At 35.2% G+C, this 139853-nt stretch overlaps 1 protein-coding gene, 1 long non-coding RNA gene, 1 other non-coding gene and 1 pseudogene across 4 annotated transcripts; 2 read left to right on the top strand and 2 right to left on the bottom strand.

Moving 5' to 3' along the window:
- Positions 1-21971: 21971 nt before the first annotated feature.
- Positions 21972-94742, top strand: LOC140038432 (serine carboxypeptidase-like 26; annotated as a pseudogene).
- On the top strand, positions 58076-58182 carry LOC113738297 (small nucleolar RNA R71). Its single transcript, XR_003460083.1, has one exon. It is a non-coding gene; the product is annotated as a small nucleolar RNA R71 (small nucleolar RNA).
- Positions 94743-122200: 27458 nt separating the features above from the next.
- On the bottom strand, positions 122201-125505 carry LOC113736606 (norfluorocurarine oxidase-like). 2 transcript variants are annotated; one of them, XM_027263664.2, is made up of 2 exons: positions 124545-125505; positions 122201-122850 (listed from the first exon to the last, which is right to left on the bottom strand). In XM_027263664.2, the coding sequence occupies exons 1-2, from the start codon at positions 125463-125465 to the stop codon at positions 122326-122328; spliced, it is 1446 nt and encodes a 481-aa protein (XP_027119465.1). In that variant the 5' UTR covers positions 125466-125505; the 3' UTR covers positions 122201-122325. The 2 variants fall into 2 exon arrangements, with proteins under 2 accessions (XP_027119465.1, XP_027119464.1); XM_027263663.2 differs by having other exon boundaries at positions 122201-122937; positions 124545-125502.
- A 1363-nt stretch (positions 125506-126868) lies between these two features.
- On the bottom strand, positions 126869-131352 carry LOC113736285 (uncharacterized). The gene is made up of 3 exons (XR_003459673.2): positions 130692-131352; positions 127973-128028; positions 126869-127360 (listed from the first exon to the last, which is right to left on the bottom strand). It is a non-coding gene; the product is annotated as an uncharacterized lncRNA (long non-coding RNA).
- Between the last annotated feature and the right edge of the window lie 8501 nt (positions 131353-139853).

Genomic DNA, 139853 nt, shown 5'->3' on the forward strand with positions numbered 1-139853 from the left:
ACCAACAACAGGCTTTTTATCAAACAACAGCTCATACGAAATTTTGTTCAAAATTGGTCTTAAAAGAACTCTGTTCATGGTATAGCAGGCAGTGTTTATAGCTTCACCCCAAAAGTACTTTGGTAAATTGCATTCACTAAGCATGGTTCTAGCAGTCTCTTGAAGAGTTATATTTTTCCTTTCAACCACTCCATTTTGCTGGGGAACTCTAGCAATAGAAAACTCATGTGTAATGCCATTGTTGTTACAAAATTCTAGAAAGCCACAAAAATGAAATTATGTGCCGTTGTCACTTCGGATTTTTATGATTTTCAAACCAATCAAATTCTGAACCTTAGCAAACAGAGAAACAAAGTTTTTGAAAGTATCATCTTTATGTGCAAGAAACATCACCCAAGTGTATCTAGAATAGTCATCAACAACAACAAAATAAAATCTTTTGCCACTTAGGCTTGTGGTTTGAGTAGGACCAAAAAGATCAAGATGTAAGAGTTCTAAGGATTTTGTAGTAGAAACACATTTCTTGGGTTTAAAAGATACCTTGACTTGTTTTCCAAATTGGCAAGCATCACAAATACGGTCTTTACTAAAGTTGAGTTTTGGAAGCCCTCTAACCAGTTCCTTTTTGAAAATCTCTTTTAGCAAATCCATATTGAAATGACAAAGCCTTCTGTGCCACAATCAGGGATCCTCATTTGCTACTTTGAAACAACTAAGGCTAGAAGAATCAACTTTTTCAAGAATAACTACATAAATGTCATTAACTCTTTTTCCTTTGAAAATAATGTTGAATTTTGAGCCAAGAACAAGGCATTCATGTTTTTTAAATAACACAAACAGGTTCTTATCACATAATTGACTAACACTTAGCAAGTTATAACTCAAGTTGTCAACTAAAAGGACATTATGAACAAAAGTTTGACCATTCTTACCAACATCACTAATTCCAACAGTTTTGGCTTTATTATCATCTCCAAAAGTTACCTTTCCACTTACTTTTGGCTTGAGCTTCATGAACTGTGATGCATCACCGGTCATATGTTTTGAGCATCCACTATCTATGAACCATTTTGATTCTTTAACAATGTTTACCAAGTTTGCCTACACAAAAGTCCACAAGATAATATTTGGTACCCATTACTTTTTGGGTCATTGAGAGTTAGCATTATTTCTAACCATCCACATGCATCTCATATCATTTCTCATATTTTTCTTAACATGACAGTTGCTATTCATGTGACCAAATTAACAACAAAAGCTGCACACAGTTAATGGATCATTCAAACGAACAGGTTTAACAAAACTGACTTGACTTCTCCTATAGATGGTAAAATCATTTGCATGATAATTTAACTTATTCTGATGAGTGCTAAAGTGAGATTTTTTAACATTTCTTTGAAAGTAATTCTGTTTCTGATGTTGAAGCCACTGGCCAAGATCATTCATTCTTCTTTTCAAACAATTTTGTTCATTTTTGAGTATGTCACAGAAATTTATTTTTCTGTCGAGTTTAGCATGCAAATCTAATTCAATTCTTTTCAGATTCTCATTTTCATTTTTCAAGTGTTTGTTTTGTCGATAAAGATTTGCATTGTCTTGAATTAAAAAGCTGATCTTCTGTTTTAGTTCCTTGTTTCTGACATAGGATTCTTTCAAACTGTTGTGCATTTTTTCTAAAAACGAATTAACATCATCATCAAATTCACTGTCATTATCAGTTAGAGAGTTACACGTAATTATCTCTTCATCACCAATGGCCATGAAGGTCACTTGGGCAGATTCATCTTCTTCTTCGACTTCATCTTCTGAATTGCAGTCATTCCAGGTGATCTGAAAATTGTTGAACCTTGGTTTTCGTTCAACCTTGCTCTCCTTCTTCCTTTTTATTGGACACTCATTTGCATAGTATCCAGGTTGGCCGCATTCAAAGCACTTATCAGTTTGCTTTTTGTTAAACTCTAGTTTTCCTTTATTTCTCAAGTTGTTGGACTGATTCGGGAAGGAATTGCTTGGACCACTTTTTCTAAATCTCCTCTTGTTGAGTATTCTTTTGAAGCCTCTTGTGATGAGTGCAATGTCATTGTCATCACCTTCCCTGTCTTCTCTATTCAGGGAGGCTGTATCATCTTCATCTTGTGAAGCTTTCAAAGCAATACTCCTCCTTATTTTTGTGTTTTCTTCTTCCTGCACCTTGGATTTGAGTTTCAGCTCATAAGAGCTTAGAGAGTTAATAAGAGATTCAATAGGTAGGATATTTAGATCTTTAGCTTTCTCTATGGCAGTCACTTTACTCTCCCAATCCTTTGATAAGGCATTCAGAATTTTTCTGTTTTTCTTACCTAGAGAGTAGTTCTTCTCAAACACTTCTAAATTCTTGATAAGATCATTGAATCTGCAGTACATCTTGTCAATATTTTCATGAGATTCCATCATAAATGATTCATACTTAGTGACCAGGATGGATTTCTTTTGTTCTCTCACATTCTCGCTTCCTTCATGAATTTCTCTAAGTTTATCCCAAATTTCTTTTGCAGATCTGCAGCCTTTGACTCTAATGGACTCATTTGAATTTAGAGCACTATATAATACATTCATAGTCTTGACATTTAGAGTAAGATGAGTTCTATTTTCAGCAGTCAACTCACTTCTTATTTTTGGTTTCGGCCTATGAGTATTATCATCAATAATAGAAGCATCATATGGACCCTCATTAACAATAAACCATAACTCAATATCAATAGATTGTAAGAAAATGATCATCCTCTCCTTCCAACTCACATAGTTTGACCCATTGAATATTGGAGGTCTAGTGACAGATTGTCCCTCAAAGAACATGGCATTGTTGGTTGTCATTTTTACTCCCAAGCCGATTGAATTTAATCTCTAGGAGACCAAACTCTAATACCAATTGTAAGAATCGAAGACAACCTAAGAGGGGGTGAATTAGGTTATCTAAAAACTACCCAAGATATGAGTTATTTTTTCTAGAACTTGCTTTCTTTTCTAAAGGACCTCACAAGGAAACAATTAATGGATTAGCACAAGTGATTGTGAGTAGAAGAAATAAGCAATATATATTGCAAGACAGTAAGTGAAGGGATAGAATGGCAGACCAAGTTTCAAACTTGACTTAAGTTTGAATATCACTTTATATACCAAGTTTCTTCAAGTTGATCAACTTACAACCAATCTCTTGTGTACAAAGGAAGGATCACTTTCTCCTTGCCTCAAGTCTCACTCGATCAAGCAAGGAAGTTTTACAATCACTCGAATAACCCTCACAAAGCTACACTGTTGAAAAAACTGAATCACACTTGAAAAGCTAAATGAAGATTACACAACTAAGAGTACGAATCTTCTTTTTGGAGTATTCTTACACTTGAATCACTCAAGATTTGATGTAGACTTAATGTGTAAAAGTTATTTTGAAGCAGTTGACTATTCTCTATTTATAGGAGACCAAAAAATTCTTCAATTAATGCTGTCAACGGATATAAGGCAGTTGAAAAGTCAACTAGCCGTTGATGGTGTCGGACGTCCGGTACTCCGATTTTCTGCGTCCGAACGAAGACAATGAGTTCAAGACATTTTCTTGAGATTCTTAGGACATCCGGTCCTTCCACAATATACGTCCGAAGGTAAAATGTAAACTTGCAAATCCTTCTTCATTTCTTTCGGACGTCCGGTGCTCTCAATGTATTGCGTCCGAAGTACCGCAACGTTTGTCGGACGTCCGGTAGTGAGGTATTGTGTGTCTGATCGAGGTTAGTGATCATAGAAGATTTGGCTTATTATCTTCGGACGTCCGAGTGTGAGTTCTTCATGCGTCCGAAGTTACTCAATGGTTGTCGGCCGTCCGATATGGTCCTTTTGTGCCTCCGACAACTATTTTAGCAATTTGTCAATCTTTGATCCTGTTTTGGCTTCAAGTCTTTGACCTTGTTTTTGTTCCAATTCCTGAAACAATCTCTTCAAAGAATATTAGTAACATCCAATTATTTTGTAATCATCAAAAGTTATGGACTGAGATATAAAAACTAGCAGGTGCATTTTATACCGTTAGAAAGCCCTCAGAGTCTAGATTCATATGCCACAAACGGTACTTGATTTTGACTCCTATACGAAAAATTATGGCCTGTTGAGTGCGCACTGGACGGCAGCACTGATCAGAAATTTCCAGGTTTGCTTTCCTCTTTTTAACTCAACTTTAACTCAACCAAATGAAATGCTTTTGGGGAGATAATTTACACACATATACACCAACATGTAACAAGCATTTTGGCATCAATATAACCACAAAATTCGAAATTAAAATGAGGGAATTGAACCAGCAAAAATCGGAAAGTTCTTGCACCATTTTCTCTTCAAATTTTCTATCCAAATCTTCATACCAAAACCAAATAAATCACCAAAACAACAACCAAATAAACAATAAATCTTCAAGGCCACTACTTAAGAATCCACCTCAAGACATCTACATAAAATCAAGGTACATGGAACCCATCAATAACCCAAGGTTAACTAGTTAAAACTAACTAAAACTAACCATAAGTTGGAAGAAAAATGAGGGTTTTGGAGAGTTATCTTTCCTCCAAGAGTAGTAGGCCAAACCACAAGAAGTCAAGCTCTACACCACCAAGAATCTCTCCTCCTTCAAGCCTCCTACTAAGCTTGATGATGATCCAAGAGAATGGGCTAGATTGGAGGAAGTTTTTGGGAGCAAAATAAAGAAAATGCTAGCTGAAATTTTGGCTAAAAATGGAGAGGGGATGGCCTGCCAAGGGGAGGGAAGAAGAGAGGGTTGATGAGCCTTTTGGGTGATGTGACTTGATGAAAAGGATGAAGTGACATAAAGCTATCTTTGGTGCAAAAATCAACAAATGAATAGTGGCCCATTAGTGCTCCAAATTGAGTTTAATTCAACTCACTCACCTCTAATCGCTCAATTAACTTTTCTTAATTTACCATTGATCACCCTTAATTCTCCAAGACCACTGCACTTTCGGACCGAACATTGCCTTGAAAAACGTGTTTCACTAATTCTCACTAGTCGAGCCGCAGTAAAATTAACTTTAAAAACAAATGTGCTAAAATATAAATTGGGGCAATGTACCATGCAAATGTAATTAAAATGAATGAAATAAATTAATTGAAGCAAATGAATAATAAATAATTAGATAAGCTAGTAAAATAAAATAAAATAAGTAAAATAAAATTCAGGTCCTCACAGTGAGTTCTGATAAGAGTTAGGCAGGCGGTTCGCTAAATCTTAGGGGGAGATGTAGTCGTCACAATGTGCATAACTACAAACACGTTAGTAAAATCTTGTATTTATGCGTAATAATTTTGTATAAAACAACTGTTTGTTACGATATTCAACTTGTTGACAAATTATACCAAAAGTTCGTTTTCAATTGATGTACAAAAAATAATGCCATAAATATAATTGATATGCCATTCCAGTGTAATTTATTTAGCTTAGTATGCTTATTATTTCTTATATGTATATTACATGTGTTAAAATTTATCATATGGTCAAGAACTAAAAAAATTCTTTGAAATTATATAATTTATAAGTTATGCCTATTTGATGAGGAAAAAATATAATAGAATATACGTAAAAGAAAAAGTGTACATCCAATAATTGAAGTTAGGAAAAACGCAAAAGTACATGTAGATAAATTAATGTAGTCTAATCTAAAAATTTTTAATGAAAATTTGAAACATCCGCCCATTTGATGTTGGCTCTATAACTTAAAATTTTGAGTCCAAACACTTAGAAAACACATGCTTTATACTTCCCTCATTCTTTCTACATACTAAGTTCGATTCTCACTACTTTACATTTCTACTTCCTCGTCCTCTCTACAGAAAACCGGATCCTCCCTTCTATGGCAACTATCTACCTACTACCTCTTCTCAGCTACAAACGAAGGGAACATACATTCATCATTTCCTAAAGCCATAAAAGGGTGGATTTCACAAAAGGGGTGAGTACAATAAAGTGAATTCTAATGTCAAATTGAACAGTCGAGAAGCATAAATGCCTTTGAAAATGTATGGTTTCTCTTTCTCATGATAGAGTAAAAGTTCTTTTCCCTTTTGTTTTTGTTCAGTTTCTTTCCTACGTTTGCCTTTGATTTAGTTAGGTTCCATTGTAAGTGTATTATCTTTTTGTGTTTGCATGGGCTAAATGTAATATGATGGAGCAGGTTAATGGGAAATCTGAGGAGCAAGAGATTAGCATTTGAATTTAATAGGATGAAGGCAGCTGCGATATTTTGGAATTTAAGGTAAATTGCATACGTATCTAGCTATGCTTAATTGCTATCAAAGTGGTTGTTCCATAAATTAGGTGATTGTATCTATGAATTAGTGTGCAATTAAAGGTTCATTGGAAGATAGAAATGGCAAGAAAACCATGAGTAAAGAAGTTACAGGGTTGTTTACTTAATATAGCGGGCAATGTATAAATGAATTTATACACTGTTTGATTGATGATATGACTCCAAAATTGGTTAACAGGGCTAATGTTTAATAAGCACGTAGCTAAGTGAAGATTGACAATCTTTTTATTTGCAAAGTTTAAAGCAAGTTTTCCCAATCCTAATTGATGTAACGTTTTTGCAGTCTAAGCCTGGAGCATTTGGGCAGAAGTGCACTCTAACTCCATGAATCCAAAAGGAAGTAATTCTTCTCAATTAACTTATACATTTATTAGAAGCAACTAGTCAAAAAAAAATTTTTTTTTTTGATGAATCCTTATACTATATAAGAACGAGTTTAGGATTAGATTTCAACCGCAGGGGTGAGGCTATTTTGGGAATGTGAGAGTGTTTGAAGAGTAATTGGAACATTGAGTACAAGTCATTATAGCTTTAATTTCACTATAATTACTTATATAACCTTTCAGACATTTAAGATTAGGGGCAGGTTTGGTATGTTACAATGTTTGGTGCCAAGTTGAGTATCAAGTACAACTGAATAAAGCTTGTGTTTTGATAGAATTACATAAAAGTCCTTTTAATCATTTATTATACTAACATCCAAGCCTTCCAATTTCCTGAAACCTTTCTCATCCGTTAAGGAATTAATTGGATGTTTACATAATTGGATTTTAATTACAATTAATTAACTTAATTATTATCTGAACAATCATTATCATTTTTATGTCCCCATGTTTAGCCGATACCCTTTCTTCTTTTTCGGTTTCACCTCTTTGGTTTTATTATGGCTATTAAATATTTGGTGAAATGCATAGCTTTTCCTTTAAATTGATAAGAACGAGTTTAGGATTAGATTTCAACCGTAGGGGTGAGGCTATTTTGGGAATGTGAGAGTGTTTGAAGAGTAATTGGAACATTGAGTACAAGTCATTATAGCTTTAATTTCACTATAATTACTTATATAACCTTTCAGACATTTAAGATTAGGGGCAGGTTTGGTATGTTACAATGTTTGGTGCCAAGTTGAGTATCAAGTACAACTGAATAAAGCTTGTGTTTTGATAGAATTACATAAAAGTCCTTTTAATCATTTATTATACTAACATCCAAGCCTTCCAATTTCCTGAAACCTTTCTCATCCGTTAAGGAATTAATTGGATGTTTACATAATTGGATTTTAATTACAATTAATTAACTTAATCATTATCATTTTTATGTCCCCATGTTTAGCCGATACCCTTTCTTCTTTTTCGGTTTCACCTCTTTGGTTTTATTATGGCTATTAAATATTTGGTGAAATGCATAGCTTTTCCTTTAAATTGAGGTGAGTTCTTTGGGTTTGTCTTCTTCGATTGTAGTTTTTTTTTTTTTTCTGATGATTGGTTTATTCAAGAACTCCATATAGTTTGCCTTTTGATACTTCTAATTCCAAAAACTGATTAATTGTATTGTTTTCTTTAGTAGATCCCAGAGATTCTGTCTCTGGTCAAAGTACAATTTGAGATAATGTTGTCACTTTCTAAAATAATTAGAAAAACAATTTTATCATCTTCTCTTCCTCGGCCAAGGTATTATCTCTTTATTTAAGTTAAATAACCTTATTTCTCATGAACTTTCTCCTATTGTTCTTGACTCCAGGAATCTGTTGACTACATTCCAACAGTTATGGTTCAAGTAGTTATTTTTCATGTAATATGATTTGGAATTCAGCTTGTGTTTATTTTAATTGAGAATTTTATGATTGTAAAATTTATTAACTTAGAATTTTTTACTTCATTGAAACTAAAAAAGAAAATTAATCATGCTACATAGTACTAAGATGTCATTTGCACTCTATTTGCTTTCCATGTTATGATATCGTTCTTGTATTATACTGTTTATATAGTTTCAAATACAAAAAATTTGCTTTTTTATGCTATCTAAAAGAATTTGTAGTGGAACTTGATAAGTTTAAATGCTTTAGCTACAGCACCATTTTGATTGCATTGTATTAATTCATTTACTCATAATTGTATGTTGTACAATGATAAATATGTTTCTTGATTTAATTGAAGCAACTATTATCCATAGTTCAAACGAGTCAATTAAGTAGAGATGTTATATTAGATACTTATACAAGTAAACATTGGAAAATATCATTAAGCAGTTCCTACCTATAGTTTGCAATTCGAATTCATATCAGAAATTTCTTCTGATTTTAGTTACCATTTTCTACAATTTCAAATTTAGAAAATATTATTTGCACCAATTTTTTTATAATCAAGATAGTTTCAATTCAGATCTTTAACAATTATGCAGATTTGAACTTATTTATGAGATTATAAAGAAATGCCCCTAGCAAAAAACACCAAATCTGAATAGTTTCTACAAAACTTTGAAAAAGACCATTTAAGTTTCTTATCTATCTATCATTTTTGGGCATTATTATCTCTATAAGAAACATGTGATTAAGTCGTATTATGCCCACCAAATTATATAAATAGTTAGTCAAAAATAAAATTATTTTAGATTAGATTGGACGCAAAGTGATTGATGGATAAACTTGACTTGATAATTCAGGTTGAGCTTAAGTCGATGGAGAAATCAGAAGCATTGCTTGAGGGATTTTTCACGAACATATATAGATTCGAGAGATGAAGGGTCCAATTGATACTTTAAAATGTTTTATCATCTTGGATAAGTTTTAGGAGAGACTTTTTGATACTTTTCAATTACACTTCAAACATTCTTACATTTTCAAACTACCCTTATCTTTGCAGTTGAAATTCAAACATAACCTTTGATCACAACGGATTCTTATATAGTATAACGATAAGGATGTCTCATTGCACATTATTTTTATTGACTCACTATGTAACTTATGATTTTTCTATTAAAATCACATGATAAAATCATCGTACTTCAGGTCCTATACCACAAAATATTAAACAATAATTATTAATTATCTTAAATCACAAGTACCAAATTCTCGCGCGTCGCGCGGGCCGTCCCTCCCTAGTTATACTCTAAGATCAACTTGACTGAAATGGGACTTCGACAGCAACTTATTCATTATAATTGAGGATTGTGTAAATTCTAGACTAAAGAAACTGTTGAACTTCATATTAAATGTATGTTTAAGGTTGTTCGCTATCATATACGCTTGATTAGATACCTTACTCTTTGTGTTTGTAATTAAAAAAATTGATGGTGGCAGGATATTATTGTTATTTTTACTAAGTCTATTATCTTTGATTAATCTTTATTGTCCATACAACATTATAGACTCTACATTTGGACAGATTGTGCTTGTTGAATAACATGCTACCTGCTAATATTTTCAGTTTTTGAGTGAAATTTAGTGTATAAAACATATCATAATTGACTTGTGCTCAAATTGATTAAACTCCCTCGTGAATCTTACTTGATTTGAATTTTGAAAAGATTCTTCTAATTTATTTGTTTTGTTGGCATGAGACTTCAATTAATCATTTTTACTATTTGGAATTCTTGTGAATAAGCATGCATCTTGGTGTCTGAAAGATAATATTTTCCAATTCACTTTTGTTACTTTTTAAGAAAACGGTTCTTAAACTTTGGATACACTTAGAATTTAGTGCAATGGGAAAATTCAAAATTTTCTACTTGGCCGGTCCGAATACAACTAGAATTAAGTGAGACGTAAATATTTGGGACAAAATTTCAAAAAACTTAGCAGCTTGTTTACTTTTAGCTAGATGTAATCCGATCTATATTCTAATTCATATATCACTTTTTTATAATTGCAGTACTATGGTATTAATGATCATGAAGAGATGAAATAAAGATCAGCTTTTTGTCCATGAACACGATGCAGATGGCTTTTGGTTTGAAGACATAGTTAATTTTGCCCATGCTTTTGTATAGAAATCTATGTAGTCTTTATTTTGGATGGGTTAGCTACAATTGTGGATAGTTAACAAATATGTACTTCAACTAATATTGGGGACTTAAATATTTTGGATGATGTTTATTTTAATGAATTTGAAAATATGTCTATGGCTATACATGTTTTAATAGTTGATTGTGTGTTGAATATCATTGATTTTTATGTTAGTCAAAGCTATAAGGCTGTTGTGGTTGTTTGCAATTGTGCTGGAAATGGTTAGCTCAAAACAATATACGTGATTAGCCTATTAAATAAAGTTTATTGACAACATAATGTTGTCACTATCCAAAAGTTCACTGAGTGACAATAGTTTTAGTCATTAAATGAATAGGAAATCACTGATGACTCAAAGTCGTTACTAGATAACTTAATTCTGTGACGATATTTGTAGTAACTATGACCAAAAAAAAAGTCAAGGAGTGACAACATTAGTCAATGCAGAATGTAAGCTTGTTAGTGCTGACTTTGAAGTCTTCATTACAATACGATATTCTGTGATGACCTTCTAAAGTCGCCACATGGACACAATTTGTGAAATAGAACTAGTGACAACTTTGTAATAGTAAGGAAAAGTTGTCACTATTTTATTCTGTGACAACTTATGATTTTTAGTGACAAAATTCTTTTATCACTAAAGGCTCATTTTCTTGTAGAACTTTAATATCTATCTCAAGTGGAAAATCCTAAAACTGATGATTACTATAATTATAAAAGACTACTAGAGTATGCTTGGAGACATGCAGTAAAATCAGATCAAGAATATAGAAAAGCTAAAAAAGTATGTTACTTTAAACTCCATGATTGGACATCAAAGTGCAGCAGAGCAATGAGTGAAGTGTTTAAGAGATAAAATGAAATTAACATCTGCAACATTTATGCTCCTGCTTGTCTACTCAACAGCACCTCTTCTTTTGCCGATGGTATTAGCTGTGACTATGAGCATTCTCTTTCTCAAGTGATTCCATATTTTCTATCAATTAACTGCATTTCCGTAACCTCATACATATGATGCATCTTAATGCACGTCATACTTGAAGTTTTTGGGATATATTATTATCAAGGACGAAGTATGAGAAGGATAAAATTTGTCCTAGGGAGTTATGACCCGTGCTATTCCAAATATGTTGAAGAGCATTTTAGTAGAATAGACATTCAAACTGCATTTCATGCCAACAATGGAGAAGGGAAATCCACATTGAAATGGGGAGTCTACAGGTAAATTACTACTACTTAAACATTAGTCCTTAGGTTTCCAAGAAGTGTATTAGGTTCACTATTAATTGTCTTTACATGTTCACTCATAGAAATAATAACAAATTGACTGATGATACCTAATCATGTTTTCATTTTTATGACTCTATGTCAGTGATTCTGTGTTCAGGACATACAATGATCATGTCCTGTCTATCCTACCTATATATAGGAAACTCAAAAAAGGGTAGTCTCAAAATTTGGATTTATAGGTACCTAATCTTGCCTTTTATTTACTTGTGTTCTTAAGTTTTATGGCATTTGTAATTTGCCAGTCATTAGTCCAATACATCTACATCAAAGAAAGAACTAAGGTTGTCAAAAATACGATCATGTAACAAAAAGCAATCAGCATTCATATAGGTATAGTCAAGGTTCAGAATAAGTTTCTCATATAGGTATAGAATATCCAGCCAATTTGGCTGAACATGGTGTATTTTTTCTATTGAAACCAACGTGATGAAATAATTATGTTTTACAAAGTTTACTAATATAGCAACCTACTCATGTAAGATGGTTGTCAACGTCATAATTCTGTACTTAATTGGAGCAATGGCATACAAATTGAGAAGCACCCGCGGTCTTTATCAATTAAAGGATTCTTACTAGAGCAAAGATTCTTTCTTTTATTCTAGCTAGTTTAAAGCATGAATAAGGAATTGAATTGTATCTAACTGACGTTGTTATAATTGTACCTGTTCTTCATTAGTGCATGTTGCCGATTCATTCAACTAACTAAGGTTGTTTCTATACAATGCATGCAGGTTGGAGGGAGGATAGTGGAGTATGAAAGATTGACACTTGTGACTGTAAGAGGTGCAGGTCATCTAGTACCTCTCAACAAGCCAAGCAAAGCGTTGGCTCTCACCCATTCTTTCTTGTCTAGCAAAAATCTCCCTATTCATTGCTGAATTACAGATGAAGTCTACCAAAATTTTCTTTATTTTGCAATATGCACCTTTGTTCAAACATATAAAAAATAAGCACCCCTACGATGGAGAATCCAAAGCATTAATCTTTACAAATACACCCCCTTCAAATCTGATATCCTGCATTCCCAAGCTCAAAGAAATAGTAGTATGAATTTGTTCTTGAACCCCAAGTCTTGCATGATCTACAAATGCAAACGTATTCCATTGCTGTCACTTTTTTTCCTATTGTTCCTCTAAATTATTCCTGCATGTTGGCTACCAAAGCTTTAATGTTAAAGGAAAGAAAAACAAAAACAAAACAAAGTAGAATTTGGGCTATAATTAATACATCTTTAATTGGAAAGAAGGTGTAAATCCCATTGAATTGCAATAGCACATAAGAGATAGTAAACCGAAATCATTAATTGAGTTCACATTCAAAAGTTCCAAAAGAAAGAAACTTACTTGCTTCCTTGCTTGGAAAATGAAAAATTAAATGATAGTCCACACAAGTCAACTTGAAAAACAGATATTCTCATTTTATTCTACTCAATTAAATCTTTATTTAGCTACACCAAATATCACTCCCATCTAGTAAGGAGTAGAAGTTTTTCAATGGACTTATGTTGGTTGATCAATAGAAAGATTTTTAGTGTAATTTTACCACATATTTCAATTCAAGTTTGAATTATTTCTTGATTTATGAGGTACATATTTTAATTTCCTCATAAAAAATAAGCTTATAAGTGTTAGGAGTGAATAATCTTAACACCATATACCTTGCTATTTAGCAAGTACAACACCTATCAAGTAACCTCACAATTTTCTATGCACTACACTATGCAACTTTAGCCGTTAACACTGTAATGCACTAGGCACTCATAGACCTTTTTTTGAAAAAAGTTTCTTGTGTACCAGTGAAGTTCTAAAAACCATATCTTTGTCCCTTTTTCTTTTCTTTGGATAAGTGAGATTTTAAAACCACTTGATCTACCATTGTCTGTGAGAAATGTCTTAATTGGATTACAAATGTTTTGCTACAAAACATGAAATTTATTTGCCAAGAAAGATTCCTTTTCTAGCTTTCTTGTCTTAATTTGCTAGCTTTTTTTACTAAAACATTAGATATTATGTAGCATCATGTGCTTTAGAAAGAGTGATTTTTTTCTCCGTTATTTTAACCTTTTTCGCCTTCTTCTAAGTAGTGACACTATTAGAGTTAAATAGGACAATTACCATCGAGTAAGTGTGTATAAGAGAGATAAGAAAAGTCCAAACTTGCTTACCCATGAGAGTTTACTTGTTAAAATGGGCCATTTTAACAATTTTTTCGACACTCATAATGTCAGATGGATACATAACTAAGAAGGTGGCATGGCATTATTAACGGGGAGTTTCTTTTTTGCTCCAACTATATGTTGGATAAATGCATTGGGAAATAGGAACAAGGCCTGAAATTCCTATTAACTCTGTGATCTTCATCTTGATTAAGTAAGAGTACTATTAAATTGTAATCTTTATTACACTACATAGTTCATAGTTTAATAGTGAGTTCTCTCTCTCTCTCTCTCTCTCTCTTTCTCTCTCTCTCTCTCTAGAAGTGGAAGGAAGCAATCCTCCAAGGCCAAAGCTTTCTCTGTATTTTTGCTTTTCCCTCGTGAATCATCTACTAGTAAATTAAAATGAAATGACCACCACAAATGCTCCAACATTTTCACAAGGCGGATAGGGTGGAGGTCTACAAAAGAGATTACTCCTACCACAAAGACCGAGTTTTCATTTGGTTTCCAACGATAGTGCTCTAGCGATCCTCCACCAAGACCACTGACCGCCCAAAGAACCACATCTATATGGAGTTTGAGACCCTTAGAACGATAGCAACTGCAGTCCAAGATGAGGATAAGGATGATGATCATCATCATGATAGGACCCCCCTGCTGAGAGAATTTGTAGATGATAAGTGACTAATTTACGTAGTAATTGTATGACATTTTATATTATTTTTAGTCACTTTAGTTATATTATTGGTAGAATATGAATCATTTTGGCTATAATTGGTGAAAAATGCTTTTAAGTGATTAAATGAGGTTTTTATCACTTTTTACTTGGATTTTGTGTATTTTGACAGTTTTGACACATTTTCGTATTTCGGCTATAACTTGAGTTACAATGATCGGATTGGGATGATTCTTGAACCCATTTGAAGATAAGAGATAGATCTACAACTTTGGTGAAGACATCTAAATCCAGTTTGAAGGTTTTCCAGGTCAAAATGCCGAATTACAATAGAAAATTTCTACTGGTCGAAGCTGGAACAGGGCAATGAGCAGGCAAGGGTATTTCAGTCATATCTCAGCCTACACAGATCCAAATGAGGTGATTCTTGATGCATTAGAAAGATAACTCAAAAGGCTACAACTTTCGTGTTTTAGACATGAGCTGGTTCAGCCTCTAACATCAAGAAACGATTGGTTGAAGTTGGGCAAAAAACAGAGCAAGTGATCCACACTCGGATCCACTATTCATCCGAACCCTCGGTTGTTTCTGGGTTAGTGGATCCGAGCTCGGATCCATACGGATCCGAGGTACTGTAGCAGCTCGGATCACAGGTCAGAAAAGGCTGCTCTGTACGCGTAAAACTCAATTTTACCTCCACCAACTCACATTGGATGCTATACATGTGAGAAACATTCTCAGCTGTAAAAGGGAGATGTAATCCTCATTTCTTGACCACCTTTCATCATTAAATAGCCAAATGCATTGCAAAAATAGGAGAATGGGGAGTTCATAGCAGAAAAAATTGAGAGAGACATACGGGAGAAGCTTGGAGTGCAGAGATGTAGCTCTTGCATTTTCTGAGTAGTAGCAGTAGGTTAGTATAGAGTAGAGTGTTATCCATTGTTGTTTATTAGCTAGATGAAGAAGAAGATGGAGGATGAAGAAGGCAAGGAGATGAACTCATGTGACAAGGGTTACATTCCTTCCAAACTCTTTATCTTTTGTATTTGATTCCAAGTTTGGTTAATATACAAGTTTTGGATTTTGTGTTCAATATGTGTGTTTAAAGTTTAAGCCTTGGGTTTGGTTGAACTTTCTATGATTGTTAGTGTTTATTATTTGGTTATTTGATTGCTATGATTTGAGCAAGTTATTCAGCACTTTGGCTCTTTAAATCATGATTAATCTGGTACCATTAATTGTGATTATCTAAGGTGTTGTTTCTGCAATGAAAATTGAGATTTAACACTAGTTCAAGAAGTGCTAAACATAGGGAGTACACTCACGAAAGTAGAGGTGCATCTATGTGGTTTTTAGTGATTCATTTCATGTAATTTCATTGAAGAAATGAACTTGTAGCTAATTTCATAACCATGAGAATAGGTATGGATTAGTTATAAGTATAATTGATTCACTACGAAAGTAGGATTCAAATGCATAAGGAAATTACACCATAATTAGCTTAGATGTAGTACTCAATGATCCAAATATAGCACTTGCATGAGTAGTTAGGGATACCACAACCTAAGGAGCTTTCATTTGTTATTTTCTTGTATAATTTCAGTAGGTTTTAATTTGTTATAATTCATTGATAGTCTAAATAATAGAGAAGCTTTAGTAGTACCGGTAATTGCAATCTTCCTTGTGGGATCGACCCTTAATACCCTATACTCGCTCACGATTCGTATACTTGCGATAAATCGCGTGTGGGGTATTTAGGAGTTTATAAATGTAAAACTTGATTAGGATGAGCTTAATTGTATATGTATACTCCGCGCACGTCAAGTTTTTGGCGCCGTTGCCGGGGAAGATTTGGCAATATCGGCGTGAAGAGCAACTTTATTAGTTTAGACATTTTATTAGTTATAGTGTGAATGTTATTTTCTGTTATTTTAGTGTTTTTATGTGTATGTGTTTTATAACTTATTCTTCTTACTAATCTTGCTCTTAAGTTGTTTAAAAGCAATTTTAGGTGATGAGAAGGGTAGGTCAATTTGGAGGACAATGCTTGAGAAATGGAAGATTGGTAATGGATGGTTACCAAGTGCAAAGCTCCTTTAATAGAGGTAACCAAGAATTTACTGAATGTATGTCTTTTGAAGATGGTTTAAGGTGCTTAAAGGCAAAATTTGATGTAATTAAGTTACAAGTTCAAATGGACACCATGATGCATGAAATTGAGCAGAGGAGGAATGTTAATGTTTTTAATTCTTATCATGTGATTTGTGACTTGTGTGGAGGTTATCATGCTACTAATACATGTATGCAAGCACAAAATGTGGATTATTATGATGAATTAGAGCATTACAATCCTTGTTTTGATCAATATAGTGCTAATTGGAGCAATTCTCCTGCTTATGGTTGGGATAATCAATGTACTTATAGTAATTCTTCATATTTTTACGATTACCAACCTGAATGTGTCCAATATAAATCAAAACCATCTTGGGAGTTGGCAATAGAGAAGTTAGCTAATACACCTCTACCTTGGGAGTTAGAAAATGAACCATTAGCTAATGATTCTAATGCATCTTGGGAGCTAGCTGTAGAAAATTTTTCTAATCAATTTGATTTAGCCATAGAAAAGCTAGCAAATGCAACCTCCGACCGTTTTGATAGGATTGAGGAAAGGTTAGATGAATTAGCTTCTCACTTTGGTCGAATACATGAGCAATTGAATGCATTGTGTGAAGTTATTTCCTCTAATAATGTGCAAAATGATCCTAGCATGAATGATGGGAATATTGTATGTGAAAATGGGTTGCATTTTGATGAAAATGATGAATTTCAATTGTGTTTCAATGAGCAAATGTCCATTTCACATGATAATATCTTTGGAACTAACTTTGAACCTCAAGAGGTAAGTTTTAATGACTCATTTTTCAACCCTCTTGAGGAGTGTATAAAAAGTACAGGTTTTAAAGATATTCCTGCCAAAGATACTTTCATGACATTTCCTTTGGTAAGTTCTCAAGTGGTGCATATTCAAGGTAATATCTATGAAACACTTGGAATATGTAAGTCACTTCCATCTCTCATATCATTAGATCATGTGGCTTTTTCTATTAAGTCACCTTACAATGATCCACCAAGGCATAAAATGGTGGATTATTCGTTAACAAAACCTCCTTGAAAAATGAGGTGAAATAGTCAAGCTATTGACTATAAATAAAAGCGCTTATTGGGAGGCAACCCAATGTTTTGGTTATTTATGTTATTTTGGTGCGATTTTATGTTTAAAGTATGTGTTTGAGTCATTTCGTTATTTTTCATTTATAGGTATTGGAAATGAAAGCAAAAGTGACCAAATGAGGTGAAAAAGGCGAAGTTTGATCAAGGAACTCAACCCCTCGATTTGAGTAATTGTTGTTTTTGATTCGTTACAAGGGGTTAAAATGCATGTTTTGATCATTTTACATGTGCATGCATTGAGTATATTAGCAAACAAATGATCTATGATGCATTTTGGGAAATTGGGGTATTATTTGTAAATTTTCAAAAGTTGAATTTCTGCTAAAATTCGCAGCAGAAAACGCGTTTCTCAAGAAAACGCGCCTCTGAGTCGCGTGTTCACAGAATCGCGTTTTCGATTCTGCACCTGCAGAACAGAAAACGCGCCTTAAAAACGCGACTTGAAGTCGTGTTTTGATGGAAGTCGCGTTTTGTTGCCTGGATCAAAGATGAAAAACGCGCCATTGATAACGCGACTTAAAGTCGCGTTTTCTCACAGAACCGCGTTTTCAGTACTGCAACTTTTGGGAAGAAACGCGCCTACAAAACGCGATCTTAAGGCGCGTTTCTACTCACGTTTTCTGAGCATTTTTTTTTTAAAAAAAAATGCAGCTTCCTTGATTCTCTTTTTCTTCTTTTCCTCATATATTTTCTTGTACCTTGAGTTGCTTATTGTGTATTTTTTTATAGGTACATCACCAAAACAAGGGCTTGAAGTTACGGATCGCCGTTTTGATGTCTTGAGCCTTTGTTATCACTTTTGTTTCTCATTTTCCATTTTTAGGTTTATATCACTAATGGTTACCAAATGGAACTCATGAAGCGATGATGACAAGCGAACAACGTACCTTGAAGCTTCATATTCAATCACATCATAGGGGAGTATTACTTTCTTTATCTTGATTTTCCTTTTTACACATTGAGGACAATGTGCATGTTAAGTGTGGGGGGAGAATTGAGATTATATATATTGTATGTGATTGACTTATTAGTTGCAAATGTTGGACTTGTGTTAAAATTCAAAATTTTTCTACAATCTTGTCCAAAATTGCAAACTTGCCTCAACAATTTTTAAATTTTTTCGATTTTATCCAAGGGGTAACAAGTTCCATAACATTAGTAGTTCAAATTCCTTCTACATTTGAGATAAATATATGTGGTTTAAGCACTTTTTTTTTTCTCATTTAACTTGGAAATGACTATTATGTGATTATAATTTTTGCATTTGTAGGAAAGTATATCTTTTAAAGTGGAGAAAATTATGCCTATATATTTTTTTGCATATTTGATGAAATTTCTTCTCTTTATTGGATTTTATAAGTTAAGTGATAAATATGGTCAATAATTGCAATACTCTTCTCATGATTATGCTTTCGAGGGAATGTTATTATCTTTACTTTAAAAAAAAAATGAAAAAAAAAATGAAGAAACAAAAGAAAAAGACAAAAATAGAATAAGATTTGTTCTACTCCAATGATTCTTGTACTTAGTAACCGGGTGTCTTCATCTAAAAATGTCGACTTTCGCGTAAAACGGTACTTTAATTAAGAGTATGCAAAGCAACTTGAGTATGTGAAGTGTTGAGTAACCGGTGATCTTCATCTAAAAATGTCGATCCTCGCGTAAAAAGATACCTTCACAACTTAAGTAATATTTAGCTATATTATATAAATAAATCCCTCTTTAAAGTTAAATAAGAAGATGATCATGGGTTTAGAAAGCATATTATTGGCCATATGAGTTACTTGCGTATGAAATTGGTTAAAGATGAGAAATTGACTTGAATTTGTTATAATGGTGGTATAATTGGCTCTCCTTTACTTGATATTATGAGTACTTGAACTTGATTGAAGAATTGCATAATGGTTATTTACTTTGTTTTGAGGAAATGAAGTTGAAATGCTACATATGTTTATTTTCAAATTTTGATCATTGTTGGTTTGTATTTCTAATTGCTTGAGGACAAGCAATGATTTAAGTGTGGGGGAGTTTGATAAGTGACTAATTTACGTAGTAATTGTATGACATTTTATATTATTTTTAGTCACTTTAGTTATATTATTGGTAGAATATGAATCATTTTGGCTATAATTGGTGAAAAATGCTTTTAAGTGATTAAATGAGGTTTTTATCACTTTTTACTTGGATTTTGTGTATTTTGACAGTTTTGACACATTTTCATATTTCGGCTATAACTTGAGTTACAATGATCGGATTGGGATGATTCTTGAACCCATTTGAAGATAAGAGATAGATCTACAACTTTGGTGAAGACATCTAAATCCAGTTTGAAGGTTTTCCAGGTCAAAATGCCGAATTACAATAGAAAATTTCTACTGGTCGAAGCTGGAACAGGGCAATGAGCAGGCAAGGGTATTTCAGTCATATCTCAGCCTACACAGATCCAAATGAGGTGATTCTTGATGCATTAGAAAGATAACTCAAAAGGCTACAACTTTCGTGTTTTAGACATGAGCTGGTTCAGCCTCTAACATCAAGAAAAGATTGGTTGAATTTGGGCAAAAAACAGAGCAAGTGATCCACACTCGGATCCACTATTCATCCGAACCCTCGGTTGTTTCTGGGTTAGTGGATCCGAGCTCGGATCCATACGGATCCGAGGTACTGTAGCAGCTCGGATCACAGGTCAGAAAAGGCTGCTCTGTACGCGTAAAACTCAATTTCACCTCCACCAACTCACATTGGATGCTAGACATGTGAGAAACATTCCCAGCTGTAAAAGGGAGATGTAATCCTCATTTCTTGACCACCTTTCATCATTAAATAGCCAAATGCATTGCAAAAATAGGAGAATGGGGAGTTCATAGCAGAAAAAATTGAGAGAGACATACGGGAGAAGCTTGGAGTGCAGAGATGTAGCTCTTGCATTTTCTGAGTAGTAGCAGTAGGTTAGTATAGAGTAGAGTGTTATCCATTGTTGTTTATTAGCTAGATGAAGAAGAAGATGGAGGATGAAGAAGGCAAGGAGATGAACTCATGTGACAAGGGTTACATTCCTTCCAAACTCTTTATCTTTTGTATTTGATTCCAAGTTTGGTTAATATACAAGTTTTGGATTTTGTGTTCAATATGTGTGTTTAAAGTTTAAGCCTTGGGTTTGGTTGAACTTTCTATGATTGTTAGTGTTTATTATTTGGTTATTTGATTGCTATGATTTGAGCAAGTTATTCAGCACTTTGGCTCTTTAAATCATGATTAATCTGGTACCATTAATTGTGATTATCTAAGGTGTTGTTTCTGCAATGAAAATTGAGATTTAACACTAGTTCAAGAAGTGCTAAACATAGGGAGTACACTCACGAAAGTAGAGGTGCATCTATGTGGTTTTTAGTGATTCATTTCATGTAATTTCATTGAAGAAATGAACTTGTAGCTAATTTCATAACCATGAGAATAGGTATGGATTAGTTATAAGTATAATTGATTCACTACGAAAGTAGGATTCAAATGCATAAGGAAATTACACCATAATTAGCTTAGATGTAGTACTCAATGATCCAAATATAGCACTTGCATGAGTAGTTAGGGATACCACAACCTAAGGAGCTTTCATTTGTTATTTTCTTGTATAATTTCAGTAGGTTTTAATTTGTTATAATTCATTGATAGTCTAAATAATAGAGAAGCTTTAGTAGTACCGGTAATTGCAATCTTCCTTGTGGGATCGACCCTTAATACCCTATACTCGCTCACGATTCGTATACTTGCGATAAATCGCGTGTGGGGTATTTAGGAGTTTATAAATGTAAAACTTGATTAGGATGAGCTTAATTGTATATGTATACTCCGCGCATGTCAGTAGACCTTGGTGATGTCAGGCTAGTGCCACCCAAGGAGTTGCATAGCTTGGAGACTTGAAACTCAGGATAAAATGTAGTGGAAACATAGAGGACAAGAAGTTCAACAAGGAGATGATGGTAGAGGTCAAGAGTGATGAACAAGGGTACCATGGTTCTTGGTACACTACAGTCGTTACCTGCCCCTTTACGAATGACAAGTTTTTGGTTGAATATCAAACGCTAAGAACAGCTGATGACTCTGAACCCCTTAGAGATGTGATAAAAGTTCTTACAACAGGCTTTGTCCATCTCGTGTTCAAAAGCTTAACAGTTATGAATTGCTTGAAGAAGTTGATGCATGGTGTAATGATGGATGGTAGGTTGTAAACTTCAAGTATGTAGTTTATTTCTAACCTCAAATGAGGAAATGGAATTTGGTCATTACGATTTGCAGCCTCCTCAAGAATGGATTGGGGGAAAATGGATCACTGCTTTCAGGGTATGGATTTAAATGCTCTTACCTAGTAATTCTTTTGCAAGCACATATTAGTCCAGTGAATCATTTTTGAAATCTCTAGTGTCCTCAATTGGACCCACAGTGGTGTTGTAAAGATATTTATGATTGTGAAGATATTTATGAATTCTTTTCAATCTATGCTACCTATGAATATTACTTGAAATACAGAAGAAGTCCAAGTTGCTAAAGTCCAAGCTTGGAAAGTTGAGGGGACAAATTGGTGGAGTAGCATTGGTTTCGTGTTTTTGCAATGGGATGAAGATAGAGGTAAAAATTGATGTTGTAGATTACATGGGTTCTGGGTATCCTGCAACTATTGTTAAACCCACAGGAAATGGAAAGTATTTAGTAGAATATCAAACTCTGAAAACTAATGATGAAACTAAACTTCTCAAAGAAGAAGCTGATGCTTTCTACAAAAGGCCATGCCCCCCAATTGTTCGGCAAACAAAGCGATTCAAACCTGTGCTTTAAAACTCGGGACCGGACCAGGAACCGACCAAGTATCCGGTCCGAGTTATGCTAAAAAATCGGGCAAGTAAAAACCCGGTCAAATCCGGTCAAGAACTGGGTTTGACCTGGAAAAAACCGGATTTTCCGGTTCAATCAGCATTTTTAAAAAAAAAACTCAAACTTTTTCAATATTATATTTTGACCCCTAATTGTTAAAAATTATTAATATACCTCAAATATTTCATACTTTATCAATGTTTTCTTAAAGTTTGGTGTTATTTTTCAATTAAGTCCATAATTTTAATTCTAAACTTGTTAATACTCATTAAATAATATAAATTGCTACTTGATTGTTCTAATTTCTTTGTATTTTTTTGTTAAATATATTTGAAACATCAAATATATATGAATATGCCTTTATTAATATTAACATGTTATTAGGTATTTTACATATAATATTTTAATTTTAAATAATTTTTATATATGACGTCATCCGGTTCAACCCCTATCGAACCCGGTTGAACCCATTGACCCCTGAGCCCTGAGCTTGACCGAGTCGATACCCTGTCCAGTTCTGAAAACATAGATTCAAACCACTTGAAGATGTTGATGTTTGGTACAATGAAGGGTAGTGGGTTGGTTAAATCTATAAAGTGGTCCACGGTTTAAAGTACAACGTTTATTGTGAGACCACAAATGAAGTCATGGAGTTTCAACATTCTGATTTGAGGCCTCATCAAGATTGGATTAATCAAAAATGGATTTGGCCTATGAGGGTATGAATCTCCGTGCTAAGTCTCTATGCTGTATTATTTTTCTCAAATGCACATAAAATGGCTTAGGAAGTTACCAATACAAATTTATTAGCCCGTATCATTATCAGATGAAGCACGAGGCCACGAACTATTTTGCCTTCTGCACCTTAGAGTAACAATCAGGATGAGACGTCAATAGTTTTGTAATTGCAACAACTTTTTTGTTTGCATTGATCACTTATCCGAGGATTTTCTTGTGTGTTTACAAACCAATTACTCTCTAGTAATACATATTATTTTCTTATGGAGATTTAATAGTAAGTATTATAATGACATTTGATAAGTGACTAATTTACGTAATAATTGTATGACATTTTATTTTCAAATTTTGATCATTGTTGGTTTGTATTTCTAATTGCTTGAGGACAAGCAATGATTTAAGTGTGGGGGAGTTTGATAAGTGACTAATTTACGTAGTAATTGTATGACATTTTATATTATTTTTAGTCACTTTAGTTATATTATTGGTAGAATATGAATCATTTTGGCTATAATTGGTGAAAAATGCTTTTAAGTGATTAAATGAGGTTTTTATCACTTTTTACTTGGATTTTGTGTATTTTGACAGTTTTGACACATTTTCATATTTCGGCTATAACTTGAGTTACAATGATCGGATTGGGATGATTCTTGAACCCATTTGAAGATAAGAGATAGATCTACAACTTTGGTGAAGACATCTAAATCCAGTTTGAAGGTTTTCCAGGTCAAAATGCCGAATTACAATAGCAAATTTCTACTGGTCGAAGCTGGAACATGGCAATGAGCAGGCAAGGGTATTTCAGTCATATCTCAGCCTACACAGATCCAAATGAGGTGATTCTTGATGCATTAGAAAGATAACTCAAAAGGCTACAACTTTCGTGTTTTAGACATGAGCTGGTTCAGCCTCTAACATCAAGAAAAGATTGGTTGAAGTTGGGCCAAAAACAGAGCAAGTGATCCACACTCGGATCCACTATTCATCCGAACCCTCGGTTGTTTCTGGGTTAGTGGAACCGAGCTCGGATCCATACGGATCCGAGGTACTGTAGCAGCTCGGATCACTGGTCAGAAAAGGCTGCTCTGTACGCGTAAAACTCAATTTCACCTCCACCAACTCACATTGGATGCTAGACATGTGAGAAACATTCCCAGCTGTAAAAGGGAGATGTAATCCTCATTTCTTGACCACCTTTCATCATAAAAGAGCCAAATTCATTGCAAAAAGGAGATTGGGAGTTCATAGCAGAAAATAGAGAGAGACATACGGGAGAAGCTGGAAGTTGCAGAAATGTAGCTCTTTCATCTCCCTAGTGTTAGTTTAGCTTAGTATAGAGTAGTGTAGCTTTTCCATTCTTGTTTATTATCTAGATTAGGATGAAGATGGAGGATGAAGAAGGCAAGGAAGAAAGCTCATGTGACAAGGGTTGTATTCCTTCCAAACTCTTTATCTTTTGTATTTGATTCCAAGTTTAGTTAATATACAAGTTCTGGATTTTGTGTTCATTATGTGTTTCTAAAGTTTATACCTTGGGTTTGGTTGAACTTTCTATAATTGTTAGTGTTTATTATTTGGTTATTTGACTGCTATGATTTGAGCAAGTTATTTAGCACTTTAGCTCTTGAAATCATGATTAATCTGGTACCATTAATTGTGATTATCTAAGGTGTTGTTTCTGCAATGAAAATTGAGATTTAACACTAGTTCAAGAAGTGCTAAACATAGGGAGTACACTCACGAAAGTAGAGGTGCACTTATGTGGTTTTTAGTGATTCATTTCATGTAATTTCATTGAAAAAATGAACTTGTAGCTAATTTCATAACCATGAAAATAGGTATGGATTAGTTATGAGTATAATTGATTCACTACGAAAGTAGGATTCAAATGCATAGGGAAATTACACCATAATTAGCCTAGATGTAGTACTCAATGATCCAAATATAGCACTTGCATGAGTAGTTAGGGATACCACAACCTAAGGAGCTTTTATTTGTTATTTTGTATAATTTCAGTAGGTTAAATTTGTTATAATTTATTGATAGTCTAAATAATAGAGAAGCTTTAGTAATACCGGTAATTGTTCACTCTTCCTTGTGGGATCGACCCGATATATACCCTAAACTACTAGTTGATCTGTATACTTGCAGTGAACGGGTGTAATTCGGTATTTTTTAGCTTGCACGTATGTAAAATACCCGTCAACATTAACCAATTGGTACTCTCTAATACTATAGTTGGTAGGAAAATTATTGTTACATATGTCATTTCACCTAATTTGTCTTCTTGTCATAACTGCATGTGAATTGAATTGATTACTATACTAGTTAGTCACAAGAATCAACTCTACACATGCATATTATAACCTACATAATAGTTAATCAAAGAATGTAACCACAAATTAATTTAAATTGATTATCTTGTTCCTTCTATTCATGCTTAACAAATGTGATCATTCCATTTTCTTTAATTCATATGGAAAGATTTTAAATACATTTGGTATCATGAACATTTTCAAACCTGTTTTCCTAAAAATCATTTTCTTGTCATATTACTTAGGTAGATGAACCTAGCCATACTATTAATCACTAATCATAAGATTCAATGAATATAGTCAGTCCATTTTCTTTAATTCATATGGTGAGATTCAAAATACATTTAGTATCATGAATATTTTAAATTCCGTTTCAATAACATTACCAATTACCAACTCAAACATTACCCTTTCAATTAAGCACTATTTTCAATCGAACATTACCCTTTCAATCAAGCATTATTTTCTCCAAAAATTATACCACCAAAATTAAACATAGGGTCTATATACTCCAAACACGAAACTAAACCATATTTCTTTCTCTGACAAATTAGCAAACCACATAAGTGAGCTCTCGAGAGAGAGAGTGAAAAGGAAGGATGGCTGACTACGACATAAATCCGTCAACCAAGTAAGAAGTTCAATTTTACCATCTTAAGTTCTTTATAATCAAGTTTTATACATTCACAATTAACTTCGACCCTTAGTATGATTTTACAAATGAATCTAGTCTGGCAGTAATAGGTTATAAACTTATATATTCTAAATTTTATTAAAAACATCATAGATCAACAATACACATTTGTTTCTTTTCTTTTGACATGCTATTATATTAATCATTGCCGGTTGAGAGCATGTCGAGCAATATAAACTTAATCAATAATAAAGGATGCGCTGATTCATTATAATTCTCTGGGACCTTTACAAGATACATTAGTTGGGTTCATGTTGCATGATTAGCAGATTCTCGAGATAGCTCATGCTAATGGTAATTCATGTGAATGTATACATCTATGGTAAATGATTTAATTGGTCTGTGACTAGTCTAAAAAATAATATAGGAAGGAAGGAACATGACATTGATTAGTCTTGTGCATGAGCAACTGGTTGAATGGAAACAATCCACATTGAATCTTTACCTAACATATATGAATCTAATATTGAAGGGAAACAAAAGAATGTGTTAGGCGTTCACAATCTCTTATTGTATCTATTTTTTGGTCCAAGAAATAAGTAAAATTGCAATCATTGCCAAATTAAATTTTCCCATGCAAATTAATACGAATCTTAAACTAGGATGTCTGTCTTCAAGCATGATCAATCTTAATTATGCTGAAAGAATTTGAGGATTAATAATTTGAGATTTATATGTTATATCAATGTGGAAAGAAGGGTTTTTCTTGATATAATTTATATGCTTATGTGAATATATATTTGCAAATATATATGTCAATTAACTTTTTATGCACTGACAGTGTAGTGATTTTTTACTTTAACAGCCTTGGATGTATCCCACATTGCATAATTTGAATTCATATTATATGGTGTGATCTAAACTACTTGTGCAAAAAAATCTTTACACTAACAACATACTTGGTCCAACAAGGGCGGCAAGTTTCACCCCATGACTTTAACATTTTTATGCATAGGGTGAGTACGTTTACGAATTTATTGAAACTGATGGTGATTGAGATTAGTAGAGTCGGACTACTATTAGAAATGTCAAATAGTGATTGAATAGATATTGTTTTCGAATTATTCATGCAGTAATGAGCATGTATGGCTTAGTAGACAAGTTATTTGTCATTTTATTATCTTTGCTATGGTGTTTGAAATAAGATCCACACTAGAGTATTTACTATTTCCGCAAATACTCTCAAAATTATCACAAATGGAGATGGTCTAGACTTCAACAAGTACTCCTGGAATAAAGGTTTTCTTTCTGCATTTTTTCTTTTATTCATGCAATCCTTTCTAAACAAACTATGTAACATACACTTTAGCCCCCATCATTACCACTAAAAAGTAAAAAGTCTATGTCGCGCCCCATTTTTTAATGAAAAAATAACGTGATTATAAAAAGGGATTTTTGATTAATTTTTGTTTGAAAAAATTAGTTTTTTAATTAGAAAATGAATAAAGAAATGAATTTGGAATTAATTTTGATTGAAAAATAATTTTTGATTTTTAGAAAAATGAATAAAGAAAAATGGGTCTAAATAGGACTTAAAAATGCGATGATTTTGACCCAAAATAATAGTTTAAAAAGGGTTTTAATGAAAAATAGGAGTCGCCACTTGGTATTGAGTTAAGGTGTACCAAGTCATCTAAAAATGAATTTTTAAAGAAAAAATAGAGAAAAACCTTTTTAAATGACTCCAAGTCTGCGAAATCAAAAAAAAAAAGATCGGGAGTCACATTTGAAGAAAGGGAAGGCAAGGATAAATCCAAGACACCCTCTCAACCTAACCAAGGCTAGTTGCGTGATTTAGTCAAAAAATTTTCTTATTTTAACCTAAAAATTTATCACATTTGAATGTCACTATATGGATGCGAACTTGGGCCTAGTGGTTATCGGAAGGGTCAATATGTCTCTTCAAAACTCGATTGGCGCTAATTGCATTAATTGCGATGTCCAAAAGTGATTATTTGAAGAGGTCACAAAATTGCAAAGAATGAGACTCGACGAAAAGAAAAGAAAATAATAATTATACAAATATACATGACCTAAAGAAATGCATCATAATGGGTGCGGGGAACTAAGATTCGTGACTAGATTTTTCCTTTAATAGAGGGAATACGAGAGTGCTAAGGTTATAAAAGCCACACTCGTCCATATCCCATATTCAAGGAGTATTTCTCCTATCTAATCATGCAAATGACCTAACCTAGTTCTAATTTTCTTAAATGAAATGCGAATCTAATGTCATGTTTCACACATAGGGATAAGAAATATATATATATATATATATATATATATGGGAAATATGGGGTAAGGGATATGTACATATAAGGAAAATATAGGATAAGGGATATACATATAAGGAAAATATAGGATAAGGGATATACATATAAGGGAAATATCATGCAAAATGATAAAAACTCTAAAAAAGTAGAAAACATGCATGAAAATGTAGTGATTGTCACACACATATGATCTAGCACGTGAATGGTCCCTAAGGGTCTAGCGTTGGACTAGCTCATGTCTATAAGTTTTCACTAGCATTGGACTAGCGAGAAATCAGAGCAAAGGGCCGCAAATAGCGTTGAACTAGTGTGGAATCGGAAAAAGGTGACACAACTAGCGTTGGACTAGTGTGATGGCGTCATGCATTTATTACAATCAAATAAATCATATAAAACATAATAAAGCGAATAAACACATAAGTCACATAAAACACATAGCATATAATTATGGTATCTAGATGCAAGACCCTAAGAAAGCGAATAACACGTAACACATAAACATGCAAAACACATAAAGCAAATAAAGTCCTAATTATTACATTTGGGGGCCCTAACTACAATCTAAAGGGGTAAAGGATGAAATAAAATAATAACTTAACTATTACAATTTTGGCATTTAATTGCCTTCCAAATAATTACAAATTAAATTAAAATAAATATACAAAATCAAAACAAATAAAATGACTAAATAAATAAATGAAAATAAAATAAAACATTCAAAAATCATGCAATTACACACATAAAATCACATAAGATCACATAGGATCAAATAAAATAAAATAAAAATAAAGGATAGAATATACCTCCCTTGAATTGGTGACATAATGAAATGAAGTTTCTCTTATTTACCCTCCAAAATAATAAAAAGGTCAAGGCATCACTTTAATTAACAAATAATCACAAGAAAATGAATATAAACACGAAATTGAATCAATCAAATCATTCAAATAAAAATAAACAACCCATATTCAACAAATTTAAACAAACAAGGACCCAATTGAAAAAATTAAAGAAATTTGAGAGGTCAACTTATTATTATTACTAATATTAAGGGTCTAGAATTAAAATAAAGTAAAATTAATGGCTTAAGATGAAGTCTACCAAAACAAAACTAAAATTCACAAAAATAAATGAAAAACCATTTGTTACAATTAAACAACAAAAAATACCCAAAATTTCACTAAAATCCAAATCAAAACTATAAATCTATCAAAAATTATTAAACCTCCAAATTTCATCCTAAAATTCACTATAAATCTATCCAAAAATCACATTAAATCATATCAAAGAAAATTAACATGTTAAAGGGACAAAATTGATTGATGTTTCTGATTTCTAGGTCATAGTAGAATAAGGGGAAAATTGTGGGGCTGAAATGCAATTTTTGGAAATTTTTGCATGCATCTTACGAATAAAAAGAGTTTCTGCAACTTTTCTTATGCTTTTAAACCTCAGCAACCTCATGCGGCGAGAAAAAACCAAGTTCTCATTACATTTCATAAACTCATCATCAAGACACCGTGTTATGCACACAAGAGAGAGGAAAATCTGGAATGAGGAAAAAGCTAGCAATTCTAGGTTCATTCAAGAAAAACTTTCCACCAGTTTCTGGGTTTTCATGCCGCACGGATGGAATCAAGATCCCAGCGAGTGTCAAACTTTCAAGCCAAGACAACCCATTGCACGAACCCAAATCATATTCTTTACATCCCCCAAGAGTTCTTAGACGCAGATTACACACACAAACATGGACCAAAAGTACAACTTTTTAGTTTATCAACTATACAGACTTCATATACACGAAGTGAGATGATTACATATGCGGATTACTAAACACAAGAGGTGTTCATGGCTTCTAAATTGGATTCACAGTTTCGGATACTCGTTAAATGAACAAAGGAGCCGACACCAAGCCTATCAATAGCGCAACAACATCACAAAGTATAATCAGTCATTGTCAACCACAGTCATGATCATTCATTCGAAAAAATGCAGCCTAGACGAAGCTTTTTCTGCTGCAAATTTTCTGCTGTGAACTTGCGGTTCATCCCACACATGCATTTTCATACAAAAACTCAAACAAAACCCATTATTTCATCAATCTAAAACCGACAAAATTCCAACCCATTTTAATTGACAAGAATCTAACTATGGTGCACAGTTCTGGAAAGCCGAACAGAGAAGATATGGATGAAGAAAACCGCAAAAGAAACTGACTTTAACTTTTGAAAACAAAAGACCGGACCTGGGGATCAACAAGAATCAACAACTGTGTGGCCATGACATCAAGATCTAACATCTAACCATTTCTAATGCTCTTTTAGTGAATCTTTTAGCCATTAAAACACAGATCTTGGAATCAAAAGAGATCACATAAGGAGGAACTAACAGATGAAATATGCATTAACCGAGAAAAACCCATGCGATGGTTCACCAAACTTCATAGAAAGGGTTGAGTTGGCTAAATCAAGATGTAGTTGTTACCTGCAAGTAGTTAGAGACTGAATCAACGTGGGGGAAACCAAGAACTTGCGTCTGAAACAATGGACACGGAGCAGGGAATTTCTTTTCGCAGCTTCGTAAGTCTGGTGGAGCAAACAAATTGAGGTCTTGTCCAAAGCTCCTTTCTTTTTCCAGTTTCTTGTTTCTTCCAGATTTCCTCTCTTTTTTCACAGCCCCGAAGCTCTCCCTCCTCTCTCTCACTCTCTCGTTTTCCAGCTTTTTCTTGCCTTTTTCCTCTCCAGCCTCAAGCTTTTCTTTCTGGTTTTTCTCCCTTTTTGCAGCCGCCAAGAACCCCCCCATTTCCTTTTCCCAGCCTTCCCAAGCTTTTTCTCAGCCGAAGCTCTCCCTCTTGCTCTCTGGTTTTTTCCTTCTTTCCAACTTTCCCGAAGCTCCTCCCTTTTTCTCCCTCGGTTTTTCCTTTTTTTTCCTTTTCCCCAAAACCCTGTTTTTCCTTCTGTCCTCTCTACCTCACTCTCTCAATGTTCCAGATTTTTCTTGGTTTTTTTTCTCTCCTTTGCCCCTTGCCTTTTCTTCACTTCGTTCCCTGTTTTTCCCCCAGTCCGTCGGTACTCTTCTTTGTTTTTTCTAGCTTTTTCCATTCACACTTTCTCCCCCCAAAATCCCCTGGTTCCTTTCCTCTCGGCCCTCTTTTCTTGCTACCCTCAACCCTAGCCGCCAAAGCCTTCCTTTTTTTTTATTTTTTTGTTTTGTTTTTTTCTAATTTTTCTAAGCTTCCCAAGTGTCCTAACACCTCACCTTCTAAATGTTGTGTTGTCAAAAAAATAAATGGACACTTGTCCCTATTGCATGTGCTCTACTTGGCTACCATCCCCCTAGTACACTTGTTTTCTCATTTTCATTTATTTATTATATATTTTCTAAAAATAATTTAGGTAACCAAGATAAATAAATAGATAAAAAAATGTTAATTCTTATTGCACAATTTTCATTTATCTTAAAGAAATTAAATCTAAAAGGGCTAAAGACAAATTTTGAATTTTTGTGAGAATTTTTCCTTTTTAAAAATTTAATGCAAAAATACCTTAAAAAATGAAAATGATACACTTAATTTATAAAAATAAACAAAATGAACATTAACTATCATCTATTCAATTAAAATAAGAATAAAATAAAACAAGACAAGAATAAAGCTAAAATTGAATTTAATAAGAAATAAAGCTAAAAATCAAATAAATGAAATTTTGGTGTTTACAGTCTAAAGTCTTTTCAGAAGGTTAAAAGGTGATCACGTTAATCTCTCTTGTTCTTGATTGTTTTTAATTCCTAAAAATAGTAATTATATTAATTGGTCAGACATCTATTGTACAGATGTCAATTTGCTTTTTTTGGAATCTCTAATTGGAGCTGCATTCTCATACACCAACACATCCTCTGATCTCAGAAAACTAGATGACGAGTTTACAGGTAAACTAACACTGTCCATCAAAGTAGAATATGTTATTTTTTTACCTATCTAATGAAATGTATTTTCTATAAGTGTACTCTATATATTAAGCCACAATCGCTATTCATTATGTTCAGCTGAGGATGCCTACACTTTTCTTTATACTTGGCTGGAGCGATTTCCACAGTTCAAGACTCGTGATTTCTACATATTAGAAGAGTTATGCACGTAATTTAAGGCCTACTCCTAATTATTATTCTCTCTTTTTCCTTTCTCAAGTTTTGTTTCTTCCTAAAGCCATATAATAGTCTCTTTTTGTTTCTCTTTCTATCACGAGATCATTTGCATATCCTGCAGGTCACTATGTGGCTCAATTGGCAGACCTTGTCTATGACCGAAATAAGGATGCAAGAAACTATTCACATATCAATATTAAAGGTTTTATTGTGAGTTAGCTCATGTACTGATAGCTATAGCTACTAACAAACATGCTAAGAAAACATTATGGACTTCTTTTATTGACACTAAAATCAGAAATGGAATGTTAGGAATCAACAAATAATAGCTCAACTAAAATTCTCATTCTAACTACATATAGAATGACAATAGCTCGCTGCTTTGTTCTCTAACTGTCATATACAAGAAAAGGAAGAAAATCTTGTCCTTAACTAATATATCAAGGGGCAAACATTTTAAGCAGTAAGATTGATATCACATATTATCAAGGAACATTACAATGTCCTACAAGAAAATGGCTTTTAGTGACAAGATTTGCAGTGACAGCAATAATCTTGTTACTATATATGCTCTTCTAGTGACGACATTTAAAGTCACCACAGATGAGATCAAGTAGGCTCACAGTTGGTGACAACATTGACTTGTCACTTCTTTCTTGTCATAAAAAGCTTGGCAAAATAATGTCACTATACACTAGATAGTATTGACAGCAAGTTTTCTTGTTACTTGTCATCTACCCAATTGGTGCTTGGTGAAAACTTTGGATTGTCACAAAATACACTCTTCAATAAATATACTTTTTAGAAAATAAGTTTAATCCGTAAAAGTTTACCAAAGCATATTTTAGATGCCTGCTTTTCTAGTTTTTGTTTTGAATTTCTCAGACCAAATTTTCTTCAAGATTATTTTGTTTGTTAATGTTCACTACTAATTCTATTAGCATACTTTTATTAATTTTCCCTTCTACTACATAAATTACAATAATCATAAAATGACACCCTAATAATTTACTCTTTTTGACCCATAAAATTCTACTAATACTACTATGACATCCTAATAATACACTTAATACCTCATTAAGTTCTACTAATTCCTTTTTTTTAAGTTCTACTAATTGTTTTTTTTTTTTTTGAAGTTCTAATGATCCTACCAGAGCACTCTCAATTATAATGTAAGCCCTCTTAATTCTTGTTATTACTATAAAAGACAACATATACCTATATAACTCTACATATATTGTTTTTAATTTTTTAAATATTTTCTTAATTTATGTGCAAATAGCATATAATTCTATAAGATTTCAATTTAGGCCCCAGTATTAACATCTTTGTAAATTTTTAATTTGACTTGAATATGAGATAAAATAAAATTAAAAAGCACGTAACATAAAGTAAATATGATACAATTAAAAGGGTGGATTTCACAAAAGGGGTGAGTACAATAAAGTAAATTCTAACGTCAAATTGAACAGTCGAGAAGCATAAATGCCTTTGAAAAGGTATGGCTTCTCTTTCTCCTGATAGTAAAAGTTCTTTTCCCTTTTGTTTTTGTTTAGTTTCTTTCCTATGTTTGCCTTTGATTTAGTCAAGTTCCATTTGCAAGTTTTTTTATCTTTTTGTGTTTGCATGGGTTGAATGTAATATGATGAAGCATGTTATGGGAAATCTGAGCAAGAGATTACCATTTGAATTTAATAGGATGAAGGAATTTAAGGTAATTTGCACACGTATCTAGTTACGCTTAATTGCTATCAAAGTGGTTGTTCCGTAAATCAGGTGATTGTATCTATGAATTAATGTGCAATTAAAAGTTAATTGGAAGATAGAAATGGCAAGAAAACAATGAGTAAAGAAGTTACAGAGTTGTCTAATTAATACAGTGGGCAATGTATAAATGAATTTATACACTGTTTGATTGATGATATGACTCCAAAATTGGTTAATAGGGCTAATGTCTAATAAGCATGTAACTAAGTGGAAGATTGACAATCTTTTTATTTGCAAAGTTTAAGGCATGTTTTCCCAATCCTAATTGATGTAACGTTTTTACGGTGTAAGCCTAGAGCATTTGGGCAGAAGTGCACTCTAACTCCATGTATCCATAAGGAGGTAATTCTTCTCAATTAACTTATACATTTATTTAAAGTGACTAGTCAAATTTTATTTTTTTCTGACTAATTATACTCTAAGATCAACTTAGCTGACATGAGACTTCGACAGCTACTTATTCATTATACTCGAGGATTGTGTAAATTCTAGACTAAAGAAATTATTGACCTTAATATTAAATGTATGCTTAAAGTTATTCGCTGTCATATATGCTTGTTTAGATACCTTACTCTTTGTGTTTGTAATTAAAAAAAATTGATGGTGGCAGGATATTATTGTTATTTTTGCTAAGTTTATTATCTTTGATTAGTCTTTATAGTCCATACAACATTATAGGCTCTACACTTGAACAGATTGTGCTCGTTGAATAACATGCTACTTGCTAATATTTTCATTTTTTGAGTGAAATTTTGTTTATAAAACATATCATAATTGACTTGTGCTCAAATTGATTAAACTCCCTCTTGAATCTTACTTGATTTGAATTTTGAAAAGATTCTTCTGATTTATTTATTTTGTTGGCATGAGACTTCAATTTAAGCATTTTTTTATATTTGGAATTCTTGTGAATAAGCATGTAGTTATCTTGGTGTCTGAAAGATGATATTTTTCGATTCACTTTTGTTACTTTTTAAGAATATGGTTCTTAAACTTTGGATACATTTAAAATTTAGTGCAATGAGAAAATTCAAATTTTCCTACTTTTTTTTTCATATCGGCTAAACCCTATCCATGGGATAGGGATGCCACCCCTAATTTATTGATTAAATAAAACAAGTACAATGAATTCAAGGGCCAATCCTGACCTCAATATCATAAATTTAAGCTTTGTCTACTACCGCCCTTACAGAAGGAACACCTCTAGCATCTAAAATCATCGCACCTCTAACAGTCGAAGAAAGACTGGAAACATCCTCAAAAACTCTATTAGAATGTAAATAGAGAGAAGCTAATTTATCGGCAGCAAAAGTAGCCTCGCGAAAAATATGCCCCACGAAGACCGAAAAATACGACAATTACCTCCTTATTTTCCTTAACACCACACACAATCGCATTTAGCTCATTTTCCTGAAAAGAGCAAACTAGTAAGCACTGGGAATCCACCTTAACCTGCGAAGGCCAAACCCTTCTCTCTTTACATAATTGTCGGCCATGCAACAATGAATAAGCTTCCGCCAAAACTACAACACACTCACCAAACTCCCTATAGTACGCAAACACCACTTTTCCATCATGAGTCCTAACCAAACCTCCACCGGAAGCACTCCCATTAAGAACACTTGTATCAGAGTTGAGTTTGACTTATCCCAGCGGATTTTTCACCCAAGCAATTGCCACATGACGAATCTTCTGAGTAGATATGGTAGCAAAACGAAACTATCTCACAATCCCTATCCCCTTTAAAATGTTTTACCTTAAACACTCTCGAAACTCCAAATAACTCCATAAACTGATTCACCTGGCATATAATATTCGATGCTTGACAGGAACTATCCCTAAAATGAGCATTATTCCTTTCTAACCACAAAAACCAGCAAATGACCACTAGAAAGAATACCCATACATGCTCTTTAGATGCCAGAGGATTAGAGTAATACCACAATAAAAAAAATTGAAGACAAGCTCCCACAACCATCCATGACCACCCCGAATCTTCTAGCAAAATGAGACCAAGCCTCTGCCGCTACTAGTCCCAATAAGAAGAAAAACACAATTGTCTCTTCTGCATTGTAACAACAATGGCATCTGGATGGAAGGTAAACACCATGTTTTTGAAGAATAGTATCCAAAGGCAAATAATTCGGAATCAACCTCCAAGCGAAAATGATGGCTTTACTGGAATCACAGAAGACCATAGTAACGAGTCCACCAGTGAAATGTTCCTCCTTCGTCATAGGCAATCCCATGCAGAAGAAGATGTAAAATAACCTGAACTAGATGGAAGCCACACCAATTCATCCTTCATGGAGCTTTCAAAGTAAACATTTTTTATTACCCGAACTACATGTAAAAGGACCCAGCGTAAGAGTCTTTCCTCATTCCAAGAATCCCCATCATAAAATTCCACAACCAGGAAGTGTGGTGGCTGATCCTGTCCCAAAACTGATGCCAACAGCTCATCAAACAACTATCTATCCCACCAAAAGTCCACTATACCCTCACATGGCACCCATCTTATATTAGCTTCCTCTGTACCTCCTGTAACCATCACCAAGTAGTCAAAGGACGATCTTGGGACACGAACGTCAGATGCTGGCCTTTAATATACTTTTCATGCATAAAAGATGCCTAGAAGGAATTATTGCAGCGTAGTCGCCACCACAACCTTCACACAAATGATTTGGCCATATCACCAAAAGAGTGAAACCCAAGGCCCTCTTCCTCCAATGGAAAGCATAAGCTGTCCCAAGTAGACCAATGAATTCTACGAATTTCTACCCTGTGATCCTATAAGAAAGAATTGCACAACCTACCCAACTTGAGTAGAACAGCCTTTGGTGGGTTCAATACTTGTAACAAATACATCGGAATGGATGCCAACACATGATGTAACAATATCAACTTCCCTCCCATAGACAACATCCTTGTACTCCAATGTAATAACTTGCCATGCATCTTTGCCACCACCACATCAAATAATACACTTCTCGGTCGACCTCTATAAATTGGAGCACCCAAATATGTAAACGGAAACTCTTACAGCCGAAACCCCAACATAGATGAAACAGGATGCCTGTGTTCAGGGACGGAGCCAGAAATTTATTTTTGGGGGGGCTGAAGTGTATTAAAAAAATTTTTTTGTGACGAAATAAATATATTTAATAAGTAAAATTTAGAATCAATAATTATAAAAATAATAAAAACATATAATTATACATACCCAAAAATTTGTTATTGATTAACACTTGAAGTATTGGTAGTTGTTGCACTCGAATAACGAAGAGGGGGCAATTGCATTCTGCGAGTCTTCATCCGTTGAAAACGCTGCAATATTTGCTCATTTTCAATTGTTGCAAAAATATCCTTCTCGATGTATACAACCAGACAGTCATTCAACTTGCGTGTTGTATTACAATGGATCAAGAAAAGTACTACTCATTCAACCGTCGCCACAAACAATTGCTTGTTCATTTGTTCCTTCAGATTTTATTTTTAGCACGTTACCATCAAGTCCAAGAATTCAACTAGAAAATATTTGGGCCTGCAAGTGAAGCTGGTGGATCAATAATAATATGTATATTGCACAAACCCAATGGAAAAGCTACAAGAAGCAAAGTCAAAAGTTGCTACGAAGCTAAGTCCCATCATGCCCAAATTGATTCCTGCTGCTTCTGCTAAGATCCGGGTCGTGCCCCGTGACATAAGTTTTTGCGTTAGAAGATCGTAACAGAGAAGGATATCTTTTTTGTCTCGTTCATAAGGCGAAATGGTTAAAAATCTAGGAGTGTGCAGCAAAAGATTCTTCTGACGGGTTTGCGCAACATATAGAGCCTATCCAATCCAAAACCATCCGCTGATTTTTGAAGGAGGTTTACAGAGAGCAAAGCTGGCCTGGGGCTCCATTCTAAATTAATGGGGCCCGGCGGCCTTCAATGCTGTAACTAATTGTTTAGAGTTTAATGTTGATGGTCCAGAGGTACAGCGCTCTCTCTGGGACTGGGACTGGGACTGGGAGATCGAGGGTTACCAATCCAGAGGCTTCTTCAAAATGAAACTGGACTTCCTCTGTGTCAACTGTGATTCTTTTGGGTCTGACTGATGAATAGGCTCCAAAAGTACCACATCCCCGTGCTTTGACGCATATGTTCTTTCCATAACCCACTTCTTTGACCGCTCCACCTGAATTGAACATCCTGATGAGGCTTATAGGAGCGAATCGAGAACCATTTGATGTTTCCTTGACAGGAACAACCGTGAAAACCTCGTACTCCCGTGCCATCAGTGCAATTGGCAGAGCAGCATTGCTTGGAAGGTAGACTAGATGTAGGGGGTTTTCCGGCGGCTTGGGGGGGGCTTAAGCCCCCACCAGCCCCCCCTTAAATCCGTGGCTGCCTGTGTTCATCCGTTACATGCAAAGAAATAAAAAAGGAACTCTTTTGAACATTGACTTTCTATCCTGAATATGCCTTATAACGGTCCAAGAACCCCTTGATCGTTGCTAAACAATCGGGTGAGGCTCTTGTAAAAACCAAAATATCATCTACCAATGCCAAATAAGGGACCCGTGACCCTGCAGAAACATAGAAACGCCGGTTATCCTATAAGAATAAACGATGCAAGCCTCTCCCTAAAAATTCAGCAGCCTGGACTGTGAGAACACTGAAAATAGACACATAAATATCAGTGCATATTTCATTTGCATTTTAATTCTTTAATAAATTTTAGCACTAAGTCTAATTGGTTTTAAATAAGTGCGTAGAAATAAACGTTATGTGCAAAATAAAAGAATTGTGCTAAACTACTAAGCTTCTTAGTTTTGTTACATTAACTTCATATTTCGATGGTAAACTATTTCATTGATCTAATCATAAATTTCTTTGAATTCTAGTATTGTAACTAATTGTTTTGAAATAAAAGTGTAAAGATAATTTTTATGAAATAAATAATATAACTATGCCAATATTGAATTATTCGGTTTTATTATACAAAAGTAATAATTCTTGAGTTATATTAAGTTTACTCTTTAAAAATAAATTCCTTAATTTGCAGTAGCTAACATTCTTTCCGAATAAGATTAAGGGTATACAAAAACCTTAGTATTAAGATGCCATCGATAAATCTTACAATACATGTATACTAGATACGTGTAGGACGTAAAAAATTACGATAATTGAAACCTCGTGAGATTAGCGCATCATTAGGAGGTTCAATTACATTCGGAATAAATTTTTGGGATCAAACTAGAATCAAGGACTTAAGTGTTCATTAGAAGGAATGTGAAAAGACTAAACTACCCTCCCAAGCTCACCAAAACCACCATGCAAACCCAGCAAATTTCGGACAACATAATTACCTCACCTCTCACTCGGCCAATACATTTCTTTCACCACCTTCACACTCCACCCTCCTGCACACTCAACCTCTTCTCCTAAATACCGCAACACCACCACCCTTCACAACCTCATTCCGCTTTGGACCAACAACAAAAGAGTGAGGGAGAGACTTACCTCGTGAGTATCGACCAAGAGAGAGTGAGAGGCCGAGCTGCAACATCTTCCATTTCTGTTCGTGAGCTAGAGGAAAGAAAGGGGAGAGCTAGTGGGAGTCGTAGGAGCTGCTGATCATCATCATCTTCGTCAACTTCAGACCAACATCCACCAGCTGCAACCAAAATCTGCTGCGTGCGTGAGAGCCGAGAGGAAGGAAAATTTTTCAAACTTTCTGTACGAGAACTTAGCTTGCTGTGAGGTAATTTCTGGATCATTTTAGGAGTTATCAGAGGTAGATTGAACCCTTTAGGGACATGCATGCATGGTTTAGACAGCCGGTTAATGAAATCAAAGTCCTAGAAAAATCTGCTTTGGAAGTAAATGCTTCTACTGAGAAGCTGATTTGAAATGCGGCTTCATTTTGTTTTTCCTGTGACAATCAGAGCACTTTAATGAAATTAGCCGTGTGAATACTTGATGATTAAGACCATGCATGTTGATTGTGCTTTCGGATGATAACGGTAAAGCACAAGGAAATTCTGTTTTAAGAAGAAATGTCTTAGCCGAGAATCTGGTTTGGAAATGCAGCTTTAATGTTGTTTTCCTAGAGTAATCTGAGCATACAATGGTGATTAACTAACTGAATCTTGGATGATTATTATGATTTGGGCCATGCATGATAATTTTATGCGATTGGATGATGGAATCAGAACCTGGAAAATTCTGTTTTAGTGGAATGGAGTTTTTTGTTGTGAACCAGAAATCTGAATCGCAGTTGTAATCTATTCCAATTGATAATCTGAGCTTTCGGCTGTGTTACCTAACTTAAGACGAGAGGATTATGGCCTTGCATGTAGAGTGATTCGATCAGATGTTGGAATCAGAGGTTTGAGAAAATCGGTTTGATGAAATGGAATTACCGTGAGCTGGAAATTTTGAAATGCAGCCTAATGTAATTAAATGTGATAATTTGAGTTGATATCTATGTTTATCTAAGCGAACAACATGATGATTGAGGCTGGCATGAGGATGATTAACTCGGCTAACCAAGAAAATAAAACGAAAACAGAAATCTGTTTCATGCATGTTATTTCGAGGCTAGCTGGAGTTTCTTTCTTGGAAATTTGATGACTTGTGTTGTTAATCCAACTTAATTTTTTGAACTGGAAATGTTAATGAGTTAGTTAAGTATTTGTATGCTGAATTTGAGTATTTAAATCACTGAATAAGCCAAGGAAAATTTTTATCCAAGCTTAATGGCTGCTGGAAAATTTAGCTAACCAAATGTTTGAGCGGAAAATATTAAATTGTTTCCAGATTTCACCAGTTGATGTTGAATATTTTCCCTTGGCATATAATGGTTTTGAAACGCAGGAAAAGGTGTATTTTAAGATATATAAGTTGTTTAACTATGAAACAGTGGATATTTTGGAAGTTTGAATCGAATTGATGAAGTGTAAACCTGGAAAATTTTCCAGCCTTAGCCGAGTTTGATAAGGAATTACTTATTGATTCCTTTATAGAGTTTGGGGCTGTGAAAGATTATATTATTGTTGATATCGCTTTATAATACCTTGAGATGGTCATGCATTTGAATTTTGGGGTGACAATTTGATACTATGGATGAAATTTCTTGGCTTTGGTTCAAATACTTGGGTATGAGGTTGTTGCAAATTTGGTCCTTGGTTTAGATACCTGTTAGTAAATTTAAACACTTGAAATGTTAGCTTTATTGCTATAAAAACGAATTGATGGTCGTCAAAGGCTAATGATTGGTGAAGCCTTGGCCATTTGAATGGTTTTATAAATATTAAAGAGTGATGAACTTTGATTGCTGGAATTTCTTGAAGGCCTTACCTTCATTTTTGTTTTAGTTAAGATGTGATATGAGCTTGCCAAAACCAAGTGCTAATGATTGACGAAGCCTTGGTTATTTGTTCTATTCTTGATCAGAATTGAATCTGTTGAAACCTAGGGCTAATGATTGACGAAGCCCTAGTGAGATTTCTATTTGAAATGTGAGTTGGTTATATTGACAAATCTTAAATATTATGTGCTTGTAAATCGAAATTGTAAGGAATCCGTTTTGGTCTTGTGCACTTGAGGAAGTTTTAAGCAAGCTATTTAAATATATCTTCACTCTAGTATGGTTCGATAAAACTTAGCACTGTATGTTAAAGTTAGAAATTTCGTGTAGGGATTTTCTAAACCCTGCCAACTCGATATCTCTCCTTTAAGCGTAAACTAGCCTTATTACCTTTAGAAAATGATTTCACTAGTTTTAAAACCCTAAGTCTTGATCGATTTCCTTTTCTTTTCTTAAAATTGTCCCTGGCTAATTGTCTAGAGGAAAATTTCCAAAATACAAGATTTTAGTGGCTTTAACTAAAAATAGCTGAAAACTTCCTCGGCAAGAAAACTTATTCTAAATAAAATAGTACTAGCCGCACTCGTATAGAGAAAAATATTTTTAAGGAAAACCATATAAAACATTTCCTACTTTTACTAAATTTCAATCCTAAGTGGATGGTCGAATTGTTTCAAGAAAATAATACTAGTTACCCTTTTCTAAGGAAAAATACCTCAAGAAAAACTATAAGAAACATTTCTACTACTTTTGTCAAGTTTCAACCTAAGTAGATTTTTGAATTTACTGTGGAAAAGTAAACTAGTAATATATTAGATAAACCTCGTTGTGTATAAGCTTAAAAACTGAATAAAAACTCATAGTTTCAACATTTGATATTTTAGGATATTGCGAGGACGCGGAATTCGATTTCCAACTTGATATCTGAACTCCACTCTTGGTGAGTGTCCCTGCTTGTTTTATGCTTATGTGGTTAAGCGCTTTATCAACTCGCTATGTGATAATTGTCAAAAATGAAATAAATGGTTTCTGATCCATCGAAGTGAGCAGTGTGTACTTTATCGCACTAGCCGTTCGAGTGGTGACGTGTGTGAAACATTTTCTAATAAACCCGTGAATCTAAATGTAGTTGCGTCGTTGGGTGAATCCCTCGACTCGTGAATCCAACTACCATAACGTATGAATCCGTGAATCTAAATGTAGTTGCGTCGTTGGGTGAATCCCTCGACTCGTGAATCCAACTACCATAACGTCGTTGGGTGAATCCCTCGACTAATTTTATACGGGTATATCTCGAGTATACTGCGTCGGTAGGTGAAGTTCGGGCCCGAAGCAGAGGTAGGAACGGTGACGGGTTAGGATTAAAATAAGTGGATCTACATGGACTATAAGTAGTGAAAGTTGACGGAGGGTCAACTACGAGGGTATCTGATCAAGCGAGGAGAATGGCTCCCGAGAGCCCCTGTATCCTACCTTGTGCTGTTATACGCTTTCTTAATTGATTAAATCTGTTTAAATTGTTATCTGTTGTTTGATTTATGTGAGTGCATGTCTTGGGGCACCACTGAGCTTTAGCTCACCCCACGTTTATTGTTTTCCTTAACAGGTTCTGGAAACTGAAAGCTGGATGCTTACTTATGTTTTCCTTTTGGATTGTATTTGAATACTATAACTTATTCTGTGGGTTGTAATGTGTTATTTGAGATAATGCACTTTTCTTTTGGGTTGCCACTTGAAGCTGAAAAATGTGTAAACCCTAATTCAATTACTTGGCTTGTAAGTTTGAAATAGAGAGTTGTGTATTTATCTATCCGGATTGGTACGACTTTATACTTTGGTACGCAGTACGTGGGACGTTTGAGAGCCTTGACTGGCAAATTTATCATTGCTATCTCTGAAGTTCATGTGGTTTAGTGATTGACTTTTTTTTTGAGGGAAGCGATATTGTAATAGTTTAGGTTATTCTTCGGAAGGATTCGGGTTAGTGAGCGTGCGTGAGTCCTGGCGAGAGTTGGGCAGACGGCCCGCCAACCCTCTGGTTCGCCTTAGGGGGAAGTGGGGTCGTCACAAGGACAAACAACAAAGGAGACAACGGATCGCCTGGCCTAACTCCCCTAGATGACTTGAAAATCCCCAATGGCTCATCGTTAAGCAACATTGTAAACCCGTTATTGGAAACAACCCTAAAAAACAAGTCAACCACCATTTCCTAAAAGCCAAAATTCCTTAACATGAATAGAAAAAAAGACCACTCCACCTGATCGTACGCCTTCTTCATATCCAATTTTAATATGAGATTCGGATGCACAAGCCTCCGATCCAAATCTTGACACAACTCTGGAGCAATCAAAATATTATCAACTATCTCTCTTCCTGGAACAAACCCGGCTTGCCATGCAGACACCAGCCGAGGCAATACCTTACCTAATTGATTCGAAAATTTTCCTACTTGGCTGGTCCTAATACAACTAGAATTAAGTGAGACATAAATATTTGGGACAAAATTTCAAAAAACTTGGCAGTTTGTTTACTTTTAGCAAGATGTAATCCAATCCATATTCTAATTCATATATCATTTTTTTAAAATTGCAGTACTATGGTATTAATGATCGCGAAGAGATGAAAAAAAGATCAGCCTTTTGTCCTGAACGCGATGCAGATGGCTTTTGGTTTGAAGACATAGTGGTGTGTTTGGATTGAGATGATTTGAAAGAAAATAATTTGTTTCACAAATTCCAATCACCTTTTTATCTCACATACATCACATCACAAAAAGTGTTACCGTAATTATCTCAAGTAAATCAACCAAATAAACTCCTATCCAAACAACTCAGTTACTTTTGTTATGACCCCAGGCTCCTTAAGGCAAACCAAAGGGTTTAGCGGATCGTCTGCCCAACTCTTGTTGGGACTCAATCACTAACTTACTCACAAACCGTGGTTACAAGCGTAACCACCTCAAAGGCAAGAATCGCATCTCCAAATAACAATAACAAGAACCATTCTTCAATAAATACATGAGACAGTGATCACTTCAATGTTAACATACATCACTAGTTCAAAATTTCAAAAGTCATGTTTTCAAACTTAAACAAAACTAAAGATTGATACTAATATACAAAAGTAAAAGATTTAGACAAAACTTGACCCGTCGCAATCAATTGCCCAAATTCTCACCCCCTGTAAGGAAAGCAAACTAAAACGGTGAGATTTCACCCAATAAAGTTCCAAAAAGGTCATGCAATTAATAATATAATACACAAGCCACAAAGAATGTAAACCACCACAAGATAGAGCAATTACACTTCAATTAAATAATAACACATTCATTTAAAAGGATACGGGGCTCTCATGAACTTGTTCAAGTAGTTTGATCAAGATTCAAGATGTCCGTTGACACTCCGTCAACTTTATTCCATAATACTATCAAATAATTTCCCCCATCACGTTATTCTCCAACCACTGTTCAATCCCCTACCGGGCTCGCACGTCAAATTCAAGAAGGGTAATACTCGAGTATATCGGTTCCAGATCAAATTCAAGAACGCAAGTACAGGTTCCAATTTAAGTTCAAGTTCAAGTCCAAGTGACAAAACCCATGGTTCAATGATCTCATTGACCAAGCCCTTGTCGGCTCGACTCGACCAATGAGTCAATGGAGTTTGGGGCTCCCAAGCATGCAATGAAGTCATTGGAATAACAACCCAAACGACTATCAAATCAAACACAAGTAAAACAACTCATTTAATACAAATATCAGGAATCTAGCCATGAAGGGTCGAGTATGAGAAGGTACATCCTCGCCCAGGCAATATCAATTCAAGGACAAGTATCTCAACCAAGCAAACATGTCATTCAAGTAAGGAAACATGACACGTAAACACTTCACAAGCACTTAGAACACTCATCACTTAAAGTAAAGTTATCAAGTAAATAAAGTACAATAAAGTCCACTACTCCAAACCACACACTTAAACGAAACTACTTCCAAGTTCCAACTAAGAAATCTCATGTTTTCAGATATTCTCACTCACAAACTCTACCCAAAAAGCATGGTTTCTTGTTCAATTCAAGCAGAAAATTCATGTACATGTTAGGTCAATGATTCAAGTAAAAGGTAGTGCAAAAATATCTCATTTTCATCCACCGATTAGCGTTTAAGACTGTCCAAAACAGTTTTGTTTCTAAGCTAGAAATCCAGCACTTAAAACAAGGAAAATTGAGGTTTTTCACCTCTTAGACTTATTCGCTCAAATCTATCATCCATATTAGGGTTAAAGTATAATCAAGCCATTATTATAACAATTTCACCCCACAACTTCAAGAGATCTCTTATTTATCTTTCTTTCCATTATTTTTGCCCAATACTCCAGAATTTTTTTTAGTTATTTTATAATAAGGAGAGATGATTTGTTTCAAATGGTTAATTTCACTTCAAATTATTGCACTAATATTAATTTACATGACAAAATTTGAGTTCCTAACAGTTAAAAAATTCATCAGAGAGCAAATACAGAATAACAATTGCTATAGTGTATACATATTTTAAATCAGATCGTGACAAGAGAAACTTGTCACTAACTAGTTCCATTATTATCAGTGACAACAACAATCAAGTTGTCAAAGAAAGGGGAATTATTATTGATAACATCTAGATAGTCGTCGCTGATGTAGTTTGGCGCGATGTGGCGGGAGTCCAACTGTGACGACAATTAAAGGTCATCACTGATGCCTTTGCTCCTTTCAGTCAATTGTGACAACTTTTTTTATTGTGGCTAATAGGCCCCATTTTGTGACGACTGATTTTTGTCACTAGGAAATATTGTAACTAATAACCAAATTTCTTGTAGTGAGAAAAGCTGCACAAAACCTCTCTCTCTCTCTCTCTAGAATTTCAGCCAAGAAAATAGTGAGAAAATGGAGTTTAAACCACTTAAAGTCTATGATTTTGGTTCAAATCTAGCACACACTTGTAGTTTAAAGTCTTATAGAGTGTTTTGAGAAAGATTTAGCTTAAAATCATCATGAAAAATTTTAAATCCAAACTGAAATTTCTAGTCCCTTTTTTTGCCAGCAAGCAGAAATTTTTCCCAAATTTTTTTCCATCGTTTATCCAACTAATCACTCAATTTGTAACTAAAAATTTCTAACAAATCCACAAGACTTCATCCCCATCATGTTAATAGATATATATAACCATAAATCTTAACAAGTAAAACCACCAAAGTTACATATAAACGTCCAAACCCTAAGTTGTCATCTCAAGAAGACAAGTATCAAATTCAAAATCAACAACTTGGGAAACTTCTAGAATTCACCACAAGATCTAGTCTTTAAACCTGTGACAGCCCCACTTTCTCTAAAGGCGAACCAGAGGGGTCAGTGGACCGGTTGCCCAACTCTCGTCAGGACTCACTGACGGGATTTTTATATCAATACAAGTTTAAATCCGATCTTACACCCGTTTAACTGCAAGTATACAGGCCAAAATTGTAATGTAGGGTATGTATCGGGTCGATCCCACAAGGAGCAAATTAACCAATTACTAGGTCCTTGTTTTCTCTATTATTTAGACTTATGAATGAATTTGAGCAGAGAAATCATATTGCTGTTTTCTACAAATCTGATCTACAAATCTAGTTTAGCAAATGCTAATTGCAAATGGAGAATTTTCACTCTAGGATAAATCTAGGGATGTAGATTCCACCTATGGCATAAACAACACAAATAAATGGATTTACCTCTTGTTATTATTCTTGTTTAACCAGGGATTCATTTCTAATATTACCAAACTTCATTCTCATGATAAAATGGCTTAGAGTAGTCCAGTTTTCCCTATTTTCATGGTGAAATACTACTACTACTCTGTTTCTTTCATGAAATGCTAAGTAATCCACTTAAATGTATCTCTATTTTCATGAACATACAACTTAAGCTCTACTCATGTGTTTCCATTGTTACTACCAATTCTCATTGAACAATAACAACTATAAATATGCTATTGGTGATCAAGCAATAACAAGTAATTACTACATGCATAAATAGACAAGTTAATACAAGATATAACAAGTGTAAATCACATTCAATTTATCTCATTTAGCCATAAGTTTTATCTACTCCCTAGATTAAGAAGTTTAGCTACTCATGAATGATTTAACAATCAAACTCACAAGTTTATTTATGCAAAACATCATAAAATACAAGTACAAGAAAGATAAAAGAAAGCTTAGCCAATTGATGGTGAAGCCCTCCAATTTCTGCTATGTTCTTGTACAAGATGATTACAAGTGAAAACTCCAAATGCTTCTCCAAGAACTCCTATCTAGAGAGAAACTAGTTACAAGAAGGAAAACTAGCTACGTAAGGTGATGTCCAACTTCTCAATTGTGTCTCTGCAAAAAAGGTGGTAGAAAGGCATTTTTTTTTCTCCTTCATGATTTCAACCACTTAGATTTTGTAAAGGAAGTCAAAAGATATGTCGTTTTGACTGGTCAATAACTCATTTGGTCTTCTCTTTTGTTGCAGAAGCATGTGCCACCGAATTTTCTCTCCCAAGATAGCTGGAAAGTTGTGTGAAAAGTGAGAAAAAATGGCTACGCCACTTGCTGAAGAGAGAGGCAGATCCGAGCCTCGGATTCGAGGGGTGAAGATCGATCCGAGGACTTTCTCTGATGGAGCCGAGCTCGAATCGTTTGTCCTCGGATATACTGCTCCAGAAGTACAGACGAGGGCTCGGATCGCCCTTTACTCACACGGATCCGAGCGTGCTGGTCATTTTCCAATTTTTCACTTCTTTTCCTTATTCTTCATTTTTGCTCCTAGTTTCTCTTATACTTTATCCTCAGGATAATTCTTACAATTCCTTCATCTCGTGCATGAATTCCATATATCAATATCCTTCATAATTTCACATTAATCCACTCATTTATCAAATTTTGAACACTTAAACAATAATTAATCAATTATCACCAAAAGAGTTCAAATATGGCTTTAATCTTCTCAAAACATACCAAAAGTTCATGCCAAACTTGTACAAAATATACGTTAAATATTCACTTATCAAATTCCCCCACACTTGAATCATTGCTTGTCCTCAAGCAATTTCACACATAACTTATCACAATGATTCAAGAGATAAAACAATATATATACCTTTGTCAAATTTAATTCCTCAAAGCCTAGAAACCAATCATTGTGCCATTTCTCAGATTACATAAATACTCATAATATTCAATTAAATAAAAATAATTAAGCCTTAATTTCAACAAATTCAACTCAATCTCTCATTCTATCCTAATTCCACAAATAAGTAAATCACATAGTCAATTCTATGACCTTCCTCATCCCATGACCATCAAAACTTAACAGTTGAGAGGGATTTATTCACACTTCATTTTACTTAAATAGTGAAAACGCCTTTTTACGCGAAAATCAACACTTTTAGGTGAAAATTCCCGATTACTTAACATTTCACTTATTCAAATTGCTAAGCGTACTCTTAATTCCAATACCTTTTTACGCGAATGTCGACATTTGTAAATGCCAACCCCCGGTTACTCAGTATGTGAATCATTGGAGTAGAAAAATAATATCAATATATATCTATATATTTTTCTTTTTTTTTCTCTTTTTTTTAACATTTCTTTTCCCTCTACGCATAATTAAAGGAAGAATCTGACCTTGTTTTGACTATATCAATTACTTACTTATAAAATTAAGTAAAAATGAGAAATATCATTAAACATGCAAAATTCTTAGCATAATTTTTCTTATTTAACCGAATATACTTTCTAAAATGTAAAAATCCTAATTGCATAATGACTAATTCCAAGTCAAATAAAGACTAAACTTTCCCAAAATACATATAACATTTTATCCAATGGAAGAATTAGGTACTTAAAATTGAACATTTTGGCCATTAATTTGAAATATTGGAAAATATTTTAGAAAAATTTTGACAGAGTTTTCCCATAAAAATGGACAAAACTCCCTGCCAACAACCTCAATTTCGAGAAAATTAATCTCATGACAATATTTTCAAAAATAAATCCAACATTTTTAAGCCATAGACAACTAAAATCATGCATTTCAAGACACAATCATCCATAAGATAAAGTAATCCCTCCCCCACACTAAAAATTCACAATGCCCTCATTGTGGAGGAAAGTAAAAGAAACTAGTACTCCCCTATAAGAAGTGGTGATGCCACTCGAAGCCATTAATCCTCCTGAACATCGAAATTCTGTCCAAAATGAAACAAAAAGGTACGAAAAACCATAAGTAGCACAAGATATTCCAAAAGAAAGCTACAATGTTTAAGATAAAAGGGTACACAATAAAAGAAAAATAAAGAAACAAAAGATCCAATCAACTAAGGATCTTCATGGCTGATCGGAACGAGGGTCTACTGCCTCCTCAGCTCCATGGGGACCATGTGATGTTCCAATATGCCCCTCCTCATGGTGAGGCGTCGGAGTGGGTGATCGGCAAATGTGGAAATGATCCTCGATCGCATGAAGACGGCGATCATGCCTGTCGAGTCGCTTTGTCATCATTCGCTCCATCTGGTCAATGCCCTCCAGGACCCGTGTCTCCATACAGCAGATGGCATTGAGGAGCTCTTGCCACTTGGATCGCAGCGGAGGTGGTGGTCGTGGAACGGGAGGAGGAAAAGCTTGCTGTGCCTCCATTTTTTGAGCTTCTTGTTGTGGCTCAGTGTGAGGTGGGGGCTGAGTTGAGGTCGAAGCTGCTCCCACATCGCGAACCAAAGAAGTTCCAAAATCTGTAGGGATACTCAAGGACCGTAATACTGAAACATTGACCTCATCAACTGCCTTGGTAGTAATGGCTCTCTCCTCACCCAATGGTACCTTGAACTTTTCAAACAGAAGAGTGAGGAGACGAGAAACCCAAAACAAGTCTCACTGGCTCGCATGCGGGCTGTAGTGCACATATAGTTGACAATGATGCTGCCGAGAGGAATTCCTGTCAACTGCTGACCTATTCTATTCATCATCTTATCCAAAAAGTAAAGGTCGCTATTTCGAACTTCCCTTTTTCCACTCCTCTTAGGTACCACATTAAAAGCAAAGAGATAGATGATAAGGTGGTACCTAGGCTCAAATGAATCGGCATAAACGAGGAGTTTCTTCGAACTTCCTCGTTCCCGGTATTGACCCTTAAGACGTGATACGGCTTCGCCCACTTGCCATGGATCACATGCCTTGAATTCCTTGGTCAATTTCACGTCTTCTCCGTCGTCCTTGAGTTTGATAAATTGGGCGATTTTCTCCCGGTGGATGGCCACTCTCTTGCCTCGAACCTAAGAGACAATGAGATTTCCACTATGACTCTGCTTGTTCTCGACATTGGCATAAAACTCCCGGACCAAGTTGGGATAATAATGCCTAGGCAACTTTAGAATATTGGCCCATCCGAGTCGACCAAAGGCGGTGGACACCTTATAGTGGTCATCCACCTCTGGTGCCAAGTGCTTCTCAATAATAATCTCCTTGGCCAAGCCTGCCTCATACCACTGTTGATTTTCTAGCGAGGTGAATCGCGTGGTATCATAGTCTGGAGGCAGCTCCTCGCTGCTAGTAGATGCTGTCTTTCGCCTGGAGCGAGGTGGCGGCTCAGGAGAGGGAGATTCCTCCTCTAGCGACTCCTCATGCAAAGAAGGTGTGTGTTCCTCACTTGACGATGGTGTAGGAGTACGAATACGAGCCCTCCTTGTGCGAGCCATAGTACCTATACACAAACAAGATGAATATTCATGAGAAACAATATAAACTTGCTCTCACATGTTAAATAGAAATTTAAGAAAATTTCGGCAGAGTTTCCCCTTATAAAAGGGCTAAACTCCCTGCCAAAATGTACCCAAAAACAACCAAAGGTGCTACTTAAAACATTCCTAACACAAATGCACATTTATAATAACAACTCCAATCCACATTCTCGAGATGGCATGAGTATTCCATTTTCAACATTTGAACATCATATTTCAATTAGAATGTCATTAAAAAGTCCAATCTCTTGAGAATTTATGCACATTGCAACAATAGAATATAATTTCAAAGTAAAAGGGGCTATTAAATGATCAATAACATTGGTTCCTTATTCATTGAAGAGTTCATGGGCATTAGGCTAAAATTTGAGAACGAAAATCTACCAAGTAATACGAATTCCACAATTTTCTCGAAACTACACATAAAAATAGTTGTAGCAACACATTCTAGTACAATGTATCACATTTACAACAAGAATTTTCAACAAATAAACATTTATCAAAATATGCCCAAAAACTAGAAAAATACAAAAATAAGAAATATAAAATGTCAAAGAAATTCGCAAATTGTTACCTCAAATGTGTGGAGTGATGATGGAGGATGATAAGGATGCAAAAATGATGAAGAAATAACCCTAAATTCGATCACAAATAGCAACAATTCAGTGAAGACCGAATTCTAGTTTTGAGAATCGAAACCCCCCAAATTGATGTTTTTGATTTCAGAAAACTGAGGGTTTATGCTCAAAAGAGGTTGGGAGATGTTTTTCTGGTGAAAAATTGGATGATTATTGGACAAAATGGAAGATTGGTGAAAGAGGAGTAGGGTTTCGGTGAGAGAGAAGAAGAAGAAAGCTAGAAAATGAGGAGCCGAGGCCGCGGTTTTACTCATATCGCGAACCGATCCGAGGTCGGATCGGTTCTTAAACGCCCTCGGATCCGACAGGGGCTCAGATCTGCACCGCCAGAAGCACAGACGAGCCCTCGGATCTTACTGGAATTTGTTGGATCCGAGCTCGGATCCCATTTTTTTTATTTTTGATCTTCAAAGGATCCGAGGTCAGATCCGTTTGGATTTTTCGGATCCGAGCTCGGATCAGCACAATTCTGCACTAATTGCAGAAACTGCAATTTTTTAAATTTTTTCTCCCTTTTTCGTCCAATTCAGAATTACACATAGGACAAACTTTTTATCAAATCCAACCCCCCACGCAAGTGTAATATACCAAAAACACAATATCCAACCTCTCGAAACACATAAAACACATGTATATTGCAAATATACATGTATATTGCAAATCGAGGGTTGAGGTTTTTTGCTCATTTTTACACTTTTACACCAAAATAGCACCTTTGGGCATTAAATGCACATCAAATGAGTCCATAAGTATTTATAATCATGTTATCATCAAAACTCACTTGAATATATTTAAAATGCACAATGTATATATGAATGGTAATTCTAAACACTTAAAGCACAATTTGGTCCTTTTTACATTTGTTCTTCAAATGCACCTCCAATATTGATGTGAAGACCTCTGGTACCTCCTATAAACAAGTGAAATACATCTAATTAGTCAATTAAATCATACCAAAATTTAATAAACACTTAAAATACACAATTACAATATTATTATTGGGTTGCCTCCCAACAAGCGCTTTGTTTAGAGTCGTTAAGCTCGACTCTTCTATAGCTTCTTTAACTCTCCATTGTGTTTCCTAAGGAGTAAATCACTCCTTTAAGAACCTTTTCTGCGGCTAAATAGGGCTTCAATGTTTGACCATTTACTTTAAATGGGGCACCATTTTCTCCTTTTATTTCCATTACTCCATAAAAAAACATGCGAACCACTTCAAATGGTCCGAACCATCGAGACTTAAGCTTTCCAGGGAATAATTTAAGCCTTGCGTTAAATAATAACACCTTTTGCCCTTCTTCAAAATGCTTAGGAAGAATGTGTTTATCATGCCAAAATTTCACTTTTTCCTTGTAAATCTTGGCATTTTCATACGAGATTAACCGTGATTCCTCCAATGCGCTTAACTCGAGCATTCTCTTTTCGCCTGCAGATTTAAAATCAAAATCAATAGCTTTAATGACCCAATAAACTTTATGTTCTATTTTCACAGGTAAATGACACGCTTTTTCATAAACAAACTTATATGGAGACATTCCCAACGGCGTTTTAAATGCCGTTCTATACGCCCACAAAGTATTTTCAAGCTTGTTTGACCAATCCTTTCTCGATCGGTTGACAGTTTTCTTCAAAATAATTTTTATTTCCCGGTTAGCCAACTCTGCTTGACCATTAGCTTGAGAATGATAGGGAAGTGATTTTTTTTGCCTGCATCCATATTTAACCAAGGTGTCAATAATTTTATTACAAAAATGCTTACCTTCATTGCTTATTATTGCCTTTGGGACTCCAAACCTACAAAATATGTTACGTTTAAGGAATTTAAGCACAACTTTAGCATCATTAGTTTGTGAAGGAATGGCCTCCACCCATTTAGAGACATAATCAACTGCTAAAAGGATGTACTTATTATTATATGAGTTAGGAAGTGGTCCCATAAAATCAATGTCCCAAACGTCAAATAACTCAACTTCCAAATATGTAGTCAATGGCATTTCATTCTTTTTTGAGATATTACCGGTTCTTTGGTATTGATCACAACTTTTAACCCAATTTCTAGTGTCTCGGTTCATAGCAGGCCAATAAAATCCAAATTGCCATATCTTTGCTACGGTCTTAGTTGTACTAAAATGACCTCCCGTTTCAAGAGTATGACAATGCATTAGAATACTACGTACCTCTTCTTCCGGAACACATCTTCTAATTATTTCATCTGCACAATGTTTGTAAAAGAACGGTTCCTCCCAAAAATAATGTTTAGCATCATTTAAGAACTTTTTCCTTTGGTGAGAATTCAAATCACTTGGTACCACTCTACTAACTACAAAGTTAACTAGATCAGCATACCATGGTGACTTATAAATTGCCATTAAAAATTCATCTGAAAATTCTTCTTTAATGGAGGAATGGTCTTTTTGAGGCATGTTTTCCAGTCTAGAAAGATGACCAGCAACTAAGTTTTCGGATCCTTTTTTATCTTTGATCTCCAAATCAAATTCCTGCAATAATAAAATCCATCGAATTAGTCGAGATTTTGCATCTTTCTTATTTAACAAATATTTGAGTGTTGCATGGTCGGTATAAATGGTAACTTTAGATCCTATTAAGTACGATCTAAACTTATTCAATGCAAATATCACTGCTAGCAACTCTTTCTCTGTTGTTGCATAGTTGACTTGGGTTTCATTTAACATTTTACTTGCATAATAAATAACATGAAGTCACTTATCATGTTTTGGCCCAAGGACAGCTCCAACTGCAAAATCACTTGTATCACATATTAATTCGAATGGTAAGCTCCAATCCGGTGATGCTATTATAGGTACGGAGACAAGTTCCTTTTTCAACCTATTAAAAGCAAGTAAACACTCATCATTAAAGTAAAGAGGAACATCTTTTGCAAGTAATTCACATAAAGGTTTAGTAATCTTGGAGAAATCCTTAATAAACCGCCGATAAAATTCCACGTGTCCAAAAAAGCTGCGAATGCCTTTCACATTGATAGGTGGATGCATTCTCTCAATAACCTCTATCTTGGCTTGATCTACCTCAATACCTTCTGAAGAAATTTTGTAGCCTAGCACAATACCCTCACAAACCATGAAGTGACATTTTTTCCAATTGAGTACAAGATTTGTTTCTTCACATCTCTGCAAAATTAGATCTAAATTGTTAAGACAATTATCATAAGTAGATCCAAATACAGAAAAATCATCCATGAAGATTTTCATAATTTTCTCATTAAAATCAGAGAAAATTGCCATCATGCATCGTTGGAAGGTGGCCAGTGCATTGCACAGTCCAAAAGGTATTTTTCGAAATGCAAAAGTGCCGTAAGGACAAGTGAATGTTATTTTCTCTTGATCTTCCGGTGCAATGACTATTTGATTGTATCCTGAAAAATCATCCAAGAAATAATAAAATTCATATTCAACCAATCTTTCTACCATTTGATCAAGAAAAGGAAAAGGGAAATGATCCTTTCTAGTAGCTGCATTCAGTTTTCTATAATCAATACAAATTCGCCACTCAACCACAACTCTAGATGGAATCATTTCATCATTGTTACCACGTACTATGATTATCCCCCCTTTCTTTGGCACAACATAAATAGGAGAAATCCAAATATTATCAGAAATTGAAAAAATTATACCTGCATCCAACCATTTAAGGATTTCTACTCTTACCACTTCTTTCATATTTGGATTTAACCTTCTTTGAGTTTCAACCACCGGTTTAGAGTTTTCTTCCAACAAAATCCTGTGCATACAAATAGTTGGACTAATCCCTTTGATATCAGAAATCGTCCATCCTATTGCCTTTAAATGCTTTCTCAAAACACGTAAGAGTTTGCCTAGTTGTTCCTCATCTAGTGCAGAATTTACAATCACCGGCAATGTCTCTTTTTCTCCAAGAAATGCATATTTGAGGTGTTTAGGCAGTGGCATAAGTTCAAGCCGTGGAGCTTGCTCACACGATGGTGGCGGTAATCCTTTGTTCAGCCCTAACTTCTCATATGCATTTCTCCTTTTGTAGGGAACCTATGCCTGCAAAAATTCAGTCATTTCTTTAACTTGTTCCTCTTGTAAGCCTATACCATTAAGACAAAGTTTAAGAGAATCATCATCAAAATTAATTTGACTCATCTCTAATGCCAATTCATCACATAGATCAACAGAATAAACATGGTCGGTAAAAGAGGGATATTTCTCCACTTTATTCAAATCAAATTCCATTTCTTCTTCACCGATTTGGAACTTGAACTTACCTCATTTGACATCTATTATTGTACCTGCAGTGGCCTGAAATGGTCTACCAAGTATAATAGGTACATTTACATCTTCCTTCATGTCTAAAACAACAAAATCAACAGGAATAATGAATTTCTGCACTTTAATGAGCACATTCTCCAATATGCCCATTGGATATCTAATAGACCTGTCAGTCAATTGCAAGAAAATGTTAGTACACTTTAACTCTTTCAACCCCAATTGCCTAGTCACAGTTAAAGGAATCAATGAAACACTTGCACCAAGGTCACAAAGTGTTTTAGAGAATTCTACATTATCAATAGTGCAAGGAACTTTGAAACTCCCTGGATCTTTCAACTTTGGTAACAATTTGTTTTGTACAATAGCACTATGTTCTTCCGTTAATGCAATTGTCTCGCTATCTACTAACTTCCTTTTTTTAGTCATTATCTCCTTGAGAAACTTTGCGTATCAAGGAATCTGTAAAATAGCATCAACAAAAGGGATGTTAATATGTAATTGTTTGAAAATGTTGACAAACTTCTCAAATTCTTTGTCATTTCTCGAAGGTTTCAATCTTTGAGAAAATGGCACCGGTGGAGGAATTGGTGTTGTTTCTTCTATTTACGGCTCACACTCTTCCACCTTTTGTTTCCCTTCAATTGTCTTGTTATCATCTCCCAAATTGCTCAACTGCTTGTTTTCTCGTCGTTCATATTTTCTTTCACTTTCAACTACAGGTAGTTCACCTACTTCCTTACCACTTCTGAGGGTTATGGCTTTCACATGCTCCCTTGGGTTCACTTCAGTCTTATTAGGTAAATCCCCTTAGTTTCGATTGTTAACCGCATTAGCGATTTGGCCTAATTGGACCTCTACATTTCTATACATATTGGTGAGTTGGTCCATTCTTCCCTCAATTCTTTCAAACCGTTGAGTAATGGCACTAGCTAGCTTTTCAATTTTATCATTTGATACATTTGTCAGCTTCTCAATTGCTAATTCCCAAGCTGGTTTAGACTCCGGAAGTGGTTGCTTCGGTTGAAAACCCGATGGATTAACTGGTCTTTGTTGATTCTCTTGATCTTTCTATCCAAAATTCGGGTGATTACGCCATCCTAAATTGTAAGTATTGGAGTATGGATTATTTTGGGGTGGACGGTTGTAATTGTTGAGATATTGAACTTGTTCGCTATTAGAACACATAGAATCATCATGATTTCCGCCGCAAGTAGTACAACATGCAACAACTATTCCTTGATTAGAATTAGAACCAACTTGCCTATTAAGCATCTTAACCACATTATCCATATTTGCACTTAATATATTCAAGGTATCTACTTCAAACATACATGCGGTTCTCCTTGTATTACCTCGTTCGTTTGTCCATTGGTAGTTGTTAGCAGCCATTTCTTCAATCAATTGTTGAGCTTCCTCAACTGTCTTTCCCATTAAAGCTCCTCCAGCTGCCACATCTACATGCGTCTTTGTTGGATAGGTGAAACCATTGTAAAATATTTGGACTACTAGCCAATCTGGTAAACCATGATGAGGACATCTTTGTTGCAATTCCCGATAGCGCTCCCAAGTTTCATACAATGTCTCTCCTTCCTGTTGAGAGAAACTAGTTATATCCATTCTGAGTTTAGCAGTTTTTCCAGGTGGAAAGAATTTATTAAGAAAAGTCTTAGCTAATTCAACCCAAGTTGTAAAAGTGTTAGGAGGATTAGATTGTAGCCAAACCTTGGCCTTGTCCCTTTGTGAAAATGGAAACAATCGAAGTTTAATTGCATCATCACTCACACAATTAAACTTAATTGTATCACAGATTTCAAGAAATGTTGACAAGTGAGAATTTGGATCTTCGGTAGCATTGCCTCCATATTGAGATTGTTGTACCATTTGAATCAGTGATAGTTTAATCTCAAAATTATTAGCATTTACCGTTGGCCTTACAATGCTAGTTTGAGAATCTTGTGATTCCGGTAAAGCAAAATCTTGTAGAATTCGCCTATTTGGTTCATTTTTCGCCATTTCTTCCTCAAATGGTAATTCTATCAAAATTTCCTCTATCGACTGCCAAACCTCTTGTTCCTTTTGATGTGGTGTATTCCTCCTTTGTCTCCGTAGTGTCCTCTCAATTTCAAGATCGAAAAGTGCAATTTCTTGATTTGATCGGTGCATACACTATAAATAAAAATAAGAGAAATTTTACAGTTTTAATTATTAAAATCAACTATAAACAACTTGAATAAAAATAATAAAAATATCTAAATTAATAGAGATGATTAGACCCTAATATTGCCGCTCCCCAGCAACGGCGCAAAAAACTTGACAGAATTTTTATATCAATACAAGTTTAAATCCGATCTTATACCCGTTTAACTGCAAGTATACAGGCCAAAATTGTAATGTAGGGTATGTATCGGGTCGATCCCACAAGGAGCAAATTAACCAATTATTAGGTCTTTATTTTCTCTATTATTTAGACTTATGAATGAATTTGAACAGAGAAATCGTATTGCTATTTTCTATAAATCTGATCTACAAATCTAGTTTAGCAAATGCTAATTGCAAATGGAGCATTTTCACTCTATGATAAATCTAGGGATGTAGATTCCAACCATGGCATAAACAACACAAATAAATGAATTTACCTCTTGTTATTATTCTTGTTTAACCAGGGATTCATTTCTAATATTACCAAACTTCATTCTCACGATAAAATGGCTTAGAATAGTCCAATTTTCCCTATTTTCATGGTGAAATACTACTACTACTCTGTTTTCTTTCATGAAATGCTAAATAATTCACTTAAATGTATCTCTATTTTCATGTACATACAACTTAAGCTCTACTCATGTGTTTCCATTGTTACTACCAATTCTCATTGAACAATAACAACTATAAACATGCTATTGGTGATCAAGCAATAACAAGTAATTACTACATACACAAATAGACAAGTTAATACAAGATATAACAAGTGTAAATCACATTCAATTTATCTCATTTAGCCATAAGTTTTATCTACTCCCTAGATTAAGAATTTAGCTACTCATGAATGATTTAACAATCAAACTCACAAGTTTATTTATGCAAAACATCATAAAGTACAAATACAAGAAAGGTAAAAGAAAGTTTAGCCAATTGATGGTGAAGCCCTCCAATTTCTGCTATGTTCTTGTACAAAATGATTACAAGTGAAAACTCCAAATGCTTCTCCAAGAACTTCTAGCTAGAGAGAAACTAGTTACAAGAAGAAAAACTAGCTACGTAAGGTGATGTCCAGCTTCTCAATTGTGTCTCTGCATAAAAGGTGGTAGAAAGACTTTTTTTTTTCTCCTTCATGATTTCAACCACTTAGATTTTGTAAAGGAAGTCAAAAGATATGTTGTTTTGACTAGTCAATAACTCATTTGGTCTTCTCTTTTGTTGCAGAAGCATGTGCCACCGAATTTTCTCTCTCAAGATAGCTGAAAAGTTGTGTGAAAATTGAGAAAAAACGTCTATGCCACTTGCTGAAGAGAGAGGCAGATCCGAACCTCGGATCCGAGGGATGAAGATCGATCCGAGGACTTTCTTTGATGGATCCGAGCTCGGATCGTTTGTCCTCGGATATACTGCTCTAGAAGTACAGACGAAGGCTCGGATCGTCCTTTACTCACACGGATCCGAGCTCGGATCCGTGCTGGTCATTTTTCAATTTTTTACTTCTTTTCCTTATTCTTCATTTTTGCTCCTAGTTTCTCTTGTACTTTATCCTCAGGACAATTCTTACAATTCCTTCATCTCGTGCATGAATTCCATATATCAATATCCTTCATAATTTCACATTAATCCACTCATTTATCAAATTTTGAACACTTAAACAATATTTAATTAATTATCACCAAAAGAGTTCAAATATGGCTTTAATCTTCTCAAAACATACCAAAATTTCATGCCAAACTTGTACAAAATATACGTTAAATATTCACTTATCACTCACTATAATCCATAGCAAGAATTAATTGAAATTTCTAAATTGACCAAAATAATATTCATTACGCCCCAAAATAATATTTACATACATCCAAAAGCTATTACATATGTTCGCGAACAAACGATTCATCATTCGGCATCAATCTTAACTACAACCCAAAAATATATACATCACAGTCATTTCTACTAAAATAAAAATTTAAAGTCTCTTAAAACATTCCAACAGTATTTTTGAGCACTCTCGGATCCGAATCCTATTAAGGAAAATAAAACGCGGGATGAACTTAAGTTCAGTGAGCATTACAGGTAAACAAGCCAATAAGAGAATAACACAATTTGACATGTAAGCACGTTTTTCCAAATAATATAGGTTCAAGTAAATCGATTCTCAACATTAGAAACTGATAGGGGAGCAATTAATTGAAATAGGAATCTTTCAATGTAAAATACTTGATAAACAAAAACATTCATGCGTGCATTCAATCATTCGTTCAAATAAATACAAGAATGAACAATAATTTGAACATTAAAAAGATAAGGGGCTCACAGGGAGCAACATTCACCTTATAACTATCAATAAACAATCCCCTACACTTTTCCACCTTATAACCTCCGAACTCCCACCTTATGTCCTCCGAAAGATCAACAATCCCCTCATTTAACATTCACCTTATGCCTTCCGAAAAATTAACAATCCCCTCATTTAATATTAAACATTTAACATAGAACTCAAGTCCTTTCGGTAAAGAGTTTTGAGTTTTGCACTTAACATTGGTAAGTTATAAACCCAAAGCTGTCCAACTGATCCGACCTCGCAAATGGCGGGTCTTGGATAGGGTGCCAGCATATGGTTAAGCTCAGTTCAGCCGATGCGATAAAGTACACATCGGCCTACATTCTTGCACATTTATCACGCACTCATGCAATGTGAACTTGCACTCATAGCAAATTAGCAAGACAAGAAAATCACAACAGTCATTCACTTATTCGCATGTCATTCAAAGGAGAGCACTTAAACAAGTAATAACATTTTCTCAAGTCATGCATAATCAAATAACATGCATTGGAACATTCACCAATCAATTGCAACCCTTCACTTTAACCCCGATTCATCTTCTTGAACTCTCTCGAGTCCTGTGGTTATATACTATCTTAAAAGACTAGCAATACAAGACCAAAATACATGAAGAAATTGAGGTTTCAAAGCTTCATTTAGAAAATGCATCAATTTACCAGTTTTATATTCGTATAACCTATCAAAATATAATATTTTCCTGCTGCAATCGAGGAGAAAATCTCATGTGCTTACAAAATCAATGTTGCAAAAGTCATTTAGAGCACAAGAGCATCGATTATAGTCAAACGTTTGAAGAAATTAGAACAAAACTTTCAAAATACAAAGTTAGAAATTGCCCGACCTAAAATGATTTGAAAAAACTCATTTCCTTTCATTTAAATCTCAATTCCACTCATAAAATCAAGGTTAAAATGGTTTAACAACTCCAACTTAAATTTCAAAATAGAAGCAAGAACAAGTTTAGAAAATAGAATTTTCTCCAGTTTTGCGCGACATTGTTTGAAAAATCGTATCGCAAGTTTCTTAAGTCCAAAATTTATAACTTTATACTATTGAAAAATGGATTCAAAGGGCTACAATTTTCTAGAATACATATTTGTAAGATTCTATCCATAAATCAGTCAAATTACAATCTCAAGTTGCAGCCTCATCAAGTAGAAAAACAGAGCAGGTGTGAAAATTCAGTCAATTTTGAAAAATCACAGATATTTACTAAGTGTTCTTTAGTTCCAAGTGTCCCAACACTTGTCATCTTCTAGAGTTCTTTAACTCCAAGTGTCCCAATTCTCTATCTTATTGCACTAAAGTCCTCCTTTTTTTTCAAAAATTTCTTTTACACCCCATTAAAAAGGAAATTTTTATTTTACCCCACACATTAACTTTCACATGTAAAATTTAATAAAAATATTAAGGCAAAATAATCATCATCAAATCAATAAATAACCAAATAGATGACTAAATTAATAAAGTACCGTGTAGTTAAATTAGATAAATTAGCAAAATTTCTAGATCCTCACAAAACCTACAAGATCAACTTATCTTAAACATAAAAGGTAATCTAGCATGTTTACATCTTTTGATCCACCAAACAAGATGAAATCAACCCACAAACCTACCAAATGTCCTTCCAAATTTAAACCAAGGATGAGTGAAGTAATCAAGGTCTTTCCTTCCTTTTTCCCACAATTCCAAGCAAGATTGGAACTTGAGTTGGAGAAGTTTTTTCCTCCCCTTTTCTTTCTAAGAGTTCTTGGCCTCTCTCTCTCTTTCTCTCTCTTGGAAGACAAGAAATTGAAAAAGGAACTAAAAGAGTTTAGTAGGTGAAGTCTTATAAAGTGTTTGATTCCCAGTGTGCCACTTGTCCAATTCTCATGGTGTCTTACTCCAAATATCTTTTTCCCCAACAATCACGTTTTTGCATTAAAACTCCCTCTTTTCACTAAAGTTTCCTCACACACCTCACTCAAAATCATAACTTACTAACCCCCACATGTAACAAAATAAAAAAATTATTAAGACTAAAAATCATTGTCAAAACATTAAATAAATAAATAAATAATTAAATGAATAAAATGCAATGCAATTAAAACGGGTAAAATCACAAAATTTTCAGGTTCTTACTGTGACGCCCCCACTTCTCCCCAAGGCGAATCAAAGGGTATCCGCAGGACGCCTGCCCATCTCTCGCTACGACTCAAACAAACACCATTCAAGCTTATAGCGGTGCTAGAAATCAACAACCAGAAAAGATAAATACAATTAGTACGGAAGCGTTCAAGCTTAACGAAATATAACAATCATCCAATCCTTACATCGGGTTTTCATAATACAGCCAAAAAATATACAATATCCCAAAAGTCTAGACAAAAGAGTTGGAACCCTATTACATGAGTACACAAAAGAGAAATTCCTCCGAATCTCACTCCAAGCACAAATCCTGTTAAGGAAAACAAATCTACAGGGTGAGTGATACGAATCTCGTTGGAGAGGAGATTCGCGACCCAAAATCGCTTGTTGGATTTGACGTCGGATGCAAGAAACGGTGGCAGCGGAAACCCTACGACCCCTCTAATCCCCGTGACTACGAACTTGTTGATACTATCTCAACCCGTAATCAAACGAATTAGGGAACCTTAGGCAAGAGTAGAAGGCGCCACAATTCAAGTGCGATTCTTGAATTGATAAGCCGAACAAGAACACTAGAGTATAACTCTAAGTTGTTCAAGGTTTGCTCGAAAGTTATGGAGAAAATTCTCTCAATATTTTTATCATAAAAGTGTCTCCCTTTGTGGGAGTAATGGGGTGCCTTATATAGGCTACAAGTAAACCCTAAACTAGTAAGGAAAAGGAACTAAGGTGTGCTAATATGGGCCTCGATGAGTCGGGCCTCATGTGGGCTTTCCCTCCAAGGCAGCTCACCTTAACAAATAATTATGACTAAAAACCAATCTTACCCTTGGCATTTCTATGTGCAACATGCACCGAGCCAATTATTCAATCTAATCAACTAATGTGGAATTAAATGATTATAATGCGAATCTCGCTAACTAGGGTTCGGTAAGACCCTAATACTCAGGTGTAGCTTCAATACTCAATACCGGACCGCGATCACCTTCACTTGAGTGTATGAATCCTTCAAAGGACTTGTGTATGGCCTGAATAAGTACACTGAGTTGCTCACGAAGTCTCTTTGCTTGAGCTCTAGTAATGGATCCACTTGGAGCTTGCACGCGATCCTCACCCCTTTGATCACTCGAGCCATTGTAGACGTGGTCACGTACTATGATGCTATCATTCCCTTCCTCTTGAGAAGGATTTGCCCTCAAATCAAAAGCATCATCTGTATCAAAAGGGGCTAAGTCAAAAACATTAAATGTAGCACTAACGCCATACTCACCAGGAAAATCAAGTTTGTAGACATTGTCATTGATGCGCTCCAACACTTGAAAGGGTCCATCACCCCGTGGTTGTAATTTGTTTCTCCTTTGAATAGGAAAACGTTCCTTGCGCATGTGTAACCACACCCAATCTCCAGGTTCAAGAATCAACTTTTGGCGACCCTTGTTAGCTTGCTTGACATATTGAGCAGTTCTCCTCTCAATATTGGCCCTGACTTTCTCATGCAATTGCTTAACAAACTCTGCACGTTTCTTACCATCCAAATGTGCGCGCTCATTACTAGGTAATGGCACTAGATCAAGTGGTGTTAGCGGATTAAAACCATAAATACATTCAAATGGAGAGAAGCCAGTAGTAGAATGGATAGCCCTATTATAAGCGAACTCAACATGAGGTAAACACTCTTCCCATGATTTCAAGTTCTTTTTGATGATGGCACGCAACAAAGTACCTAATGTACGGTTCACCACCTCAGTTTGGCCATCAGTTTGGGGGTGACTAGCAGTAGAGAATAGCAATTTGGTGCCTAACTTAGACCAGAGTGTCTTCCAAAAGTAGCTTAGAAATTTAACATCTCTATCATATATAATGGTCCTAGGAATGCCATGCAATCTCACAATCTCTTTAAAGAATAAGTTAGCAATATGAGATGCATCATCCGTTTTATGACAAGCGATGAAGTGTGCCATTTTAGAGAACCTATCCACTACCATATAAATGGAGTCATGGCCATACTTGGATCTAGACAAATCAAGTATAAAATCCATAGAAATATCTACCCATGGTGCACTAGAAATAGGTAACGGGGTGTAAAGGCCATACGGGTGTACCTTGGATTTATCTTTCTTACAAGCTAAGCACCGATCCACCATCCGTGCAACATCTCTCCTCATGTGCGGTCAATAGAAGTGTTCCTACAGCATGGCAAGAGTCTTATCAACCCCAAAGTGTCCCATAAGTCCACCTAAGTGGGATTCCCTTACCAAGAGTTCTCGGAGTGATCCATGTGGGATGCAAAGCCGATTGGCACAAAACAAGTAACCATCGGAAATGAAAAACTTACCTTGCCCAGTGTGTTTGCAAGAAGTGTAAATCTCACCGAAGTCACTATCTTGGGTATAGAACTCTTTAATCAGTTCAAACCCTAGCAACTTAGCATCTAAGGAGGTGAGTAGAGAGTACCTTCGGGAGAGTGCATCCGCAACCACATTAGACTTACCAGCCTTGTATTTAATCACGTACGGAAAGGACTCCACGAATGCAATCCACCTTGCATGCTTCTTGCTCAAGGTGTGCTGGGCATTAAGGTACTTAAGGGACTCATGATCGGTATGTATCACGAACTCCTTAGGTCTTAAATAGTGCTGCCACACTTGTAGTGTTCGAATGAGGGCGTAAAACTCTTTATCATAAGTTGAGTAGTTCAGTGCAGCCCCATTGAGTTTCTCACTAAAGTAGGCAATAGGCCTTCCACCTTGGTTCAACACAACTCCAACTCCAATACCTGAAGCATCACAATCAATTTCAAATGTCTTAGAAAAGTCAGGTAAAGCAAGTACAGGTGCATGTGTGAGTCGGTGCTTTAAAGCACGGAAAGCCTGTTCTTGAGATTCTCCCCAATGGAAGTTCTCATTCTTTTTGATCAACTCGATCAAGGGTGCAGCAATGGTGCTAAAGTCCCTCACGAATCTCCTATAGATACCCGCAAGTCCATGGATGCTTCGAACATCACCCACGGACCGTGGTGTCGGCCACTCTTGAATAGCTTGTACCTTTTGATCATCCACCTTCATTCCCTACGCATTTATAACAAACCCTAGGAACACAAGCTCGTTAGTGCAAAAATTGCACTTCTTGAGATTGGCATAGAGCTTCTCTCTTCGAAGTACATCCATAACAGCCCTAATATGCTCTAGATGCTCATCATAAGACTTGCTATAAATTAAGATATCATCAAAGTAAACTACCACAAATTTTCCTAAGAATGGACGCAGAACATGATTCATTAACCTCATGAAGGTACTAGGTGCATTAGTTAGCCCAAAAGGCATTACTAACCACTCATACAATCCATACTTAGTCTTGAAGGCAGTTTTCCATTCATCCCCCTCCTTAATCCTAATTTGATGGTACCCACTTTTGAGATCAATTTTGGTAAAGAACACAGCCCCGTGTAACTCATCAAGCATGTCATCTAAGCGAGGTATAGGGTGGCGATACTTTACCGTGATGGCATTTACGGCTCTACAATCGGTGCACATTCTCCACGTACCATCTTTCTTGGGCACCAGAATGACTGGAACAGCACAAGGGCTTAAACTCTCACGTGCCCATCCTTTGCCAAGCAACTCGTCCACTTGCCTTTGCAACTCCTTAGTCTCCTCCGGATTGCTCTTGTAAGCTGGGCGATTTTGCAATGAAACTCCAGGGATGAAGTCAATTTGATGTTCAATGCCCCTAAGTGGTGGCAATCCACTTGGCACGTCCTCGGGGAAGACATCAGCGTACTCCTGTAAAAAAGACTTAACCTCGAGAGGTATATCAGTATCAAGTTCATGCACATTCAGAGCTACTTCCTTGCTAATAAGCATAAGAAGTGGCTGCTCATCTCTCATTAACTTCCTCACTTTCTTGGCTTTTATTAGGAGCATTTGTTTTCCCTCGATTTTTACCTCACTTGCCGAGCTATCTATAGTCTTTTTCCTTTCCTTTTTTGCCTCGGCTCTCTCATTTTCTTTCCTTTTTGCACTATACTTCTCAAACTCTTGTTGCAATTTCAATTGGTCCTCATGCACTTGTTTGGGGGAAAGGGGAGCTAGTGTGACTTTCTTACTGTTGTACAAGAATCTATACTTATTAGTCACACTATCAAAAGTCACCTGTCTGTCAAACTGCCAAGGCCTACCTAGTATAATGTGACTAGCCTGCATAGGAACTACATCACATAATACTTCATCAGAATATTTATGGATTTGGAAGGATATAAGAACCTGCTTGGTTACTCGAACCTCCCCAGAGTTGTTGAGCCATTGGAGTTTGTAGGGTCACGGGTGATCCCTTGTAGGCAACTTCAAGTTGTCCACCATGAGTGAACTAGCAACATTTGTGCAGCTCCCACTATCAATAATCACACTACAAAGTGCTTGGTTGACGAAGCACCTGGTGTAGAAAATGTTCTCCCATTGAAGCTTGTCCTCCTTAACACGTGCAGTTAATGCTCTCCTTGCAACCAATGCAGTCCCAAAATGACCATCGGGTGCACTAAACTCCTCTTCATTTGACGATTCCCCATCACTACCTCAGTCAAGAGGCAGTATGCCTTCGTACTCGGCTTCGTCCTCACTCACGATCTCACCATTTTGCATCATAATCATAGTCCTTTAATTGGGACATTGACTAGTAATGTGGCCTCTACCTTGGCATTTGAAGCATCGAGTATCATGAGCTCTAGTTTGTACCCTAGGCTCCTCAAATTTTGGAGTAGAAGAGGGCGGCTTACTAATACTAGGGTTGCCCACCTTACCTCCCTCGAATCTCGGCTTTGGTGTAGGAGCATTTGGTGAAGGCCGAGAATCATTCCTTGGTTGGAATGGGCGGTTGGTAGAGTAGGTGGTATTGCCGAAATTCGATCGAGTGCTACCCCTCCTCTTGAGTCTTTGCTCGACCTTAATAGCCTTGTCTACAAGCTCATGCAACTCCATATAATGTTGAAGTTCCACTCGTTCAGCAATATCGGGTCGTAACCCGCTCAAGAATCTCGCCATGGTGGCTTCAGGATCCTCCTGTACATCCGCTCTAAGCATCAGGATCTCCATCTCCTTGTGGTACTCATCCACACTCCGGTTGCCCTGGACTAAGGTTTGTAACCGGTGGTACAAATCCCTAGTGTAATGTCCTGGTACAAAGCGGGTGCACATCATGGCTCGAAGCTCGGGCCATGGAATGAGCTCAGGTAGCCCATTTCTCCTTCTAGACTTCTTGATTTGGTCCCACCAAACCACAGCATACTCAGTGAATTCCATGGTGGCCAATTGCACCTCAGTGTAGTTCTGGCAAGAAAAGACCATTTTGATCTTGGATAACCATTCGAGAAAGGCCTCGGGATCGGACCGTCCTTTGAACTCAAGGATTTGCATCTTGATTCCCTTGAATACATCGGTAGGTCCAGTCTGGTTCCTTTGCCTTGGTTGAATTCGAGGTTCCTCATCATCATCATCATTATTGGAACCATCGGACGACTCCTCCACGTCCCTTCGCCTTCGCATGGACTTAGAGATTTTTGGTGTTCCAGACGCTCGGAGTTGCAACAACTCATCTTGAATGGGTTCTAGCATGCGTTGGAAACGCCTCTCCATTTGCTCCATCATCTGTTCAAAGTTCATGGGACGGGATACTCCTTCGTTTCCACTAGACATGGAGTCTCAAGTATACCTGCAAGGGTTAATAGCAAAGAAAAAGGAAATAGGGGGAAAAAAAGTAATGTTTTCTTTTGCTTCTTTTCTCTTTGTTTTTTTTTTTGTCACTTCACTCCCTAAGTGTATACTCTCACACTCGTATATGGTCACTCAAATCACTCTAATAAGCTCACCAAAATATTCTCTCACAGCCCCTTGCAAAACCTTGAAGAAAGTAAAGCTCCTCAAGTACTCAAATTTAGCTTAAAAAAATCAAGTTCATGCTAGAATTTGAAGTTCGTAAGAGTAGAGATTTTCTTGGAAAACAAAATTAGGACACTAAGAATAGAGTGATAGAATATATTCAAGAATAAAAACTGGAAAAGGAATTGACACAAAAGCTGAAAAAAAAATTAAGAACGACACTAAAAAAAATACTCTAACCGACAAGGAGGATAGTCCCTTTGTTTTGCTGGATTTTTCTTGGAATGTTTACCCCTGCCTTAACCGACTCAAGGTGCTGGCTGGATTTGTAGAAGTGCTACTATTACCTAGGATAACTCTAGGGACATGCACGGCTACAACAATTGGGAACAAGTGAATGTTGGGAGCCTACTTGGTCTTGTCAGCCGCCTTTGGTTTTAGAAACCAATGGGGTTAGGAAGCTTTGCGGCTGCCTCCCTTCTTCTCTTTTGTTTTGTTTTTGTTTTTGATGTTTAGCCGACTGGGTCCTTTCCTAAGTGCTTGAGAAGGGTACCAAGACTAGTGAAAAGCATGGACAAGCGGTGGCTATGAATTGGGAGACAAAATGAAGTTGGAAGCCCCTTCGGTTTTAGGAACCAATCAGGTTTGGAAGTCTAGCGGTTGTTCCCTCCTTTTTTTTTTCTTTTTCTTTTCTAGATGTTCAGCTGACCATGTTCCTCTTCCCAAGTGCTCTAGAATTGCACCATACTAAGATATAAACTTCCCTTTGGCTGCTGTGTTCTTTTTTTTTTTTTTTGCACAACAGTAACTTCAGACGAACACGGCTAAGGCTCCCAAAATTTCTCAGGTTTGTCCAAGTTTAGGTGCGGCTTGTTTGATGGTTTTTTTTTTTCGGTAAACAGATAGGCTAGGTTTGATTCCTAAACGGGTCAAGGTTGAGCACCAAGTATAGATCAACCTTTAGCAATCAAGAGTTGTAAGCCAAACGCAAAAAAATTTCCAGTAAATAGCTTCAAGAATATCGCTGCAAATTTCCAGATTTCAGAGGATCAAGAACCTCTTCAAGAGCTCCAAGAAACCGTGAAGTTTTTCTTACGAAATTCAAGAACAAGGTACCAATATTCTCCTAGAAAATAAATAACTAAGACACGGACCAAGAATAGCTTTAGAACCAACCACAATTCGACAATGAGACACTAGCAGAAATTGGGAACTACCAAAACGGCAACTCCGCGACATGGAAGGAACACCGACCAGAATTTTTCTTGCCCCCCCTTTGTTTTTTTTTTTTTTTTTGACTCAGGTTTGGCACTTAATCACGAAGGCATTAGACAACAAAACTGAACAATAGACTTGCACTAACAATAAGGAGACAATTCGTCAGATTGGTCAGTGCAAGGAAAACAACACCAAGTGCGGCAAGACAGAAGGAATAAGCACAGAAATTCCTATGACTATAAGCACCGTTTGATACTTTGATTGGCTGGTCCCAAACGGTGGAGATAACAACAACAAGACACGACCAAATGTTGTCACACAAGACTCAAGAGGATTTGGCAATAACGGGACAGATTGCACCAGATTCAATGGACACAGCAATACGGGAGCGACACTGGGAACGCTAGCGGTTTGGTCTTGTTTCTCCCTTTTTTTCTTTTTTTTTTAACGATTGCTGGAATCACATACCACCAAACCAAACACAACACACTTGACTTCCAAAATTTCCAAAAATTGAAGACGACAACAAGACAGAAACAAACAATGATGACCAGACTTGAAAACAAAGGAAGCTTGGGGCCAGAAACTCGCGGACATAATGCAACGTGCCAAGAGTTTTTTTGACAAACGAGACAGACACGAATTAAGACACAACAGAGGAATAAACGATGTTGCCAACAAGCTAGCTCTGATGCCAGCTGATACGAATCTCGTTGGTGAGGAGATTCGCGACCCAAGATAGCTTGTTGGATTTGACGTCGGATGCAAGAAACGGTGGCAGCGGAAACCCTACGACCCCTCAAATCCCCGTGACTACGAACTTGTTGATACTATCTCAACCCGTAATCAAACGAATTAGTGAACCTTAGGCAAGAGTAGAAGGCGCCACAATTCAAGTGCGATTCTTGAATTGATAAGTCGAACAAGAACACTAGAGTATAACTATAAGTTGTTCAAGGTTTGCTCGAAAGCTATGGAGAAAACTCTCTCAATATTTTTATCATAAAAGTGTCTCCCTTTGTGGGAGTAATGGGGTACCTTATATAGGCTACAAGTAAACCCTAAACTAGTAAGGAAAAGGAACTAAGGTGTGCTAATATGGGCCTCGATGAGTCGGGCCTCATGTGGGCTTTCCCTCTAAGGCAGCTCACCTTAACAAATAATGATGACTAAAAACCAATCTTACCCTTAGCATTTCTATGTGCAACATGCACCGAGCCAATTATTCAATCTAATCAACTAATGTGGAATTAAATGACTATAATGCGAATCTCACTAACTAGGGTTTGGTAAGACCCTAATACTCAGGTGTAGCTTCAATACTCAATACCGGACCGCGATCACTTTCACTTGAGTGTATGAATCCTTCAAAGGACTTGTGTATGGCCTAAATAAGTACACTGAGTTGCTCACGATGTCTCTTTGCTCGAGCTCTAGTAATGGATCCACTTGGAGCTTGCACGCGATCCTCACCCCTTTGATTACTCGAGCCATTGTAGACGTGGTCACGTACTATGATGCTATCAGTGAGCAAAACGCTCGTGAGGTCAAGAACACACATACAGGCACGTAGTTCAAGTAACACCCCCAAATTAATCAATTTACAACAATAACCATTCAATAAAGAGCACTTTACTGAAAAGTAAACAGAAACAATTCAAGGATATGGGAGCTCTCAGAAGCCATTTTCCACTTGCACGATCATGAACCTCCACGCGTTGACACTCCGTCAACCGGGTAGGTTTAATCTGTATAAAAATCACTTACACTTCCCCTTCTCAACCTTACATAACACAACGGGCCTGCAATACATTTATGAGGCGATACTTCAGCGAGTATGCCAAGCAAGACCTCTCAATAGGTCGAGCTTATGAAATCTCATGGTTCACTGAGGAGCTCGACCAAGCCCCTGCTGACTCGAGTCCAAGGCTAGCCAATAATAGAGTTTGGGCGTCCCCCACTTTTACACTTTTGTATCGAGGAGGTTCACTCTAACGACTTATGCAATCACAGTATAAATAATCACTTAAGCACTTCACATAAATTCACTTAACCAATTACTTAAACAAGTAAGCACTTCACTTCACTAACTCAAGTTCACTTCGTTTAAATGAGGACGAGTGCAATAAAGTACACACTCGACTCAAAGGATTAAAAATCCAAATTTATATAACACTTATCAATTTGCAGATATTTCACATAATTCACACATTTGACACTCACCAATATAAGCAATGAGGAAGAAATGTCCCTCGGAGCTTTATGCGTTCACTGTGAGATTCTCTTGAAGGTCCTCGTGTGCGCCTGAGCAAATAATAGTGAACTATCATTCACACATCCCAATTATCAAAAAAGATCGTGCACGAGTACAATCTAGGGAAAATTTCATGATAATGAACCTTAATTACTCGTAAATCGAGCTTCAAGTGGAGTTTCTTAAAGTATAAAAGCAATCGAGTCTTTTGTTTTGGAAATCAAGCATAAACGTTCAAGTACTATTGAAGGAATAATGAGTACTTGAAAAAAACTTCATTTCCTTGAAGTGCGGAAAATTTCAGTTTTTGATATGATATTTTGAAAAAATCGTATCTCACATTTCACATGTCGAAAATTGGAAAACTTGGTACCATTGGAAACTTCTTCCAAGGTACTAAAAGTTTCTAGAATATACTTTTCTAAGATTTCAAAGGGAAAACATTCAAAAATGAGCTCAAAGTCGCTGTTTTGGTTCTTAAGGCAGATTTAGGTTGGTTTTTGGCCAACTTTGAAATTTCGGCAAAATTCACTTGATTGGAACTAGCCTTTGAAATTTGGAACACTACTAGAGTTGCAATCCAAGTTTACAACGAAACAACCGAAATGAGAAACGGAGTTTTGAGCACTAAGATACGGCAACTCAAAGTTACCAAAATTCCCTTGTGAAATAAGGATTTTCCAAATTCGAGTCATGAACTTTGGTAATTTATTTGAGCAGCGAAATAGACTCGGATTGGTACCAAATTTGGCAATATAATACTCCTATATAAAGGGTATCTCTCTATCAAATTTCATGGAAAAATACCTTCAGGAAGGTAGTCAACCAAACAACCAAAGTTTCGAAATATCCTAAGGCAAAACTGCCTTGAGCTTTTTGTTGTCCATTCCAAACATTTGGCCAAGGAAAATCCTTCAAACATGGTTCATTTGTGTAGGATAAGCTTAAACAACATTCATGGTACATTTGGTAAGTGTTTTAACTCTAAGAAATTCAATTGGCAAGTCCACACCAAGTCTAGCATTAATTCTGCCCAAAATTTAGGGTTTTCAAGAACAAAGCCGGTCTCGTATATTGATCACAAATTACTCAATTCAATTCGGAATTGAGCATGGTTAGTGGCATTGGAAAATACATTCATAAAACTATAATTTCACAGAAGAAATCATTTTGAAATTCAGCTCACAACTACTCAAATTCGAGTCTCAAGTTGTAGCTTCTGAACTTCGTTCCAGGAAAATAGAGAAACGGGACAGTCATCTTTAAACGGTTAGTACGGGGTACTCGGGTGGAATTAGGGGTTTCATTTTATACCGTTGGAAAGCTGGGAATGTCTAGTTTGAAATGCCACTAACAGTACTTGATTTCGACGTCGGAGCACAGACTTATGGCCAAAACAAGAAGGCTGTCTGAGCATTACGGGAAAATTTTTCCAGGTTTGCTAGTTTCGTGAGATTAATCCATTTGACCAACCAAACCTCAATATTTTTCGATGAAACTTTATACACCATCTATAAGACATATAAACATCATATACAAGCCATTAAAACCTCAAAATTCCGCCTAAAGAGGCACGATCATAACAGGGGTAGAATTGGAAATTTTTCATCCATGCACTACTTGAAGTTTATACTAGCTATGCACCATTAATCTACCAATTTGAGCACTAAATCAACATTAAATCCATCATCAAACATCATATCAGCCATCAACCCAAGAGTGGGAGTTCATAGAGCCCACATTCAAAATTTTCCAACAATAACAAGCCACCCACATGAATATCTAAGCTCATAAGTGTAAATCAACTTCCATAGGCTAAGAATTTGAGAATTGATCGTCACTTACTTGTATTGGTGAACAAGACAGAATTTTTGGCCCCTCCTTGATTCAAAATGAACCGTGAAAAGCTCCCCCTTTTTAGTTAGATACAATCCCTAAGTGTTCAATTAGGTGTAGTTCAATTTTGGTTTGATTTGGTTGAGATTTGGTGCATAAATTTGGAGTAGAAAGTGATGGAGCAAGGCTGGTTCTGTGAGAACCCTGAAAAAAAATATATATATATATATATATAAATATTAGTGCGTATTTCATTTGCATTTTAATTCTTTAATAAATTTTAGCAGTAAATCTAATTGTTTTTAAATAAGTGCGTAGAAATAAATTTTATGTGCATTTTAGATTTTTAATAAACTTTATTATTATTTGATCTTAAATAAGTGTGCAAAAATAATTTATTATAGATTACAAATAATTCAATTGTGCAAAACATTAGATTATTTGAATTCCTGCCAAGCTAAATTAATAATTCTTGACGTTGAGTGTGCCATTGTTTTTATTTAATTCCTTGAGTTTCAATAAGTTAATTTTAAGTATTAATAATGATAGGTGTTAAGGGAAAACTAGAATTAAGATGAAACGTTTAAGTTAAAGCTCTTTATAATTATTCTTAGGACATTGTATTTCAATAATTGAATTTTGCGAGGTTAGTATACTAGTAGGCATTTGATTTACATTTGGGATAAATTTTGAAATTAGATTAGGATTGAGGACGTAAGCGGAACTTCGGATGAAATGTGAAAGGACCAAAATAACCCTTCTCCAATTCAAAATTCACCATGTAACCAAGAAATGATTCTTGAACAAATGCAATTCCAAACACTTCTCAATTTCTGCCGACTCAACCCCACTCTCAACATCTCAATATATACATTCCACTAACCACACCCTCCACGTTATCATTTGCAATCTACCACCACACTACAACATCACATTTCCATTTCCCTCCTGCCGTGAGCTGCGGGCGGAGTGTCCAAGAGAAAAGAGCCGAGCTCTCAACCTTTCTTTCCTTCCATCCGTGAGCTAGAAAAAAAAAAAAAATGGAACCTGCTGCTCTATACCCAATCCAACCGTGAGGTAGTGAAGAGGGCTGTGAGCTAAACATCCTCCATTTCAGTCGCAAGCTTGGACAAGAGAAAGGAGGAGTGGACGGACTGAAATTCTGGTCTGACCAAGAAGGAAGAGTTTTGCAGCCGCTAGTCGTGTGTTTTAGACTTCAAGCTAAGGTAATTTCTGAACTTAGATGAGATGTATATGGGATGATGAAGCTGTCTATAAGCATGCATGTGGACTGGTGAGGTTAGATGAAGAATTGTGACTTAAGAAATCTGGTTTGGAATGAATCGAAGCTGCTGAATGTGTGAGCTGGATTTTTGTAACTGTAATTAGCTAATCTGTGATAATCTGAGCTTAGAGATGTGTTTAACTAACTGAAAACAAGAAGTTTAAACCATGCATGAAGTTAATTAGCCGTATTATGCTAGAAGGGAAAAATAATACACGACTCTGCTTCATGCAAGCTCATCCGAGAGCAGTGAACAAAAATTCTGGTTTTGTGGTTGAATGTTGTTGATGACCGAACCTAATTTGAACTAGGACTGATAATTGATACATTGATTAGTCATGCATGTTAGTTTTGGGTACAAAAAAATAATAATAATAAAGTTTTAGCTGGAAAAAAAAATCCAGATTTGCGTCTAACTTAGCTGCTGGAAATTTTCTGGAATAGCCGAGAGACTTCATGTTTGTTTGCATTTGTAATTGCTGTCAAATGGAAAATTTTGTTATGAATTGCATATAGATTGTTAGCTTTAAGTATTAAGTGAAGCTTAATGGAAGAAAATCTGAGGAAAAGTTGAATTGTGGATTGAAACCGAGGGAAATTTTCTGCTGCAAAAATATTCCAGCTTGGTCGAGAGAAGGAAGTGAGCATTTAATTAGTTTTGTTTTCGAATTTCAATTCAGATTTTCGTATTGGATGTTTAAGATTTGCTTGAGGCTTGCTAATCACCTTTTGCATGTTGAGCTGAGGTAAGAATTGAAGAAAACTAGGAACAAAAGCTATATAAATAAACTATCAATTGCTGGAAAATTTTATCTTAGCTGATGACAGATTTATGGGGACTTTTTGGTGGAATAATTTATTGGAATTAAGCGTTATTTGCTTTGGTATATGCTGGTATGAATGTCATACTTAAATGTATGGATGGTTTGAATAAGAGTCTTATGGTTTTAAAAGAGAAAAAGGAGTTTTTCACAAGTGAAAAATGAGTTTTCAGATTTTCGGATTTCTCTGACCAGTCTCAGTAAAATGCTTATATCTTGGTGTAGGAAAATCCGATTGAGGTGCCGTCAGTGGCATTTGAAACTACAGTCATGGGCCTTTGTTTTATAGAAATTTCATATTTTTCCTCCATGTGTACTGCTGTCTGTGATTCCTCAAAGTAGGCTGTCCTGTTTGAATGTCCTGTTTCCTCAGGAAACTGAATTCTTGACTTGGATCGAATATTTGGCCTATTTGTGATTTGAATCTCTGAAAAGTGTCTTCTGGGATGTGATAGTATTAAAAATCTATTCTACAACAGTATAATTTTCATAATTGTTTGATTTGTGGAACATGAACTAAAGCAATTTTTGAAGGAAAATATTTTCCAGCATGACCGAACTGGTTGGGACTTTTGGTGAGTTTATTTGCTGGATTTGTGTATTATTTACTTTAGCTTGGTTTGGACAGATTATAATCTATACGTATAGTGATTCTAGCAAGTAAAAGTGGAAAGTTTAATGGATATTTTAGATTCTTGGAATCATTTGGATCTCAAGTTGGTTGTAGTTTTTGTTCTTGTTTTGAATGAATTGGTATTTGAAAGTGTGTATTGGTTGTCAAGAGCTAATGATTGATGATGCTCTTGACCATTTGAGTAGTTTTGCAATAATTTAATTTTTTGGTGAATTTGTTCAAGAGGTTGGTTGAAGTGTATTTGGAAGGTCCATGGGGTATGATTGGGATTGTTTTGGTACCTTGGACTTACTTTGTTGAATTTTAATTGTACTGGAGTTGTTGAGACCTAGGGCTAATGATTGACGAAACCCTAGTGAAATTGATATTTGGTTTGTAATGTTTCTATCTTGGTGACTTGGGAATCCATTGTGCAAATGAGCTGAATTTGTGAAGACCGTTTTGATTATTCTTGAACTTGAATACTTTCAAAATCAAATTTTGTGGAAATATTCCGCTTTAATATCAAGTGATGGAATTCGAGTTTAGTGTAGTATTATTAGAAAGTTAGATATTGGGACTTTCAAAACCTTGCCGACTAGTTAATTCTTTTATTTTGCTTAAACTAGCTTTATTACCTTTAGGGAGTATTTGTATCCAACTCTTAAACCTTAAGTTTTCTTAAAACTATTCTTGACCAGTTGTTTTAAAGGAAATTTGGGAAAAAAAATACTGGATTTAAGTAATTGCAAATAAAAGGCATAGAAAACTTATTCGGCAAGGAAAACCCGTCTGAACCACTTTGGTTCTAGTTTGCACCCTTGAAAGAAAATATCTTTAAAGAAACCACATGAAGCACTTTATTCCTTACTAGTCTTGATGTTTAAGAAATTTATTGATTTGTTTCAGGGAAATAAACTAGTTTAATACAAGATAATCTTTTATATGTTTGAAGTCAAGAGTTTGCTTAGTAAAACTTATAGCTCTTAAAACTTGGATTTCTAGGATTTAGCGAGGACTTGGACTACGATTCCCGGCTTGACCTTTGAACTTCACTCTTGGTGAGTGTCCCTGCCTGTTTTATGACTATTTGGTTAAAGTGCTTTATCGACTCGTTGTGTGATAATTGCCAAAAATGATTGCTGATCCATCGAAGTGAGCAGTGTGAACTTTATCACACTAGCCTTTCGAGTGGTGACTTGCTTGAAGTGTTTTTCGTGAATATCTTGCTTGCGTTTGCTAAGTGCTAAATTACTAGGCAGGGGAATGTACCACACCATAAGGGTGGGAGGGCCTCTTATCCTGTCTTGGTAATCAAGTGTTGGACGTAAAGTCGTTGGGTGAATCCCTCGATCAGTCTATAACAATCAAGTGCTGGACGTAAAGTCGTTGGGTGAATCCCTCCCTCGATCAGTCTATAACAATCAAGTGCTGGACATAAAGTCGTTGGGTGAATCCCTCGACCAGTCTATAAATATAAGTGTTGGACGTAATGTCGTTGGGTGAATCCCTCGACCAGTCTAAGGTATACTCGAATATTATTGCTTCCCTATTTATTTACTTCAGTCGAATCAATACGTGTTAATTGTTTCAAGTGATTGCATGATTTTGGGGCACCACTGAGCTTCAGCTCACCCCACGTTTATTTGTTTTCCTTGACAGGTCTTGAGGTTTGAGAAATCTGAGCTGCTTATATCTTCTTAAGAATGTATCTACTTCGTTTTGTGGCTTGTAATGTATTTGAATTAAACGATATAGTTTTGTTTTGGGATTGAAGCTGGAAAAGTGTAAACCCTGATTATAATATTTGGCTTGTATGTGTATATATACTCGGGCTGTATGAAATTTTACGTTTTGGAAACTGTAAGACCTTACTTCTTGAATGTAACGCGTGAGGTGTTTAGGAGCCGCCGATTGGCTAACTTCGGATGCTGTTATCTTTGAAGTTAATGTGTTTTAGTATTCAAGCCGCTTAAAAGTTGGCATGATCGGATGGTGAATTGTGTTTTGGTTTAAGTTATACGTGGATATTTGGTTGGTTTGCTTGCGTGAGTCCTGGCGAGAGCTAGGCAGGCGACCCGCCAACCCTCTGGTTCGCCTTAGGGGGAAGTGGGGTCGTCACAGGTTCTTCTTTCCCTTGCTGCTCGGTTGTGATGAGGTGAGAAATGGAGAGTGTTGGCTGATGGTAAGGCTTCCGTGAGAAGCTTAGCAATTGTGGGTTTCAAGTATACAAAAATCAACTATCCATTAGTGCACGTACGCGCGCGTTTTGTGCTCGATTCCTCTCGAGTTTATTTCACTAGTGCACTAAACCTTTAATGCACTCATAATCATGTTAATATTAGTTACTCTTAATTATTCCAAAATAAGGGTCTAAAGTCCCTCAATTAAATCGCGCGTGTAAAAACGCGTATCTCCAAATTAAGCGTGTTAAAGCGAAACTTCCAAGAAATTCTTATAACGATAGTACTAATAACTATCACTTAAGTATTTAAACATAAAATACCTATCTTAAATCCATTATACGAGTCTCCAATTTTCCCAACTTATGGTATTTCCAAACCAACTAAAATCCCAAATCGCGTATTCACTATTTTCACTTAATGAGTTTCCAAAAATTAAATTTTTAAACGATGCACTTTAAAAATATAACGATGCTATAAATCCATGTAATTAGGTCTAAAGAGATTAGAAAATAATAATCAGAATAAATGGGCAATTAAATATTTAAATAAACTCGAAATAAAATTTTAAAATAATAAAATTTTTGTGAGACATCACATCCTTTCCCCCTTAAGAAAATTTCGTCCTCGAAATTTACCTTGATTGATGAACAGGTCTGGATACTTTTCTCGAATTGCTTCGTCGACTTCCCAAGTCGCTTCCTCTAGACCGTGGTTCCTCCAAAGAACTTTCACCAACGGTATCTGTCTATTTCTCAATTCTTTCACCTTCCGATCCTAAAGTTTCACCGGTTTCTCCTCATAGGTCAGGGTTTCATCAATTTCAATACCCTCCGGTTGCAAAATGTGAGAAGGGTCTGGATGATACTTCTTAAGTATAGATACATGGAACACATTATGAATTCGGGATAAACTTGGCGGCAACTCCAACTTGTATGCTACATTCTCCACGCGTTGGATAATCTTATAAGGCCCTACAAATTTTGATTGTAAGTTCTTTTCTTTCCCAGTCATCAAACTTGCTTTTAGCGGTGTGATTTTAAGAAACACTAAATCTCCAACCGAAAATTCCAAATCCTTCTTCCGATTATCTGCATAGCTCTTCTGACGACTCTGCGCGGTTTGAATCCTTTGATGTACCAATTTTACCTTCTCATTCGCTTCCTCAATCCAGGGCACTGTGGTCGGGTCTAAGATCTTCCGTTCACCTATTTCATCCCAACATATTGGAGACCTACATTTCCGACCTTAAAGCGCTTCATACGGAGCCATTTGTATAGAGGAATGAAAACTATTATTATAGGCAAATTTTACCAGAGTCAAAAACTTACTCCAACTTTCCCCAAAATTCAAAACACAAGTCCTCAACATATTTTCAGGAGTTTGGATTGTCCTCTCAGATTGCCCATCGGTCTAAGGATGATAAGTGGTACTGAAATTCAATTTAGTCCGCAACACCTCTTGCATCTTTTGCCAAAACTTTGATATGAATTTCGGGTCTCTATCAGACATTTTACTCACAAGAATTCCATGTAACCTGATGATTTCATCCATGTACAACTTAGCTAGATTCTCCAATGGGTATTTCATATTAATCGGCAGAAAATGAGCCGATTTTGGTCAGTCTATCTACTATTACCCAAATAGCATCATGGCCCACTTGTGTCCTAGGTAAATTCGATACAAAATCCATAGTAATATTTTTTCATTTCCATTCAGGTATCTCTAGGGGTTGCAAAAGTCCCGATGGTTTCTGATGTTCGACCTTAACCTGTTGATAAACCAAGCAAGTCTGAACAAATTGGGTAATTTCTCTCTTCATATTCTCTCACCAATACAGACTCTTTAAGTCTTGGTACATTTTATTCCCTCCAGGATGTACCGTAAATTTCGATCGGTGTGCCTCTTCTAAAATTTCCTTCTTAAGTTCCTCATCGTTTGGCACCACTATCCGATTCCGAAACTTCAAAATACCATTCGATCCCAGGTTAAAATCCGACTTTTCTCCTTTTCCAACTTTTTTCGACCATTTCTGCACTTCAGTGTCCTTTTCTTGAGATCCCTTGATACGTTCCAACAAGGTGGAATTCACTACAATATTTTTCAAAATTACTTTCCTCGGTTCCAGTCGAGAATTCCAATAGCTAATCGTTTCCAACAAATGAAGTTCCTTAATCATCAACCCCGCCATTTGCACTTGACGACTCAAAGTATCGGCCACCACATTAGCCTTTCCTGGATGGTACTTGATCGTGCAGTCATAGTCTTCCAAAAGTTCCATCCATCTACGCTGCCTTAAATTCAGCACCTTTTGAGAAAATAAGTACTTAAAGTTTTTGTGGTCTGTAAAAACTTCAAATGTCACTCCGTACAGATAATGTCTCCATTTCTTCAAAGCAAAGACCACAGCCACTAACTCCAAATCAAAAGTCGGGTAATTCCCTTCATGCGGTTTCAATTTCCTAGAGGCATATGCTATCACCTTGTTATTTTGCATTAAAACACATCCCCATCCTTCCCTAGATGCATCTGTGTATACCACAAAACTATCTTTTCCGTTTGGTAAAGTTAACACAGGCGCTCTTGTCAACCGTCTTTTCAATTCCTGGAAACTATCTTCACACTTAGGACTCCATATAAACTTCCCATTTTTCTTGGTCAACTCAGTCATGAGTCCAGCAATTTTTAAAAAATTCTGGATAAATCTCTGGTAATACCCCGCTAACCCTATGAAACTTCGAATCTCAGTAGGATTTTTCGGTATTTTCCATTTCGAAACAGCTTCAACTTTAGCTGGATCCACTTTAATCCCATCCTTAAAAATTATGTGTCCCAAGAAAGTCACTTCTTTTAACCAAAATTCACACTTACTAAACTTAGCATATAACTGGTGTTCCCTTAGGGTTTGTAAAACAATTCTCAAATATTTCTCATGATCTTTCACATTCTTAGAATACACTAAAATGTCATCAATGAAGACCGCCACAAATTGATTTAGATAAGGTTAAAAACTCTATGCATTAAATCCATGAAAGCTGCAGGAGCATTAGTTAACCCAAATGGTATCACTGCAAATTCAAAGTGCCCATACCTCGAGTTAAAAGTAGTCTTGGGTATGACTTTCTCCAAAATCCTCAATTGGTAATAACCCTATCTCAAATCCAATTTCGAAAATACTACCGCCCCTTGCAATTGGTCAAACAATTCATCAATGTGGGGCAATGGGTACTTATTTTTAATTGTAACATCATTCAAGCCTCTATAGTCTATACATAATTTTAAACTCCCATCCTTTTTCTTAACGAACAAAATCGGGGCTCCCCACGGAGAATCACTCTCTTTTATAAAACCCCTTTCCAACAAGTCCTGCAGTTGCAATTTCAACTTCTTCAATTTCGCTGGAGCCATTCGATATGGCATTTTTTCGAGATAGGTGCCACTCCCGGAATTACATCAATCTTAAAAGTTATTTCCCGTTCCGGGGGTAAAGACTCTAACTCTTCAGGAAAAATATCTGGAAAGTCTTTCACTACAGGCATGTCTTCCAAACTCACCTTATCACTAGGGGTGTTAATAAGAAAAGTCAAATACCCTTGAACTCCTTTGCTTAAAAATTTTCTAGCGCGAATTCCTGAGATAAATGCAGACGAGCCAATTTACCCCTTACATCCAACTTTAGGGTTGCCTCCCCTGGAATGCACAATTCTACAATCTTTGTTCGGCAGTTTAACTGGGCATTATAACGGGCTAATCAATCCATTCCTAAAATCACATCATATCCCTTAATTGCTAAACTTATTAGGTCGGCCAATAATTTCCACTCCTCAACACAGACTTCACAGTCTTTATACACCAGGTTAGCAATTGAATTTGATCTCCAGTGGGTGTTTTAAGCTCCAAATCATACGATAACTTAATTGGTTTCAAATCTATCCCACTCATAAAATTAGGATTTACAAAAGAATGTGTTGCATCCGAATCAATTAAAACTCTAGCTAAACGATGAAAGATCAGAATTGTACATTCAACCACTTCAGTCGCTTCAGGGATTTGTTGATAATCCAGTGCATAAACCCTACCCGGTACTTTCGGTCGACTTCCTTCGGCACTGATCTGTTTAGAGGTTGACTTTTCTGGTCTCTGAGGGTTACCTTCCAACTTTAGTGCCTTTGGACAACTTGCGAGTTGGTGATCAGTACTCCCGCAATAGAGGCATTTCCCTAACTTCCTCCAGCAGTCACTCTCAGAGTGGTTAGATTTACCACAGTATCCACAAGTAACTTGAGGAGTCACAGCCGAACCAGTGGAAGGCGCCCCTCTAGCCTGAGCCGGTCCACTACGACCTCCTCTGGATAAAACTCCCCTAGAAACTCTAGTGGTCCTTATTCCTCCCATTCCTCTTCCCATCTTGGAAGGGTGTGCACTTTTACAAGCCTGCCCAGACGCAGAGTTAGAAAAATTCTTCTTTCTATTGTGAAAGTCCCTCATTTGCAGTCTTGCACTTTCAACCCTTTGTGCCTTTTCTAAAGCCTCAGTAAAAGTAGAAATTTGGGTTGCGGCCAAGCCCTCCTGAATTTTCACATTAAACCCCTGTACAAACCGTCTAATCCTCTTCCGTTCATTGACTACCAGTTCAGGAGTGTACTTAAAAAGTTTCGTGAATTTCCCTTCATACTCTGCCACACTAAGGGTCCCTTGTTTTAATTTGATAAATTCATCCTCTCTCTTTTCTTGAATCAAGGGTGGAAGAAACTTTTCATTAAATTCTCTCGTGAAATTCTCCCAAGTCCAAGGGGTTTGAGTTCTTTTCCATTTTCCTTTTATCAGATCCCACCAAGTACGGGCTACTCCCTCAAATTGAAAGGCAGCAAAATTCACTCGCCTGTCCTCAGTATAGTCTAGGGCGGGGAATATGTTCGTCATCCTCTCTAACCAATTTTCTGCTATTTCAGGATCAGGTTCTTGAACTTTAAGAACCTCTCTAAGGCTTTATCCTCTCCTCTTTCCTGACCCCCAGGTTGGTTGAACGGTCCAGGGTCTTGTCTATCAGCTAAGCGCTCTTGGATATCAGTCATCCTATTAATGGCTAGTCACTTGATTACCCTTAATATTTTCCTGGTCTTGGGTCGGTCCAGTTGCCGATCCCTGGTCATCCCTTTGAGGTTGAGCCTGTCTAGTCCCTCGCCCATGATCTCGACCACGGTTTTGACCACCTCTTAGTCCTTCCATAACCTAGGCGTGCCTAGTGTAAGAAATAAATAAATTATGCGATGCAGAGTAGAAAGCAGGAACCAATCAAGAAAACATTGAAAATAACAATAATTTACATTCATTAGCATATCAAGTTCATACAATTAGCAAGTCATGGGGTAGTCATAAAAATATAGCACACAGGTACCACAGGAGTACTTTTAGTCACAGAGGACTAAAGTAAAAGCAAGTGCATAAAAAATAAGCCACACAGTAATGCAAAATACAATGGCCTCAGCACTTAGCATCACCCCTGCTAATCCTAACTATACTAGTCAAAAGAATCAAAAGAGTCAATCGTTAGGGACCTAGTCCACAGTAGGACTATCAGGAGGAATCTCCTCCTCAGGATCCTCCTCCTCCTCAGGGCTCTGGACTACCTCCATCGCCTCGTCCACTAGCCTAGTAACATCAATCAAGATGTCGGAAGCCCGACTACGGACCTCCTCTCTCAGCCTAGTAAGTCGAGCCCTAGTACTCTGGAGCTCCTCACGAACCATTGCAGATGTGGCCACCTCGCCCTCGAGTACCTCCTCTAACTCAGCAATCCTCTCACCCTAAGCGCTAACCATCTGTCTAAGCTCATCCACCTTAGCCTGTAAATCCCGATTAAGATCCACTAACTGTCGACGCTCATTGTTCAAAGCAAGCACGAGCTGGTTCAGGTAGGCAAAGGTCACCCTACACGAATATCAGGGATATTTGTCAGATGGGAATATCGTACTCGATCTCCTCCAACTAGACCTCGGTAGAAGATAGGCCTAGAAGGCACTACATGACCATTTGCATGGCCATTCCCGTCAGCTATCGAAACTCCATTTCCGTTTCCATCCCTGCAAAATAATAGCATTTTTCGGATTAGAAATTTAATCACTATTTAGTTCGGATGTCGTTTATGCATGCCTAACCCAATCACTAGTATGCCCCAAATATCCCTTAAGGTATAACTTAACTATCCGGTCCAGGTCTTAAGGGTAGAGTATATAATATGTCTCACATATAGATCTCTAACCTAGCGCTCTGATACCAACTGTGACGCCCCCACTTCTCCCTAAGGCGAATCAAAGGGTATCCGCGGGATGCCTGTACAACTCTCGCCAGAACTTAAGCAAACACCATTCAAGCTTATAGCGGTACTAGAAATCAACAACCAGAAAAGATAAATACAATTAGTACGGAAGCGTTCAAAATTAATGAAATATAACAATCATCCAATCCTTACATCGGGTTTTCATAATACAACCCAAAAATATACAATATCCCAAAAGTCTAGACAAAAGAGTTGGAAACCTATTACATGAGTACACAAAAGAGAAATTCCTCCGAATCTCACTCCAAACACAAATCTTGTTAAGGAAAACAAATCTACAGGGTGAGCAAAACGCTTGTGAGGCCAAGAACATACATACAAGCATGTAGTTCAAGTAACACCCCCAAATTAATCAATTTACAACAATAACCATTTAATAAAGAGCACTTTACTGAAAAGTAAACAGAAACAATTCAAGGATATAGGAACTCTCAGGAGCTATTTTCCACTTGCACGATCATGAACCTCCACGCATTGACACTCCGTCAACCGGGTAGGTTTAATTCGTAGAAACATCACTTACACTTCCCCTTCTCAACCTTACATACCACACCGGACCCGTAATACATTTATGAAGCGATACTTCAGTGAGTATGCCAAGAAAGACCTCTCAATAGGTCGAGTTTATGAAATCTCATGGTTCACTGAGGAGCTCGACCAAGCCCCTGCTGGTTCGAGTCCAAAGCTAGCCAATAAGAGAGTTTGGGCGTCCCCCACTTTTACACTTTTATATCGAGGAGATTCACTCCAACGACTTATGCAATCACAGCATAAATAATCACTTAAGCACTTCACATATATTCACTTAACCAATTACTTAAAAAAGTAAGCATTTCACTTCACTAACTCAAGTTCACTTCGTTTAAATGAGAACGAGTGCGATAAAGTACATACTCGACTCAAAGATTTAAAAATCCAAATTTATATAACACTTATCAATTTGCAGATATTTCACATAATTCACACACTTGACACTCACCAATATAAGCAATGAGGAAGAAATGTCCCTCGGAACTTTAGACGTTCACTGTGGGATCCTCTTGAAGGCCCTTGTGTGCGCCTGAGCAAATAATAGTGAATTATCATTCACATATCCCAATTATCAAAGAAGATCGTGCACGAGTACAATCTAGGGGAAATTTCATGATAATGAACCTCAATTACTCGTAAATCGAGCTTCAAGTGGAGTTTCTTAAAGTATAAGAGCAATCGAGTCTTTGGTCTTGGAAATCAAGCATAAATGTTCAAGTACTATCGAAGGAATAAGGAGTACTTGAAAAAAACTTCATTTCCTTGAAGTGCGGAAAATTTCAGTTTTTGATATGATATTTTAAAAAAATCGTATCTCACATTTCACATGTCGAAAATTGGAAAACTTGGTACAGTTGGAAACTTCTTCCAAGGTACTAAAAGTTTCTAGAATATACTTTTCTAAGATTTCAAAGGGAAAACATTCAAAAATGAGCTCAAAGTCGCTGTTTTGGTTCATAATGCAGATTTAGATTGGTTTTTGGCCAACTTTGAAATTTCGGCAAAATTCACTTGATTGGAACTAATTTTTGAAATTTGGAACTCTACTAGAGCTGTAATCCAAATTTACAACAAAATAAGCGGAACAAGAAACGGAGTTTTGAGCACTAAGATACGGCAACAAAGTTACCAAAATTCCCTTGTGAAATAAGGATTTTCCAAACTCGAGTCATGAACTTTGGTAATTTATTTGAGCAGCGAAATGGACTGGATTGGTACCAAATTCGGCAATATAATACTCCTATATAAAGGGTATCCCTCTATCAAATTTCAAGGAAAAATACCTTCGGGAAGGCAGTCAACCAAACAACCAAAGTTTCGAAAAATCCTAATGCAAAACTGCCTTGAGCTTTTTGTTTTCCATTCCAAACATTTGGCTAAGGAAAATCCTTCAAACATGGTTCATTTGTGTAGGATAAGCCTAAGGAACATTCATGGTACATTTGGTAAGTGTTTTAACTCTAAGAAATTCAATTGGCAAGTCCACACCAAGTCTAGCATTAATTCTGCCCAAAATTTAAGGTTTTCAAGAACAGAGCAGGTTTCGTATTTTGATCACAAATTACTCAATTCAACTCGGAATTGAGCATGGTTGGTGGCGTTGGAAAATAAATTCATAAAACTATAATTTCACAGAAGAAATAATTTTGAAATTCAGCTCACAACTAGCTCAAATTCAAGCCTCAAGTTGTAGCTTCTGAACTTCGTTCCAGGAAAACAGAGAAACGGGACAGTCATCTTTAAACGGTTGGTACGGGGTACTCGGGTGGAATTAGGGGTTTCATTTTATACCGTTGGAAAGCTGGGAATGTCTAGTTTCAAATACCACTAACGGTACTTGATTTTGACGTCGGAGTACAGACTTATGGCCGAAACAAGAAGGCTGTCTGAGCATTACAGGAAAATTTTTCCAGGTTTGCTAGCTTCGTGAGATTAATCCATTTGACCAACCAAACCTCAATATTTTTTGATGAAACTTTATAAACCATCTATACAACATATAAACATCATATACAAGCCATTAAAACCTTAGAATTCTGCATAAAGAGGCACGATCATAACAGGGGCAGAATTGGAAATTTTTCATCCATGCACTCCTTGAAGTTTATACTAGCTATGCACCATTAATCTACCAATTTGAGCACTAAATCAACATTAAATCCATCATCAAACATCATATCAGCCATCAACTCAAGAGTGGGAGTTCATAGAACCCACATTCAAAATTTTCCAACAATAACAAGCCACCCACATGAATATCTAAGCTCATAAGTGTAAATCAACTTCCATAGGCTAAGAATTTGAGGATTGATCGTCATTTACTTGTATTGGTGAACAAGACAGAATTTTTGGCCCCTCCTTTCTTCAAAATGAACCGTGAAAAGCTCCTCCTTTTTAGTTAGATACAATCCCCAAGTGTTCAACTAGGTGTAGTTCAATTTTGGTTTGATTTGGTTGAGATTTGGTGCATAAATTTGGAGTAGAAAGTGATGGAGCAAGGCTGGTTCTTCTTTCCCTTGCTGTTCGGTTGTGATGAGGTGAGAAATGGAGAGTGTTGGCTGATGGTAAGGCTTCCGTGAGAAGCTTAGCAATTGTGGGTTTCAAGTATACAAAAGTCAACTAGCCATTAGTGCGCGTACGCGCTCGTTTTGTGCTCGAATCCTCTCGAGTTTATTTCACTAGTGCACTAAACCTTTAATGCACTCATAATTATTTAAATATTATTTACTCTTAATTATCCCAAAATAAGGGTCTAAAGTCCCTCAATTAAATCGCGCGTGTAAAAACGTGTATCTCCAAATTAAGCGCATTAAAGCGAAACTTCCAAGAAATTCTTATAACGATAGTACTACTAAACTATCACTTAAGTATTTAAACATAAAATACCTATCTTAAATCCATTATACGAGTCTCCAATTTTCCCAACTTATGGTATTTTCAAACCAGCTAAAATCCCAAATCGCGTATTCACTATTTTCACTTAATGAGCTTCCAAAAATTAAATTTTTAAACGAGTCACTTTAAAAATATAACGATGCTATAAATCCATGTAATTAGATCTAAAGAGGTTAGAAAATAATAATCAGAGTAAATGGGCAATTAAATATTTAAATAAACTCGAAATGAAATTTTAAAATAATAAAAATTTTGTGAGACATCACACTTACAACTTTTACCCATCTTTTTGTATAGAAATCTATGTAGTCTTTATTTTGGATGGGTTAGCTATAATTGTGGATGGTTGACAAATATGTACTTCAACAGATGTTGGTGAGTTAAATATTTTGGATCATGTTTGTTTTAGTGAATTAGAAAATATGTCTATGGCTATACATGTTTTAACAGTTGATTGGGTGTTGAATATCATTAATTTTAATGTTAATCAAACCTATAAGTGGTTGTTTGTAACTGTGTTGGAAATGATTAGCTCATAGCAATATACGTGATTAGCCTATTAAATAAAATTCACTGACAACACAAAATTGTCATTATCCAAAAGTTCACTGAGTGGCAATAGTTATTAGTCATTGAATGAATAGGAAATCATTGACGACTCAAAGTCATCACCAGATAACTAAATTCCGTGACGATATCTGTGGCAACTATGACAAAAAAACAAGTCAGGGAGTAACAACATTAGTCAACGCAGAATGTAAACTTGTTAGTGGTGACTTTGAAGTCTTCATTACGATACAATATTCTATGATGACCTTCTAAAATCGTCACATGGATACAATTTGTGACATAGAACTGGTGACAATTCTGTGACAGTAGGAAAAGTTGTCACTAATTTATTCTATGACAAATTATGATTTTAAGTGACAAGATTCTTTTATCACAAAAGGCTCATTTCTTGTAGAACTTTAAGTTTTTCTCAAGTGGAAAATCCTGAAACCGATGATTACTATAATTATAAAGGACTACTAGAGTATGCTTGGAGTCATGCAGTAAAATCAAATCAAGAGTATGAAAATGTTAAAAAAATATATGTTACTTTAAACTCCATGATTGGACGTTGAAGTGCAATAGAGCAATGAGTGAAGTGTTTGAGAGATAAAATGAGATTAACATCTACAACATTTATGCTCCTGCTTGTCTACTCAACAGCATCTCTTCTTTTGCTGATGGTATTGGTTGTGACTATGAGCATTCTTTTTCTCAAGTACTTCCATATTTTCTATCAATTAACTACATTTCCATAACCTCATACATATGATATATCTTAATGCATGTCGTACTTGAAGTTTTTGGGATATATTATTATCAGGGACAAAATATGAGAAGGATAAGATTTGTCCTAGGAAGTTATGACCCGTGCTATTCCAAATATGCTGAAGAGTAGTATTTCAGCAGAATAAACATTCAAACTGCATTTCATGCCAACAATGGAGAAGGGAATCCACAGTGATTTGGGAAGTCTACAAGTAAATTACTACTTAAACATTCGTCCTTAGGTTTTCAAGGAGTGTATTAGGTTCACTACTAATAATAACAAATTGACAGATGATACCTAATCATGTTTTTGTTTCTATGGCTCTATATCAGTGATTCTGTGTTAAGGACACACAATGATAGTGTCCTGACTACCCTACCTCTATATAAGAAACTCATAAAAGCCAGTCTCAAAATTTAGATTTATAGGTACCTAATCTTGTTGCTTGTGTTGTTAGGTTTTATGGCATCCGTAATTTGCTAGTCATTAGTCCAATGCACCTACATCAAAGAAAGAACCAAGGTTGTCAAATATGCAGTCATGTAACAACTATGTATAAAGCAATCAGCATTCATATATAGGTATAGTCAAGGTTTAGAATAAGTTTCTCATATAAGTATAGAATATCTAGCCAATTTGGCACTTAAAAGATAGTGGAGTATGAAGGATTGACACTTGTGACTGTAAGAGGTCCAAGTCATCTAGTACCTTTCAACAAGCCAAGCAAAGCTTTGGCTCTCATCCATTCTTTCTTGTCTGGCAAAAATCTCCCTATTCATCGTTGAATTACAAATATAGTCTACCAAAATTTTCTTCATTTTGACATATACACCTTTGTTCAGGCACATAAAAAAATAAGCACCCCTATGATGGTGCATACAAAGCATTAATCTTTACAAATAACACCCCCTTCAAATCTGATATCCTGCATTCTCCAGCTCAAAGAAATAGTAGTATGAATTAGTTCTTGGACTCCAAGTCTTGGTTGATCTACAAACGCAAATGTATTCCATTGTTGTCACTTTTTTCTTCTCTATTGTTCCTCTAAATTGTTTCTACATGTTGGTTACCAAAGCTTTAATGTTAAGGAAAAAAAAACAAAAACAAAAACAAAGCAGACTTTGGGCTATAATTAATACATCTTTAATTGGAAAGAAGGTGTAAATCACATTGAATTGCGATAGAGCATAAGAGATAGTGAAAATATTGAAATCATTAATTGAGCTCACTTTCAAAAGTTCCAAAAGAAAGAAACTTACTTGCTTGGGAAATGGAAAATTAAATGATAGTCCATACAAATCAAGTTAAAAAATGGATATTCTCATTTTATTCTACTCAAATAAATCTTTATTTAGCTACACCAAATATCACTCCCACCTGGTAAGGAGTAGAAGTTTTTCAATGGACTTATGTTGGTTGATCAATAAAAAGATTTTTAGTGTAATTTTCCATGCCACATACTTCAATTCAAGTTTGAATTATTTCTTGATTTACGAGGTACATATTTTGATTTGCTCATAAAAAATAAGCTTATTAGTTTTTTTTTTCATCACAGTGGGTATCTGGGGCCGAGGACTGGTTACCGTACGCCCCAACTAATCCCACTGCGTGACCGCGAGAGGCTGCCCAACATCATCGGTCAATGTTAACGACTGGGATTCGATCCTTGGTTGGTGGCTCTCACCCAACTGGGCTACAACCACCGGACCGAACCCAGACTGGGCAATAAGCTTATTAGTGTTAGGAGTGAATAAGGTTAACACTATATACCTTGTTATTTAGCAAGTACAACACCTATCAAGTATCTCCACAATTTTTGCTGCACTACACTAAGCAATTTTAGCCGTTAACACTGTAATACACTAAGACTCACAGACCTTTTTTTCGAAAAAAGTTTCTTGTGTACTAGCGAGGTCCTAAAAACCATGTCTTTGTCCCTTTTTCTTTTCTTTGGATAAGTGAGATTTTAAAACCACTTATTCTACCATTGTCTGTGAGAAATGTCTTAATTGGATTACAAATGTTTTGCTACAAAACATGGAATTTATTTGCCAAAAAGATTCCTTTTCATGCTTTCTTGTCTTAATTGGCTAGCTTTTTTTTACTAAAATATTAGACATTATGTAGCATCATGTACTTTACAAAGAGTGATTGTTTTCTTCATTCTTTTAACCTTTTTCGCCTTTTTCTAAGTAGTGTCACTATTAGATTTAAATAAGACAATTGATATCAAGTGAGTGTTTATAAGAGAGATAGGAAAAGTCCAAACTTGCTTACCCATGAGAGTTTGCTTCTTAAAATGGGCCATTTTCACAAATTTTTTTTTTTTTGCACTCAAAATGTCAGATGGATATGTAACTAAGGAGGTGGCATGGTATTATTAATGGGGAGTTTTTTTTTTTGCTTTAGCTATATGCTAGATAAATGCATTGGAGAATAGGGACAAGGTCTGAAATTCTTATTAACTCCGTGATCTTCATCTTGATTAAGTAGGAGTGCTAGTAAATAGTAATATTTACTACACTGCTAACTACACTACACCATTCACAGTTCAATAGTGGGTTCTCTCTCTCTCTCTCTCTCTCTCTCTCTCTCTCTCTCTCGCTAGAAGTGGAAGGAAGCAATCCTCCAAGGCTAAAGCTTCCTCTGCATTTTTACTTTTTTCCTCGTGAATCATCTACTAGTAAATTAAAATGAAACGACCACCACAAATGCTCCAACTTTTGCACAAGGGGGATAGGGTGGAGGTTCACAAAAGAGATACTCCTACAACAAAGATCAAGTTTTCTTTTAGTTTCCAGCGATCCTCCACCGAGAGCACCGACCGCCTGAAGAACCACATCTATACGGAGTTCGAGACCTTTAGAACAATAGCAACTGCAGTCCAACCTAAGGATAAGTATGATGATGATCATGATAGGACCCACTTGCTAAGAGAATTCATGGACCTTGGTGATGTCAGGCCAATGGCACGCAAGGATTTGCATAGCTTCTTTAAAATTGGGGAATCCGTGGAGACCTTTTGCAGGGACAAAAATAACAGGATTGGAGGAAAGCCAAGGTTTTGGACATTGTGGAGAACTCTAAGTATACGGTGGCCATTCTTGCTAATACAACTAGTATTCATAATCATGATAATGTTGATAGTGGGAAAAGTATCATCGTAGAGGAAGCAGAGTAGTGGGGATTGAGGGTTTTCAAGAATTGGGATGACGGTTTTTGGGTACCACCTCTTCAGTTTGAAGCACTCTATTTCTACCCCACTCACTAACTCGTCCCTTTCTAATCCGTCTTTCTTTTTTTTTCTTTTTTTTCTCCCAATAATATAAAAATTTGATTCTTAATCCATAGAATGGAGAATAATGGAATTGATTTTTTAGGAGCAATCAAAGTGAAATTCACTATAAATTTCATGTCATTTCTATGCTATGTGGATAATTTAACTCCTTCCATATTTGTGTTCTATTTTACTTTTCTCCTTAAAGTTTTCACTAACTTGCAAAATTTTAGCTAAATATGCACAAAGCCTGAAACAAGAATAAAGAAAGATGCATTAATTGCATTCCAAATTTATTATTTATCTGCTTAGCTTTTGAATTGTTGATGTGCAGAAACCCTCACTCGATTCGGATAGCACTTCACAGAGTGTCAAGTTGAGGATGAAGTGCCACCAAAAGTCATTTTGCCTAAAGTTTCACAAAGGGATGTCGGTGGAGGTCATAAGTGATGGAGAAGGTTTCCAGGATCGTGGTATCAAGCAACTATACTTGGATCTTTGGGAAATGCCAAGTTCCTGGCGGAATACCTAACACTCATGACAAAGGATAAGACTTAATTTTTCAAAGAAGCTGACATTTCATGCATCAAACCTTGTCCACCAAAAATTCATCAGGTTGAGCCTTTTGAAGTTTTTACACAAGTGAATGCTTGGTATAATAATGGTTGGTGGGTAGGTCATATATCCAAGGTCAAAGATGACTTTAAGTACAAGGTTTTTTTGGGAATACAAATGAAGAAATTGATTTTGAACACGTCCAATTGAGACCTCATCAAGATTGGCTCAAGCACAAATGGGATGCAGTTCCCAAAGTATGATTCTTATCAATTTTCCTTATCTGCTTCATGTTCTTGTTTTCTCCAAGAAAATCTTTTTCATCTCTTAAGCTGCATCATGTGAAGATAATATTATACTTCTCTAGATGAGCATTGTTCCTTTCATAGCACTTCTTGTTTTTTGGTGGCAGATGATTGAATTGCAGAGGAGTTTAGCTAAAATTGGGATAAAGTCTGGAGACTTGAAGCTCAGGATAAAATGTAGTGGAAGCACAGAGGAGAAGAAGTTCAACAAGGGATGATGGTAGAGGTCAAGAGTGATGAACAAGGATACCATGGTTCTTGGTACATTGCAGCCATTACTTGCCCCATTACAGATGACAGGTTTTGGTTGAATATCAAACGCTGAGAACAGATGATGAAGCTGAACCCTTTAGAGATGTGGCTAAAAGTTCTTACATTAGGCCTTGTCCACCTCGTGTTCAAAACTTGACAGTTATAAATTGTTTGAAAAAGTTGATGCATGGTCTAATGATGGATGGTAGGTTGGTCTTGTTAGCAAAGTTCTTAGAAACTTCAAGTATGTAGTTTATTTCAAGACCTCAAATGAGGAAATGGAATTTGGTCATTACGATTTGTGGCCTCATCAAGAATGGATTGGGGGAAAATGGATCACTGCTTCCAAGGTATGGATTTAAATGCTCTTTTGGAAGCATATATTAGTTCAGTAAATCATTTCTGAAATCTCTGATGTCCTTAATTGGACCCATGGTGGTGTTGTAAAGATATTCATGATTATGAAGATACTTATGAATTCTTTTAAATCTATGCTAACTATGAATGTTACTTGACATGCAGAAGAAGTCCAAGCTTGGAAAGTTGAGGGGACAAATTGGTGTAGTATTGGCTTCGTGTTTTTGTAATGGGATGAAGATAGAGGTGAAAAAATGATGAAGTAGATTACATGGGTTCTTGGTATCCTGCAACTATTGTTAAACCCATAGGAAATGGAAAGTATTTAGTAGAATATCAAACTCTAAAGACTGATGATGAAACTAAACTTCTCAAAGAAGAAACTGATGCTTTCTGCATAAGACCATGTCCCCCAATTGTTTAGCAAATTGAGCGATTCAAACCACTTGAAGATGTTGATGCATGGTACAATGAAGGATAGTAGAATGGTCAGATATGTTAAGTGGTCGACGGTTCAAAGTACACAGTTTATTTTGAGACCACAAATGAAGTCATGGAGTTTCAACATTCTGATTTGAGGCCTCATTGAGATTGGATTAATCAACAATGGATTTGGCCTATGAGGGTATGAATCTCAGTGCTAATTCTCTATGCAGTATTATTTTTCTCAAATGCACATAAAATGGCTTAGGAAGTTACCACTACAAATTTATTAGCCCGTATCATCATCAGATGAAGCACGAGACCATGAAGTATTTTGTCTTCTGCAACTTAGAGTATGAGACATCAATAGTTTTGTAATTGCAACAGTTTCATTGTTTGCATTGATCACTTATCCAAGGATTTTCTTGTGTGTTTACAAACCAATTTCTTTTGGCTATCTGCTTTTATAGGGAACGTTTTGATGATCACCAAGGTAGCTATGCATAAGAGGGCATGCACACCACTGATTTGAGATTTTATGTTGATAGACGTCTCCTCTCATCTTGCAATAGTTGAAGCATGACTTCATCCCTTTCTAGAAGATGGGATGATAATATATGCCTATGTTGAAATTGGTGCATCCAACAATAATTACTATGATGTATTGGTATATGGCTGCTTATGTATATTTTTGTCTATCTCAGTTGTGGGTTGGTTAGGAATGACATCGACATTTCTAATAATTAGAAAGACTTGATCTTTAAAGTAAGAATCTATCCAAGGGTTTTAAAATTTTAATCCTTTTATATTTGTAATATCCCGTATTTTCTGTACATATTATTTCCTTATGGAGATTTAATATTAAGTATTCTAATTGCCATATTCTCATCGTCTTCACTTCCCATCTGAGCTCAACCAAGCTGTAATTAATTCCTTTTTCATTCTTTCACTGTTTTCAGCCTCGTTTCCCTTTGTCTTGCTTGGTGTCAAAAGTATGGTTAGATGCTCCAGCAAATGTGCATCTGGACTCTCTCCTAGCCACCCCACCCAATGTGTATATTTACTGTTTGCTTTCATGTGTCAAGGACTTGGTGTTAGAAAAACATGAAAGTAGGATCTTTAACCATAACTCATAAATCATGAGACAAGGAACATTTAAACGTACCTTGTGCCATTAAATATGTCTCTACTTGAACTTGTGTTAAAAACTTGACCCTCACTTGCTATAGCTCTTGATCTTCCCTCTCCTACTATCTCTTATGTTTGCTATAATGATGGGATAATTCTTTTGCAAAACTTGTCCAGTGGAGAAAGGGACCAAGAGCCTATTTATAGATACATAAGTGACCCTTCCCATCATGATCATTAATAAGACTCATTCATTCTTCCTTTGGATAAGATAAATCTTATCATGAATCACTTGTTTCAAGAATGTATATACATAGCCTTAATAGTATGTACATTCATTTATGTGAGGTTCCATGAATGGTAGGATAAGTTCATTTATCACTTCAGCTAGATTCATGACTTTGGTCATTGAATCTTGTGCTCTATTAATTAGATACATGACTTTGGTCATAATACCTTGAACCAATCCATTTACCAATGTGGGATAGAATTACATTTATGTGGTCAAGTAGGCCACATTAAGTTATTATTCCAACATTCTCCCACTTGGACAAATGATCACGTAAATGTCATAAAAACAAGTAAAGAGTGGCCACCAAAATACTTACATTTATCCTATGCAGTGATTGGGATGGATCATGGCGGTCAAGTAATAATGTAATACAATCCCTTCCATGTATCACAATTTCAGTCACTATATGTAGATAAATCGAATAAGGAAGATACGATGGATTAAAACTGTCAGATCCATCAATGGTCCAAAAATTCCTGTACAATATCTCTGTATAATATGCACAAAAACCCGTTTCTTATACAGGAAATAAGTATCACAATCATGTGTTTCAAATTACACAAGTTCAAGTTACAATAATTCAGCAAGACCCATTGAACTAGTGTGTTCTTTAAACTTATTCGGCTCCAAAACTTTCGTTAAAGAGTCTGCAAGCATCACATCCGTTCGGATATGTTCAATGGACACCTTCTGTTGCTGTATTCTTTCACGAACAACATAATACTTCAACTCAATGTGCTTAGACTTACTAGAGCACTTGTTGTTTTTAGAAAAGAATACAACAGCGGAATTATCATAGTAAAGTGTTATTGGTCGAGATATAGAGTTCACGACTTGAATCCCCTCTATAAAATTCTGCAACCAGATAGCTTGAGAAGTAGTCTCATGACATGCGATAAATTCTGCTTCCATTGTAGAGGAAACAGTTATGGATTGCTTTACGCTTTTCCAAGATATGGCTCCTCCAACCAGCATGAAAATATATCCAGAAGTGGATTTCATAATATCAAGGCATCCCATAAAATCTGAATCCGAGTACCCAATAATATCAAGATGATCACTGTGGCTGTAGGTAAGCATCAAGCCTTTTGTACCTTGAAGGTATCGCATTACCCTTTTAGCTGCCTTCTAGTGATCCATACCCGGATTACTCTGATATCGTCTAAGCATTCCGACTGCAAAACTAAGATCAGGCCGCGTGCAAGTCTGGGCATACATTAAACTACCAACGGCAAAGGCATATGGAACATGGCACATTTGTTGTCTCTCAATATCATCTGAGGACATTGACTTTGACTAAACTTGTCACCTTTAGCAATTAGGGATGGAGTTGCTGAACAATTTTGCATGTGAAATCTTTTAAGAACTTTATTGATATAAGTCTGTTGAGATAAACCAAAAATTCTCTAAGTTCTATCTCTATGGATCTTAATGCCAAGTACAAAGGATGTGTCACTCATATCCTTCATCTCAAAGTTCTTAGAAAGATATTCTTTTGTCTCATGCAACAAACTTAAACTGTTGGTAGCGAGCAAAATGTCATCAACATATAAGATCAAAAATATGAACTTATTCCCACTGACCTTCAGATATATACATTCATCAAATTTATTTTCTTGAAATCCAAAGGTCGTAATGGTATTGGCAAACTTAAGATACCACTGTCGGGAGGCCTGTTTAAGTCCATATATAGATCTTCTAAGTTTACAAACCAATTGCTCATTTTCTTCCTCTTGAAAACCTTCTGGTGTTGCATGTATATTTCTTCATCTAGATTCCCATTTAAAAAGGCCGTTTTTACATCCATTTGATGTAACTCTAGATCAAAATAAGCTACCAAGGCCACAATGATTCGAAATGAGTCCTTCTTTGATACAAGAGAGAAAGTCTCAATATAATCAATGCCTTCTCTTTGAGTGAATCCTTTTGCCACTAGTCTGGCCTTATAACGGTCAATGTTACCTTTAGAGTCTCGTTTAGTTTTGAATACCCATTTACACTGAATGGGTTCATGCCCCTTAGGTAATTCAACCAATTTTCAGACCTCATTGGCTTTCATTGATGCCATTTCTTCATTCATAGCATCCAACCATTTATTGGACTCACTACTATTTATGGCTTGTAAAAACGTGCTCGAATCATCATCAATACCAGTTTCACCAAGTTCCTGCAAATATACTAGGCTCCGTTTGGATTAGCTGTTTTTGGGGTTATTTTTCAAAAACAGCACTGTTAGCATTTCGTTTTTGAAATACAAGTCCGTTTGGATTAGTTGTTTTTGAGGTTGTTTTTCAAAAACAATATGAAAAACTTTTACTGTAGATGTTTTTTGGATTATTTTTAGAGATATTTTTAAAACATATTTTTGGGTATTTTTATAATTTATAATTTATATAATTTTATCTTTATATACATTTATGCATTTTTAATATATTTATAAATATTTATAAATAAATATATTTATATATTTGCTAAAAAATATATAAATGTATTATATTATATATAATACATAATATAAATATATTTATAAATGTATAAGTGTATATTATTATAAATGTAAAAATTATAAATGAATATTATATAAATGTATAAATTATAAGTTATAATTTTTATATTTTTATATAAATATACATTTATGCATTTATAATACATTTATAAATATTTATAAATAAATATATTTATATAAACATATATAAATTTATTATATTATATATAATACATAATATAAATATATTTATAAATGTATAAGTGTATATTATTGTAAATTTATAAATTATAAATGTATAAATTATAATTTTTATATTTTTATATTTTTATATAAATATACATTATACATTTATAATACATTTATAAATATTTATCAATAAATATATTTATGTATTTATATAAAAATATATAAATGTATTATAAATGTATTATATTACATATAATACATAATATAAATATATTTATAAATGTATAAGTGTATATTATTATAAATGTATAAATTTCAAATGAATATTATATAAATGTATAAATTATAATTTTATTAATATATATTAATATTATGTATAAATGTATTAATATAATTTATATAAATGTACAAATGTATTACTATTATGTATAAATATAAAATTAATATTATGTATATTAATATAAATGTATAAATGTATTATATTATATATAATACATAATATAAATGTATAATATAAATATACATTAATATATACTATGTATAAATGTACATTTATATAAATGTATAATATATGTAATATATATTATATATTATATTATATATAATTTATATAATATATAATTTTCATATAAATATATTATAAATATTTAAAAATATTTTTAAGTAAAATAAAATATTTATAATATGTATAAATAAATAAATAAATATTAATATATGTAATATACATTAATATTATTATAAATATTATAATATTATAAATATGATGTTTATATAATATTTCAATTTGTAATATTTATTGTATATTTCATTAAATAAATATTCATATAATATATAATATATAAATATGTAATATATAATTTTCAATTTGTATAATATACATAATATTGTATATATATAATATAATATACATAATATAATATATTATACATAATATACATTATTACATTATTACATATTATGTATATTATATATTATACCTAACATTATTATACATTATTATACACAATAATGTACATAATAATGTATATATTATAATATAATGTACATAATATATTATGTATAAATATTTTATATATTTTATATAATTTTCAATTTGTATATTTCAATTTATATTAATATAATATATATATATATAATATACATAATTGAAATATACAAATTGAAATATACATATGTAGTTGTTTTTGATATAATGTTTGGATATGGTGTTTTTGGAGTTGTTTTGGAAATACACATTTACTGTAGCATTTGGAATGTGAAAAACAGTTTTTCAAAAATAGCCCCAAAAACAAGGGATCCAAACACACCCCTAGATAATTGTCCGAAATTGCACTTTTCTTGTGTCTTTTGGACCGACATAAGGTGCTTGAATGATCATGAGTATCAATGGGATTCGAAATGCCATGACTTGGCTCATTATGCAGCAAATTAAGTTCTCTGTCGCCCTTTTCTATTTTTGTAATAGGCAAATTATTTGAATCCCGAATTTCAGGGACCAATGTCACCTTTCTGATATCATGACTCCCACTAGAATCTCCATTCTCAAGGAACTTAGCAGCATTTGTTTCCATTATTCTATTATGATGATTAGGAAAATAGAATCGGTATCCTTTTGACCTTTCAGGACAACCGATAAAGAAGCAACTAACGGTTCTTAAATCCAACTTCCTTTCATGTGGATTGTAAAGTCTTGCTTCAGCAGGACAGCCCAAAATATGTATATGATTTAAACTCGGTTTCTTGCCGACCCATAATTCGAAAGGAGTTTTGACAACAGCTTTCGTTGGAACCCAGTTTAAAATATACATAGCCGTTTTAATTGCTTCACTCCACAAAAATTCAGGAAGTGTGGTGTCGCTATGGTCCAAGATTCTGACCATTTTCATTATATTTTCCATAATATTCACCACCTCTATCAGATCTCACTACTTTGATCTTTCTATCTAGTTGATTTTCAACTTCAGCCTTGAATATAATAAACATATTCAAAGTATCAGATTTTTTTTTAATAAGATAGATATAACCATACCATGAGAAATCATCAATAAAAGTGATGAAATATGTTTCTCCACTTATACAAGGAGAAAATGGTCCACAGATATCTGTATGTATTATTTCAAGTAGTCATAAACTTCTCGTGGCACCTTTCTTGGTCCTCTTAGTTTGCTTTCTTTTAATGCAATCTATACAGGTACCAAAATTTGTAAAGTCAAGAGTTGGTAAAACTCCATCCTTTACAGGCCGCTCAAGCCTTTCTTTAGAGATATGGCCCAAGCGTTTATGCCACAACATAGATGAAGTTTCATTATTACAACTACGTTTGGTGCAGACATTAGTATTTATATGCAGGGAAAGAAGAGATTCAGAAAAAGTAGGATCAAGGTTTACTAGATACAATCCATCACACAAAACGCCACTCCCAATGAATCTACCAGTCTTAGAAAAGGTAAAGAAATTATTCTTAAAATAAAACACATAGCCTTCCAAATCAAGACGAGATAAGGAGAGTAAGTTTCTAGAAAAGAAGGGTACATAAAAAGTATTGGAAAGATCTAGTAAATTTCCAGAACTAAGAATAAGGCGATAGGTTCCAACGGCTTCAACTTTTACTCCTATTTTGTTTCCCATCAGAATTGTCCTTTCAATTATCATTGGTTGGCGGGGTTGTAAGGAATCCCTGCATATTATTTGAGACATGAATAGTTGCACCAGAATCAAGCCACCACGTATTAGAAGGAACATCGATTAAATTGGTTTCAAAATACATAAATGAAAGGAGATTACCTTTCTTTTGAAACCAAGCCTTACGTTTAGGGCAATCCTTCTTCTTATGTCCCTTCCTTTTACAAAAATAGCATCTAAAGTCAAACCGATCATGGTTAGATGCTCCTACTTGATCACTGTCATCTGGTGTCTGTCAACTCTTCCTTTTATTCTTTCTTGGTCTTTTTCCAGAATGACCTTGTGATACCAAATGGACCGTTTGCAATCCTTCTCGCTTTAATCTCTCCTCCTCTTGTACACACATAGAGATAAGTTCATTCATGGTCCACTTATCCTTTTGAGTGTTGTAGGTAATCTTAAATGGACCAAATTGAGGAGGAAGAGAATTGAGAATAAATTGTACCAAAAAGGACTCGAAAATAGTGATGTCCATTGTCTTAAGTTGTTTAGCCAAATTGTTCATTTCCATAATGTGTTCACGTACATCACTTACTCCATCATACCTTTTAGTAGTCAAGGTTGCCATAAGCGTTCCTGCCAAGGCTTTATCAGTTGCCAAAAATTGTTGCCCAACTGAAGCCAGAAACTCACGTGCCCTCGTTGATTCTGGAATTGACTTTCGTATATGTTTTGCAATCTTGCTTTTGATGATCATGAGACTTAAATGGTTGGAACGCTCCCAATTCTCATAAAGAGCCCTTTCAGCTTCCGAACTTTCAAGAGTAGGTTGGCCAGGTTCATCAATTCGGAGACACAGATCCAAATCTAGGCATCCCAAGGAAATAAACACTTGTTCATGCTAATCAGAATAGTTAGACCCTTTCAATTCCGGAATGTTAGATATTACTCCTGGAAGTGCGGTTGGAGTGATAGCTATAGCTGAAATTTTGTAAAACATGTCACGAGATATACCATAAGTAGAATAATTAATTGCATCATCTTATTCTATCTTTGGACAGAATAGGATATACTAGTGATTCACTCTAGTGAGCAATCAATTGCATCACCTTGTCCTATCTTTGGATAGATACAAGACATGCTAGGGATTCACTCTAAATGAGTTGCAGTAATTCTCTTAATATCCCAAAACAGAGATGTTATACACCTTTGGGTTATATAACAACTCTTTCATGAATATAGAATATAAAACACCTTTGGGTTATTTTAACTCTATAATCATAAAAGGGATTAACCTTATAACCATTATGATAATAGGGTCGTTTCATTCATGGTTTATAAGGCTATATTAAATTGTCCAAACTACATGCATATGGACATTTCTCGTATCATACCATACGAGCTACACATAAAATTTCTCATAATATGAGATACACAAGAAACAAACTTCTTGCTTCTTTTATTTTGCCATATAACATAAGCAAAAGTAATGGTATATCAAGTTTTCCATATATCTAGATTAACATTATACATTTCAAAGATATGAAGAACCATAATAGTACATATCATTCATAATAGAAATGCATAAGGTAATAGAAGATATGATATGATCTATAAGTCATGATTTCAACCTTGCTCTGATACCACATGTTAGAAAAACATGAAAGTAGGATCTTTAACCATAACTCATACATCATGAGATAAGGAACATTTAAACGTACCTTGTGCCATTGAATATGTCTCTACTTGAACTTGTGTTAAGAACTTGACCCTCACTTGCTATAGCTCTTGATCTTCCCTCTCCTACTCTCTCTTATGTTTGCTATAATGATGGGATAATTCTTATGCAAAACTTGTCCAGTGGAGAGAGGGACCAAGAGCCTATTTATAGATACATAAGTGAACCTTCCCATCATGATCATTAATAAGGCTCATTCATTCTTCCTTTGGATAAGATAAATCTTATCATGAATCACTTGTTTCAAGAATGTATACACATAACCTTAATAGTATGTACATTCATTTATGTGAGGTTCTATGAATGGTAGGATAAGTTCATTTATCATTTCAGCTAGATTCATGACTTTGGTCATTGAATCTTGTGCTTTATTAATTAGGTACATGACTTTGGTCATAATACCTTGAACCAATCCATTCACCAATGTGGGATAGAATTACATTTATGTGGTCAAGTAGGCCACATTAAGTTATTATTCCAACACTTGGTTCATTTACATATGCATCATAAATGAAATATTACTTGGAATTATTTAGGGAGAATTGTCATGCACGGGCGTGCAAACAAAAGCTTTCTGTCCCTTCTTGTTAGCTGGGTTGGGACAGGCATAAAGGCAAGCCTAGAAGACCTAAAAGATAAAGTCATGATAGACTTCAATCCAGTTAGGTGCTTTATTGATGAGATTGAGGTAAAGATTAGCCAATGGTGGTGATGTTCCGCCAAATTGGCTTTGTTCAAATTCTTGCTCATGTATGTTAATTTAGGAGCTCGTTCTCATCCTTCTTGTCTGCGAGAGACTTTCCTAGCATTTTCAAGGTATGGTACGATTCTTTGGGAGGTGATGCTATTGGCCTTACATAGGAACAAGCAAATCCAAAGGTATTCATAGCTTCTTAATTGTACATGATAAATATGAAATTTGACTAGTGCTCTTGGAGAATGTCGAAAAGCTTTCTTCTGCTTGACTTGTGTCTTTCGCAGAAGCAAGGACTAGACTTCATGGATAAGGATAACCAAGGGCTAATTGATGTGTCAAAAACCATCAGGGACGCTGGGAAAGAGTTTGTGAGAAGTGTTCATTTTCTAAAGTCCCCAAAACTAAGCCACTGAAACTTCTTCTCAATTTGTTGTAATTAAGAACTCTTTTTTTGTAAGTTTGTTTTGTGTAATTCTTCAAAATTTTGGTTTATTTTTTACTTTTGCCATGATGTGGCTTCAATCCTCATCCTTGAGAGATGGAGGATTGAGTTTATCATTTTGTTATTGTATCTTGATTCAAAATGAATGTTTTGAGAAAACCAATACCTTGGTATCTAGATTGTTACCACTAGGGGCGCAAGCGAGTTGAGTCGAACTGAGTTTTGATCTAATTGAGTCGAGTCTCGACATAATTTTACGAAACTCGAGCTCGAGCTCGAGTTCGACGAGCTCAAAATGTCAAGCTCGAGCTTGAACTCGAGCTTAAAAAATAAAAAATAATCATTTTATTTTTAAAAAATAAATAAAATAAAAATTTTTCTTAACAAATAATAAAATATTAGATATTTATATGTAATTTTACTATTAAAATAAAAAATAGAATACATATATGTGTGTGTGTGTGTATAATCGAACTCGAGTCGACTCATAAGCTAATGAAGTTAATATTTTTGAACTCGAGTTCAAATTCGAGTTCAATTTTGTCAGCTCGAACTCGACTCGATGTTGACTCGAGTTCAAATTCGAGTTCGATGTTGACTGAGCTCTGGACTTGAACTGCTCACGATCGACTCATGAGCAGTTCGATTTGTTTGCAATCCTGGTTACCATTGTTGTCTCCTTTATAGTTTTATAAGATGAGTCAAACTCCAGAGCATGGTCTCTTGAAGCTAAATATTGATGCAGTGTGGACTCTAGATAGCTGAGGAATTGGAGGTATTGTTAGAGATGAAGATTGTCATATTATGGCAGCTTTTGCAGAAGGAATTGGTAAAATATTATCTGCTAAACACGCTAAATTGAGTGCAATTATCAATGGCTTGCAATGGGACTAGAAGTTAGGATAGAAGAGTTCATCTCTGAGAATGATTCTATGAATGTTGTTGAAAGATTGATTAGTGATGAGACAGACTTATCTATGCTAGGCAATCTGGTTGACAAAGCTAGAAAATTGCAAAAGAGTTTCCAAATGTGAAAGATTTCACATATACGTATAACAGGGAACAAAGCTGCTACTATGTTAGCCAAACTAGCAATTAACTTAGTATAGAGATTTGTATGGTGGGATAATTTCCCTCCTTTTTGGTTAATGTTGAATCTGATTTAAAAAAATGAAAGTAGGGAAAATGGCCAATTTCTTCCCTAAACATTTTCGCTTGTGGCGATTTAGTTCCTAACTTTTATTTCTAACCAATTTGATATTTGAACTTATTCTGTAATTCCAATTAAAAACCTGTGCAGTGGCTCCACTATCTAAAATTGATCTAACTTCTAATTAACTAACTAAACTGGGGTATTATGGGAATGTTATTCATGGGATTGTAATAAAACAAGTGAATCGTGTAAAAAATTACCAGATTAAACTTTAAAATCCTGTAAAAAATCACAAGATTAAACTTAATTAATCTTGTGATTTGTTTACACAATTTACTTAATTTATTACAATCTCATGAGTGACGTTTCCAAAGTACCCTTGTTTAGTTAGTCAATTAGGAGCTAAATCATTTTAGGTGGTGGCATCGCTACGAAGGTCCTTAATTGGACCACAAAATAAGTTCACGTATCAAATTGGATAGAAATAAAAGTTAAGAACTAAATTGGCAATAGTAAAAATACTTTCCCATGAAAGTATTGATCTTTTCCCTCAAAAAAAAGTTCTATGAGATAAGGAACTATTAATGTAAGTCAACTCATGCAATGTTATTAATCACTGAGGTTGGCAAATGGTTAGGGATAGTTCATAGAATTTCAGCACTGTGAGATTCAAGATTCGAATTCTGGGCATGATAGTTGGTGGAGGAAAAGGGTATGAAGGAGGGTCGAAAATTTTCAAAAGCAACCTGAAAACATCATGAATTATAAAGAAGTGACACATAAATCTTTTCAAATTCTTTTTTGTCAATTAAATGAAATTCTCTTCTTATTCTAATTCTAATAGCTCCAAAGAAACCACTTTTTATGCTTTTAGATGGGTCAAATATTTTATTTTGGTTACTATCATTCGAAATTGGTGAGCATCAAACTTTTGCTTTTGGATTATTTTTCAATGCATTGATTATGGACTAGTAAAGTATCGTTCATTATTTATTTATTCTTTTAACAAGGATGAATTTTACAATGATAGTTCTTACACCATAACAAAATTTTGAACCATAGATTCCAATGATTTATGCAAGATATCTAACAAGTACATTAAAGTAATGGAAAATCCTATATTAAAGTATACTGAGTGACACTCGACTTAAGCACGCACTACAGGTTAAGACATCTCCTCGATTTTAGAAATTTTCATATTTGTGTCTATGGGTTAATAATATTGTGATTTACAACCGCTTTTTATAGGTGGATTTTAAAGTATTTTTCTTTTTTTTTTTCACTAAATACATTAAAATATTTCTTTGCAAATCTACCAAAATCAAAAACAAAAAAGTAGGAAGATCCTTTATAAAAAAAATTCATTAAAAAAAAAACAGTTAACGAAGCCACCGAAATTGTTGTGTTGGTTACTAATATTCTAAGGTATGAGTGGTTCTAATGTCTAAAGTTTAGATAAAAGCAAATACAATCTCAAATGATCAATTTCTAAGCACATTTAATCCCATTAACTGATATTTATCAATTGCTACTGGAATCCGATTATTGCTAGCAATTAAGTTTTTGAGAAAAAATTAATCAATTCCAAGTTGGCCCTAGACATATCTTTCCATGTATTTGACTTTATTTTAGGGATAATTTTAGAAACCTCCCCTAAGGTTTTTAATAATATTACTTGGCTCCCCTAAAGTTTTAAAAATTACACCTACATCCCTTACCCATTTAAATGACAATACTAACCTTAATATTTTAATAAAACTCTCTTGTTGTTATGTTTATGCAAAGGGTGAATTTTATAGTTTTTTTTCCTTTTTCCTTCTTATTCATTTCTCTTATATTTCATTAGAAGTATAGAAGAACTATGAGTGTTGTTCTTAATATCTATCCAGATCAAACGTTAAACTAGTAATATTTTTTTCTAATAACTTAAACATCATCCAATTTTTTTGTAGCTTTTTTCTTTGTATCAATATCAAGAATGAATCAACAATAATTAAAACATAAATGGTCCAAAATCACTACTAAACTATGGTAGTTCTCTCACTAAGCTAGTCCATAAACTTTTATTTAAAAAAAAGTAGTCCATAAACTTTAGAAAAAGAAAGATAGCAATTTCTTCTCTATCTTAAAAAGAATCTATATCCCCCACTAAAGCACTATGCAAAATAGCTTATTATAGCAAAAGATTTATTGTTATAGTTGATTATTATATCACAAATATTGGTGTGAAAAACTTGACACTTTTTTTTTATATAATCGTACTAAATTACTTTAGAATTGTTTAGAAGAACAAATTAAACTTTATAAGATAAAGGCATTTTAGGATATTCGTTAAATATTTTACTCTATTTTAAGTTTTGGTTACCAAAATGTCAAATCAGGGGAGGTAAGTGTAATTTTTAAAACATTAAGGAAACTAAGTAAAATAGTTAAAAATCTCAGGGAAGGTTTATGAAATTATCCCTTTAAGTTTTGGTTACGAGTAAGTGAAATAGTTAAAAACCTCGGGGAAGGTTTATGAAATTATCCCTTTAAGTTTTGGTTACCAAAATGTCAAATCAAGGGAGTAAGTGTAATTTTTAAAACATTAAGGAAACTAAGTGAAATAGTCAAAAACCTCAAGGGAGGTTTATGAAATTATCCCATTGACAATATTTATATATGGGGTTTTAAATCTTGATGTATTCTTGTGTTAAATTGCCTTTCAATCAGTCACCGGCTTCACAATGGTTCTTGATGTAGTCTTGCTCTACTGGACTGTTTTATAAACATTGTTGCAATATTCTCTCTCACTTGACATTTGGATAAATTTGAACTAGAAATCAAAGATACATGGGACTCTATATTAATACAATAAAAATGGCTTTTTTCTTTTTTCTTTTTTCTTTTTTAAGGTTACCATTTGCACATAACTCAAATTAGAGCATGGCTTTATATAAAACTGAAGAAGCCCTTTTAAAAATTTTCTTTAAAAAATACAAAATAAGAAACCTTAAAAACATGTATATTACACACTAAAGATTTTTAAAAAAATTAAAATTTACTTGACAGCCATCCCTGATCATAAGCAAACCAAACGAGTAGTTTTACAGTGATACTCATTCCATTACTAAACCAAACACGCTGGGGGAAATCGTCAAAATCCATACTCATAGTAGAGTTAATAATATTCATAGTGATAGTATAACCCTACTCTTAGCGTTTTAAAACTTTACTTGGATCAAATCCCGTTACTTACATTCTAAAAAATCCCAACATTCCTGAAAATGTCCGTTTGGATTTGTTTTTGGGCCTGTTTTTGAAAAACTGTTTTTCACAATCCAAATGCTACAGTAAATGTGTATTTCAAAAACAACTCCAAAAACACCATATCCAAACAATATATCAAAAACAACTTCAAATACATATTTAATATGTTTATTTCAATTTGTATATTTCAATTATGTATAGGATATATATATATTATATTAATTTAAATATATTTATTTATACATATTATAAATATTTTATATAAAATATATTTTATATATTTATATGAATATTATATTTATTATAAATATGTTATTAAACATTTATATAAATGTTATATATTATATATATTTAATATATACATAATATATATTATATATATTGAACATTTATATTAATGTACATTTAAACATAATATATATATTTATAACATACATTTATATTATGTATTATATATAATATAATACATTTATATATTTATATTAATATACATAATATTAATTATACATTTAGACATAATATTAATAAATTTATACATTTATATTTATTACATTAATACATTTATACATAATATTATCATATATTTATAATATATAAATTTATACATTTATATAATATTCATTTATAATTTATACACATTTATAATAATATACATTTATAAATGTATTTATATTATGTATTATATATAATATAATACACTTATAATACATTTATATATTTATTTATAAATATAATATATAATAAATAAATATAATACACTTATTTATTTATATATAATATATAAATATATTTATTTATAAATATTTATAATTGTATTATAAATGCATAAATGTATATAAATATAAAAACATAAAAACATAAAAATTATAAATTATAATATTCATTTATAATTTATACACATTTATAATAATATACATTTATATATTTATAAATATATTTATATTATGTATTGTATATAATATAATACACTTATAATGCATTTATATATTTATTTATAAATATAATATATAATAAATAAATAAATATAATACACTTATTTATTGACAGGTTGTCAGCCTGTGCAATAATAAAAAAAACCTACTCAACTAAAAGTAATTTCTGTAGATAGGGGTAAGCAGGGTCGAATCCACAGGGATTGGGAGTAATTGTTTCTTTTCAAATTCACAATAACCAGAGGGGTATTTTTGTGCAGAAGACGACAAACAAAGAAATTCAAATAAAATCTAAGAAACTACTAAAAATTAAATAACAATTTACTAAAATCAAATGAGTGATAATTAAGGATCTAATCAAGGAATAACTTCAACAATGGTTCACCTAATTGATCATTGAAACAAAGGCAATTCCAATTATTTACTAATAAATAGGTTATAACTGTCAAACAAGCGATGACAGTCAACCCCTCCTTACTGTGTCGGTGATTAAGGTACGCCCGTTAATCACTGCTCTAATTAAGAAATAATTCTAGGTACGCCCGTAAAATTTAATTCCCCAATTGCCTTACGTATTAGAAGAGCTCTATTCTAACCAAATAACACACTACCAGGGTTATTTTAGGTTAGCCCGCGTATTCCCCTGATACAAACCCAATCATGCCAGTTATCACTATTTTGAGACAATTAAACAATTACGGATTTAACGTCCCAATTGACAATAGATTATCAAATTAACTAATTATCCGGATCCAAGACAATCAATTAATTAAACAATCATAAGCACTGTAACCAGGGAATATGCGAATACCAATAAATAAAAGAAAAAGATAAAATTAAATCGATTTCACAATTTTAGGCAAGCCAAAGTATCCATTGCTCGTTGACTAGAAAAAGGAATTTAGCTCATTCTGACAAGAGAGACCCACACAAAATTGAGGCAACGCGCGCGGCCATCGCTTTCGTTTGGGAGAACCCAATTCGTTCGAATAAATGAAAGGAAGAGCAAGCCACAACAATTGATTCAATTGTTTCTGATTGTCTAGGCATGCGAGAAGAAAACTACACCAAGATGGCAAATGGAAAAGTCAAAGTGAAACAACTACAGAGATTCATTCAATTCTCCATTTGTTCCTAACATCCACGAGGGAAGAAAGAAAACTACAAAGAGGCCCCACTAAAAATGAAGAAGAAAAGTCAAAAGCTCCCTAAGTTGTGCTTGTCCTCTGCGTCTTCCATTCTTTCTATTCTAAGTCTACTCTAATGCCCGGCCACCGTGCGGCGGCCAATGTTTTAAAAATCGGACCGTTAATTGAACCGGTGAAGTGAAAGGATCAAGATTCAATCGATCGGACCGGTTCAATCCCGGTTCAATAAATTTTTTTAAAAATAATTTATATAAATATATATATGCACAAAATAAGACATGTAATGGACTAATTTAATACTTTATATGATGAAAAGTTTACTATTTTTTAATAACTTGGATTTTTAAAAATAAAAATTTTAAATTATAAGTTAAAACAAATAAATTTCATTTTAATTTCAATTATATCTAAATCCAACCCAAAAATATCACAATATTTTGAAATTATGCAAAATTCACGTCTATGAGAATTTAGACATTGTGAACTTAAATTTTAATTTACGCTTTGGGATTTATAGATTGCAATTTAAAAAAGAAAGTTTGGAGTTCGAAGGAAGTCAAGGGAATCGAAAATAAAAATGAAACTTAATAAGAAACAAAAAATGAGATAAAAGTGAGTGGTTGTGACATTAAATAATTTGGATTAAAGAAAAATAATTCTTTTTTAACTTTTTTCAATTTAATGGACAAAAACAAAATTAAAAGATGGAAGAAAACATCAATAAATTAAAAATAAAGAGGTTTGATTAAAAAGGGAGTGACAAAAGAAAAGAGGATAGCGAGAGAGAGAGAGAGAGTTGAAAATTAAAAAGAAAGAGCCATGAGAGGATGAGATTTTGTAAGAAAAATGAAAAAAAGAAATATGAGTATTTGAAATATGAAGAAAAATTTAAAAAAAAAAAAATCAAAATGCGAACTGGAGAAGCCGAGAGTGAGAAACGGAGGAAGTGAAATTGAAATGAAATGTGCCGTCTGCACTTTCTTAATGCTAGGGTTTTTTTATTTAATCTGATTTTATTTTTTAGTTAAGTATAATTCTACACAACAATACCTCATCCTTGGGCTGTGGTGTAGTGGCAGCCGTACCTTTGCGGTTCATACGGGTTTTAGCGGTTCGTCCGGTTCGTAGCGGGTTTCCATTACCATTCGGGTTTGATATTGGACCGGACCGGTAGCATGGCCGGTTCGCGGTCGGACCGGCCGATCCGGTCTGGTTCTGAAAACATTGGCGGCGGCTCCCCCCGAGAGGAAGAAGAAGTTCCAGCCCTTCGTTCCTTTTCCTCTTTTATGCTATCTTCCGCCAAATTACCAAGAAGGGTCGCGGCTTGATATTCCAAAAATGGTCCTGGATGCCTACTATTTGAACTCTTTCCTGATAACTGTCAAATTGGCACTTGTTATGGTATTTTCGTTCTACTCCCTGAAATATATGCCAAATATTAAAAGTGAGTAGAATCCAGTAATTAATCCACATCGGGTCAGGTAATAGGGAAAATTAATAATAAAATAAATGATAAAATTGCAACCTATCAGCACATTTCAAATTGTCATATTGTGTTGCAAAGTTGATAGGGGTTCATAATTTTTTTGGCAAAACTACGTAGTTTTAATAAAGCCAGAAAAAGGCCAAAAGAAGAAAAGAGGAAAAACCGGGCTCTTTGGCTTTCCATTATATCCTTCGTTCTCCCGATGAATTATTCCCTCTCTCTTTCAAACCTATTTCCACCTCCTCCATTTTCCTCGCAATATGGCCAACAAATATGCAGTAACCACCTTCATCTATGAGATACAGAGGAAATCCAGAAGAATAGAAAGATTGATTGCTGATCGGCTGCAGCGCCTGAAGCAAGGGTTTAACGCAAGGAAGATGAAGGACCTCCTCGATTTTCACTCTCAGCAGTTGAAATCGATTCCCAATTGCAGTGTTTCTTCCTTGTTGTATCTCTCTTTGTTCCTCTTCTTCTTTGTCTCTCCAATTCTAAAAACCATCACATTCTCAAAGGAATATGGTAAAAATTGTACCTAGCGATAGTTTTATCTCAATTTTGTGTTTGATTCTTAGGTTTAATAGCTCCTAGCATGATTTTGACAAGTTAAATTTGTTTTCAATTTTAGGTTATTTTGCCAAAAGTGATTAAATTGGCTTTCACTAGCTGGATTTGCTTCAATTAATTTTGATCATCGGTGAAGTAATTAATAGCTTTGAGAGAACTTACCCAACAATTTTGCGAGCTATTCTGGTTCAAAAGCAAGGTAATTAAGCTCAATTCCTTTTGCAATTTTTTTCACTTTACTCATTTGTTTTATGGTATAATCAGAGAATTTATTACATGCCCTTAGTGCTTGGGAGTTTATAGACTTTTATGGTTATTTTTATGTAATTTTTGCAATTCTTTAGAATATTTATAATGTGACTTAATGGTGTTTTAGCTTCAAAAGTTGGACTGCACTGCATTTTAATCTCCAATTTTGTGATTTATCTATTTTTCTAGTTGTCAAAGGAAAATGTTTTTTTTATTCAAATAGTGGATAGAAATATGTAGGAGTTGATACTCTACATTTTATGTTTAGTTTCATAGTAATTGAGTAACTTTTTTCGTGTTGAATTTTGGTACACTCAATTTTAGGTGGACAAACGCATTCTAGTTCAAGTTTTAAAACTCTTTTTTTTTTTTTAAAGTTTCTTCTCTTGAGACCTCTTCTAGCATCCAAATTATGATTATGAAAAATAATTAATGTTTAATTTGTATATATTGCTGTTGAAATGGAAGGGTTCTAATTGTCCTGTATTTTCTGGTTCTGATTTTCTGTGTTAAAAATTTTATGATTTTTGGTCTTGCACAGAATTTGGCAGATGTGAAGGGACTGGATTAGGAGAAAGAAGAAAGTTCTACAACATTTGATTCTCAACTTTACAGATGGAAAATATGTTCAAGATATGAGTCAATTATGAGATTGGAATTCTTTTTCAAGTCCTTTTTTCTACTCTTTCATGAACTTACCTGCTTTTCTATGCTTGATTCGAATAATAGCTATGAGTCCCTGGAAAAGCTGTAGCGCCGAAAAATACCAGAGATAATTTTTCCATTATTATTTGCTGCTGTCCTTACTTTAAATTATGCGACGCTAGGCCACGGGAATCAGGTCTCCCCTTATTCATAATTCTTTTCTTGTAAGAGTTAAAAAATGGCAATCAGCTACTCCATACATACAGGCTTCTTGATCAAATGTTCATGCTTTCTTTGTCTCTATCAGATGTCTTCAACATTTGAGTAGGCTTGATCTTGGGGATCTTGAAAGAATTGGCTACAGTTGTTATTGTTTAGTTATCTTTCAAGTTTTAGGTGAAATTAGTTTAATTTAAAACTAGGCATCCTAAGCTTTCTTTTGGTGGGCCACTTGCTGCGAGTGGAGCTAAAATGAGTGAGATATAAGGTTCTTGATGTTAGGTAACGTCTTATCCTGGTTCTATTATAGGAATAGTTAAATGAAATGATATTGTGTATACATGCAATGATAATCTATTGCATTTGTTTCATGCTTAGCTTTAGCTTCAGAGATTAAATGCTTGGAATGGTAAGAATCACCCAAGTAATAGTACATGTCCTCTTTCTATGAGAATGCTTTCGATTTTGTATGTAAATAATTATTTTGGCCTTCAGCACAATTTTGTGTGTGGTCCAAGTACGTGCTAACATTCCTTTTCAATGATTTCCTTCAAAATCTGCTCTGGCAGGCCATTTATAATCTGTTAACAATATAATTTATCATCGCCATATGTTGTTATGCTTAGTATCTTCACTGTCTGTAGTTGTTCTTGTAGTTTTTTAAGCTCTGCCTTTTGTATTAAGGCATCTACTATGCATTAAAAAATGGAAGTAACGTTTGAAATTCTCTGTTGACTGCAGAGGCAGCAAAGCTAGTTACTCTTCCAAGTAAAGTGGAATGCTTGAATGGATTGAATGGAGTTTCCATTAAGATTGTCTCTTTGGGTTTTGAGCACTCAGTTGCTGTTATAGGTTTATATCTGTATTTCAAGTGTGTGGCAAATACAGTATTATCTAAACACTGGCAGTCTTTAATAGCAAGCATATTTTTTTCCTTTGTCTTTCTTGTTATGATTCTATGCTTTATTGACCACTGGTTTGCTGTTAATGTTTAGATAAAAGGGAGGCCTTGAGTTGGGGTGGAGGAGCATCTGGAAAACTTGGACATGGTCATGGATCCAGCATATTGGAATTTTGAAAAAGTAGCAGGTTCTTTTATGTGGTTAAGCATGCTTTTTTGTTCACAGAATGAATTTTCTGGATAATTGTCTTGGAAGTTTAAACTGTTATTTTTTTCTCTCTCTCTTACTTGACTGTCTTGTGAGATGGCTTTTTACTTTTAAGTAGAAACAAATGTAGGTTTTGGGATAACTGATCTCAATAATGATTGATAACTATGCCTATATGTTCACATTTGCCTCATTTCAGTGTTTAGAAGGGAATGACATGAATGGTTGACATGGGAAGGGTGAGATATGATAGAATAAGAAAACCTCTTCAAGCTATAAACATTTTTGTCAAAATATCATAGGTGATTAGCAGATTCACCACCTAAAAGTTTCATACATCTTTATCACCTAGTATTGTTATTCCTCAATATGCCTTGTTAAAATATGCTTTCACCCTTGAAGAATTTTGAGATGGCTGCAGCAACAGAAGCTATTAGCTTGATTATATTGGGTTTTCTTTTATGCAGTGAATTCACTCCATGACTGATTAAGGATCTGGAGGGAGTGAAGGTAGTGTATATGTCTAGTTTTGTACAAGTGTCTGTTTAGTTTCTCAAGATCACGCTCACCGTGAGTTGGTCAAGGTATTAATTCTTTGATCCTTGTCACTCTGTTTCTGGAGAATATATAGGTTACAAGTGTTGCTGCTGGGATTTTGCATTCTGCCTGCATTGATGGTAAACTATTGACCTCTTGGAGATGGTTTATGATTACAAACTCTGAAGATTGGAATTAAACTTTTTTGGACAGCTTTTTCATTCCTGGGGTATTGCAGAAAATGGCTTTGTATAAATTTTTCGGGAAACAGCGAAGGCAAAGATGGTAAGACTTGGATTGCCACAAGAAAATTAATGTACATCTTTGTTTCCTTTATTTTTTTCCCTAAACAAAAGCTGCATTTTTTCTTCCAACTTTTGAATCTGGTGCTGTTTGATTTAGCATAGTTTGTTATATGTTGCATTTTTTTTCGGAGAATGTGTTATGTGTGGAATTAAGGCTCTAGGATTATAACAGAATGGAAATGTAAATCAAACAGACTGTATTTTTATTGATAGTCATTTGTACTCAAGAGTTAGAGATTAGGCGGAATTTTTGGTTGATTATCAAAGTTATTATTGGAAAAGTTCTCCTTTTTCTTTTTTCACTAACCAAAAGAGATTGCTTCACTTTCATTAATGGTTTTAGATATATGTGCTGACTTCTTACAATGTAATCACTGAAGTATATGTGTTCTGAACTTTTGCGGGAATCGTCCATGATCTGATTGCAAAGTGTGGAGTACAATGGTATAAGCTAGATCATGCTTTAGCTGCCAATTAAATCAGCTGACAAAATTAGCTAGTGCCTATGTGTATTGATGAAACCCTGATACTGTGATATGATGTTTACTTTGACATGTATTATAACTAATTTTTAGTTCTTTGGCTGCCATTAAGATATCAAACTCTATGTCAGGTCAAACTGCACGATATTAATGGAATATCAATTGTTGATTGTTTGCTGCAAATCAAAGATAGTCCAGCCCTATCCTGTTTTCATAGCTTGATAACTATTTTAGCCTGGGACTTGGAGGATTTTGATGTGGAACAAGCTAAATCATGCCATGCTTAGAGGATTTTGGAGGATATTTATGTGATTCTAGTTGGTATACTGCTTATATATCTGACAGAAATAATTCATAGAACCATTTGAGGCTAACATATGCTATAGGACTGCATGTTTTAGAAGAAAAGCTGCTCTGTGGCCGAAGGAACTTTGTTTTCTTCAATATTCAACAGTATTAGTAGCTGTCTCTTCTTAGCTGAATTAAATCTCTGCCGGAAGTCTTAGTTAATAGTGCTTACTCTTCATATATTTATATGGCTAGTTTAACTTGTCTTCATGCGAGTCAGCATGTTGAAGTCAGAATATGTTGCAGCTTATGAGAAAAATGTCGAGCTGAAAAAGTTGTTTCCATTACACTTGTATCATTACAAGTACTATCTCATTTCCATATTCTTGCAATTTTATATTTCTAGTCATGGGCACTAATATGATGCAAGCTGTTTTACTAGGGCATAATTGGGAAGGACTTAATTATGATGCATGCTGCTTCAAAATGTATTTGAAGACATTTCATGAACAAACCATTAACAAAATGTTTACTTATACAGAAGGGATATCATAATATTTAAACGTCATGTTGGTTTTTTAGTCATTTAGACCAATGGAAAGTTAATAGTGGCATGCCTGAAACTTATTTTGGAGTTCCAAAATCATTAGTCGTTCCAAAATCATTAGCCTTCATTTTATTAAAGTTCAAGGTTGTATTAGTATCTTACATGACCATATTTTTTGTGTTATTTTAGGATTTTGAGATGTGAAGATACTTTTGAGAGATGTATGATGAATTTGTGCTTTCCAAGACAAGTACTTCTTGGGAAATATGAAACATCTTGTCATTGAAGTAGACTATTATACAAGAAAGTTCATCATGTTTTTGTCAAAAAATGATATGTGATAAAGTTTGTAGAATTTGACTGAAGTAGTGTATGATACTTTATCCTGGCGTATCGTGGAACTTTAATTTTGTTTTGATATTCAATTTTAGTATATTTGTTATGATGTTCAATTTTAGTATGTTTGAGTAGATTAAATGTGAGCAAATTATCTGGATGACCACCAAACTTTTGGAATCATTGAATTTTGATCATTGAATTATTAAAAGTCTGGTTTTGGTCACTGAACTATCTAAAATTTAGATTTTGGGTCATTCCGTTAGATTTAATCGTTAAATATGATAAATTTGAGTACTTGCACGATTCATGAGACAAGAAAACAGGGCATAGTTAATGATTAAATCTGATGGAACGGCCCAGAATCTAAACTTTAGATAGTTCAGTGGGCCAAATCAAACTTTTAATAGTTTAGTAGCCAAAACTTGACGATTCCAAAAATTCAGTGACTATGCAGATAATTTGCTCATTAAATATTGTGCATCAAAATTTCTGGCCTTTATTAGTGACATTTTTGCGACAATTTTATGTCGCAATAACATTACTGGAATTTTTTGCAGTGCATTTTTGTGCCGCAAGTAGAGTTGTGACACTCAAACTAGCATCACAAAAAGCGATGCAAATACATGCGCCACATCGCAATGCAAATACATGCGGCACATCAAAAACTTACGTTGTTTTCTTTTGTAGCGGCTACTTTTGTGACACATTTGCATTCTGTCGCTTTTGTGCCGCAAAAAGGTTTTTACGGTGCTTTTTGACTTTTTGCGGCATAATTCTGGCGTCGCAAAAAGACAATTTTCTTGTAGTGAATTAACCTTCAAGATAGGTGGCAGAGGACCGTAAGTTGCATACAGTATAAGATATGACTTTCAAGTTATGTGTCTTTAAAATCTTTCATGAAGCTAAAACAATTGTGATTATGTTTACTTTTATTCCTTTGTATGATTCGAAGGGAAATGAAGACAGCCCATTTTTTTAAACCGTACTAGGACAGAAAATTACACTAGATTAAGAATTTGAGCAAATTTATGTATGTGGTGTAGTATAATCATTGGCGTGGGCAGTGATTATATGGCCAAGAGATGTATCCCAAGTATTTTGATTGCAGAAATGAAAGACATGTATGTTCTGATTTTCAGCTTTACTCAAAATGCTTTATCTCTGTTTGTTGCGAGAGAGGCATTGTGAAGGATGAAGGATCATAATTTTCTCTTACTTTTAATTGTCAAAGCCTTTAACTGATGCAACACTGTATGGACATCGAGATATATGCAGGATCCTGGAAGTCAATAGAGGCAAGGACTCGACCAATGATCATTCCATGGTAATAATGATAAATTTGCTTTAGTCTTTTTTGAGGGTTTGATAAATAAATTTCGATTCAAGGCTACATGTGTTTTTACTAATGCTTTTTTCAGATTAAAAAGTTATCGATCTCTCCATCAAGCAAAAACTTAAAGAGAGTTTTTAGACTAGGAATAGTTGACTTTAACCACATGGGATATTAACAGCCGTACTAAGTATTTTTTGGAGTCCTATAATTGATTCACATTATATACTATGGTAATATTTCTGTAACATATAATGCAGACGATCCGCCGTGAAGAAGATTCATATGAGGTGAATATTGACTTGTCTGAACTGAATTTGCAGCATTCATCAATGATTGAACAGGTAAAGAGTATGAGCAGCAACCCATCCTAGCTTACTGAGCTCCAAATTTGCAATGAATTATCTGATAAATGGGCTTTGATTTCAATATCTATTTACTGACTTAGTTCTACATATACATCTTCTGTATCGGTATTATTGAGTGCATGTCTTTGCCCAAGAGTTGGTAATCTTACGCCTGTCGATAATTTTTTTGTTTAACATATTTTTTGACATTATTTGCAATTTTTAGAATATTAGATGCTTTAAAATTTGCGTCTCACTGAGACCGTGACCGATATGTCGAAACCGATGTAGAACGGTCCGGGTCACGATCGCGACTGCAACTTTGAACCATGGTTGTTGCGGCTTTGACTGACAATGGAAATCTTCCTGCTTATAGAACTTTCACATACGATCGCGACTACAACTTTGAACCATGTTTGTTGCGGCTTTGACTGACAATGGAAATCCTCCTGCTTATAGAGCTTTCACATACAAAGAGTTCTGTAGCACATTCTTTGGGAAAGCTGGTTGCAATGCTCCAAATGCTCTAGGATGCTTCAAGAATACACCAGAATGACGAGAAATTTCCAATTTTGTGATGAATTTTAAAAAAATTCTACAAAAGGGGTGATTTTGGTGGGATATTCCGTAGGAGGGTTTTCGCATTCCGCGAATGCGAGCTCTACTTATTGAGTACAGCTCTATTGAGCTCGCATTCCGCGAATGCGAGCTTAAGTATAATTTAAATTTTTTTGCTTTTTTTTTGGGAGCTAGAGAATTTTTTCCAGAAAATAGTAAGAGCTAAATGCGAGCTCCTAAATGTTTTTTTAAAAAATTCTTCAAATAGTTCGCATTTGATAAATTTGACCTCCAAAAATGGTATTTAATTTTTTTGTTAGATTTCGCATTTATAAGTATGACTTTCAGAAAATTAAATTCAAACTTGCTAGAAAAAAAAATTTTAAATGAAATTTACGAGCTCCCAAAAAAATGTAAAATTAACTATAAATGTTGTTTGTTTTGTAGAATTTGCCTTTAATAAAATGCTATCGGTAGTAAAATCTTATTTTAAAAGCTCTACTAAAATCTTATATTTCGGAGAAATGTTAGAGAAATGTTATTTAAAAATCTGTAATTAGCAGAGGAATAATTTTTTTTTATTTTAAAACTTGCACGTGCCTAAAGTCATCAAATATGTGCTCTAAAAAAATCATATTTCTTTTATATTAAAAAAAAATTGGTAATTGTACGGTTATTATAATACATTTAAATGGTGGAAAAAGTACACATGCATAGTTCTTTCTATCTATTTCATATATCAATGTAAAAATAGAATGAAATTGTTAACATGTAAGGTGTTGACTATATTTTATGAAAAAAATAATAACTTTTTTTCCTTTTTTATGAAATAAATTTTTTTTATCAAATTCTAATTTTCCTTTGTTATTAATGAATCGTATTTATTTGTTGACACCGATGAATATTAGTTATAAGAATGTAATAGTTAATAGTCATTAATATCTGTTACAATTTTAACTGTAATTTTAGAAATTTCATAACGCAATGTTATTTTAAAAAATCATATAAGTTATTTTTATGAAGTGCATGTTATTTGTTTGGTAGTTGAAAAGGAAAAGAAAAAGAAATTTCACGGAAAGCTCACTGCAGTGACCTCGCATTCCCGGAATGCGAACACCCCATTTGTAGAAAAATCTACAAAAATCGCTCCAGTTGTAGAATGACTTTTTTTTTTCATCATAAACTAAGAATTCACCCCCAGAATGACCATGGCGTTTGTATGAAAAGATTGGGTGACATGAAATACTGCCAATCATAGTTATGTTTTCCTGAGTATGTAAAATTGGACTGACAGAAAAATTTTATGTAAATTATAGGTCTGATGTAAAATATGCATGTTTTCAAGTAAATGTTCTAAAGGTCAATCTTGCTTAGTTAATTTCTTCCGTACCAATGTTGAACAAGTCATGAAGTTTACTTGAATCAATGTATTACCATAAGAAAGGTAAATTTGTGTCGGTATATAAGAACGGTAATATACATATGATTGAACCCACGATAAGCACACCCAAGAGAGGGGTTGAGGCACTACAAAATTCTAACATTATTAGTGAACTAGATATACCTTAATTAGCATTATCAATTTAAACTTTTGCAAACAAGAACCCATTACCATAAATTACTTGCAAGAACTTCACTAGAAATGAAACAAAACAAGTAAAGATGAAAACATCATAAACAAAGACATTAGAAGGAATATGGTGTGGCAATGGCATGCAGAGGAAGTTTTCTGTGGATCGTGACACCAGGTGCTTCAGTCATATCCAAATCGTTTGGTTTGATTCCATCAGGTAATGTAAAGTTAAATTTGTTGACCAGTTTTGCCAATGCAAGTTCATTTACTGATATGGCAAAGTAGATACCCGGGCAAATTCTTCGTCCAGCACCAAACGGAATTAACTCAAAATTCAAACCACGAAAGTCTAAACTGGAATCCAAAAACCTCTCAGGTCGAAACTCCTCAGGGTTCTCCCATAACATGGGATCTCTTGCAATTGCCCAAGCATTCACAAATACTTGTGTGCTCTTTGGTATATCATACCCCATTACTTTGACGTCTCGAATTGATTCTCGAGGAACCAATAATGGAACTGGAGTATGAAGTCGTAGAGTTTCTTTAATCACTGCTTTTAAGTACTGCATTTTCTCCATATCATCTCGAGTTATTTCTGGTTTTCCTTGAGTCACTTCTCTTACCTCCGCCTGCAATTTCTGCAAGATTTCAGGATTCTTTAGAAGTTCTGACATTCCCCATTCCATAACTGAATGTGTTGTATCAGTTCCAGCACCAAAGACGTCCTAAATAATGGAATCAAAGAAAGTGTTGGATTAAAACATGTTTCGATTACACAATGACAATAAGCCATTATTTCTATTATGTACCAATCCAACCCTATTCAAAACCATGTAGTAAACAGTTGATGGGTTCAAACATATATATGAATATTTAAATAAGTTGAGCTCAGATTTGTCGAAGCTTGACTGACAAAACCAGTTAACGCTCCCGCTTACAACCTTCAAGACTCTTGAAGGTTATGAGTCGTACGACTACGGGTGTCAATTGGCCTTTATCAGTCGGGGTTTGATAAGGTTAAACTCAAGGGATAATTTCAGAAACCTCCCCTGACTTTTTTGAGAATTTCACTAGCTTTTCTTGAAGTTTGTAAAATTACACAAATCTTTTCCGAGGTTAAGGTTTTGATAACACAATTAGTCCAACTAGAAAAAGTAACATTACAAAAGTACTTTAAGGAGAGGGATGAAACTTTTATTTTATAAATACCCCTTATGCATGTATATAAGTTGTATTAGTAAAAGAATAAAAGTTAAAAATAATTAATACACACATTTCACCACTCAAAAAGTTCACATTTAATAAATTAAACAACACAAAAAAACAATAATAATGATCACAAGATTTAACAAAATAGACTAGTCATTTCTTTTGACTTGATGTTTGCTATGATTCTTATGATTTTCAATAGAAAAATTTTTCAAATTTTTCATTTCTTTTCCCTCCATTCTCCTTTATTAATATCTAATGATTAAATAATTAGAGCACTAATTAACTATTAATGACTAATTAATGAAAATAACAGTTTAAAATTTCTTTAATAATAAATGATGACTTGTATTTATAAAATAACATCAATTGATATACCTAATGCAGGAAGGAGGGAAAAGAAAGGCAAATTTGAAAATTTTTAATATTATAACAATTATTGCAAATATCATGTCGAAAGAGATGACTATTCTGTTTTGTTGAATCTTGTGATCATTAGTGTAGTTTTGTTCATTATTTGTATTGTCTAATTTATTAAATGTGAACTTTTTGAGTGGTGAAATATATGTATTAATTGTTTCTAACTTTTAATTGTTATTATTCTTTTACTAATACAACTTATACACATGCATAAGGGGTATTTATGGAATAAAAGCTTCATCTCTCTCCTTAAAGTACTTTTTGAATGTTATTTTTTCTAATTGGACTAATTTTGTTATCAAATCTTAACCTTAGGGGAGATTTGTGTAATTTTACAAACTTCAAAGGAGGCGAGTGAAATTGTCAAAAATCTCAAGAGAGGTTTCTGAAATTTTCCCTAACCTCAATGCACTTATATATTTATACGTTTCAGTGATCAAGACAGGTAAAAGATTTAGAATTTGGTGCAAGTTCGATTGTGATTTATGTGTGGTACAGTTGTCAGTTTCTTACATTATTTGATTTATACTAATGTAGCTTACATAAATATCACTCGTGTACACCAATTCAGTGATATAATTTTATACCAAGTTTAAAAAAATAAAAATAAAAGCACCGTACATAACCACACTAACATCAACCATACTTGCCTCAATCCCCAAGATTTTACTACCAATATAAATAGATGGAGAGTGAATTTTACCAGGATGATAGCTTTCATAGCATCTCGGTCAAGCGCAAAGCCGATGGTGTTTGCCCTTTTAATCTCAATCATGATATCCACAAAGTCTTGGCATCTTGCCTCAGAAGTATAGTCACTTTCAGCCTCACCTTTCCTCTTATTAATGTGCTCTTCTATCACGCCCTCAAGAAATCCATCGATCTGTTTAACCGCTTTCTCCACTTTAGAGTCCAAACCATTGAAGCGATTAACCCACGCAAGCCAAGGAATATAGTTTCCTACATCAAAACAACCTAGTAACTCAACAAATATCCTCAGATACTCCATACTTTTCCTTCCATTTTCTTCCTCACTATACTTCCTCCCCAAGGCAACCCTGCAGATTATATCGTTTGTGAGAGTTAAAAACATGTCACTTAAGTTTACAGGTGAGGAGGAACACGTTTGGCTGATCTTCTCGATCATGTGTGACGTCTCTTCTTCTCTGACATGTTGAGATGACTGAAGCCTTTTGTTACTCAAAAGATGAAGCACAGAAATACTTTTCACTTGTCTCCAATACTCACCATATGGCGAAAAAGCTATGTCCTTGCTTCCGTACAAAAGTCTATGTGCGATGCTCGATTTAGGCCTGTTTGCAAAGAATAAATCATGGGTTTTCATGATCTGGCAAGCTGCATCAGAGGAAGAGGCAACCAGCGCTGCCTTGCTTCCCAGACGAAGTAGCATGAGCGGACCATATTTTCTTGACAATAATTGGAGGGAGCGGTGTGGAAACAGGCCAAGTTGGTGAAGATTGCCAATAATTGGGAGCTTTGGTGGAGATGGTGGTAGCTTTTTCTGGGGTTTATAAGCAACAAAAAACCATTTGAGAAGGGATAGAAGGAATATAAGCAAGGAAAAATTTGAGAAGAATGAAAGATCAAGATTGATCAGAGCCATGTGCTATATGATCATGAATTTGACTAGTAATGGTGTTCTTTTCTTATACTGCGTTTTTAAGCTCTTTTGACCATAGAAATTCCAATAGATCGGGACCACAAAGTAAATGTGCATTTTGCAGCGGGGATGATTAAATCAATACATGATACAGGATAACCTAGTACAACTGCGACCGTTGAAGGTCCTAGGTTCATTCATTTTTTAGGCTGTGATATTTATATTTTTATTTTTACCAACTAATCTGTTTGTGCCAATAGTTTTTTTTTTTTTAAGTGGCAAACCCCGTAAATGGGGATGGGATATCAGCCCAACTTTTATTAAAAGAAATAAAAAATACATAGCGAGGGACCACACCTTACCTCCAGCCTATGAGACCGATTAGACAAAGCTACCATCCGTGTCTAACCCTACGAAAACTAGGACAACCCCACCTATCTAAAGTAACATCTCCTCTAACTATGCGGGGAAGGGCAAGGAAGGAATCATAAACTAATGACTCCCCAGATTCAGCCCCAACCTTAGAAAGTCTATCCGCAGGTTTATTCGCCTCTCGAAAGCAGTGTGAGATCTCTCTGTAGTGATGGCTATACTACGACAATTCTTGTAACTCCCGCTGCACCACCCATGGACACTTAGCTCTCCCCTAGATAATGTGGATAAGAACTAAGGAGTCAGACTCCAAATGTAAATTGGCCAGTCCCCGAGCTACTCCTAACCGCACCCCATGGAGTAAAACCTTCATTTCCGCTTGTAAACTAGTCATCTCCCCAAAATAACAAGAAAAAGCTAACAGGAGCCTCCCATCACTATCTCGGAACAGACCTCCCCCTCCACTCCTCCCAGGATAAACCCTTGAACAACCATCTGAGTTTAACTTCACCACTGCTTGGAAAGGACATCTCCATCTAACCGTCAACACATTTACAGACATTCTCAACCCAGCTACCGCATCCAGGAGAGCAGGCCACGACCTAGGTATACTAACCTCCTGAACTGAGCGCCAAAACTCTCGTGAAGCTCATTAACAATTCGACCACAAACTTGTGTCACAGTCGCCACCCTCCCTTCAAAGACAAATTTATTTCTCGTTTTCCATAAGTTCCAACAAATCAAGGCGGGCAGAATTCGAAACAAGAATCGAATATACGAAGTTCGACCAGATTTCAACCACCAATTAATCACCTTATGCCTTATCGTGAAAGCTACCCCAAACCCTCCAATCGTCACTTCAAAGAAACCCCAGACCTACCTAGCAAACTCACCCGTGCAAAAGATATGGTTAATAGTTTCTTGAGAAGAATGCCAACAACAAAAACAACGAGACGGGCCGAATACTCCAAATTTATGCAGTACATCCATAACCGGCAGCCGACCATTCATCAATCGTACCATAAAAAAGGAAATTTTCAAAGGTAAGACCCGATGCCATAAAAAGGAGAAGAGTCTAGAACTATTACTGTGGCGACCCCACTTCCCCCTAAGGCGAACCAAAGGGTTGGCGGGCCGTCTGCTCAGCTCTCGCCAGGACTCACGCAAGCATTCTAACCCAAATCCTTTCGAAGAGTATCCTAATCTATTACAAAACAATTCTCCCGAAATAAATCGATTTCTATCACCACATTAACTTCAAAGATAACAGCATACAACTTAGCCAATAGACGGCTCTTAAACACTTCACGCGTCGCTCGCAAGGATTAAAGACATACTATACCAATACAAACATACCTACCGAATATTAGAATTAGGGATTACACTTTTCCAGCTTCAAGTGACAGTCCAAAACGAAAGGTACAATGCTTAGCTTAGAAGTCATTACAAACCGAAAATTAAATTCAAGGTGTTCAAGTACATTCATTGGAAATATAAGCTGCTCAAATACTTTCAAACTTCCCATCCTGTAAGGAAAACAAATAAACGTGGGGTGAGCTAAAGCTCAGTGGTGCCCCAAAACATGCAGTCACGTAAATCAAACAGCAAGCAATAACTTAAACAAATTGAACAGTTAGGAAAGCGTATAACAGCACAAGGTAGGATACAGGGGCTCTCAGGAGCCATTTTCCTCGCTTGATCACCATTCAGCGTAGTTGACCCTCCGTCAACTCTCACTACTTATAGTCCATGTAGATCATCTTATTTTGATACCTAACCCGTCACCATTCATACCCCGGTCCCGGGCCCGCTCACCGACTAAGGACGTAGTACACTCGAGATATACCCGTCATGGTAGTTGGATACAGAAGTCGAGGGATTCACCCAACGACGCAACTACATTTAGATTTGTGGTAGTTAGATTCATGCGTCGAGGGATTCACCCAACGACGTAACTACGTTTAGAATCAAGGATTCAGGAGAAAAATGTTTTTGCACAAGTCACCACTCGAACGGCTAGTGCGATAAAGTACACACAGCTCACTTCGATGGATCAAAAACCAGTTTTGCAAATTATCACATATCAAGTCAAGAAAGTACTTTAAACAGGTAAGCGTAGAACAGGCAGGGACACTCACCAAGAGTGAAGTTCAGATATCAAGTTGGGAATCGAATTCCGCGTCCTCGCAAAACCCTAAAAACCAAAATTTGAAACTATGAGTTTTTACTCAGTTTTTAAGCTTATAGATATTGAGGTATATCTAATATACTACTAGTTCACTTTCCCTTAGAAAAATCAAGAATTTCCATAGGTTGAATCTTGACGAAAGTAGAAGAATTGTTTCCTTTAGTTTTCCTTGGAATACTTTTCTTATAAAAGGTAACTAGTATTATTTTCTTGAAATAAATCAACAAATCTCTTAATATCCACGTTAGGAAGTTACTTTGAACATTTCTTTAAAGCTATGGTTTTTGCAAAAATTATTACTAAAACTATTTTACCTAAAAATAAGGTTTCTTGCCGAGCAAGTTCCTATGCTTTTAACTAAAATTATTAAAACTCGTATTTTGGCACTTTTCCTATAGTTAACTAGCCAAGGACAATTCTTAGAGAAAAGAAAAGGAGTAAAACAAGGCTAGAGTTTTAGAAACTAGGAAAATCATTTTCCAAAGGTAATAAGGCTAGTTTGAGCTAAAGGAAATTATCGGTTTGGAAAGTTTTAGGCGAAACACTAAATATTGAGTTTATAGTCTAATACTAGCTGGAAAATATTTTTTTTTTTGATTAATTTGATCACAGTTGCTCGAGTTCGCATGGTCGATACAATTTCCACAACTCCGATCCCGTTTCGAAATCACATTATGGATCAAAATATGGCAAAAATCACATAGCAAATTACTAGGGTTTCGTCAATCATTAGCCCTAGATTTCAACAAATACATTTCTGATAAAAATAAAATGAATGACCAAGGCTTCATCAATCATTAGCACTTGGTTTCAGCAAGCCCATCATAAGCAAATAAAAATAAAAGTAAAGCCTCCAAGACATTCCAGCAATTAACTTTCATCACCCTGTAGTACTTATAAAATCATTCAAATGGCCAAGAGCTTCATCAATCATTAGCCCTTGACAACATCAATTACTTCCAACCACAATTCAATCAAGAATTTAAACCACAAGTAAGCTATAAGTTCAATCCAAATCAAAATTTAGTTTCACGAAGAAAACAGGACATTCATACCAAAACAGTCTACTTCAAAGATTCCCAGACAGCAGTACACATGGAGGAAAAATAGGAAATTTCTACAGGACAAAGGCCTATGACTCTAGTTTCAAATGCCACTGACGGCACCTTAATCGGATTTTCCTACACCAAGATATAAGCATTTTGTTGAGACTGGACAGTGAAAATCGAAAATCTGGAAACTCATTTTTCAATTGTGAAAAACTCCTTTTTCTCTTTTAAAACCATAAAACTTTTATTCAAACCATCCATACATCTAAGTATGACATTCATACCAGCATCTACCAAGGCAAATAATGCTTAATTCCAGTAAATGGTTCAGCCAAGAAATCATATACATACTAATCTGTCATCAGCTATGTATAACAGTCATCAATTGACAATTTCAACGTACGATTACTTCCTTAATTTCCCTTTTTATTAACACTAAATTGACATGCCGAGAATGGTTATTAAGCTATAGAGTATCTTTAGCAGTGTTATATAAAGTTTACGGTCAAGGAAGTCAAAGGCAAAGTTGGTCCAGGTTCTAATCCTCTCCCTCGGCCATGTTTTCAACTCTAACAAAAAAACCAGTTTTTAAAACACAACTTTTCTCCCATAATCCCTTCATTTTAAGTACAAGTCTTTCATGCATGAAGAAATCAAGGCATTATACAATATTTTACAGTTTAGTTCAGAATTTTAGAACCAAAATTCGCAAAAGAAAACTGAAAAATTCTTTTATTCTTCACTCGACTACACTGGAAAAATTCCAGCAGCTTAGTCCATCTTTAAACCGAATTTTCCCCGGCTGAAACACAAAATTATGTACCCAAAACTAACATGCAAGACTAATAAATGAAGTCACTATCAACTCCAGTTCAAAACAGGGTCGGTCACCAACAAAATGTACCCAAAATTCCAGAATTTGTTCAACTAGTTATGGATGACATGCATGCAGCAGCTTTTTGGTTTCATTCAAATCTCTGGTTTACACACAGCTAATTAATCCCATGCAGGGCTTAATCATCCAGTATTTAGTTAGCTAAACACACAACCAAGTGAGGATCAAACGCTTTCCAGTAGATTTCATACTAAAATACCATACAATTCTCAAAACAGCTCCATCGGCTAAGCTGGAAAAATTGGTTCAGCAGTCCAACAATTTTCAAATAAAAATTTCCAGCCAAACAACCGAATTTCTGGCCATACAATTCACATGTAACACCAAATAACGGCTATCTATCTGATTGAATCCAAGACCAAGTTCAAATATCATCCAAATCACCATTTAACCAGAAATTCATCCCAATTCTCTTGATTGACATGCATGCAACCAGTTTTTTTTTTTATTCCTTCAATTTTCTTGCTTAATCCAAGTTAATTAGCTTCATACAAAGCTTGATCATCCAGACTCTGGTTAGTTAAACACACATATAACTCAGATCATCAAAACTTGGTCAACCAAAGCTGCAAATTTCCAGCTTAAGCTCTCGGCAACCATAGTTCCTTCAACATCAGATTTTTTTTTTGTGACTTAAACTATCATCTAGCTGCACCACCTTCACATGCATGCCTCTAATCAGCTTCATCAACCCATAATCAACCAATTTAAGTCCAGAAAATTACCTCAGCTTAAGACTTAGCTCACCCGACAATCAGCTGCAACATTTTCTTCCTCTCGGCTATCCAGAAATTGCAGCCCGTCCACTCCTCCTCTCTCTTGTCCAAGCTTGCGACTGGGATGGTGAATGTTTAGCCCTCAGTCCTCTTCACTAACTCACGGTTGGAATGGATATAGAATAGCAGGTTTCACTTTTTTTCTCTCTCTAGCTCACGAACAGAAAAACAAAGCAAAGTGTTCGGCTCTCCCTCACTTTCACTCTTGGCTTGCAGAGTGCAGCTCTCTCTCTCTCTTGGTCGATGATACCAAGGCAGAAGGTGAAGTGAAATGGAATGATGTTGTGGAATGTTGAGGCTGGAAACTTGATTGCAGCTGGTAGAAATGGAAGTGCAGAATGGTGAAGCTCGCTCACGGTTTCTCTCTGTCTTCCTTCAACTCACGGACGGACCCAGAAAATTTTTTTGCAGCTTGCGGATCCTTTTCTTCCCTCTCGGACGCACGGTTGCCGCTCACTCTCACATTCTCTGTCGATGATCACGAGGCAGAGGCTGGAGAGGGAGTGTTTGGTTGCGGACTGGGGTGGGTTGGTGCAGAGAGGAAATGGAAATGGTGGTTTGTGATATAGAGGGATGGTGCCGTGGTTTTGGAGAAGGAAGAAAGAATGGTTTACGGTTTTGGTGCAGAGGTTGCGTGTGTACGAATCGGTTGCGTATCGAATCGGAGAAAATGTGATTGGCCGATAGTTGCGGTGATTAAAATTGTTGTCAGAGGTTTCGTTTGGTTTGCATGGAAATGTAAGGGCATTTTAATCTTTTCACTTTGCTCCCTAACCTCAACTTAATTTCTCAAATCCAACTTAATTCTAAAAATTATCCCCAAGTGTGATTTGAACGCCTAATTATACCCTAATATACCTAAACCATCTTTATCGAATAATTCTCGATTAAACTTTAATATTAAGGTTCCTAGTAATTCCTATATTATTTAGCGATTAAATTAGTTATTAGAATTTCCAATTATTATTTCTCAAGAAGTGGAGTTAGTCTAACTCGAAATTTATCGATTTAGTAATATAAAGTCAAGTGAAATAATAATTAAATCCAAGGTTGTCAATTTGCACATAAAAAGTTATTTTTACGCACTTATTGTGAAAACAAAGAAGGATAAGACTATAATTATCGAAATTTTCAAACCTTAAGTATGTTTAGTATATTAGTATCATATTTATCTAAAATTCATTGGTTTTCATCTTAACGCGGAAATTCCTATTAACATTTAACATTATTAACGATTAAAACTAGTTATCGGAAATCAAAGAATTTATTTTAAAGTAATAGAATTAATCCAACTCAAGAAATATTAATTTAGTATGGCAAACCGAATAATTCAATATTGGCACAATTATATTATTTATTACCTAGAAATTATCTTTATACTTTTATTGCAAAACAATTAATTACAATACTAGAATTCAAAGAAATTAATTATTAGATCAATGAAATAGTTTACCATAGAAATATGAAGTTAATGTAACAAAACTAAGAAGTTTAGTAGTTTAGCACAATTCTTTTATTTTGCACCTAACGTTCATTTCTACGTACTCATTTAAAAACAATTGGACTTAGTGCTAAAATTTATTAAAGAATTAAAATGTAAATAAAATATGCACTAATATTTATATGTCTATTTTCAGGGTTCTCACAATTACCACCCTGCCGCACCACCTGATATGCCGAGGCTATAAAAAACTCACCCAAGCTAGTTGGATACCAAATCATTTTGTCCACCTGATCCGAAAAAGGTGGAGCCGCCTCCAAGACCCTCTGCACCCAACTCGTAGGCAACACATCATATAACCTCTGCCAATCCCAACAACCTTGTACCACGAAATCCGCAACTGACTGTTCCTGAAAAGTTTCCACCTCTTGACATAGCGGCCCTGATCCTAACCAATTGTCATGCAAAAAACTTGAATTTTCACTACCCAATATCCATCGTATATTCCTCTCTGCCACCACCTGAACATCAATTATCCTTCTCCAAGTGGCAGATTGCCCTGGGCACACCTCGGAATAACACGGATGCAAATTGGAATTATACTTCAAGTGCATGAATTCTGCCCATAATGATTGTTGCAGCCTGAACCTCCACCACAACTTCAGAGAAAAAGCAGCAAAAACATGGTGCAACGACCGCAGACCCATACCTCCCTCCTTATAAGGCTTACACAACTGGTCCCATTTGATCCAGTGAACACGTGGCCCAAAATCTGAAGCACCCCATAAAAAGTCAGCAAAAATATTCTCCAAGAACCTGAGAATCCCCTTGGGAGGATTGGAAGCCGCAAGAATATGGATAGACATCGAAAACAGCACACTCCGTATCAAGACCAATTTGCCGCCATACGATAAGAATTTTTCTTTCCACGAGAGCACTCTATTAACCACTGAAGTACATATAGCCGAAAAGTAACTCTTTTTCCGTCTCCCAGAGTATAATGGGCACCCAAGATACTTTACTGGAAAGGATTGTGCATGAAAACCAGTGGTTTGTGCAATAATACGCCTTCGCACCCCCCAAGATATTAGCATGAGCCAAAAAATAGCTCTTACTATGATTGACCTTCTATCCCGAGATCATCTCATAATCCTCTAGCGCCTTTATAATCAGCTGTAACGACTTCTTCATCCCACTAGAAAAAATAATAACATCATTTGCATAAGCTAAATGGGTAACAACCGGGCACCCTAATGGAACCTTAAATGGCACAAAACCCCATTGCCCAATCAAGGAGTTTAATAGTCGAGACAAGACTTCAGCACCTATGACAAAGAGAGATGGCAATAGCGGATCCCCTTGGCGAATACCCTGACCAGATTTAAAAAAACCTTGGGGCACACCATTAATAATAACTAAGAACCAAACATTCGAAATCAACCTCCAAACCATATCTATCCAAACCTCACTAAACCCGAACCTTCTAAGCACTTGCAATAGGAAAAGCGAGGACACCCTATCGTACGCTTTGGCCATGTCTAGCTTTAAGACAATATTACCCCATCGACTAGACTTCCCTATACCTGACACTATTTCCTGAGCTAACAGAAAATTGTCAAAAATCGGCCTACCTTTAACAAAACCACTCTGTTGAGGTGAGATAATACAAGGCATCACCTTAGCCAATCTGACAGCCAGAACTTTAGACAGAACCTTATTAATAAAATTATACAAACTTATCGGCCGAAATTGACTAAAGTCTTGAGGAGCACTTACTTTCGGGATAAGCACAACCAGTGTCACAGTAATGCTCTTCGGCACCTCAGCTCCATAGAAAAAACTGCCCACCGCCTCATAGACATCATGGGCCACCACGTCCCAAGCAAAGGAAAAGAATTTCCCTGTAAAATCATCCGGCCCAGGGGCACTCTCACCATTCATCGCAAACACAACCTCTCGAACTTCCTCCAAGGAAGGAGCACGCACCAGGTCCTCATTTTGATCATGAGATATTACTTTAGGAATTATACCCAATGTATCCCATGACCCCAAGCAAGGCTCAGCTGTAAACAAACTCTCAAAGAAGTGAACCGCCTCTATTGCAATCTGACTCTCCTCTGTTAACCAAACCCCATTGGCATCCTTACTATTGACTTGGCTCTCCTCTTTGCAACTATAGAGTGGAAATACTTTGTGTTTCTATCCCCATCCTGCAGCCATTTCGCTTTTGCCTTTTGCTTCCAAAATTCCTCCTCCACAAACAAAGCATTCCTAAGTACCGCTCGAGCTTCTTGTAGTGCTAACAACTTCGGCTTAGAGGGATTATCATCAAAGTGAGCCTCTGCCATTGACGCTCGCTCTTCAGCAACGCGCACTGCGTCAAAAATATTTCCAAACTGCTCACGTGACCAACTTTGGAGATGTTTTTTAACTTGACGCAATTTACTAGCCAATCGCTGCAACGGCGGTCCTGAAAATGACCCTTCCCACCCTCTTCGAATCACCTCCAGTAACTCTGGCTTAGACGTCCAAAAATTCAGAAACCAGAACGCTCTTGGCTTATTGTCAAGCCTAGTTATGGCCGATAGCAGCAGGGGAGCATGATCTGAGGGATCTCTCCCTAAATGTTGCACCTGAAAGTTAAAAGGTAAGGCAGCGGCCACCTGGTTAAAGAGCATTCGATCCAGTCGCTTCCAAATATGAGCTCTCCCTCCTCTATTATTACACCATGTAAATCTGGATCCTGAGAAGCCAGCATCTTGTACACCTGCCCTAGCCATAAACGAAATAAAATCCAACCCCTCCTCCAGTCGAAACGATAAACCACCTCTCTTTTCCTCCTCACTAACAATCATATTAAAATCCCTTACTAGAAACCACGGAAGAGCCATAGGGTTATCCACTAACAACACCGCCCAAAGCAAAACTCTTTCTTGCCCAGTACACTTTGCATGTACAAATGAGAAGACCATCGGCTCAGAGAGCAACTGGGAGTGTATTTTAATCGACAAATGTTGACTAGATTCCCCAATATGCTCACAGACAAGTGACTTTTGAAAAAACACCGACAGGGACCCCTCGCTATTAACAATACAACCATCCATATTCAACTTTACCCGAAATAACTGGACATCCCCTGAAGATAATTTAGGTTCACAAATTGCAACTAGTGGAATAGTGAAATCCGCAATAAGTCTTTTTAACCGATGAAAATTTGGGGCACGCGAGATGCCCCGAATATTCCAAAAAAGAAAATTAATCATCGGACAATATTGCATAAGAGTTTGAAGATAGTTTTGTCTTAGAGCGCAGAGATCGATCACTAGGAGTTGGAGCGCGCGTACCTTTGTGTTTAAGCTTCGTGATCGCTTTAACCCCCTCTTCTGTCCGAACCTTGCCCTGAACTTGTTGAACTATCGGGTCTAGGTTAAATATATCAATGAACAGCGAACTAGCCCCCCGTTGCACACCTCCAACTTCACCACGCGGCGACAAATACCCAGCTACTTGCTCTGCACTATGAACCCCTCCCTCCTCCACCTCTGAGCCAAACGCCATCTCCATGAGAGCCTCCTCCGACCCACCAGTCTCCTCCCCACCCTGATCAACCCCAAAAGTTGCAGCAGTCCCAGAAGAAACCGGCAAACCGGAAGCTGTCAACTCCCCCAACTTGTCCGTAGGCATGCACGGAACAGCTGCTACATTCCCCGACACCAGCGCCTTGTGTGCTATACCAATTTGGTTGTCCACCTTCTCTGCAGTCCTAATGGGAGAAGCTATGGCTTGTGCACTAGGAGACTGCCCAGGCGAAGCCGCAGCCGAAACACCCTCTGCCATACCCGCTGCTGTAGCTTGACTCAGCACCAGCGCTGCGCCTAAATCACCAATTGCACTAGCAGCCACTGCCGACGCCGGAACAACCTGAGTGGAAGCCGCGGGTAAGGCATCCCCCGCCACTACCGCGCCACTGGGATTCACGCCAGCTCTCAATTTGCCGCCCTCCTGTTCTCCAACTCCAGCCTGCTTGGGACGATACGCCACAACAGTCTCCTGTCTCTTTAGGCCTCCATGCGGCAGTGCCGCTCTCAGTTCTGGGTTCTTAACATGGCACCCATCCATCGCATGGCCTTGGCGGAAACAGAAGGAGCAATATGATGGCATGTTCTCAGGCTCTAACACTTGCCAAAAGCCATTCGCCTCATCCATCCCAACACCAACCCATACCCGTTTCGGAAGAGGCTTGAACAAATCAACCTTCGCACAAACACGGGGGGCCATACTGGGGCATGCTAATGAGCTGGTTGCAGCATCCATGAAGAGTGGTCTTTCCAAGCAAGTCACCATGTGAAATAGGCACTCCTTCTTGAAAAAATGAACCGGCAGTTTCGGTAGTGAAAACCATACTGGAACTATTGAAGGTTCTTTATCGACATGGAAGGATGAAGCCCATTTAAACACACGCATTGGGCATCCAAATACATACCATACGTTCCTGCCCCAAAGCCGACGAAAATCTTTCTCACTAGCAAGACGAATAAGCACATGTCGATGATCTAAGAGACCGACCGAAAACTCATCTTTCAAGTCCAAAGCCTTGAAAAACCTGCGAATATCCTCCATGGGAGGACGGCCTTTTGAGAACTTGCCAACCAAAGAAAGCTGAAAAGAGGCTGCAAATTTTGATACGTCCAGCGGAGAGAAGACCACCGCTGGTTCCCCTCTTCTTGTTGTCTTGTCTGTCTGCAACTCCAGCGTTGGTCCATCCTTTGAAGAGAAAAGCGAAGAGAACGACTTATGTTGAAACGAAGGCCGCGACATAGAGATTGGATGCCCTCCATCCTGCGGATGAAGGGCAGCTGAAGTTGCCATGGCACTCAAGAAACCCTAGCTGCCCCCACGTCAAAGGAAGAAGGAGCGTATCTCACTTTTTACTAACATAAGGTCAATAGTTTTATTTCCATAAGTAGATCAACATACTTAAAAACTAAACTCATCTATGAATGTTTTCTTATTAAATTTGCACAAAATATTTGGACTGCACAAGACATATCAAAATTATGATAAAAGATTTAAAGTTTGATCTGATAGTAAAATTTAATCAATTTAATTTTAATTCTTGTACGTACATTAAGCAAGTGGAGAAATATATTATGGATAGTCTTGATTTTCAAACATAATATTATAATTAAAATTATGATATAGGTGTAATGGAATGAAAATCTTTTTAATTAATGGAGAGGAGCCTAATCCTTTGTATGGAAGTAAAGTTTTCGTAGTTAGGAAAATTTTTAGGTAGATCATGTAGTTTATTTAAGAGTTCGATATTTTTTTCATGCCATTTTATTTTACTCCTCGTGACTTCTTTATGCTGCGTACATTGTCATGTTTATTTATGTGATATTTCAATACATCACAATCCACAAAGTACGTCTGTCAGCTAATCCTATCTAAGAATTTCGAACTGCGAATTAACCTCTTTTGAGGGAAATTTCTCTTATCAACCTCTTGTTTTTGTCTTTTTTTGACACAAGGAATTTGATGTCTACCACAAATTTTGTATCAAATTTTCACTAGTTATTATCAATAACTACATGCATGATACATGCTGGAAGATAGCAATAGCCGAAAATTAAGGTATGTGGTAAACGTGTAGAGACTATTTTGTGGCTTTGAAGAAATGTGACACATATTTTTCATACTAATTAAACTTTCTTGATTGCGTAGTAGTATGCTATAATTTAAATGTACTAAATTCTTGTGATTTTAGATTTTCTTCTAAACTTTTTAACAATAAGTTAATTTAGAAAGTTTTCTTAACCAACTTTTTCTACCCAAGGTATATATTGTTTAACATTGAAAATTTTGGAGTTTATTTCCACAATAACCTTATTCTTTAAAATTATTCCCAAACTAATGCACTTTCAAAATATATTCCCTTGTTAACTTACTAGTTGCCACATCGACTTCGAGTATGGAAAATATTCACATTTCCATCTTATATTAAGAGGTACAATCCACATCAATAGATTCTTAAAAACTTTTCAATAGTTCAAATTTTGCTACTTATGTACAATCTTAAAGATAAATAAAAATATTTCTCTATCTATTAGTGAGTTAATTAGTATTTCTCACATTAGATTGGCCCATATAGCATGTTAATTTTGATATTAACACTGACCTAGTTATATTTTCTCTCTCCTATTTTTTTTGGAATGTATTCTCTTTTGATAAGTCAAAAAATGCAAGAGAATTTTTTTTTCAAATTTTCTTTCCCCTTATAGTGGAAGTTTTATAGTTCACGTAAACTATGATTATTATGTATCTTGAAATGTTTATTCATACTTCAAACAATTTGAGCTTTTGCAAACTTCTTAAAATTTACAAAGTTAGGAGACTACCATATATAAAATTGCAAGTAACAAGAAAAAAAAGAAAGGAACTTGTGATATAATCATCAAGAATAAAGCTAGGGAGGAATAATGGCAGCAAAAAAAAAAAGTTTTTCGACAAAATCATTGCAATTTGGAGGGTGATCGACAATTTTAAAACACTAATAATGGATCCACTTTCCTTTTTTAATTTACTTACAGATTGTCCTTAAGGCACTAAATAAAGAAAAACTATGTAATATATAAACAAAAGATTTACAAGTTATTTTTTCCTTTGATGGGGAGTCCACATGGCAATAACTGGATTAATAAGGGAATAAAAACTGAAAGAGCATTACTTTGGGATTACTTTTTGAAAAGTAGATTATTTTAGCCAAAAACTCAAAATTTTGCATCGAAGAGTATTATTACTATAGCAGCACAAACTTTGAAAACTCAAATGTTTGTTTAAATAAATAAAAAGTTTCAATCAATACCCATCCAAAAATAGATCAAGATTGGAGAAAGGATATACTACATTTACAACTTGAAATGTGTGAGATTACAAAAAATTAAATGCAATATCAAAAATTTTAACTGAGAGTTAGGCACGAACATGAAAATGAGTTCCTAATTTGGATGGAAGGATTGATTAGATTATCACAAACTGATAGCAGAACCCAATTGTGGAAATTTTTAAAATGATGTGCCAAAAATTTCTACTGTGTTATGAAAGTACTTCAAGCCCAAAGACAATTTAGATCTAGCAAAATAGATTTAACAAATTTTAGATCTAAGAAATCTTAAATTTAACAAGAAAACTTATATAAATAAAGAAATACTTCACAGAGAAAGTCTTAGTAGAAGAAAAACTCTCACTCGAAAAATTTAGAAGAGAAGAAACTCTAAATAGGAGATTCTAGTATTTAAAAATTTATCACTAGGAAACCATACGAGGGAACTCACTCAAACAAATGAGAAAAAAATTGCAGGTAGGAAGATCAAATAAAGGAAGCAGAAGTTAATTCTAAAGAAGGAAAAGTTTGAAGGAAAGCAGAGAAAATATAGTATAAAGAGAGAGTAGCTAATAATTTTATGTAATAAATATGAATAAATATGTAAGAATCCTATTGATTTTCTTTCTTAAATTAATTATGCCTTACACAAGTTCAAAGCTAATTGAAAAAGAAAAAAATATATCCTGTGCCAAATACACAGCCTAAAATACTAGTCACAAATGAAGCTGAAAAACTAACAAGTACATTACCTTTTAAAAAACTACAACCAACATTAATCTATGTA

The sequence above is a fragment of the Coffea arabica genome, chromosome 3e (assembly GCF_036785885.1).
Source record: "Coffea arabica cultivar ET-39 chromosome 3e, Coffea Arabica ET-39 HiFi, whole genome shotgun sequence".
NCBI lineage: Eukaryota > Viridiplantae > Streptophyta > Magnoliopsida > Gentianales > Rubiaceae > Coffea > Coffea arabica.

Excerpts from the sequence above, each read along its gene's own strand:
- LOC113736606 (XM_027263663.2), bottom strand. The coding sequence starts at position 125,465 with ATGGCTCTGATCAATCTTGATCTTTCATTCTTCTCAAATTTTTCCTTG. Across the intron at positions 122,938-124,544 it reads CTATGAAAGCTATCATCCTG|GACGTCTTTGGTGCTGGAAC; the intron begins GTAAAATTCACT and ends TCCATTATTTAG.